We start from the raw sequence: 143214 nt of genomic DNA on the forward strand, positions 1-143214 counted from the left end.
AAATACTTGAGTACCAAGGTCAACAGCAGTTTAGAGTTTCTGCATGATGTAACATGTAAGTATGTAGCAGGTACACTTTATTTTAATGTGCTCATTCCACTGTATCAAAGAGTAACAAGTGTGTACTAACACAATCGTTACATATACTAAGTTGTGTAACAGCACATGTGGTACACTATCAAAGACACTGATTATTGCAGTTAATGTGCTCATTCCACTGTATCAAAGAGTAACAAATGTGTATTAACACAACTGTTACATATACTAAGTTGTGTAACAGCATACATGTTCCAAGACTCAAGAGACAGGAGGACGATTGATGGAGAAGTTTGCCCAGGCCACATGGGTTGTGGTTTCACCCATTTTTCTTGCAGGTGTACCCCTTCCCCAAAGAGAGAGGCCACTTTGACAAAGTATTGTAACAAGCATTTCTTATTACAAGTGTAACAAGGACCTGTAAGTACACCAAAATACACTATGTATTTACAATGTAAGTACATGTTATTACATACGGTTACATAGTTAATTACACTGTAATTAATTAGGTAGATACACAGGAATAAGGACCCCCTAAAATAAAGTGTTACCATGTCCTCTTGCCATGTGTTAACACCTATGTATTAGTCTTCTTGCATGCATTGGCCACTACTTCCTCTTCCCCCTCTCTATTGTAAAAATAACCCGAGTGGTTATTTCTACGAACTTCTCATCACATCGACACATTTCAGACTCCCCAGTGTTGCAAGTGCATGTTTGTGCTCATGCAAAGAAGATAAATTTCTCTTAAATCTTCTGACTGGGTCAACAGAGGCTGAAGAGTTTTGAGACATGGAGGCTGTGGTTGGACTGATGCTGTTGCTGCAGTTTCTTGTGGTGAGCATCTTTTTTTTCATGTTTGTTTGTTTTTAAACTTTGTTACTGCCATACTGCCTATCTCTGAAATAAAGCGAGCTAAGCTTCCTTTGGTTTAGATTTCAGTCATTGTGGATAAATTATTTCATAAGAAAGTAACAAAGCAAAATTTATAATTTATAATTCTATAATTTCATCAGTGGCATCATTTCAGTTTTAGACAAGGTATGGCAAGGACTAACCGCTAACGCCATACCCTGCTAATCTACAGTACATGTTTCTACAGTAAGAACAGCAAAGTTTAACAGCAAAGTCAGAATAAATTTCATCTGGAAACAAATTAAAATTTTCACAAGAATTAAGTTGAATGAGTGATTCCTCCTGTTGCTGCTGTGTTTCACTACATTCAGGTAGCCTAATGTTAGACAGGGGCTTGCCTGGGACTTGTTTGTCTCAATTAGAAGTTTTTGTGATTTGTGACAAGATAAACAGCCTCCACACTCCACAGACAGCTGTCATTAGCCTGTTAGACATGAAACAGTTTGAGAGCCAAATGCCATAGATGGTTATCATGCCTTTAAAAAAAAAAAAAAAAAAAAAAAAGATCAGATCAGGTGTGTGTGACTAAAATCTCCTTTCTCACACTAATAAAAACTCAGATCAGTAGTGTATTCTTTTTTTTTCTCCAGCAAACACATTCCCACGTCAACAAGATGACTGCAGCAGCTTTACAGTGTTTCTCAAATAAGACCTTTCATTTTACTGTGCTCTAAGTATACTGAAATATGACTCATATTTAAGCATGTAGAATAAGTGGTAGGCTAAGTTGTTAGCAGGCACCACTGGAAAGTCATGTTGATGGCTTTATAACTCACAAAGGTTTTAGTCGCTCCACATTCAATTTCATAATGAAAGAAATTATATAATAAGTGACAAAACGCTTGACATTGAATCACTCATTAATATCTGCAACAGTTTTGTGACAATGGGCTCTATGCACAGCTCCACTATTTCCTGAATTTAAGGTAGCTCCTTTGTTTCCTGTCTTACATTATTGGACAAACTGATTAATCCAGGTGTGTCTGACCATTGTGACTACTAAGACACACCTGGATGAATCAGTTTGTCCAATAATGTAAGACAGGAAACAAAGGAGCTACCTTAAATTCAGGAAGTAATGGAGCTGTGCATAAAGCCCATACAAGGCCAAAAAGAAAATGTGAGATATATTTCATTTTATTAAGGCATGAATAATGATTGCAAAATGAATTCACTAAAGAGGCTCCACGTTTGTACATGAGTTGTTGAGTGAAATGTTTTGTCTTATTTCATTCGTGTTCTACTTGTGCCTGTCTGTATATTGTGAGACACTGCAAAATCAATCAGTTTATGTTTTCCCCCTTTTTTTGTTTGTTAAATTTCTTATATATTATCAAATTTCACTTAATTAATTTCACATTTCACATACTCTGGTTGTTTTAACCATTTTCTCAAAAACTTGCCAAAAGTACATTTTGTTTTCTTTGGTAAGTTTTAGTAGTTTCATTAAAATGTTAAGATAAATGTATGTGAAAATATTGTTATTAGTGTAGAAATAGTATAGTAGCTAAACCCAATGTTTGACGGTCACAGGCCTAAGTTGAACTGCCAGTGAAATTACTGTTGTGACCATTATTTGAGGACTTGAAGTGTGATGCAGCAAACGTGTTCATCGTTCAATATTTGTCTTTATCTACCCTATCATGACAGAATCTAATGAGAGGACACAGAGAGGATGAGGACAAATGTAAATGTTGAGCTTCAAACTGGTCGAGGACCTCTTGAAGCATTGTGTAACTTTGTGTTAATCTTCAGCTCCTGGCATGAGTGCCTCTAAACCCATGGTCAAGATGCAATAACAATAATCAATAATATCAAGATTACATAAACCTTATGTTACAAGTATAAATACTTTCAAAAAATATTTTTTTGAGTTTCGATTTACATTTTCAACTCAGCTGATTTCTGAAATGGTGATAACGTCGAGACCCATCATCCTCGCAGTCCAGTCTGATGGCAGAATAGACTTTGTTCACTGAAGAAACTGATGTTCTTGACGGGGACTTTGGGAGTGATGCCATATTGTAGTTCTTGTTTTATAAGGTTGTGTTGCCTTGAAGTTCTTCTTTCAATATGATACAGTCCAGTACAACAATAGCAGTAAACACAGATGTCCTCAGTAATATATGTGATTACATTTACACATTTAAAATCATGTCAACAAAAACAACTTGAGTATCACAAAGGTAAATGTCACAGTGGAGCGACTGGATTAGATTAAAGTATGCTGTAGGGGTGCACCTGTAAAAGTGGCCTCTACGTGTGTAGTAGTTAGTATAGCTGTCAAAGACATGTAAATATAGAAAACACAGAAGAATAGAGGAACAACAACTAGAGAAATGAAAGAACTGAGAGCATCAAGAAAACATCTACAGGAAGATGACAGAGGGTTTCTGTCTTGGACTAGTGACTATGTTGAATTCACTTCTGTTTTCAACTTTGTGGAATTTTCACAGCTTCTGCCTTAAGCTGATCACAATCAGGTGCCACTTCCGATTGATCAGCTCCGATGCTCAGGCGCCATCAGCTCAGACTGAACACTGAGACATGGCCACTCTGGTGGGACTGTTGCTGATGCTGTTTGCAGTCTGTCCGGGTGAGCTTGTTTGCTATTTGAGATATTTATATAGGATGTGGTTATTGGATGCATTGTATTAAAAACACAATTTGTATTGTTGTTGACTTAATCAGTCGTAGCCAATAACTACACTGATCCAGAATGGAAATGAATAAAAAATAAATCAGCTGTAAATTCAAGGGTAGTGTCATATCCAAGGATAAATCTCAGTGTGTGTTTCCCTCAGCTCCTGTGTCCTCAGCTGTGGAAACCCACTGTGACGGCAGACAGGATGGAGCTCAGTGTTATGGAGCTTTGGGAGGAGCTCTGGTCCTACGGCTGGTGGACAGCACCTCAGACATATACAGATTCCAACTGGTGTTCAACACATCACAGATAATACTGATTGTGAAAGAGAATAAGATTTTATCTAATCTGTTAGAAAGCAGATCCATCTTCACTCCCAGTGATGGAACATTTAGGATCAATGATCTGAGCAGAAGTGATGGTGGTGAATATACCCTAAACATGTTTGATTCCCAAGGAAGGAAATTAAAACCACGGACTCTACAGCTGTTCATCCAAGGTAAATAACTGTTTTGCTTTCTGTTGAATTCATTAAGAGGGAATCAGCTGTATGTTTAGCAAGTCAATTAAAATATGTTATTTAATGTTTGAAGTTTAAGGGCAGAGGGCAGGAAACCACAGTAATCCAACAAATGGTAGAAATGCAAATTGTCAAATTGCCTAACTTTAAAAAATAGTGTGAAGGGTGAGGTTTAGCTATTGATTTCACAAGACACCTGCTATTCAACTTGTTAAAATAAAAAGATAACAGTTGTTTACCACTTTTCCCAGCTGTGGAAACCCACTGTGACGGCAGACAGGATGGAGCTCAGTGTTATGGAGCTGTGGGAGGAACTCTGGTCCTACAGCTGGTGGACAGCGTCTCAGACATATACAGATTTGCACTGATGTTCAACACATCACAGATAATACTGAGTGTGAAAGAGAATAAGATTTCAACTAATCTGTTAGAAAGCAGATCCATCTTCACTCCCAGTAATGGAACATTTAGGATCAATGATCTGAGCAGAAGTGATGGTGGTGAATATACCCTTGAAATGTTTAATTCCCAAGGACAGAATTTAAAGCCACGGACTCTACAGCTGTTCATCCAAGGTAAATAACTGTTTTGCTTTCTGTTGAATTTATTCATATTGACAGACCACATACATCATATTTCACTGATAAACCTCTCCAGCCTGCTCCTTATTGGAAACTGTTTCTGGCGACATGTGTGTTTCCCTCAGCTCCTGTGTCCTCTGTGCTGGTGGTCACTAACTGTCTGTCCCAGGGAGAGTTGAAGGTGTTCTGTCTCTCTGAGGGAGGGGACAGTCCTGAGTACAGCTGGACTCTGGATGGACGCACACTGACATATGACAAGCTCCTCTCTGGATATAATCAGAACAACACCATCATACTGAAACAAGACGTCTCAGGACTTCTGACCTGCTCAGTCAAGAACAATGTCAGTCGTGTCTCTGATGTGGACCAGATTTCTACCTGTGGTGAGTGAGAACATGAGTAGAAAACAGCATGACGATGCAGACACTGATGATTTTGGTTGCTCTGTCAGTTACTTCATCTGTTTCTTTCCCTTAAGGCTTCACCTACATCGAATGTGACATTAATGGGGCACACATATCACAGTGGGTGTATGCAGCCAATAACACACTGTGTATTGGGTCAACGACAACCACAGGCCCAGACATCACTGTGGGTAAGGAGACCAACTCCACAGTGTCAGTCAAGCCCTCCAATAATTTCACATCCATCATTCAGCCTCCCTCCAGCAGTGGTAAGGACACCATCCATCAATCAGCAGAAGTAACACATGGTTTTAACAGTTTAAGTTTCGTTTTTATATTGAGGAACTGACAAGTTTTAGCTTTTTAGGTATTCTCTTTGATTTGTAGAAGTTTCTTACTGTGAGAGCTCCAAAGATGAACTTTCACTTTTGCAGGATTTTTCCCTTTTAGTTGCATCACACAAATCAGTCCACATCACAATACATTTACGTTAAATAGTCCCATATTGAACTGTGGCGTTTTCTACTTTAGCCATTTCTAAGAAAATGAAAACTAAGCTGATTTTATCCGCAATTTAGTTTAGGTTAGTTTTGCATTGTTCATTGTAGTTTTTAGGGTTAGTCTTAGGTTCATTTTTATTCTTATTTCAGTTAACTAAATTATTTTTTCACTGCTAATTTTAGTTTTAGTTTACTAATAACCCTGGTAGCTATGGTTTGAAATTATTACACTGATCATGACATAACTGAAATGAAAAGGAAATGAAAAGGATGAATGAATGACATAACTGATTTCTTTTATTTCTCAAATCTAACAGCCTCACACAATCTACAGTCACTTTTAAACACACACATAGACATTTAATCAGCCACAGTAACTTGGACCTCCACCATGAGTCACTGATATTATAGAATAACTAGACATGAACTCTGCCGTCATTGTGTTAAATATAACAACTGGTCTTTGTGTCTCTTGTTTGAACAGATCGCTCTCTGCTCATATGTGGTTTGCTGTTCGTCGTGGCAACTTTGTCAGTCGGTGGCATTTTCCTGTTTTTTCATTTGAAGATGAGGAAGTACGAGAAAACCAAAGTGCCTGTCACCCCACCAGCAATGGATTATGAGAACTCCTCAGTGATTGAACTGCAGGGGTTGACCTGATCATTTACATTTTACAGGATATTGACAGTTTATCAGCTCAGTGTAAATAAATGAAATGGTTTGTGCTTGTATGAGTGTGTACTCAGAATGAAGCTTATACTTGTTGATCCCAGGTGGAGTTTCACAAAATAAAGTGTGCATCATAATAACAGACAAATTTGCTATGCTAAATATAGCCTGCTACGTGACAGTGTAAATAAAGCTTTTAGTGTCATATTTAGTAATGTAACTTATGACGAGTTTGGAAGTTAGTTCAGTGTCAATTTTCATGCTGTTTTTTTTTTACTGTTACAATGCAATTTCCTCACATTTTCTATAAACATTCTGTATGTGGTTAATTTGGTAACTCATTATTTTAATGGAACATATTTAGGGAAAGTTTGATTCCCATGTTCATAAACATCACTGATGTAAACAAACCTTTTTTAAGCATGAATCATTAAAAGCTGAAATTATAGGAAGTTGTTTGTTGCGTTTTCATTTTATACAAATTAAAATCAGTCTGCAAATCTGTCCCTTTTGAAGCAGCTGAGCTTCATTTTTTCCCGACTGCACAGATACAAATCATCATTCTCAAACTAAAGATTCAATCCAATGAGATGGATGAATGAACCATATAAAGCAGTGGTCCAAACGCCTCAACTAAACGGAAAGTCACAACCGATTTGTGTTGTGGTTTTTCCCTTATGTGTAGCTACCACCATGAGTCACTGATATTATAGAATCACTTGACATGTACTCTGCCATCATTGGTCTTTGTGCCTCTTGTTTGAACAGATCACTCTCTACTCATGTGGTTTGCTGTTTGCTATGGCAACTTTGTCAGTCGGTGGCATTTTCTTTTTTTTTCATTTGAAGAAGAGGAAGTACAAGAAAACCAAAGTGCCTGTCACCCCACCAGCAATGGATTATTCAGAGAACTCCTTCTCAGTGATTGAACTGAGGGACCTGATCATTTACATTTTACAGGGTACTGACAGTTTATCAGCTCAGTGTAAACAATACTTACAAAAAGTTAGGGATATTGGCCTTTCAGGTGAAATTTCAGGGTGAAGCTAAAATGCATTCTAACCTTTACAGGTAAACTTAATGTGACTATCTCTAAACTTTTGAATGCACATGTCCAACTGTTCAATGTTTCAGTAATTTTTGCACAAGTTGCTGTTCTCTGACAAGGAGCTTAACAGCAAAATTCACAACAGGTGTTTGAACCATGAATCAACCAATAAATGTCCTGGTTAAATTAGAACTGGTTCAAACAGTCGTCCTCATCATGCTGTTCACATTTTGACATCATGAGACCAAGACGACACCTAACAATCGATCAATTGTTCAATCAATCAGCCGTGTAGAGGCTGGTACTGTAACTCTGTAACCCAGAACCTCAATGACCTTTGGTTGCCCTTCAAGAAGAGTGGGACGTCTCAGCAGACAAGACGTCCACCTACATGTGAACAGCATGAGACGTCGTTGTCAAGCTGTAATTAAAGCTCAAGGGCACATGACAAGTTATGAGAAGAATAGGCTTTATGCACAGCTCCACTACTTCCTGAACTTTAGCCAGCTCCTTTATTTCCTGTCTTACATTATTGGACAAACTGATTAATCCAGGTGTGCCTGACCATTGTTGTGAGGTCAGACACACCTGGATTAATCAGTTTGTCCAATAATGTAATAAGACAGACAGGAAATGAAGGAGCTGGCTTAAGATCAGGAAGTAGTGGAGCTGTGCACTGAAATGCTCTACTTTCATGATATAATATCACTGTAGCATGAACTTTTCACATTTTCCATAAATTTCACTCAAAAGCCAAATATCCCTAACTTTTTGTGAGTAGCTAGTGTAAATGAAATGGTTTGTGCTTGAATGAGTGTCCAGTATTATGTGCTGAATTATTGTAGGTGTGCATGAGTGTCACAGACACATTTAAATAAAGCTTGTAGTGTCATATAGTAATGCAACTTATGACGATTTTGGAAGTTAGTTCAGTGTCAATTTTCATGTTTTTTTTTTTTTTTTTTTTTTTTTTTTACATTTTAAGATCTTTAAACATTATGCATATGTTTTTGGAATCTCATTATTTGGGAAAAGTTGAATTCTCATGTTCATGAACATCACTGATGTAAACAAACCTTCTTTTAAGCATTTATCATTAAACACTGAAATCACAGGAAGTAGTTTTTTTGTTGTTTTTTTCTACATTAAAAACGTGTAGCAGATGTCAAGTTAGTTATTATATTTCTTTCTGTTTCAACGTTATGGATGTATTATTTAAAAAAATGTTATCACTCCATACTTCAAACTGTCCAGCATCCAGTTTATACTGTTATTGCTTCAAATAATCTTTATGGAGAGACAATTGAATAGTTTTTGCCATTTTAAAGCAGAAGTAAGCGATCCGGTCGTTTTGGCTAACTTCTTTTCAGCCGATGGAGTTAGCAGTCCCCGCCCTCATCCCTACATCACCACATTCACGCACATCCCTTGGCTGCACACACAGCCCTTCATGCCGTTCTCTCTCCTCATTGGATAAAAATTGTAGGATACGAGAAAGGTTTTCTCGTCGGCTTACAGCAGAGCAGAGTGACTCACAGACCCGTGTTTCGGACCAAACACTCTATATAAGTGATTGCTGTCAGAAGATATAACTATTTAAGACTAATGGTGCGTTCCAGGCAACCCGTAACTCGTGTTTTTCCGACCTGTTCCTATGGTTACCCGTTAGAACGTTCAGTCAAACTCGTAACTTCCCACCTGTGAACTCGTACTAGATCGATCTGCTCCCAGTTCCCAGTTAGTAACTCGTAACTTGCCTGGAACGCTACAAACTCGTAACTGGTGACTTGAAGTCGTGACTTACGGGTTAAAAAGCCTGCCTGGAACGCACCATTATATTACAGTTTTTCTCTGTTGGTTTGGCTCATTTCTTGAAACAGAAATTACATTCTTAAAACTATAAGACCATTTGGCCAAACAGTCTTACAGTTCTGCACAACATTACAGCTCACTAGCAAAAGCGCATATCTCTCCCAAAACTGTTCACACATGCTTCAAAACTAGATTCCTTTACCATGTAAAGTGTCAGTACCATCAAAATGGCAAAGATCTTTCTCAATTGCTTTTGGCTCATTTGCATTCACTTAGTGCTTTTACCAAAAATAAACTGGATGGTTCAGCATAACACCATGGATGAGCTGCAGAACCTCATATCTCTCCCAAAACAGTTTACTTATGTGTCAAAACGAAACTTCTTTCTCATGTAAGTAGTCAGTGCCCCCAAAATGCATCATCCCTGTGGCATTCTGTGAGCACTGCAAGTCAAAATGCTTAGATGTTTTGTCACTATGGCAGAGACGTATAAAACCTAAGAAAAGGACTTTACAGTAAGAGCAGCCTCCAAAGTTTGACATCACACACACTGCACTCATATTGCCAAGGAAATTGTAACCATTTTTATTCACATATAGGCTATAGCCTACATAAAGTAACTCAAGATTATGTACTGTAAAAACAAAATGTATAGGCCTACAGTTCTCTGTACATGTATGAAATATGAACACAAAAAAAAAACACCAAGCCTTTGGTGCAGTAAACAAAGTTTCACGAGTAGAGACATTTTCACTGGTCATCACTGTCATCACCCTCTGTCTCCTGGCCACCATCTTCATCCTCCTGACCATCCATACGCTGCGCTCTGATTGGCCACATATTTTCATCAACATCACAGCGGATATTTTCCCTTGCGTGGTCTATAATTGTGGCCCGAATTTCATCAGGCACAACTCTGTGTCTTCTTGCTCCTCGGCCTCTTCCGCCTATTCCACCACGCATCCGCACTCCTCCTCCTCTTCTTCTTCTTCCTCCTCTTCTTCTTCCTTGAGCAGGGAGTTGCTCATGATAATTTTCTTGGCCAGGTACCTCCATGTTTATACTGCAAAAGGTACAGGCCCTAGCCCTATATATACGCGTTTGGCAGCATTCACAATCATAGACAGCACCAGTCAGGTAGCTAAACAGCTGATCTGAACTCCTCCTTCGTTAGTCAAGTTCTAATTTCACCTGACTGTCAATTACTGTCATGAATTTATGTAATGCTGCAAGAAATTCATATGGTTTTCATGGTATTAGCCTACAGTATGTTGACTAATTTTGACAGTTGAACAGACTATTGTGCATATGATGATTTACACAGTGAAATCATGCTGACATGTTTTGGAGAGAGCAACCATTAGACTGAGAATCAACTAATCAGCTTAGATCAGCAAGATCTATTCATTTGGAAAATGTGCTAAATGTATGCTCATTGTGCTAACTCTAGGGTACTTGTACATAACCATTTGCAAAGATGCACTAAGACACTTGAGACATGTACTAAGACATTTGCAATTTGATGAAATCAATGAGAAATGCCATTCTGTTGTGAACATTTGCAAGGTGGTTTGGAGATTTGTCCATGTTATTTTGAGAATGTAATTTCTGTTTCAAGAATTGAGCCAAACCAATAGAGAAAAACTGTAACACAAACATTCCGCCTACTTCTGCTTTAAGTCTTGAATAATATGTTTTTCTTTGAATATAACCACCAAAACAAATCCACTGATACCCTCTCAATTAAAAACTGTACTTCTATTCCCACACATTCTCCTGGCGAAGACACACACACACAGAATAAATATCTTCATTACGAGTTTGGACTTTGATGAACTAACTGTGGATCACTTGGTTCAGTTGCCAGTGACTGAACGTCGTGGAAATGGACAGTCTCTCCAGTCATGATGAAAGTCCCAAACCGGACTTTCATTATGCCTGGAGAGACTGTCCATTTCCTCCTATGTAGCTATCACACCTGTTGGCCACTACTTCCTCTTCCTCCTCTCAATTATAAAAATAAGTGGTTATCTCTACGACCCTACGTCATCGCATCGACACATTTCAGACTCCTCAGTGTTGAATGTGCATGTTTGTGCACTGCTCAGGGGAAGAAGAGCACTTTGTCTAAGATTTTCTGACTTGAGGCAACAGAGGCTGAAGAGTGACAAGACATGGAGGCTGTGGTTGGACTGATGCTGATGCTGCTCGGAGTTTCTCATGGTGAGCAGCTTTAAAAAAAAAAAAAAAAAACCAGCGGGACTAGGTATTGTCTGCATTTTCACACTATTTACACTGAATTGTTACTGCCAGACTTACCTGTGAGTTAAGCTTTCTTTGGTTTGATTCTCAGTCACTAAATTATTTTCTAAGAAAATAACGAAGCCATTTTTTGATATGTGTGTGTGTGTGTGTACTTATATGTACGGTGGCCCTGAGGGGTCAGGACGCTGCAAACTCCACAACACAACACATTAAAGGGACAACGAGGAGTTTCTATTCGGTTATAAAAAAGTCTCACGTTAATGTGGATGAATCTCCGCTACCCACACTTGTTAATGGGCCCATTTTCGATAAATATATCGTTCTGTTTCTATCGTTATTTTGTTATTATTAGTGGTGGCAGAAATGCTGGGCGAGCCGACCAGCGTTTCCTTCGTGGCGAGTTATGAGAATAACGCCGCAGAATCGCCGTTTATGGTCGGAACTACGACGGTATGTGAACCTCTTTGAACCTCTGACTTTAATTATTGATGAATGAAAACATGAGTCTGTCTTGCGCCGGTCAAAGAAATGTACGCGCGGAGGCTCATAAATGTAGTGTGAAAACGCTTCGCTTTTCCAAAACTCCTCATTGTCCCTTTAAGAAAAACGCGCTGCGAAAGTCACAACACAACACATTAAGAAAAACGCGCTGCGAAAGTCACAACACAACACATTACTGTAAGAAAAACGCGCTGCAAACTCCACAACCCAACACTTTAAGAAAAATGCACTGCAAATGTCACAACACATTAAGAAAAAACGTGCTGAAAACCCCACAAAACGTTTACTGTAGAGAGATCGCCCTGCCTGCAGGTGTGGGGCATGAAGATCCATGGTGTGGAGACGGCTGTGCATCACTTTTAAGTGTCCCTTGGAAACGGAGTGACTGACAGACCCGTGTTTCAGACCAAACACTCTATATAAGTGATTGCTGTCGGAAGATATAACTATTTAAGACTTATATTAACACAAACATTCCGCTTACTTCTGCTTTAATATTTGCAGCAGCTACAAGGCCAAGATGTAAAAATCATGTGTGATGTATTTCATTCCAATAAGTGTGCAAATAGGGCAATGATTGCAAAATGAATTCCCTAAAGAGGCTCCACGTTTGTACATGAGTTGTTGGGTAATATGTTATTTTCACTTATTGCGTGATGATCACAGGCCTAAGTTGAGCTGCCAGTGAATTACTGTTGTTAAAATTACGACTTGTAGTTTGATGCAGCAAACATTGTATTAGCCATCATCAGCTGTTCTATTTGAAACCTTTATGTGTGTGTGTGTGTGTGTGCGTGCATGCATGTGTTCAGTATCAGCTGTGGAAACCCACTGTGACGGCAGACAGGATGGAGCTCAGTGTTATGGAGCTGTGGGAGGAGCTCTGGTCCTACAGCTGGTGGACAGCACCTCAGACATATACAGATTCCTACTGATGTTCAACACAGAGACAATACTGGATGTGAAAGAGAATAAGACTTTAACTTATCTGTTTGGTGAAGAAAACAGATCCATCTTCACTCTCAGTGATGGAACATTTAGGATCAATGATCTGAGCAGGAGTGATGGTGGTAAATATACCATTGAAATGTTTGATTCCCTAGGAAAGCACACAGAGACACAGACTTTACAGCTGTTCATCCAAGGTAAATAACTGTTTTGTTTTTTGTTGAATTCATTAATACTGACCGACCACATACCTCATATTTCACTGATAGACCTCTCCAGCCTGCTCCTTATTGGAAACAGTTTCTGGCAACATAAAACATCAGTGTGTGTTTCCCTCAGCTCCTGTGTCCTCTGTGCTGTTGGTCTCTGAGTGTCTGTCCCAGGGAATGATGAAGGTGTCCTGCTCCTCTGAGGGAGGGGACAGTCCTGAGTACAGCTGGACTCTGGATGGACTCACACTGACAGACGACAAGCTCCTCAGTGGAAATCATGAGACTAACACCATCATACTGAAAGACGACGTCTCAGGACTTCTGGTCTGTTCAGTCAGGAACCATGTCAGTCTTGTCTCTGATGAGAAGCAGATATCCACCTGTAAAGGTGAGAAACCTTTTGATGTTGCTCACCATTATGCTGCTGCTGCTGTCATATTTATGACATCACAAATCTGTTTTCTTGCTCAGATGCAGCAGCCTCACACAATCTACAGTCACTTTTAAACGCTTCTACTATCAATAGACATTTAATCAGTCACAGTAACTTGGACCTCCACCATGAGTCACTGATATTATAGAATAACTAGACATGAACTCTGCCGTCATTGTGTTAATATAACAACTTTGTGTCTCTTGTTTGAACAGGTCACTCTCTGCTCATATGTGGTTTGCTGTTCGCCTTGGCAACTTTGTCGGTCAGTGGCATTTTCCTTTTTTTTCATTTGAAGAAGAGGAAGTACAAGAAAACCAAAGTCCCTGTCATCCCACCAGCAATGGATTATGAGAACTCCTCAGTGATTGAACTGAGGGGTTGACCTGATCATTTACATTTTACAGGATATTGACAGTTTATCAGCTCAGTGTAAATAAATGAAATGATTTGTGCTTCAATGAGTGTGCAGTATTGTGTGCTGAATTATTGTAAGTATGTGGCAGTGTCACAGACACATTTAGTGCTAAATATACAGTGTAGCCTATTACTACTGTATTAAAGCAGAAGTAAGCAGAATATTTGTGTTAATATAAGTCTTAAATAGTTATATCTTCCGACGGGAATCACTTATAGAGTGTTTGGTCCGAAACACGGGTCTGTCAGTCACTCTGCTCTGCTGTAAGCCGAGGAGAAAACTTTCTTTGTATCCTACAACCTTTATCCAGTGAGGAGAGAGAACGGCATAAAGGGGCGGTCCTCTCTGTGTGTGCAGCCAAGGGATGCGCGTGAATGTGGTGACGTAGGGACGAGGGCGGGGACTGCTAACTCCATCGGCTGACAAGAAGTTCGCCAAAACGACCGGATCGCTTACTTCTGCTTTAACTTCCAGGATTGAATGTGACAGTGTAAATAAAGCTTTTAGTGTCATATTAGTAATGCAACTTATGATAATTTTGGAAGTTAGTTCAGTGTCAATTTTCATGTTGTTGTTGTTGTTGTTGTTGTTGTTGTTATTGTTGTTTTACATTTTAAACATTATGCATATGTTTTTTTTTGGAATCTCATTATTTGGGAAAAGTTGAATTCTCATGTTCATGAACATCACTGATGTAAACAAACCGTCTTTTAAGCACTTATCATTAAACGCTGAAATCACAGGAAGTAGTTTTTTTTCTACATTAAAAACATCAGTCTGCAAATCTGTCCCTTTTAAAGCAGCTGAGCCTCATTTTCTTTTAAACTGCACAGATACAGATGATCATTCTCAAACTAAAGATTCAATCCAGTAAGATGGATCAATGAACCATAAAGCAGTTGCCCAAACGCCTCAACTGAATGGAAAGCCACAACCCACATTGACTTTTGCATTGTGTTGTGGCTTTTTCTTTGTGTGCACCCATCTGGGCACTAGTAATTTCAATGCCCAAAAATTACTGAGAACATCTCAAACAGTCCCCAATACATATGCAGAAATGGATGCATCCTCTGGAAACAGCTTGATGACATTGACACTGATAATCACCTCAGCCATACAGTAGTTGATTTGTTTCATGCCATAGGCTTCATCTTCATAAACTGTACTTCAACAACCATGGTGACAGACACCACTGCGGGTCAGTTGCTGTTCAATACTGTACAAATACAATTTATATGTCTCTTTATTAAGGCAGATCACTCCCTGCTCATGTGTACTTTCTGAGCAGCTCTGGCAGTTCTTTCAATAATTGGGATCACCATCTATTTCATTTGGAAGGAAAAGGAAAAACAAGAAATCTGACAACTCTGCCATTAGACCGTCAGTGGAGTATCCAGACAACTTTGTGATGGTTGACAAGAGAAATTCACCATTTGAACTTTGACTTTATGAAATGAATACTTCAGTGTCATTTTGCTGTGTTAGCTCGTGTGTCTTTGTGGGTGTGACATTGGCATTTCCAGTAAAAGTTTTGACAAAAATAGTACTGACTGCTGTTTTGACAGTTCACAATCTGCTTATCCATTTTCACTGCATCACTTTGGAGAACGCCTAAACATCCAGAGGACGTCACATCTGCAGCAAAGAAAATAGAAAGGTTGAAGGCAATCAATTTATACGTTTACTTGGCTTTGTGATTTTGCCATCAAAAAATATTTGGTTTTTTTTCTTATTTTACTTTTTATTTGTTTTTGTGTTACACAAAATAACTAAAATCAACAAGCCTTTATGTGAGAGGGTTCCCTACACATTACTGAATTATAACAAAAATAAAAAGGACCTGTGACAATGTGATCGCCACCTATTATACAGTTGATGTGCATTTCATTTGAATGTATATCCACTAATAGAACAAAATCCCCCCCAGCCGTCAGTCAAACAAATGCACTGAGAAACAGTATTAGTTTATTTCCAAGTTTCAGTTTCCAGTCTGGACTGTCCATTCCTGATTTGTGTTACATTTGTTTTTTAATGTATGTTATGACAGCCCAAACTGTCTTTTTGCACAATCTTATTACAACCTTATACACCTATGGTTCAAGTGCTTTACTCATGAAACTGGGACTGAAACTTCCAGACTCAGTTGTAGCAGGTGTGAGGTGTGAGGTTTCCCCCTGCTGGTTTACAGTGGTACTGTCAGGAGCACAGTCAGATCTGTTGGGCTGCATGAAGATATCAGTTAGGCATCATTTACTGTAACTGCATGCACCACTGGAGAAAAAAAAGATTCTCCAAAATACTGACTCAAATTATGTTCAGTTGTAGCAGATGTCAAGTTAGTTAGTATTTTCGTCTGTTGTCATACTCCATACTTCTAACTGTCCAGCATTCATACTGTTATTGTTTCAAATAATCTTTATGTGGAAACAATTTAATAGTTTTTTTTAACGGAAGCTATTTAAAATGTAGCAAAGTAAATAACTTCCAGTAGGCTACTTAAGTAAAAGTAAAATCACTGATTTTAAAAAATCACTCAAAAAAGTAGGCTACTAGCAGGCTACACAAAAAAACTACTCAATTACAGTAATGAGAGTGTTGTCACAGCTGCAGTTAGCCTATGCGTCAATTACCTATATTTATCGCCCCTTTTGGCCACTACTTCCTCTTCCTCTTCTCAATTACAAAAACAAGTGGTTATTTCTACGAACTTCTCATCACATCGACACATTTCTGACTCCTCATTGTTGAATGTGCATGTTTAGGGGAAGAAGAGGAGTTTGTCTAAGATCTTCTGACTTCAACAGGCTGAAGAGTGACAAGACATGGAGGCTGTGGTTGGACTGATGCTGATGCTGCTCGGAGTTTCTCATGGTGAGCAGCTTTTTTTAAAATTATTTTTTACCAGTGGGACTAGTCATTGTCTGCATTTTTACACTATTGGGAGTAAATTTGGACAGTGTGTGCATCTTATGGAGCTCAAATATGGACCCATGTTAATGATTCAGAAATTAATCAAATATAAACATGTTTTTATTATTATTATAATTATTTATTTTATTATTTTTAACTTTGAACTATTACTGCCATACTTACTTCTGATATAAAGTGAGCTAAGCTTTCTTTGGTTTAATTCTCAGTTACTGTGGATAAATTATATTTAATATTTTATAAGAAAATAACGAATCTATTTTTGATAGCTATATATTTTTTATTTTAATGAAAAATTGGCCATTGATATAAGTGACAAAACGGTTGACAGTGACTCACTCATTAATATTTGCAGCAACTCTGTGACAATACAAGGCCAAGATGTAAAAATCATATGTGATGTATTTCATTACGAGTGCAAATAGGGCAATGATGGCAAAATTAATTCTCTAAAGAGGCTCCACGTTTGTACATGAGTTGCTGAAATGTTGTTTGCTTATTGCATGACGCTCTTACACAAGAACTTGTTCCTGTCTGTATGTGAGACATTGCGAAATCAATCAGGTTACACGGTTCTTTTCTAATTTTGTTTGTTAAATTTCTTAGATATTATTAAATTCCACCTCATTTATTTCACATTTCTTGTTTTTGCCATTTCTCTAAAATGTGCCAAAGGTATATTTGGCAAGTTTTAGGAGCTTCATGAAAATGTTCCAATAAATGTGCACTGTGAATGTGTTAGGTTACCGTCACTTACTGTAAACACAGCTTTATGCTTTACAGAAAATATTGTTACTGTATTAGCTAAACCCACTGATGATCACCGGCCTAAGTTGAGCTGCCAGTGAATGACTGTTGTTACAATGATGACTTGTAGTTTGATGCAGCAAACATTGTATTAGCCATCATCAGCTGTTCTATTTGAAACCTTTATAATTAAAACCATTGGTTTTGATTTATTTATTTGTGTGTGTCTGTGTGTGTGTGTGTGTGTGTGTGTGTGTGTGTGTGTGTGTGTGTGTGTGTGTGTGTGTGTGTGTGTGTGTGTGTGTGTGTGTGTGTGTGTGCACGTGTTCAATATCAGCTGTGGAAACCCACTGTGACGGCAGACAGGATGGAGCTCAGTGTTATGGAGCTGTGGGAGGAACTCTGGTCCTACGGCTGGTGGACAGCGCCTCAGACATATACAAATTCACACTGATGTTCAACACATCACAGACAAAACTGATTGTGAAAGAGAATAAGATTTCAACTAATCAGTTAGAAAACAGATCCATCTTCACTCCCAGTGATGGAACATTTAGGATCAATGATCTGAGCAGAAGTGATGGTGGTGAATATACCCTTGAAATGTTTAATTCCCAAGGAAAGAGATTAAAGCCACGGACTTTACAGCTGTTCATCCAAGGTAAATAACTGTTTTGCTTTCTGTTAAATTCATTAAGACTGACCGACCACATACATCATATTTCACTGATAATCCTCTCCAGCCTGCTCCTTATTGGAAACTGTTTCTGGCAACATAAAACATCAGTATGTGTTTCCCTCAGCTCCTGTGTCCTCTGTGCTGCTGGTCACTGACTGTCTGTCCCAGGGAGAGTTGAAGGTGTCCTGTCTCTCTGAGGGAGGGGACAGTCCTGAGTACAGCTGGACTCTGGACGGACGCACACTGACAGAAGACAAGCTCCTCTCTGGAAATAATCAGACTAACACCATCATACTGAAACAAGACGTCTCAGGACTTCTGACCTGCTCAGTCAAGAACAATGTCAGTCTTGTCTCTGATGTGGACCAGATTTCTACCTGTGGTGAGTGAGAACATGAGTAGAAAACAGCATGACGATGCAGACACTGATGATTTTGGTTGCTCTGTACATCAGTTACTTCATCTGTTTCTTTCCCATAAGGCTTCATCTACATCGATTGTGACATCAATGGGGAACAAATATCAAAGTGGGTGTATGCAGCCAATAACACACTGTGTATTCCATCGCCAACAACCACAGGCCCAGGCACCACTGTGGGTAAGGAGACCAACTCCACAGTGTCAGTCAAGCCCTCCAATAATATCACATCCATCATTCAGCCTCCCTCCAGCAATGGTAAGGACACCATCCATCAATCAGTCATGCATGGTTTTAACAGTTTAAGTTTCGTTTTTATATTGAGGAATTGACTACTTTTAGTTTAATTTTGAGCTTTTTAGGTATTCTCTTTGATTTGTAGAAGTTTCTTACTGTGAGAGCTCCAAAGATGAACTTTCACATTTGCAGGATTTTTCCCTTTTAGTTGCATTACACAAATCAGTCCTCATCACAATACAGTACATTTACGTTAAATAGTCCCATATTGAACTGTGGCATTTTCTTCCTGAAACTTTAGCCATTTCTAATATAACAACTGGTCTTTGTGTCTCTTGTTTGAACAGGTCACTCTCTGCTCATATGTGGTTTGCTGTTCGCCATGGCAACTTTGTTGGTCGGTGGCATTTTCCTGTTTTTTCATTTGAAGAAGAGGAAGTACGAGAAAACCAAAGTGCCTGTCACCCCACCAGCAATGGATTATGAGAACTCCTCAGTGATTGAACTGCAGGGGTTGACCTGATCATTTACATTTTACAGGATATTGACAGTTTATCAGCTCCGTGTAAATAAATGAAAAAGGTTTGTGCTTGCATGAGTGTGCACTCAGAATGAAGCTTATACTTGTTGATCCCAGGTGGAGTTTCACAAAATTAAGTGTGCACCATACTGTAATAACAGACACATTTAATGCTAAATATAGCCTGTTACTATCACCTTCCAGGGTTGAATGTGAAAAGTGTAAATAAAGGTTTTAGTGTCAAATTTAGTAATGCAACTTATGATGAGTTAGGAAGTTAGTTCACTGTCAATTTTCATGTTTTTTTTTTTTCTGTTACAATGCAATTTCCTCACATTTTATAACATCTATAAACATTCTGCTTAATGGAACATATTTAGGAAAGGTTTGATTCCCATGTTCATAAACATCACTGATGTAAACAAACCATTTTTAAGCATGAATCATTAAAAGCTGAAATTATAGGAAGTTGTTTGTTGTGTTTTCATTTTATACTAATTAAAATCAGTCAGAAAATCTGTCCCCTTTGAAGCAGCTGAGCTTCATTTTTTTGACTGCACAGATGCAAATGATCATTCTCAAACTAAGGATTCAATCCAATGAGATGGATGAATGAACCTATAAAGCAGTGGTCCAAACGCCTCAACTAAACGAAAGTCACTACCCATCCTGTGACTTATCCATTTGTGTTGTGGTTTTTGCCTTGTGTGTAGCTACAGTACTGTACCCATTTGGTCACCTGTAATTACAATGCCCCAAAATTAAAATGTTCTAATAAAAGTGTAGAGATTCAACAGAGACAATCTGTCTCGAGTGATAGGTGACAAATGTGCATGTTCATTGTTCCATGTCTTTGTATTTGTCTTTATCCACCAGATCATGACAGAATCTAATGAGAGGACAAAGAGACAACGAGGACGAAATGTAGGCCTAAATGTTCAGCTTCAAACTGGTCTGTTAGGACTTTTTGAAGCATCGTTTGACTTACCTGTTGGTCTGACATGTGTCAGGACACCTGTCAGCCACGTGCTCTTGGAATTGTCCAAACTTGTTACCCGTGGTTACTGTTGCTCAGAGACGATTCTTTAATCAGTGTAACTCTCAGTTGAAAACATCCAAACAATTCAGCAAAAATTTTGATAATTGAACCAATATTTGCATTTGTCCTAAATCGATCATACAGCTGACACTGATCTCATAAGCTTCTCTGAAACAGTCTGCCTCTCTGGATACGGCATGTGAAATATAACCACAACCTTATTGCTGCAAGTGTAATGTGTTGAGTTCATTTGCCTTCATCATGCCTCCTGTAGAGGGCGACATGATCTAAGGAGAAGAGAAAAGGAAGAGAAGACAGGGGTTGGGGGCTGACTTGTTAAAAATAGCTTCCGACGAGTCAAACAGGAACATTATAGAGAAACAACATGAGCCACATGCCAACGTGAGAAAATAGGTGATGTGAAGTGTGATAATCTAAGAACAACCTATGTGTGTTCACAACGTCCTCTCTAAACGAGGAACTGAGCCAAATGTGCTGAATGATTTGCTTCCACTGCAGTGAAGTGATTGGCATGGTACAAGAAAACCAAACCAAAAATGGCACAAACAAACATCTCCAGGAAGCTTTTGGCATTGTGATTAGTTTGAAAGTTTGCCGTGGTTTTGCACTGAAAATAATACAATGCCCTATAAAGATAGTGTTGCAACAAGGCAGCAAGGTCATGAACCGTGCTGTAGTTAAGGCTGATGTTGTCACTACTGTTTTGCTACTTGGACTCGAGTAAAAAGAAAGTATTTCAATTATTACTGCAGCATTATTACTGCAGTATTGGAAAATCTAAATTAAAATCATGTTATGGAAATTCTGAATTATATCCACATTAGTCAAATTTTAAGCCATGTTGTGTGTGTATCAAATAATGTATTCTCAAGAGTCCACTGGTGTTTGTTTATCTGACAAAAGAAAACACAACAAAGTGCTCTAACTTAACAATATTCTCTGTTAAATTCTCATTTTTTTCTTTTCACTTCACGCTTTGTGTCCAATAATTATTTTGCCCTTGTAAAGAATTACGTGCTGGAGGGTTTGGGGAAGTGAAGTTGAGACAGAATCTCAAGCTGTGAACTATAATTAAAATTTAACTTGTTACTGTATGTCAAGGGATGAGAAAGATGACCTACTGTATGACCTATGATTTATGTATCCTATGCCTATTTAGTCACAAATGCCAAGATGGAAATTCAACAAGATCTATTTTGCAATTGCTAATTTGTTGGATATGGACTCAAATTCTCTTTCGGTTTAAAGGAGGAATGCTTCTGTCTCTCCTCTCAGTCCATCACACACAGGCTCTCTTTTTATAGACTGAAGGGGAAGTGAAATGCTTAACACTTCCTGTTCTCCTCTCTGCCCACAAAGAGATGAAGACAAGAGCGCTGCCCTTGATTGTAGTTTTAACATGTTCTGCTCTGAGGTTGATCTCTGACAGGACACACATGCTCTTTGCTTTTGGGTGAAATAGGCGACAGGTTTGTCCCAGAGCCGCTGGACCGAGGCTGAACAGTGAGGAGACATGAAAGCCGCGGTGGGACTGCTGCTGCTGATGCTGCTGCTGCTTGGAGTTTCTCATGGTGAGTGGTTCAGCTTTTTTCATGTGGCTTAATATTTGGTTTAACATACTTTTACTTGGTTTTAATACTTTTGAGTTGCAACAATTTTACACAGCATTAAGATCGTATACAATCTTTCTTTTTGGTCCAATTTATTTATATATTTGTTGTTAAATAATACTGGAATGGAAAGTCAGGTTTGCAGTCAGGTTAATTGACCCTGTGCACGCTGAATTCATTCTTAAAATATCCCTTACATAATTTTACACAAAAACAAAACAAAAAACACCATCATCTATTTTTCTATTCCCGAAAGTGAAGAAGTATTCTCTCTGTATTGTGTATAATTTTATATAGTTTTATTATATATATAGCCAGTTACATAATTCAGTTTCATTGTAAAAGTGAATCAACAAACTGACTAAAAGGCTTTTTTATTTTATTTTTTACAGCATATGGTTTGACTAGCAGGAAATTTGGGATGTTACTAACAACATTAACAATAACTTTGTTCTGTTCAAGTTTCCCAGTTAAACCACCACAGTTTGTCAGTGAATAAGCATGAGCAAACAGCAGCACTCGGACACTGAAGCAGCTAAAGAGATCAATTCACAAATGCAGTTCTGTTTTTTTTCCCTGTGACATGTCAAAATGTCTGATGTGTAAAATCCTGTGGAAAAGGGAAAATGGCTCAGTTAGCTGAACTCGTGTGGCACTCAGAGCTGCTGCTGCAACAAACCCACTATCTCTGTTTTAGCTCATTATTTAAAATAATCTCATGATCAGTCTGGTAAATTACACGATCAAAAATGAACTGTGATACTGATGCTTTTCTTTGACAATCTATTTTCAAACATTTTCCAGCTGTGGAAACCCACTGTGACGGCAGACAGGATGGAGCTCAGTGTTATGGAGCTTTGGGAGGAACTCTGGTCCTACGGCTGGTGGACAGCTTCTCAGACATATTCAAATTCCAACTGAAGTTCAACACATCACAGATAATACTGAGTGTGAAAGAGAATGAGATTTCAACTAATCAGTTAGTAAACAGATCCATCTTCACTCCCAGTGATGGAACATTTAGGATCAATGATCTGAGCAGAAGTGATGGTGGTGAATATACCCTTGAAATGTTTGATTCCCAAGGAAAGAGATTAAAGCCACGGACTCTACAGCTGTTCATCCAAGGTAAATAACTGTTTTGCTTTCTGTTGAATTTATTCATATTGACAGACCACATACATCATATTTCACTGATAAACCTCTCCAGCCTGCTCCTTATTGGAAACTGTTTCTGGCAACATAAAACATCAGTGTGTGTTTCCCTCAGCTCCTGTGTCCTATGTGCTGCTTGACCATGAGTGTCTGTCCCAGGGAGAGGTGAAGGTGTCCTGTCTCTCTGAGGGAGGGGACAGTCCTGAGTACAGCTGGACTCTGGATGGACGCATGCTGACAGACGACAAGCTCCTCCCTGGAAATAATCAGACTAACACCATCATACTGAAACAAGACGTCTCAGGACTTCTGACCTGCTCAGTCAAGAACAATGTCAGTCTTGTCTCTGATCAGGTGCAGATTTCTACCTGTGGTGAGTGAGAACATGAGTAGAAAACAGCGTGACGATGCAGACACTGATGATTTTGTTGCTCTGTACATCAGTTATACTTCATCTGTTTATTTCCCATAAGGCTTCATCTACATCGATTGTTACATCAATGGGACACACATATCAAAGTGGGTGTATGCAGCCAATAACACACTGTGTATTCCATCGACAACAACAACCACAGCAGTCCCAGACACCACTGTGGGTAAGGAGACCAACATCACAGTGTCAGTTAAGCCCTCCGATAATTTCACATCCATCATTCAGCCTCCCTCCATCAGCAGTGACCTATTTTACATTAGTAAGTGAAAACAATCTCTGCCGCAGAGGATTCATGTCATTTCTCTTATTTTTTTGTCTCCATAAACCTCCTCTCTCTTGTGTCTCTTACTGAAACCATTTTTCTAGTAATGGCTGGTGCACTCTCAGCGCTGCTGATTCTCTTAGTGGTCGGTGTAGCTGTCATCTATACCCAGAAAAAGAAGAAGGGCAACGCACCTGCAGGTACAAAACTCAACCTCCCTTTTCCTTGGCTTCTTTGGTCTCCCTGCAGATTAAAAGAGTAATTGGTGCTATTTCTTTAACATTCACTGGAAACACAAGGGAGATCAAGTCATGCCACATTGAATATGATGTGTTTGTGCCAACTCTTCTGTCCTCTCTGCAGAGGAAGCTGATGAACAGGAATTGACCTATGCGGATGTCAGGATCCTGCAGCGGCAGACGAGGCAGGTGAAGCAGAAGGAGGAGGTGGAGGTGGAGTACGGTCAAGTCAAGTTCTCAGGGCGACCAAGGCAGACTGCTGAACCAGCCGGAAATGACTGTGTGTACGCCACGGTCCGTAGGTGATTTGAGCTGCTCCCTGTCTGGAGGACCTAAAATTTCATCTCATCTGATCTCCGATAGGAAAAATACAACACACGAGAACGCACACAGGTTTTTTCAAATACCACAAGTCTGGGTTATTTACCACTGTGCATCAAATCATCCGGTCTAACCTCCAGGCCTCAGGACATTACATTTCCATCATTTGAATCATGTTGTAATTATTTTTTTGTAAATTATTTAATGATATCTTTAAAAATAATTTGTGTTTCCATGATGAGTGACCTTCTTGTTTTTACTCCTTACTCTAACAGCCTACATCAGCATATTTACTTAAACTTTCAATAATAATGATATCATTTTTTAAGATGAACATTGTCGCCACAATATTTTTAGTGTTACAGTGCTTGGCAGTCAACAGTATATACTCACCATCAGCATAGTTATGTTGGGCAGTCATCAGTGTTTACATTTAATTTCAAATGGCAACTTCAATTTAGTAACTTAGTGTCAAAGTAAAAAGGTTTTCAGTTACTTAAAATGTATTTATTAACCTTAAAACCCACACCGCGGGCCAGTGGGTTTTAAGGCAAATATAGAAATATGTATGGTTTGGGTGGTAAGAATATATTTTTCAAAAATGTCTGGTACAGTGTGCACTACAAAAGTAGATGTATTAGCTGTTTGGTGTAGTGGTGCGTGTGAGTCTGAACTCCACTGCTCTAACTTTCCGGCCTTAAGATTTGTTTGTAATGAAACGTCTTGTCTCTGTGGAAGTTTGTCGCAAGCAAGTGGTTGTTTCCATGATGTAAGCACTTCTGCTTTTTCTCATGAGCAGTTGATTTCACAAATGGCTTATCAGTTGCAGGGTGTGATATTAAAGAAAACCTCATTACATGCTGTTAAAAACACCTGTCATCCTTTCATTGATTAAAATATCCTTATGCTTCCTTTTATTTCTTATTCACAGGAAATGGGTTGTGCATTTTGAATCATGCTACTTACATAAAGTCAGGAATTGTCTAAATGTTAGTGTGTGTGTATGTTTTAGATATACGGTAAGTAACATACAACTTTAGTTTTTATTTATAACAAATAAATTTAGGCCATATCCCAGAGATGCCGGCAACGACAGTATGCAGTTGCCTCTGAAATATGATATGTTTTTATTCACAATGACTGATTAGTTGATACAATGAGTTAGCAGCAGAGGAGAAACATGTTTTAAAAAGTGTTTTGTTGACAGTTTTGTTTTTCATCTGGAGACAATCGGGACAAAAGTTTCCACGTTGATTTAAACTGGAGTTGTGCATTCCAAAGGCAATCATCTGAACGATTTGTCAGATTCTGAGTGCATGAGAAGTTATTTTTAATCAGGTAACACCATCAAGCTGCATTTCCTATATTTACTTCAATCTGTTTCCTATTGCTCTGTGGCTTTTGGTTTAGAGTGTGCCTGACAGAAGAGATAGCTCAGTGGTGTTAAACCAACGTTAACAAAAGTAAACCTTGTGATAGCTGAATAATTCAGATTTTAAGTTATTTCAGACATGAAACATTGTGGATATTCATGCTAATTATTTGTGATTAACAGAAAATCAGTACTGTTGACTTGGTGATGATGGTTTATGACCAAGTATACACCAACAGTCTGTCATAAATGTTTATGGTTTAGAAATATGCAGTAATTGGTCCAGGATTGAATTAAGCTCCATGCAACTGAGGGCTTGATCAGGTGGACCTATACCTGTATGTAATTTATAACAATGTTTTAATCGTGACACATTGTGCAGCAGGTGAACAAGGGACAGGCAGCGAAACCCTAAATGGCAGGATGTAAGCTCATACAGGAGAATTTCCGCAGCAATCCTCTCCGCATTCATGATTCAAAGATTTTATTGCTTGAACATGTGACAACATCAAAACTTTGAACCTTGAATGTGCCAAGGTTGATCACTACCCTCTCCTCAGCATAAAATCCCTTCCTGAAAGGAGCACTTTAATCACATAAACAGCACAGCAATACATTTTAATCTGTTTAAATTGGTCAGAATTAAGCCAACAGCAAAGCACAAGAAACTGTATGTGGAATAAAAGAACTTGAATTGATTAACAATACTTAAAGTCATACCTACAGTCAGAAAGAAAAACATTTTTATCAGGTGAAAATGGTTTGTGGAGACTTTATCTGTGTCATTACATGGGTACCTATTGGCCAGGAGTTTATTTGAAACCTACCATGTTGATATGAGCTCAGGGTGGGTTTAATAAATGTAGGTCTCCTAATGGCTGGCCTGATTTCAGTTGACTGTAACTTTAATTATGTTTGCTTCAGTTCCTCTCTGTTGCAGCTTCTTTAAATGCTTTGCCACTTCTGTTTCAACGTCCCTTTTTCAAAGGGAATTTCCAGTCTTGATCATGCTGATATTTATAATATTTCTTTGGTTTGCTTAGCAATGGCAAAACACTGTGCTAAGGTGTCTAATGTAGGTTTAATTAAAGGCAGGTTACATGTTTGGTTTGGTTTGATAGTTTGGGGTTAAAGGTTGACAACCATGGACTATTCAGCTGATTCACAGTACCATAAAATTGGTGTTTATGGTCCATGATAGCCGTAGTGTCCTCAAATAACCACCTGAGATCCTTTCGTAGTCGAGGCCTCGAATCGAAACACAGTTGAACATCTGACTGACATAATCTACTGAGCAAATAATTGACAACACAGGAGAAGTGTAATAAACTTGCTTCAGTAATTTGGTATCGTTTTTTATCGTCTGGTCTGTCAGCCTGTTCTACTTTTTATTTAATATAGGCTAATTATTTTGTGGGTAACAACTTGTTGATTATTTTAGCAGTTCGCTTTATGATATGTGCACGACGCACAGTGGATTCGAAAAAAGAGATTAAGCTGTTGCACCTAAACTCTTGATAAATTTGGTTGAATCAAAATTGAACATTTACTTTTTTCCCCATAAAAAACAGCAGATTTTTATCATTGTCGTGACTCTTTCATGTGATGTTGTCTTTCCATGCCAAAACCATTAAACAATAAAATTGAGGCTTTTGAGTGGTGCCAGTCCTTCTGTCCTGGGTATATCAACATGCTTGTATGGTTGGTGGCATTGTTTGATGCAGCACTTCTATTTGTTTCACATTCAGCATTTGTAGAGTTCAGCTGTTTATTGCAGTGTAGGTAAGATACTGAGAAAACATCTTGTCTGATGCAGCATTAAGATTGCAGTGTATAGTCAATATTAATATTGTGTAAAACAAAAATAATATCATAATATCATGGCAGGTACTTCATACCACTGGTATTTCTTCTTTCAAGACCTGAAGTTAGGAGGGAACTTCTCTGGAGAAGTTTTAGATAATTGTGGAGCAGTGGAGGCAATTTCACAGCTGCAGGGCGACTGTGGTTTGTGCTAATGAAAATACTATTATTGATAAGTCAATAAAACTCCGTGCTTTCCCCAACAAATCAACATAGCCCTCGGTTTCAACATATCAAAACACAATCGACTAATTAGAAACAAAAAGTGCTATGAGAAAAGAAGGAAATTCAATGCACATCCTGACTGAAAGAATACATGAGTTGCACAAAGATTGTGGTACAGTAGTTTATTTTGACAGCGTTTTGCAATCCTTGGTTGACCGATCCGGTCTATTTGCATTGCTACATTTGTCACTTTTCTTCAACTTCTTCAATATGATTTGCAGACAGCACTGTGTACATACGTGTCAGCATGGACTACATGTGTCGTACATACTTATTTTTCATATGTGCACAAAAGAAGCATTGACTTTCTTCAGCTGAAACACTCTCACAGGTTCAAGACAGGGCTGAGTTTCTGTGTTTAGCAGTCGGGTGACCCAAGACCATGAGTCATGTGGTTGAGCTATCTACAGCTGTTTTTCAGGATGTGGCTAAACACTGCCGTCTGAAAGACTCATTCCATGGTCATTTTTAATCATGTTCCTCTAAGGTTCTTGCTTATACCACAATGTTGCAACTAAGAAAAACTAAGAAAAAAGTAAAAAATGTTTGCATTAAATGTTTTATGTCCTATTTTACAACCATTTATCACTAAATATCCCACATCTTTTCTCACTGAAATCTCACTGCTTTAACTTCCTTTTTTTCCTCAACATTTCTTCACCCCATCCATTACGCTATATATGTAGCTGCCCTCAAACCTGTAAAATATGTATATCCTACCTCAATTTTCAACAGAAAAAACATTAGAGTATTAGAGGGTTGGTGAACTTGGTATAATGTTTACTATAACATTTGTTTCATCAGTAGTAAAAAAAACAAGAAGACAATTTCTCAATCTATTTTACAATGACTTACAGTATCTGTACTTCTCTAAAAAAAAAACCCCCAGAGATGTTGGTTTATGATATCTCGACTCAATATCCTGCAGCCATTTTAATTTCTGCTTTAAGGTTATAATAGTGAGACCAAAAAGGAAGAGAAAAGAAACCAAGACACATTATTCCTCTTTCTTTTTCAGATAGCAGATAGAAGAACACACAGACACACGCACACATCCTCTTTTACCCAATCAACCGAGAACATTTCAACATGCCTTTCCGTCAATGTGAAAGGTTAAAAATTACTTCAACACAACTTAATTGTCACTTGGACTACCAGTTCATAGACACAACATGCACGTTTGATAAATGACAATTTGGTGTTCTGCAAATATCCAGAGGTGACGATCAGTAAAAAAGATCAGTAGTGCTTGTTAGTGTGAGAGGCAGAGAGTGCAGCATTATAACATTACCTTGATGTGAATCATCTTCATTCATTCTGTGGTAAACTTATAAAAAAAACCTCTATGTACACATCAGTCCTCCATTTGAAATCCACTTAGTATTCCTCTGATATTGCATCAGACAGAATATTGCTGCTGGGGCTGGTGGTGACATGAATGTCAGTGGGTCCACCTAGTACAGGTGGGGTGGGTGTCGTGGTGGTGGCCTGCTGGGAATGCTGCAGCTTCTTCCTGTTGATTTTCCTCTCCTTGGCACGTCTGTTCTGAAACCAGATCTTTACCTGAAACACAGAAAAACAAATTTAAGATATGTAATAACATATCTACTAGATTAGTTAGGTTGAAAATGACAAATAACAGAAAGTATGGATTAGCCTTTTATCGTAAATAGGATGTTCTTTAATTTTACTCTTTGTGCAAACTTTTTTTGCCCTGCTGCCTCTACTTCTGCTCTAGTAATGTCATTTTCCCAGAATTACTTAAGACGCTGCAACCACTCTCACTCAGCTGTGGGTTTACCAAGTAAAATAAGTAGACAGAAAAAAAACCCAATAATAACAATAACAGCATTATAAAAGCCGGAGAGAGGGTTTCACCATTACCACTACTTATGTCAAATGCTTTGTGCAGCCACACAACATTACAGTTTACAGAGGTTTTCTATCATACAGCTGGTTTTCCCAAATGAGATTGTTGAAGAACTTTCTGCTAATGTGTGCTGTGTAAGTATTATAGGCGAGGGGCATACATTTACAGCTATCGGTATTAAACAGTGTAAAACACATGAGAAAAAAAGAATCATAACCTTTACAGTAGGCTACATAACTTGCCTTCTCTCTCTCTTTCACAACCCAACCCCACGTTGAACAAACATAAAAATAGTAAGTGTGGTCAATGACAACAGACCAAATTGTGTTTTTCATAAAGACAAATTGCCACGTCCCCCATATTGACAAATACTTTTGATTTCATTAGTGAACTGCAGGAAGCTATCAACCATTAATGCATCTGCCTGGACCCTAAAAGTCAGATGTACTTTTTTTTCTTAATTTAAAAATGTGAATGTTTTTCAGGATCAACTTTTAAAGAGCGAGGATGAAAATCCTTGAAAGTTACATACTCTTACATATAAAATAATCTTGCAATAGTTTTTGACAATTCTTAAGAGTTTGAGGCTTTTTATACACAGTCTATGGTTTGAGGTTAACGTTTCCCTGAGATTCACGCCTGCTAATTTCCATCAGGTCCCTTGGATTCTCTTTTCTTGTGCACTGTGACTCATCATGTACTTCTGCCCTAAACTGAATGTGGTCCAGTCCACTCACCTGTCTCTCTGAGAGACTAAGTGCCATCGACAGCTCGGTCTTCCTCCTCATGGTGATGTAGCGGTTGAACTGAAACTCCTTCTCCAGCTCCAGGCGTTGGTGGTCAGTGTACACCACCCTGTACTTGTCCTTGGTGCGAGTCTTCCCTCCTAAGTCGTGCAAAAAACAATCCTGAATTACACAACAACATGAAATTGGATGATTGATGGGGTGAATGTGGGTAAACAGTGTGTCCTCCCCTGTCTTCGTTCCTACCAGTAACACATATGATTAGATTGTCAGTGAGTCATGTGACGTGTGAGGCGTCGTGGCCAAACAAACGCCTAATGTGAAGACGTCTGGTGCCACGTTCAAGTTCAGGCGCCACTTAAAGCCTCATCAGCTCTATCAATCACATTAACTATAACTAATGTAAAGACTCCCCACTGCATTGCATCAGTGGTTCTCCTTATCACTGTGAGTGGTGTTTACACAGGCAGCTATTCATTGACATGCATGTTCGCGCACAGGTACACAGACACACACATGCACTCTTTGGGAAGGGTGAGTCAGTGAGTTATTGATCTGAAATCTTGACGGTGTGACAGCATCGATTGAGGCAGACTAAGACACACACACATACACACACACAAGGCCTGAGGCTTCTCTCTACAGAGGGTTTAACTTGTGCAGAAACTTCCTGCTGTGATTGTGTTATCTAGTATGTCTGTAAACCTTTTGCACCCACCCAGTGGACAGAGAGGGTGGGGAGCAACACTTCTGCAGACTCCACTGTTAGTTCTCTTATTGACATCTTGCTGGCGGAAGGGAGAGGTGAAAAGATTGATGAATGTGTGTGCAGTCTCGTTCCACTGTGTTGAAATGGTTACCATCAATGAAAATGCGTTTTACCATATTTGTCAGCTGCACTCCCACTCAACTCCTTTGGTTTAGTTTCTCACGCACCATGGGACCATATCTCAAAACAAGAATTGTGTTTGGTTTGAGCATCCTTAATCATAGTGTGTTATCGAGATGTTGCTTCCTGTTTGTTTGTGGTTTAAAACATACCTATTTTGGTATCAGAAACTACATGACGAAACCAAACACCATTCTAAGAAACTCCAAGATTAGATCAGCAAATGAAATGCTTAATCATATCTAAAAATGGAAGCCAGTGCTTGATCACAACAAATAGCCTATATCAAGCCAACATGTTGACCTCTAAGGCTTTGTCCAGTTTCTATGTTATTATGATGAAGTCCTACCTGAACCGGGCGGTCTGGAGGTTTCATGCGGTCTCCTCTTGAAGCTGAATGGGTCCTGTCCGGAGATGAAGTTGTACTGGGGGAACGACCCCCCTCCAGCGGCGGTGGGCGTGCCGCTCAGCTCCGGGGAGGCGAAGCTGACCTGCCCGGCGCTGGGGCTTGACCCCGGGAAGCCGTACGGATACTCCTCCCGGGGCGCGTAGAGCGAGTTCCAGGCGCTCGCGGACGGGTCACCGACTCCCGGGACGTGGTGATAACCGGTGAAGTCATACGGAGGCGGGATGTACTGACTGTTCATGGACAGAGCCTGGGTCGGGTGTCTGGCGGACTGCGAGCCGGGGTACATACCGTCCGACAGGTGGGGTGGGGGGGGACTCTCAGTAGACCTCGGGGATTCAAACCTCCTGGCTCATGTTAGGCCTCCGTACGTGTGTGTTTCCTCCCGGCAAAACCCTCTGGCGCTCTGTTCCCACTCCAGTCTAAGGTCCAGGCTTATTACTGCACCACCTGTGCAGGAAGACTACACACCTTTATAGATTTACTGCCAAGGAGTTCAAAAGTATCATCATGACGTCACGGTTTACCTGCGACCCACCTGCCTGCTCGTCTTGGCGCGATGAGGCCGTTGACCCTCAATTACCCGGTTTTACCCCGGTGGATCAGACGTGATAAGGCCATCATAAGGTGCGTGTGGGTATTCCGTGCAGGCCTGTGTGCACGTAGTGTGCTCATGTGATATCCAGCACTCAGAGATTGTATATTAAACTATGAATCGGCTTACAATTTCAAGAAGTTCATTAAAACCAATACCAGAGCATATTAGGCTACAACATGCATTAATGATAAATAAGCAGAATACATCTTAACACATTTTCTGTAAATGTTGTCTAACTTTTTCATCTGTCTACAAGGCCAAGTATGTGGTGGATATGGTGCTGTTGTACTTGTACATGAGTTTAGTTTAGTTTTAGTTTAGTTTTTGGCCTGGAAACAGTTTTATTTGAGAATATGTACACTAAATTAGAAAACAACACATGCATTATTTGTGTAGCAGTGGATTATTTTGATATCATGTTGTGCTCCAGATTCATATTGGAGAGAGAGAGAGAGAGAGAGAGAGAGCACCCAACCTATTTTCTATTTTCTTTATAGTTATTACTATTATTATATTTTATGTAAACGTCAATCTGTACAGTAGGTCTAATTGTAGCTGTCAGACTGATGTTGAGGCCTGAAAGTATTTGCCTATTCACTGTTAAGACAAGTTGAAAGAGACAATTGCATGATTTACATACAAGCGTCTCATACAGTAACTGTTTCATTTAGGTACTTTTGTGTTATCAGGTACATCAAACCTGTGAGTGGGTCTGAAGTGGCACTAATATATTTTCCACTTACAGTAAACCCCTCTTTAAAAAAAGCAACCACATGAGGGCAGCAAAAATCTACATACCAGCAGGTAATTCACCAGGCCAGTGATCCACCAGATACTCAAATTTGCCGTCTACAAACATACTATACAATTATTATGTCCAATGTTTATTCTCTGTCCAACTTGCTGCAGACTTCATAACTTTTCCACAATAAGTTGATGTTGTTGAACTGTATATTCATCTGTGGGTTCATCTGCATCTCAAATCTGCTCAAACACTCATAAAAGATTCATGCCCATATCTTGGTCAGAACACTCATTATCAGCTATAAGAACTGACAGCTTGCAGCATGAGACAGGCTCATGTTAATGGAGACATAAGTGCCACAAGCCTGAGCATTAAAGCAAGAGCAAGATAAACATCAAACTTCATACAGTATGTCTTGAGAAACTTGAAGTACATTAGATCATAGCCACTGAGAGAGACCAACATGGCTAGATATAAAGGGATGTGGTTTTAGCACTTATGTTTACATGATGTAGTGATGTGCAGTGATTTTTTATAATTTCAATTCAGTGGTATTTTATTGGCATGGGAAAAAAACAATGTTGCTGACCATTTCTATTATACAAAATGCAATGAACCGCAAGTAGATCGGAGCTGGACTGAGCTTTTCACAACACTCAAATATAGGGTGTCCTTAAACATTCAACCCCCCCCCCCAAAAAAAAAAAAAAGATACTGATACTTTAAATTTATGGCACTTGTCTGCTTCTGTGTGCCAGAAATAATAACCTGTGCTTTTTCAGCCTGTATAAATCTTTAATATTTATCTAAATGAGGGGTTACTGTAGGGGACGATCCATGTATAGTGCCCCAGTTTAAACAGTGCAGCATAAACATTGTTTCCATTGGTCTCTTTGTAGTCGTACAGTCACTCAAGTTCACTGAGTTGGAACTAATAAAAGGTTTGTATCCTCTTTTCGCCGAATCTAAAAGCTCACATGTGTTAGAAAGTGAGCTGCTGTACTGTAGGTGCACAGACACACCCAGAGCTTTGGTCTTCCACAGCCAGGCTTTTACTCAGATGTATTACAGTCTACAGAAAACTTGCAGGCTGTAAACAGTGCTGAACCTTTACAGTACGGCAGAGTTATATCCTTTAAAAGTACAACAAGCACGGCTCAGTGGCTGTTGGCATGATGATAAAACAAGGGACTAGACAACAAGTGGTTCAAGTTGTATAGTTTGCTCAGTGTCAGTCATCGCTGCAGTCTCAGTTGTTGTATTTGATGACAGAGTGTGAGGTGGCCTGTGCTCACCCACTATGTCTGTGTTTAGACTTCCCCAATTAAAGGTAAGACAACATACAAATTTGATCTAAGTGATATTTCACTACACAAGACCACGCCAAGTGTTCTAGATGAAAAAAAAAAAAATAATTTTATTTTGTAATTTTTATTGAATCTTTAAAACCAGGTGTGAAGAGTAATCACAACCGAAAGTAGGTCAGCCACACTCAACGAAACAACTTGAAACACAGCAGAGAGTGAGAAAGAAGAATCATGTGCAGTCTCTCTGTTTTTGAAATACTTTCTTATCATTTGATACGATGCATTAAAGAACTGACAAGATATGAAGCTCATTCATAGGTCACTAGATTAATTAGTCACTTATGTTGGTCTTTAAATCTCTTTTATGACGTTAACTGCGTTAAGGCTGCTTATTTCCTTATCGGATTTGGCAACTAATCAACTGGTTCAACATTTTTTCTGTAACATCTTATACTGTTATGTCCCACAACTCCTTTGACAGATCATGCTGAAAAACAAAGTAGCAGATCTAGGAAAGTTTTTTGCCTATCAATTTGCTGTTGATGAAAACATATTTCTTCTGTGCTGCTGCAGTTATGTTGTTTTGTTCGCAGTGACATTATTTCTGAGAAGTGATGATTGTTGCTGTTGTTGTATACATAAAGGACAAACACAATATATATTATGTTTTATATCTTAAGAAGTACAACACACACCTTATTCCTGTGGCTTATATCTGGGTTTTGTTGTAGGTTGAGGCCTCGAGGGGCCTCTGGCCAGTCACCCTTTATCTGTACAACTTCAAGTGGATTTTACTCTAGATCAAACATCTTATGGCTTCATCCATCTTCATCTATCAGAGGTGAGTTGAGTTCAGCTTTAGGTCCAGGCCACAGCCCTGGTGCTTCCTGCTGTTGCCCCCCTCCCCCTCCTCGCAGGGGCCACCATAGGACCCATAGAGATAACTTGAAGCTTTACCCAAAACAACCAGCAAAACTTGGGACCGAGCACTCAAGCTATGGCAACAATCCAGATCAGCAGCGAGAGAAACCACTCTTTAGCTGTTCAGATAGGCTGAATAGGCCGGGTATTGTTGTAGTAGAATGATCTGGCATCCAGTTTGTTAAGTGGTGCGCCACTCTCTCAAGCTGTATGAATAAACAAAGACAGCTGCCAAATTTTAAGCAATAGATACTCCCTTGTGTTCCCTTTCTCCACCACTCCACTGTAACAATATCCCAAATTGCAGATAATAACATAATGTGATGTCAGCATGAGAACTGTCTGCCTTTTCTGTATTAAAACCTCCACCTAGTGCGACGTGTTGGAGCTGTGGCTTTCTGCAGGATGTTTAGACAGAGTGGGTGTCTTATCTCCAGCTGATAAAGGACTGTGTGGGGGAGAAGTATTTGCATATGTGAGTATGATGTGCATTATTGTTGCATTATTACGTGCTATCTCCTGTGCCTACATTTTAATTGTTGTTACACTAATAATATGTCGACACAAGGCTAAACGAATTGATTTAGAACAGATTTATTGCAAGAAGGTGTTAATTACACAGACAGAATTAGAAAGACATAAAGGTGGGACTGTTCTGTGTGGTGTTGCTCCCTCCTGTTTAATAACTGGGACCTTCAGCGGGTCTCTAATTACTGCTAGCAAGGCTTTTAGATTTACCCTCACAATTAGAGGAGAACATGGTTACTGTCCAATTTAGCCCCTGTTCCCTCCTCCCCCTGTCTGCCCCAACCTCTTGTTAGAGAGAAAAGGCCTTCGTCAGCTGCAGGGTTGTGTTATGAATTTAAAGCCATCCAGTCATATCCTGGGAAAGGAAGAAATTAGGAGGAGAGCCAATGTAGAAAACAGACGTATTCGTTTGTGTATGTATGTGTGTGTGTGTGTGTGTGTGTGTGTGTGTGTGTGTGTGTGTGTGTGTGTGCACTTGTTTGAAAGAGAGCGACTGAAAGAGGAGAGAAAAGAGACAGGAGCTGGTGAAGACAGAGGGAGGTGTGGAGTGATTTTATGTGGGACTAATGGGGGAAAAAAAGGAAATAAAAAGGGTCCAACATGTGATCAATCCAAGCTTAAACCAGTGTATGTGCTTAAACTATTTTACAATTTATTCTTGCAGTGTGATTATATAAGTGAGGTTATTTTCCTGAGAAACTCAGACCTCCATGTTTGTTTCTAAAGCAGGCCACCATAAGCTCTGCCAAAACCTTTTTTTTCCTGCCTGGACCTCTCACTCGCTCTCTCACTCTTTCTCTTCCTTTTTATTGTGTTTGTTGTTTTATGCAGGGGTTAGATGCGGTCCAGATTGCTGTTGCCAATAGAGACTGTCTCAGTCTCACCTCCAGTTGCTCGCCACTCCATTCATAAACAAATCACTCCAGCTCGGGACCTCGGAGCAGCTACCTAAGAACAACAAGCAGAACTTGATCTCTATTTTGAAGTTTTCTCCCCCTACCTTTTCTCTCTCTCTCTCTCTTTCAGTGTGCTCCTTTGTTTTTGAAACTTCCCTCTCTTGCTTTTTACTCCCCTTCGTTGTTCCCTCCCTCCTCTCCCTCTCCTCCTCCGCTGCTCTCTCTCTCTCAGCTTCGGGAGGGTTGGACCACTGACACTCTCCTCGGTGTGAATCTGTCAGGGTAGGAGTGTGCATGTCTCCATTGGGAACACTTCTTTTTCTTTTTTTTTGGAGAGGTGGGCAGGCTTTTTCAGAGTGTGAGAGTGGTGAGAGAGAGGAGACCCCCATGGTGCTGTGATTCGACCAAACAAACAGCCTGGCTCAGAGCAGTACCTCCTCCAGCCGACTGCCGGGACAGCAGAGATTAACCTCAGACTCTGAACATCTGAGGGATCTATACATCTGAAGCAGCGGCCCCTGTAGAGACCACCAGCTGGAAATCTCTCCCCTCATTTCAGAAGGAAGAGACCCACTGCTGACCGGCAACCTCCTCGGACGGAGAGAGGGAAAGACTCAGTCTGTGCATCTCGGATCACTCTGAAGGTAAGAGGTCTTACTTCCCCGACACTGGCAAGGATTTTACTTTTTAGTCACGGCTGCTTGGCAGCTGTTGGCAGATGTAAAGACGTGTTGTACAAAGTGGTGAAAATTCACTTAGCCTGCATGGGAAGCCCACCGTGGCAGATTGAATTACATAGCTGTCTGTCTCAGAGAGGACGCACCTCATCCTCACAACTCTGGACTGTTGGTTCATATGACCGATGCCTGAAGACAAAAACATCATTTAAAAAGTCTGTTTCGTTGTGTGACGTTGTCACTAGTTAATGCTAATGTGTCAGTGTTGGTGGTATTTGTTAGCCACATACTTGAGTGTGTACACAACAGGAATTACAATGTGAAAGAGCGTGAGCAACCTGTTCAAACACCAACATGTTGATGGTTGCATCTCTGTACATAGATACCTTTTCAGGCTTTGCATAGTGAAACTCTAACAATGTTTATCTTCTCACTAAGAGAATACGTTTGACAAGGTATCCCAGGGTCCCAGACACACACACACACACACACATACTGGGCTTTACAGCACAAGCTGTTTGTATGCTCTCCACTTTGTGCTCCACTGCTAAAGGGCTTGTTTATACAGCCCTCCTCAGTCACCCTGAGTGAACTGACGGTCCTCACTGCTAAACCATCAGTCTCTTTCCTCCCCTGTCCCCTCTGCTTTGCCCCGGGGAGAAGCTCTTTGAAAAGCCAGTGGCTGTGCAGTGATACCATGCGACCTGGCATCAGTCACTGTCACCAGCGTCCCCTTTAACTCCTCTCAGTGATAACACACACCAGCTCAAATTTACAGCTCAATTGCTCCGGTCACCCTCCTTTATGTAAATCCTTCATAAACCTTTTCAGTGAGTCAGTCTCTTCAGAGGAACGCGAAGCCGAGCACAAATAAACAATCTGTTGAATCGTCTCCGTCCATTCATCACAGGAGAAGGTTTTACTACCTGGAATCAGTTACATTACGGGAACATGAGCTATTTCATGGCTGAGACACGCGTGGCATGCGTGTCTTTACACTCTAATCCCGCCATATGTTCTGCACCTGAAAGCTTCCCCGCTTCCCTCCTATGGATGGCTGCTGTGCTGTTTAGCTGTCGGCTCGGTTGAGTGCCACATCCTTCTTCTGTTTACCAATGACCTTTTGGATACGGGAGTATCTGAATTAGAATCAGTTGTAATGACAACAGTGTGTTGTGGGTGTGTTGTTCTCCTCTCCTCTTCACCCAGGAGGTTTCTTTTGAAGTTCTCAACCTCTGTGGATATTTTAGTCTGGGCTTTGTCTCGGACTGCCGCTGCTGCAGATGAGCTGTTGGAAACTTGAATGCATGTCATACTTTTGCCATCAACGGTATTAGCCTGTGTTGCATTCATATCATAATTCCACCATCAGCTGGACGCCTCTTGCAGGACATTTTGCAGAAGCAGCTTGAAAACAGAAGGTTTAGTCTTGACAGATCTTTATAACATGGATGTGTAAAACATGGTGAAGTTTCATTTGTCTTCTGACCCGGTGGGGATTTTTCTGCCTGTGCGTCAGGCTGCTGGTATGTACTACAGCAGAGCCTCCACTCCCCGGGCCCTGATGCAGCGCGGCCCATTCGGCTCCATTCCCCTGACCCAGACCTAATCCTTCGTCATCAGCTGTTTCCTGGCTCTCGGGGCTCTCCACATGCCAGTCGCTCTGAGAAAATGTGCTTCACATTATGACCGTGCAGAAAACATGCCAGGAGACTGATTCGGCTCACATGTGCTCCAGAGTGCCGATATGTAACAGTTTGAGCTCAGCGGCGAGTTTTGAAACACATTGATCCCATTCTGTGCTCTTGTGATTTCCCCCCCTGTGAGCTGGACACACAGCTGTTGAACAATCACGATTTCAAAACTGCTGTGACGTTGTTCGTATCTGGATAAAAGTGTATAGTTTCAGAACTTGTTTTGAGCTCTCACACATTTTATCACATGATGATTATTATTGATGAGTGTGTATATTTCATATTTAGATTTAGCAGACTCTGACTCATTCTCTGGAGTTCACTTAATGTCTGATTCATGATTCCTCATCCATACTTTGGACGTGAGGCTGTGTTTCCTTGGAAGGCCATCAGTATCATGCCTCTCCAGACACTATGCTTTGGTCATATAGCTTTAATGAAGAGCACTAAGTGGTGCCTCCATAAAGCATCCTGTATGGCTTCCCGTCCATCTGCCCCCCCCCCTCCATCCCTCCTTCTTTCCCTCCCACCCACTCACACAGAGCTGACAGGCAGCTGCGTCTCATCTTCAGTCAGAGGACAGAGCCACTCCTGTCGGACAACTCCTGGAGGAAATGTTTCTTTTATGAGTTACAATACCTAACCTTTAGAAGGGAAGCTGCCTTGAAACGCAAAGAAAGGTGTCGTTTTCACGCATCTAACAGAAGTTTTAGGAAAGTTGGTGGAAAGTGCTGTGCCTGAGCACAAGATGACTCGCTATGAATGTTTTCAATATTATGATACTTTATTCTTAAGAACTCAAATGTTTTGCTCAATATTTCTAAAAAACAGAAAAAAGAAAAGAAAAAAAACATGAATTAATTAATTGTATCATGATAATAATAAAGGGGACCATTCAGCTTAATGGATGCTTTACTTTTGGTGATTCTTTGGTGATCTCTGTACTTGTACTTGAAGGCCCTGAAAGCCAATTTTCTCAGGAAGCTTTGATGAAGATGATGATGATGATGATGAGTTCTTCATTAGTCTAAACTCTTCTGCTGGGGTGAGGTGATTTTGATATTTGTTAGGATTGGGATGTGTTATTCTCACACTTTTAAAGTGGGTGGGGCTCTTTTGGAAAGTGGTGACATCATGTCTGTCTGAATGAACAGTTTGATCAAAATTTAGAAATATTTTTAGTCAATATGTGAGAATATATGTAGGTTTGTCTTTCCAGACCTCTGTCAATCAAATCCAAACGATACAATGCACAATATTGGCAGAGGTTTTGAATGTTAACGCATACATAAGAATATGTAATATAAGTATTGATCTCATCATCTAAATTCATTGGTGTATTTCTGAAACTCTTGCTTAAGATTTAAAAATAGGTTTCCAGTGGTAAAAGTTTGAATGCAGGACTTTCTTCTGCTTTCTATTTCTGCCATTTCTTAGGAAACGGGTCCTCCACCCATATGGCTATAATTTTAGAAATGTGTTATGATCGCTTCTGAATTTACTACATAAGGAAAAATTCAAATTTTCGACAGGAAGTTTTGGTCTCCATCAGATTCTGTTAAAACAACACACTTTCTCTGTGGAGCTTGTGCTGTCCCTGCTCCAACAAAAACAAGCTGGAATTGGTGATACAGTGCAGTGAGACAGGACAACAAAGAAAAGCAGCCTTTTGCTTTTACAAGATAAGAATATTCCACACAGGGTAAAATGGAGACATTTGGATTTCTCTCAGTTTGTCTCATAGTTACATGTGCTGCTTATTTACTGTATCAATCCTTTTTTCTGAATTGTCAAGACCCATTAATAGGAATCTACATCCAAAAGAACTAATGCAAGATTCATTTCATGCAAATGTCAACTTTAACATGACTCTGCATGCCACAGCTGTGCAGATAGTAGAAATTCTCACTGATTTGTGCCCCCTCTGTTCTCCCTCCTTACCTCCTCAGGCCTGTATTTCTGTGTTTAGGGAAGTAAGTGGAGTTTAAAGCCAGTCAGTTGTAATTGTATTCAGCTGTTTCTGGTTCTGTCTTGTTGGAGGGGGGCCTGGAAGAGTGTGTAGGCGTCCTCCATTTTTCTCATGAGGCAGGTTGGGGATCTTATACCCCTCAGTTTACGCAAGACAGGCTGTGTGTGGGAAAAAGATGAGGTGGGTTGACCTACCCTACGCATAGGTGGGGAAGTGTTACAAGAAAAATGTGGGTGGATATGGAGCTGCATATGTTTGCAAATATATCTGATTTCCTTGTATTCTCTGGGAGCAATTTACATTTGTGGGAAATGGGACAAAGCACATGCAAAATTATAGCCTTAAGTGGTAGCAAGATTTACTACTCAAGAGTAAGGGAAAATTGTCAGAGATAAGCACTGCTTTAGTTTTTCTTAAGTTAATCCCTTTTTCTTTCATTAAGGTCCTTAAATGAGTAGAAAATTAGACCATTAAACCGATATCAAACACAAGCCACATCTAAGGATGTCATTCTACAACCATCAGTTTTACCCAGGAGCCCTTTACATCCCCCCACTGCCACTACAAACAGCATTTACAACTCTGTTTGAAAGAGAGCAAACCAAAATCCACAGTTTCCCAAACATGTGTTGCCTCAGCACGAGTACAGAGTCACTTTGTTTGCTGAGGTACGACCTCACAGTCGCTGTGTCTTATAGCTGAGCTGAGCAAAACCAGAGGGAGATTTATGAACAGGAATAATAGTAGAGGATTTTTTTTAAATGCTCCAGAATCTGATAATGCAAACTTGAGAGAGGCTTCACTGGAAGCTTCAAGCTCTAAAGTTACAGGATACAAGCTTTTGCTGATAAAGAACTTTTCACAATCCTGTGTCCAGATGTGTAACTTCGAAATCCAGTTGGGGGTCAGTGTACGTGAGCCAAAACGCTCGACAAACTATTTCTGTCAGCCACATATTGTAATAACAAATGAATACCTCGCTCTAGCCCCAGTGTCTCCTGGATGTACTTACCCAACACAAGGATTCCTAGAGTAGAGCAATATTGTGATAATAAGTTTAAATCAATGTTTTATCAGCTTTTATGATCCAATGTTAAAAATTGAGTAAGTGAAAGTACAGTAACTTGTAGGGAACATATGGGGCAGTTGGAAAATATATTTCAGATATTAGGAGGCCCACAACACTAACGGTTTTCTATGCCACCAGGGCATTTTTTTCTTCTTCTGGCAGTTGTTCCCTGTCATCATCTGAGACCTGGCTCGCTAATTAGCATTGCCATGACACTGGCTTCAGCCCAGCCCATCCAGTAACTGGGTGATTGACAGCCCCTGACTGAATGACAATTAACCAATGTGATGTGTCGGTGGGCCGTGCCGATTGGCCAGTCAGCCACTGTTCTGTGGGGAATAAATTAATAAATAAATCACCAGCTGACCAACCCATTAGGCCCAGTGGGTCGACACTGGGACCGGGTATGGGCAATGGCCAGTCTACTCTGGTAGAGACCAAAAATAGAGCAAAATGTTTTTATTAGTTTATCAGTTAATAAAGCTTGTTTCTGCTGCCCCCAAGAGGACAATTAAAAAAAGTCAACATGGCTGCAGATTTAAATATGTAACATATGGACATTTTTGGTCCATATGTTTTTAAACAAAACAAAACCTGAGTGGCGTGAGGTCATGCTGTCTGTCTCTTATCTATTCCAGTATGATACATGGATTATTGTGATATACAAACAGGCTTCATGGTCGTTTCCTGCTTACACTAACTTGACAGCATGTTGGTGACATGTGTGCTCTCCCAGCTTAAGCAGCCTTTAGTTGTGAGGCTGCAGTTCATCAGTCATTTTTACAGCTGTGGCAATACACAGTGTGTGTGTTGGTCGTGTTGGAGGACAGCGGGCGCTGTCCGAGGTGGGAACAGTGCATCTTGGGTCTGCTGCTGAGGGACCAGAAGTTTTTCCTCAGGGTGTGGGATGGGGTTTGGGGGCGGGCGCGGGGTTGATCTGTGATAAAAATGGAGGTTTGTTTTAACAAGGACGCACTGGGTCATTTTTTTCCCACAGTGCTCGCCAGAGTCCTGCTGCTCAGAGATATGTCAAGAAAACCTGACATCCTCCTAAAAAAGAAAGCTAAGACGACAAGTAGGGCATGTGCAGAGTGTTTATGATCCTGTAGAGCTATTTTAGAAATATGATTTAGTACATTTCCTTTATTAACTGCACTTGTTTGCAGTGGAAAGACGTGCCCACTAAAATTGGAGATGTTTGCTTTGCAGATCACAGCTTCCTGTTCTTAACTTACTGTACTCCAGCAGAGTAAACATCACTGTGATGTAAGACTGTGTGTGCGCTCCCTCTGCTGTCCCACTCTCTACTTTGATGTGGTGTCCCATAAATCGTATTCTGTACGTCTGCATTTCTCCCTTTGCTGTTGTTTTTTCCACTGTCTGGAGCTGTGTGCAGTATGCTTGTGGTGTGTCGATGGTTTGTCATGCTTTGTCATTGGTCTAATTGGTCTGCTCTTGCATGTTGATTGTTTTTTTCTCTTGCTCTTTGATTCTTCTCTTTCTCTGCTCTTTGTTCTTGTTTTATCCTCATTTCTGATTGTGAGTTTAGATCTTTGTTTTGCAGCTTGTTGTTGAAAAGCTGTTTTTCTCTTTGTGCAAATTTCATTATGCGCTGTTGGTCCTCTTCTCATTGTGGCATCTCTTGTTGTCTTCATGAGTATTTGGTTAGTGGTTGTGGTGTTCTGCTGTGTCATTGATGCATCACTGGCTTACACCCACACAGGGGCCAGAAAATTTCCCCATACAGGAAGCCAGAGCTCTCCAGCTGCACTTGGGGAGGCTTTTTTGGACATCTTTCTCTCTTTTGTTATAGATTACTCTTTCCCCCCTTTTTTTCCAAGTGCAACCTTTCCCCCATGGGGCAAACACACGCAGCAACAGTTGGCAGCAAATGTGCTTTGGAAAACATTTCCCACCTCATTGAAGACTGCTTCATCACTGCCAGATGTTTAAATAAAACATGCAGATACAGTATAGATAATCCCAGAAGTGGTATTAACAGGCTGCCGAGGGACGTGAGTTTACACACTTGGGCTGTATCCTGAGGCTGTGCGTGGGCCGCGTGCACCCCGCTGAGGTCGATTTGAGCATTCTTCCTCGTTAGCTGGTGACACTTTGAGTGTAGCTGAGTTGTTTATGAAAAAAAAACGGGGAGGGTCAATCAGCCACCAAATTCCCAGCATCTGTGGGAAAACTCATATGGCGAGATAACAGAGTGTGCTTCACGCTGATTACTGTGCCATCACTTGCGTAAACACTGGTTGTTTTCGTCAGACCCCTACAATCATTGTGGGACTGCAGTATCCCATTTCAAAGATTTAAAAGACAACAATAAACACCAGGGTTAGATGGATCTTTTGCTGATCCTCTCTATCATCCTTAATATAAGCTCTCCTCCCCAGACTGAGAACCACTTGACTGAACTGGACTTGGTTTGGGAATATTTTGGATGTTTCTTACTGTAAGTTGCCTCAAACCTTGACACGATTGTCCTCTTTGGTTCAAACAAAGTGCAGCTTCGTGTTTTAAGGGGTCAAACTGCTACTAAGTGTTGTTATTAATCGGGAGACAGGACCCCTGAAACGCTGCCAAACCTTCTTGGCAGATTCACTAGTGTCTTGACCCTTTTAACGCTTCATACTGTTGTCTGTTCTCTTCTTGCAAATAGACCTCACCAGGACAGAGCATGGAGCAGCCATGTTTTCAGTAGTGTCTAGAACTGCCCGCAAGTGTCTCCTCACACCAAGACTAACCCTTTGATGTTACTGTTGCATGTTCTTAAACCTTGGATTCATCAAATGTTCACTCTCCAAGCTCCTTTTGAAGTGGACTCCTTTGGCCCTCTGGTCCTAGTCAGCACATCCCGTTTCAAGAGTCAGGTTCCCTCTCAGAGTCCCCCACTGCCCATTGGTCAACATAAAACCTCATCGTGTTGCAGTAGCCAAACATTATTTTTCCGTCTCCTTTTCAAAGTTGCCAAATCCAATGTTGAACACTATAGATTCTTGTTCTGCTTGCTGATCTGCAGCCGAAGCCCTAACATAGCCGTCTGTTTTAGCAAATGTAGCATCAGCAGCAGTCCACAATAAGAGCTGTTAGTTCTCATCCTGCCAAGTGACACATGCCGTTGGCGTCACATGTTTGGCTTTTGTCGTTCAAAGTCATCATCACTGACACTGAGGTTATTGGCACTGGTAAGCACTGATGGCTTCCTCAGTGGACGGTCCCTTGATGCTGGTCGCTAGGGGCCCCCACGGGGATGAAGGTGACCCCGCCGCTCTGGCCGTCATCGCCAGCATGGTCCCAAGTGTATCAGCAGCCCTGGGAAAGTTTCAGAGTGATACTGTGGGAACGTGAACTGTACACAGACAGCAGTGACAAAGGGGCTAAAAGAGGTCTGTGTGTGTATATATGTGTGTGTGTGTGTGTGTGTGTGTGTGTGTGTGTGTGTGTGTGTGTGGAGGATGGGCAGGGGTTCTGGTGTCACCCAGCATATGTCAGCGTGTACAGTGTGTTGAGTTTTAGCATTATGCTGGCATGCTGCATACATAGTGCATGTTTGTACGCGCATGTGTATGAACGACGACAACGCAAAGAAAATCTCTCTCCTTCTCTCTTGCTCTCTGTCGCTCCTTCGCTCCGTTTTTATGAGAACCAGGAGGCGGGGGAGGAAATGGACCAGTCATGTTTTTGGAGCAACTCAAGAGGTTTTCGTTTTGGGAGCGGAAGTGCCAAAGGCAGTTAATTTGCAGAGACAACTCATATCTGGTTTGAATAACTGACTTTGAGTTGGTCATGGAACTTTTTCTATCTCAGCACCATATGCCTCTCTTGTACCTGCAAATGATGATTCAGCAATCTTACTTTTGTAGACACAGGTCGTGTTATGTATGTATGTTGTATTATGTTCAGTTGATAAATGGGAGCTGAAAAATGGCCTAGTAATTTCAGATAAGATGAAGTAATCTTTAAAACGAATTACATAATGCATAAAAATAGTCCAACTTCCTAAAATAGAAATTGCAAAATTGGACGTGTGTGTTGCATTATCAAGTTAAATGGTTTAACATTTCTTCAGTTATATTTCACAATTTTTCCACAACCTCACTCCCTCTCTTCCTCCTCCACCCTCGCTCTTCCCAAGGCTCCCTCTTCCGCCCTCTCTCTCTTTCCCACCCTCATGTGTACAGGCCTGCGATCCATCCTTAACTGTTTCCAGACGCCTGTGTGCTGCAGGCCTTAACCCTCCGTCCCAAACATAACAACAAACCCCCCCACCCCCCTTTTCTCCTCTTCAATCTTTCTCTGCAGTCCCAGTCACCAGCGCAACATTTTAAGGTCTTGAGTAACAGTGGTTAACGTCGGTGATGGTAAGTGTTAGTCACCTCAGACCTCAATAGCTGCTGAATTGATGCTGGGATGTTGATACCACTTTGTTGTACAACATAATATCCCATTCGTATTATGAAACCATAGCAACCTTTCAAAAAAAAGCAAAACAAAAAAAAGAAACAAGTAGCCTACACTCCTATGTCAGCGGCTCGGGATGAATGCCCTCATTTTCACTTTTGTTTACACCAAAACCAATTAATGGCTCAGCATGGCTCTAGAATAGCTTGGACGCAGCATTGTTGCCAGTGAGCGTGTTGCAAAAGCCGCACACAGTGACCCGTTTGTTAGTGGGCAGAATGCTGGTGAACCAGGAACAAAAAGAGCCAGACATTGTCGCTCTGTCCTGGTGCAGTGAGGCATCAAATACCTACCAGAGTGAGCTGCATCTGCACCTCAGACTCAGTACGCAGGCCAGAAACCATTAAAGGAGGCAGCTTGACAACAAACCGAATGCTTTGTGTTTGTTTGTTTCCTTTCAGTGTGAGCGGAGCATAGTTCCGTGTCGTTCTCCTTGATAGGAAGCAGATTTTGCTGACATGCAATGTGATTTACTTTGTAAACTCTTTCTTAAACCCGACCTGCTGGGTCTCACAAGGGCAGGAATCAGTCCATCATGATGTAAAGTCAATCTCTAACAGAGAGGCGACAACTCTGTTAACTGGGGTGAACGCAGATTGAATCTTCCAGCTGTTTTGTTCATTGTGACAGAATTTGTTGAAAGTGTTGTAAACAGAATAATCTGTATGCTTCCATCAAAGAAATATTCCCAAAAGTGACACAAGATATTTTACCAGTATTGTTTTTTTGTTTGCAGAAGAAAGTGTTTTGAAGACATCCAACATGAAGAGGGTGGCACTGTCCACACACCTGACAGTCACACTTACGGGTGAGATCTCACTTTCAATCTACAAGAAAAAAAAAAAAGAAAATCAAATGTGTAATATAATGTGTTTTTTTTTCAAAAGAAATTTGATATAAATGGAAAAAGTCCAAATTTCAAATGTCTATATTATAGAATTTGTAGAATTTACAATTACAACAAAGTCAAGCTGACTAAGTTCTTCGAGAGGGTTTTATCTTGTGTGCAAACATTAATTATATCTTCAAAGTAAAGACACTTACATCGTTGTGGGTAGCTGTCGAGCCTGTGAGATAACACAAGGACAACTGATGAATTCAGACCGACCCCTGTCATTTTAAATACATCTGTCACTGACACGGCATCATTATCCTCCCACTTACGGCTCCAGACAACTCATATCCTTCATCGTTCCCGGATAGAGCAGGATCTGCCTTGTATTGTTGATTTAACCTTTAACCTCCCGCTGCCGTCTCTCTGACCTCCAACCTGACCTCTATCCTTGCTGTGTTGTGTTGTGTGAACCGCAGCTCTGTTGTATCTCTGCACTGAGTTGCGTTGCCTGGAGATCACACCCGACGGCAACGAGTACGTCCTGGCCAAGGGCTCCGGTCTGGTCCTCACCTGCTCGGGCTCAGGGGAGACAACCTGGGAGATGAAGAGGGACGATGGACCGTTCATCCAAGCTGAGCTGGCTCTATCTTACCAAGTTACTCAAAACGGACCCACAACCAGTGTTCTGACCCTGTGGGACGTGAGCTGGATCCTCACAGGGGTGTATCAGTGCATTGATCATCACAGTGGAGAAACTAAGGAGGTGGCTGTATTTGTCCCAGGTGAGGTCTTATGCAGTTCAATAAAGTCCAGCTTGCAGATTAATGTTTTGTGACGAGGCAACATTACAGCATCTCCTTCATAAAACAGTGAAACAAAAAGGATGTCCCACATCTATACACTGAATCTTCGAAAGTTTTGAGTATGCAATGTGTTCACTGAAAAAGTCAGTATGCACATCAAAAAACTGTTGAAAAGGTTGTTTTAATTGTTTCTAGAAAATGCACAAACTTGTAACATGACACTACAAGGAGTAGTTTGTGTGTATTGTGGAGTTAGGACACAACATTTGTTGCACTGAAATACTGAGAGGAGTCTGGTTTCTGTCCACAGACCCTGAGGTGTGGTTCAGAGAGAACCCCCATGGCATGGTAACTAAGACCAGTGTGGAAAGCATCATCCCCTGTGTTGTCACCAACCCAAATATCAGCGTCACCCTGTATGAGAGGGACACCGAAATGCTCATCAAGGGACAGTATGTCCCCAGTGAGGGCTACAAGGCAATGCTGGAGGACAGGACCTACGTGTGTCGTGGAGAGCTGAACGGGGAGGAGAAAGAGTCTCAGGATTTCAACGTTGTCACCATCGTTGGTAGGTGTTCAGGTCATGTTAGAGGAACAGCTCCACCCCTGCAATAAAAATGTGGTGATTATCGACTCAAACCCCCATATGTGCAGAAACCCACAGACACACACTGGGATTCAGCCCCTTTAATTCAATACCAGTCTACTCCCAAACTATTAAAGTTAATGAGTCTATCTTTTTAAAGCTCCATAAAGAACCTCATAAAATGTCCATCGCATTTCTCCAAACAGTAAATGTATAATCTTCAAGTTTAGCCAAAGCAAAGCCGACTCCAAAAGTATAATTCATTCTCATTTTAACACTTTGGTTTCCATACACTCTAGTGGAAGAGTGTTTCTTTTGATGACTGAGGAGCTAATGAAGTAATTTGTGGACTTTTATTCTCAGAGTGCAGTTGTTTGGCTTGATACACTGAAAACATGCTGAACAAGCTGTTTGTAGAAAGATGGGTGGGCGTCAGCCATCAAGTTCAATTTTGATTACAGTAATAAAAGGGCAGTTGGATAAAAATGTTAATCAGGATTTAGTGACTTATTAAAATTGAAAAGGACTTTTCTACATATTGTTTTGATGAAATGCATCACCCCCTCTTCTTTTTCTCCCCCACACTCTCTCTTCCCGTCCCAGTCCCCGAGGCAATCGACGCCTACGTCAATGCCTCAAAGACCGTCCTGAAACAGGGTGAACCGCTGTCAGTAAACTGCACCGTTCACGGAGTGGAGCTGGTCTATTTTTCATGGGATATCCCCAACAGTGAGGTGAGTAGGAGTGAAGCAGAAGAAGCGCTTTTGTTCAGCTTTCCCCCTGATCGCTCTCAGGCTTCATGGCCGAGCCCAAATTGCATCAAGATGTAGAGACACACCTCGGATTTTATCCTTCCATGAAATTGTACTCACAACACATGGTGTTGGTATTTTAAATGGTGCTTCTTACATCCGGAAACTTCAACTTTGGTTCACTCTTGAAGATAATCCACTAAATATCCGTGGAGAAACTTTCCTACATTTTTACTAATAATATGAAGCATATCTATAAAATCAGTTACATGTGTAGGCAGCATCATAGTTTCACGGTTGAATCAGTCATATGATCTTGGCTGCTGATCAGGCAACACTTCCTAACACTCACCAACGTGTGGTATCCAGGGGAATATAAATGTCCTACTAATTTTGTGTTATTGTGTAATTTTTGATCATGTTTAAACTTATGATAAACCGTCACATTAAGAAACTTTAATGTTATTTTTCTCCTCACCAGAATAAAGAGGTGGAGGCGCAGACAGAGGTTCAGCTGCCCACCATGAAGATGCACTCCTACCTGATCTTCCCTCATGCCAGCATGGCCGACAGTGGAAACTACGTCTGCCATGCCGAAGACAGGGTCCAGGGCCAGACTGCCTCCGCCAGAATCAACATCACTGTGCTCGGTTAGACACAAGCACACACACACTCACACGCACACACATGCATACACACACACACACACACACACACACACACACACACACACACACACACACACACACACACACACACACACACACACACACACACACACACACACACACACACACACACACACACACACACACACACACACACACACACACACACATACACACACACACATGCATACACACATGCCCACAAAAATAAAACAAACTGATGCTGGACAGATTATTATTGCGTTTTACTGAAACAGAGACAGCCGCTTATTATTTTGTAAACCTTTGTAAGTCAAGGTGAGAGAAGAACTTCTTTTACAGGAAATGAAGATCACTTCTGTTTATTTCTTTTCAAAGTGTGAAATAAACCTTTGACACGGAGTTGATGCCCTGAGTGATACCCTGAAAAACACAACTCTGAACCTCGGGGTGCAGCAATTCTGTTTTTAGACTTTTGGAAATAAACTATAAGTTCACGAGAGGCGTTTGCGTAGCTTAGATTTGACTTCAAACATTAACAGTAAGTCAGCATCTAAGGACCTAAATCGTCTCTTCACATTCACTGAATGTGTTTGGGTGGGTGAATGCTTATTCTGTCTGCAGTGAGGTGTGTTTTGTTTATAAAATCCTTGAATAGCTAGAACCACCGTGCTCCATAGAGACCGGGACAGTGTTGCAGAGCTGTCTGGACTTCTCAGTGGAAAAGACAGATACTCTCTGGCCACAGAGGTTCAACAATGAACAGCAGCAGCGCAGTACACTGTCTTACTTGAATATACAAGGAGTTAAACAGCAAAGAATAAGTATATAACTATGAGTTAATTAATGGATTTTAATCCTAAATGCAAAAGGTGTTTATTTGATATTTTTATCCATAAAAGCTGATATTTCTGATGAAATGATCTATATATATTTTTTGTTGTTGTTGTTGTTCTCCTCAGAGCAAGGCTTTGTAGATGTGAAGACTGCTCAGCAACAAAACATCTCTGCTAAGTTGCAAGAGAACGTGGAGCTGAGAGTTGAGATCGAAGCCTACCCTCCCCCTCAGATCCGCTGGAGCAAAGACGGCACCACCATCAAGGAGGACAAAACCATCATAACCAGAGAACTGCGTGAGATCAGGTGAGTCGTCCAGCCGGTCAACCTCCACTGCCCTTTGACCTTATAAATACTCTGAATACCATAATGCAATTAAACACCTTACAGAACGTCATGGATGTTAACAATTAGCAGTGGACCTCTGTTAGGGTGCCACCAGCCTCCAGAGGCATCTAGCTCTCATCTGTCATCACCGGCTAAGGCCTCCGCAGAGAGAAACACAATACTCTCCAGAGGACAGGCCTCCGTCATTCATCACACTGGAGCCTTTAACACAACATACCTGTCACAACTCACAAGTGTCTTCCAGAAAAACGCCAAACAGAGCTTTAATTGCAGGACCGTGTTTTCACATTTTTGCCAACACATGTTAAAAATCAGACAGACAAAGCAACAAATCATCTACAAGTCTGATGCACAGATGGAGAAAGTGTTCACAAACACTGCCAAGCCCTTTAATAATTCAAAACATCAAACGAGGCAATTTTTCATTGTGAACTTTAAACAACCACATGTAAAGTTTCAAAGATAAATAGATAATAGACAGATTAATGAAGTCAGTCTCAAATGACTATATCCAGAGTTAAGTGTAACCAGGGTCATCCGAATACAATATTATGCACCATGTAGTGTGTGTAGCATTGGTTATAAGACTGTGAGATGATATTTAAAATTATTTACTCCCTGAGCCAAACGGTAACTGAAGATACTGAACTGAAGCTCTCCCCTGGCGCGTCGAGCTGAGAGGAAAAGCTCATGTTCTTTCTTCATTTTCAAAAATATTCCCTGGAGTTGCCTGAAGATATTTATCTAGAGTCTAGAAATGAGTTTGGAAATACTTTAAATCTCTGTTTCTGACTTCACAGAAGAGGGAGAGCAGCCTCCTAATAGATTCCTAACAGATATGTAGCTTCAGGAGAAGCTGAAGTAGATCTATCATCTTCGATATATTTATGTTTCAGGAGAAATGTTTGGCTGCTCATGCAAGTTTTGTCCTTATTTATTTGTATTTGTTTTATTTTCTTTTAGGTACGTCACTGTTCTCACCTTAGTGAGGGTGAGGGGGGAGCAGAGGGGCCGTTACACCGTCCTTGTCACCAACGAAGATGATGCAAAGGAAGTGACCTTTGACCTGGAGGTCCGAGGTGAGCGGCTTCTCACAGTATCAGGCTGTATTTCTAATTTTGGGCCTCGTTATAAGTTATTTGATGCAGAGTATATTTTTCTGTGCATTGGAAAAATCAGTGCCAGACATTTGTTTTTATTCACGTCAGTAATGATTAATTGCTGCTGCACCCCCTGTGTGTAGTCCCCTCTCAGATTAAAGACCTGATTGACCACCACCTCCCGGGGAAACGACACTTAGTGACCTGTGTAGCTGAGGGGGTCCCAACTCCGACCATTCAGTGGTACAGCTGTGACAGCATGCACAAGTAAGTCACACCACCACCCATCCATCACTGAACTGTCACACAGTGAACACTAGGGGGCTGACCATACACAGAAATTTGTTTTACTTTCAAATTATGGACATCTGCTTTGACTTGACACCACTGTGCTGATGTTGCGTCGCTGCTGCAGGTGCAGCAACCAGACAGCAGCGTGGCAGCCGCTGAAACCGCAGCCAGAGGAGCTGAGCATCCAGACCAACGTGAGCTACAGTGAGAATCATAAAACCAGTCGGGTCCGCAGCCAGGTGACCTTCCACAAACCCCAGCAGGTCACAGTTCGCTGTGAGACCAGCAACCAGGCAGGGCTCGTCGACAGGAGAGACGTCAAACTGGTGTCCAGCAGTAGGTGTCAACTGAGCATAGCAGTGTGTATATTCCTATGTCAAGCTTAAGAACATGTACAAATGCATATTGAAATTACAGGACATTATATTGTATTGTATATAAAAGTGCAGTGTACTGCTTTTATAAAAAAAATATTATTAAAATAAAATCCTACCACATTTGGGTTAAACTATACAAACACATGGTGGTCTGGTAAAAACAAGAGTAAAGAATCTGAAAAGTTTATATCTGAAAGATACAGTGCAAGGATTTCCACCAAACAGTTAGTCTGTGTGTTTGAAGTCAAAATATGCAAAGTTGCACTTAAGCTGTAAATATCAGTCAAACTTCTTTCTCTGGGAAATCATTGCCAACATGTTTATAAAGTGGAATATCATGCCTGTTGAGAATTTGAGACAACTTGGTTTAAATGTTCCCTGCTTGAATTTATGACTCTATCTTCATGTGTGCTGTTGCCTGTTGCAGCGCTGTTCTCCCAGGTGGCAGTATTGGCTGCTGTTCTCGCCTTAGTGGTAATCGTTATCCTGTCTTTTATCATCCTCATCGCTGTGTGGAGGAAGGTAAGATGGAAGAAAACTCAGCGGTTTTCTCTGCAAAAGGCATAAATTAATATGAAATACAGTTAGCAAATAATACACAGAAGAACCCTTTTTTGGTCGGGGTGTTTGAGTTTTTGTGTGTTTCTTCTGTGTTGCCAGAAACCTCGCTACGAAATCAGATGGAAGGTGATAGAGTCTGTGAGCCAGGATGGTCACGAGTACATCTACGTGGACCCCATCCACCTGCCCTACGACCTGGCCTGGGAAATGCCACGAGACAACCTGGTGCTGGGTGAGTCTGAGCTGGGGTCAGAACTGAGTGCATTTAAATTAGTACAGTGACAAATGTGTTATTAACCAATAACTACTGTATAAAAACAAATGTATGAAAGTACATTACAATATTAACCCTAACCCTAAATGACCAGAAAGAACAAATTATAAGAAATAACTGAATTCATTATTTGACAAGAAAAAAAGAACAGACAAAAAAACTAGTCCATTAAAAGATATGAAATTTAGAAGGGACAGTTACTCACTAGATAAAAAAAGATTATTAATAATTATAACAATAATCAGTGTGTATTTAATGAAATGAATACTAATAAAACTAGACTGATAACATTTTTACAATCAAATGTATTAATATATTTTTCATTTTGATTTACCATTATAGATCCATTCAACCTCTTTATTATCACGTAATTAAATTTAAATCTTTACTTGCTTATATTAAATATGAATAATATAAATTTATATCCATCTTTGTAGGTATAAAACTACTTTCAATTGACATGACTGTTATTGCTTTGTTTAGTTAGTTATTGCTTTGGATAAATCATATTTTATTTGACACATGGAAAATCAAATCCTTTACTGATTTTTTATTGCTTTCTTATTGATTGTAGATAATAGAGTTTATAATAGAGATCTTTATTACCATTTGCTGAGGTCTTGTGGTTCTCAAGTGTAGCAGTTCTAAAAAAACAACAACTAAAAACTAAAAATGTATCCATACCTATTATTTTAGATTAAAGTAAACAGACTTTTAGGCAGCAGTGTGCATGTTGCTCAGATGAGGATACATTACATTGGGTGGTTTGGGTCGTCAGGACAAAGCTGAGGCTAGAATAGATGAGGTTTAGTCAGTAAATTCATTCTCAAGCTTAATCTCACTTTTTTTTAAAAAGCTTCTTTTAAACTTTTTTGTGTCGTGTTGTTGGTCGCCAGCTCCTCCCATGAACAGCTTCCCAAGCCCACACAGTCAGACCTCTGCTCAAAAACATAATCCCTACCATCTGTCATAGCCTGCTCTAAGTTTCCAATCTCACCTTCCTTGGTTGAAGCAGTGAAAACGTATTATTTTATCATTTTTACAAACAGAAATCTTATTCGAGGTCTGATCGGTGCTCTATTCAAACTGTCTCCCACTGAGTCCGTCTTTGTGTTTCAGGTCGCACTCTTGGATCAGGAGCCTTTGGCAGGGTGGTCGAGGCAACTGCATACGGTCTCACTCATTCACAGTCCAGCACAAAAGTGGCAGTGAAAATGCTGAAATGTAAGACAACACAACGTGAAAAAAACACCTCAGAAAGCCATGTGTGTATTTGTGTGAACAATGCAGAGAGCACAGTGGCGTCCGCTGCGTAGCTGTCAGATGTTGTGACACCGGTGCCATATTCCTGCGAGCACAGAGTAGCGACAGCAGCAGCCTGCGGAGCTTTAGTGTGGCTGCCAGCTGGGTTTGCAGTTTTCAGCCAAAGGGTCATTGAACAGTTTGGCAAGGACGCAGTGTGTCCTGCTCTCAGTCTGTTTAGTTCTCCTGTTCTCATGCCTACCTCACACTGCCCGGCTTTTATACATGTCTCTCGCTCTGTTTTGTTCTGTCTCTATCCAGCCACGGCCAGGAGGAGTGAGACCCAGGCCCTGATGTCAGAGCTGAAGATAATGAGCCACCTGGGTCCTCACCTCAACATTGTAAACTTGCTGGGAGCTTGCACTAAACACGGTGAGCATCACACTGAGCACCGATAGTATTACAGTGCTAATATACATGATCATTAGGTGATTTTATTTTGTTTACAAAGTAGTGTGCATTTTGTTCAAGGGAACCTGACCTTGTTCAATTGGCTCTGGTGGCTACTTTAGGAATCACATTTCTTAATTTTTTTATCCTATTTTTTAAATTGTTAACTTCCATTAAGTGTACGTCGTCCATCCATGTATTTATTGTTAAAGAGCTGTCATTTCCAAGGGATTTCTGAGTGGCTGCACTGCACTGCTCTGCTAAGGTTGTGCTCTGATTTATTGAGGCTATATTTACTAAGAAAATGAGTAGACAGGCTTTGATTTGAGTCAGGCCTTTATTTCAAATCCCTTGATTTAATATTGTATAATTGGCCAAACTGCTGTGTCATTAGGAAGCCGCTGTGTTACAGTCATAGCATTACACGTTGATACTGACTCAACACTTCCTGTATGCAATTTCAGATTAAAAGCATTCTTCTGTTTCACTGGACAGAAACACTTTATTTCTTACTTGGGCTTTTGCTGCGCTAATGTGAGCATGTTGTCTCATTTTTGGTTGAGTTTGACAGTTTCTGTTGTTCACATATTTCTCAGGTCTCTTAGTTTTTTTTAAAGTCTAGCAGTTATGACTTTTCTCTCCCTCCAACTATGCTGCTCTCTCTGCTTAGTGTGTCTGTTACCTATAGCCTATGAATCAATTTTTTCATTAAAAAAAATGTCTATGTAGTGACAAATGTTGGCCACACCAACGCAGTCAACATGGCATTCAGCTGACCGATGGCAAATATATGATAACCCATCTGACCACTCACTCAGTCAGTCAACATTTGTGCCTGTTGCTGTTCAGCACAGAATGAAAGTCTGTCAAGCTTCAGTGTTGCTTGCAGCCATGCAGTTCATTTATAAATGTCCGTTGTGCACTACTTGATATTTTAACTAATTATTTGAAATGCTAATATAAAAGCCATGTTATATTGACCATTTGATAATCATGTGTAGGCCTACTCTTTTAAATAGTATTATTATTTAAACTTTCCTTAATATCTGACTGAACTTTATATGTATTCTAATGTGTGAGGAGTAAATGTGGCCTGTCTAAATGAAATGGGTGTCTTATCAATGCTTAAGAAATATGACATTTAAATTGTTCTTCTTCCAACCAACCAGGCCCTCTGTACCTGGTGACTGAGTTCTGTCGCTATGGCGACCTGGTGGACTACCTGCACAGGAACAAGCACACCTTCCTGCAGTACTACGCCGAGAAGAACCCGGACAGCGGCTGCCTCATCTCCGGAGGAAGCACTCCACTGAGCCAAAGGAAAGGGTGAGAGAACCGGAGTCTACAAAATCTCCTTTCAGAGCTACACAAAGGGGCATTTTGTGTAATTTGTGCAGGCGGGGGGTTTCCTTTTTGAAATATCTGTAGGCACAGATGTCATATAAATTTTGATATGATTCGGGACCATGAATAAATACGGATTTAGGTCATTTACTGCACTGCAATTTTATACACTTCATGCATCCTTCCAGTTATGTGTCTTTCGGAAGTGAGAGTGATGGAGGATACATGGACATGAGTAAAGACGAACCCTCAATCTACGTGCCCATGCAAGAGCAAATGGATAGCATCAAGTATGCAGACATCCAGCCCTCTCCGTACGAGTCTCCCTACCAGCAAGACATCTATCAGGAACAAGGTTTGATTATAAGTATATAATAAATTAATATATCATCTTCTTATTGAAAAATAATTCATCAGAGTGAACACAGGAAGCAAAGCAGAGTAGGATCCACTCATGAGCGGCTTTGCACAGGGAAAGGAAGTCTGGTAAAATTATCAGCATGTGTGCAAACGCACTGTATGTAATCAATGAACTTGAAATGGAAATTTTCCTGGCCCGATAAATCAATGAATATGGTTTGCTTTTTGATCAAAGACTGATGTACAGATAAATGTTATAGAATATGAGTTTTTAAGCCCATGTGGTCACAGCAGCTTGAGTTCCCCCTAAACACAACACAGACAATGTTTATGTTCATCACTGCTTCCTCTTCTTATGTCTGTTGTCTCATCATGTTCAGGTGGCGGCAGACTGGACCTGGCGATCAGTGACTCCTCCACTCTCACCTACGATGATCTTCTGGGCTTCAGCTACCAAGTGGCAAAGGGAATGGAGTTCCTCGCCTCCAAGAATGTAGGATATTCTTAATATTTAGATTGTGTCTATGCTCAGAAAGCAACACCCTAAATATGAAGCCAGTTAGCTAAGCACAAAACTGGGAGCAGAGAGCTCTGCCTATGGTGCCTCTAAAAGTTACTTATTAGCACACAATGTATTATTTGTTTAAAGAAAACAAACAAAATCAAAATAAGTATAAAAATGTCAGTCTGTTATGTGTAGTCTCTGCTTGTTTCATCTGCTAGTTGGCAACTTCTTTCAAAAAATATGAAGCTAGCTATTACGTACTATTTGTTCAAACAAACAAACAAACAAAAAAACAGTGACATCCTGTAGTTTCTGCTAGCTGGTAACCTTACACATATTTGAAACCAAACCTAGCAAATTTGAAACGATGAGTGGCAGCCTGTTAACTTTGCTTAGCCTAGCAACAACTAGACTGGGGACAAACAACAACAATTTGTTGCTGGTACACAACAACTTCTGCCTACCAGCACCTCTAAAGTGTTATGGTGTTTGTCAAACCAAGTGTAAAAACAACAGTGTAATTTTATTTCATGTTATTTACAGTGTGTCCATCGTGACCTCGCTGCAAGGAACGTCCTGATCTGTGAAGGCAAACTGGTGAAGATCTGTGACTTCGGCTTGGCGAGAGACATCATGCATGACTCCAACTACATCTCTAAAGGCAGCGTAAGTAGCACAATAAAGGATAGAAAATACATATATACACAAAGACCTCTTTAAACCTGTGGACATTTAATGTTACAATAACTTTCTCACATGAAGTGTGTCTTGTTTCTCATTCATTCAGACCTTCCTGCCCTTGAAGTGGATGGCACCAGAGAGTATTTTTCATAACTTGTACACCACCCTGAGCGATGTTTGGTCATATGGCATTCTTCTTTGGGAGATTTTCACACTGGGTCAGTCCTAATGCACACACACACATAAACAAAAATAGTACACACCACAATCAGGGCTGGCTTACACATAAGTGGTTTTCATCTTCCTTAATTGCTTATGTCGGTCACATTGTACTCACTGAGCATCACCTGGTCTACTCCTCATTAACTCTTAAAGTGGCACAAACACTCCTCTTGTAGTTAACTATAAATTACAAAAAAACAAAAAAAAAATGACAGTAAATTGGAGGATGCAAGTCTACAGCAAATTTCAGATTCCATGTCTGATTGCTAGCACATACCAGTTTGTTTTAAGACTCATATGAGGTCTAAATCGCATTAAGCACAGTCAAGCTTTTAACTCAGCATTTCTTTGCTCACGGTATTGTGAGCTTTTTTTTTTTTCAACCCTCTTCCCACGATTTTTTTGAAATTACCACGAAAACAGAGGGGGCAGTTTATAGTATGAGCAGTGTAAGCCTGAGTGGTGGAAAACAAACTCACAATCCAGCCTCTGTGAGCGATAACCAAAGATTCTCTGTGCTTCAGTCCGACATTCATTGGACTTTTGAGATCCATTTTTCTTACAGATCTGGGTCAGAACAAACACTTCATTGCACAACAAATGTGATTAAAAAAAAAAAAAATCAGTGTTGCTCTTGGAAAATAAATGAAATTCATTTAATATGAGAAATGTCTAATAGGTTAAGACAATGTTGTTCTGCTTACATGGCTTCATATTATTACTTTAGTCTAGATTAGATTTATTTTAGATTTAGATCTGGTTTAGATTTCCAGTCTGTGCATGACTTCTGATTTCTAAACTAGCTTTTGAATGATCTAAAATGCTGTGTACAGGAGGAACCCCCTACCCTGATTTGCCCATGAATGAGTTATTCTACAGCGCTTTGAAGAGAGGCTACCGAATGGCCAAACCCACCCACGCCTCCGATGAAGTGTGAGTCTTCCTGTCATCTCGTTGCCTCCACAACATCTACTCTTACCTGGTGTTTCCAATAAAAAATAAACTAAATGTATCTTGTTTCTGTTATAGTTATGAAATCATGAAGAAGTGCTGGGATGAGAAGTTTGAGAAGAGGCCTGAGTTCTCCTTTCTGGTGCATAGTGTGGGGAACATGCTGACAGACAGCTATAAAAAGGTACTTTATTTATGCATCCAGGCCCCTGAGCTGCCTTATCCATGTCAGACTGTCAGCTAATACATGTAACATCCTACCACACACTCCTGATCCTCACAGTGTTGACCTTATCTGCCCTTTAGTCCAGTCAACATTCATACACATAGCCAGGACTCTTAAATGCTACTGAGCTGTGTCCATGCCAACTAACCAAATACTACATTGTTATTAAAGTTACTAAACTTCTGCATTTTACATGGCAATATGGAAACACTTTCAAACTATTAATCCTTATATATTACATTTCCAAATAATGTTAAGGTTCTACTACAACTGGTAACCTGAAAGTTATTATTCATTCTGCACATTCATGCAGTTTTTCACAGATTGATCATTCATTGACTCCGCTGCAAAACTGAATGAAAAAAATGTAAGTGTGCTGGTCTGTGGTGGTCAGAAAAAAACGTTCACAAAATCTATATTTTAAAAGACGTAGATGAACTACTGCGGCCACATGTTTGATTTCTCATAGATTTAATATAAATCTATGTATACGAACTTTTCCAAGCTCCTTGATGCTCCACCTGTCACATTTGCCCTCTGCCGTCCTATAGTCTCACCAAACATCTCCCAAACTCTTGTCTCCTGACCACAGAGATACACCCAAGTCAACGAGAACTTCATGAAGAGTGATCACCCGGCTGTTGCTCGCACCAAACCCAGACTCTCTTCACCCTTTCCCATCGCCAATCCATCATTCGGCTCCCCCACGCCGGCCACCTTCTCATTCCCCCCGGACCCTTACAACCAGAGCCCGAGCCCAGGAGAATTCAGACAAGAAGGAGACACACAGGAAGTTATAACTTCATACAACGAGTACATCATTCCCATCCCAGACCCCAAGCCGGAGGACGTTTTCACCGACGAGCCGTCAGAAAGCCCTGTCAGGTACAGGTACATGAACACATGCAGCAGACGTGTAGTGAATGGTGGGGTTGCAAAAAAATGAGGATGTATTTACTTAACAAGAGCATTTTTTCCACCACACACCCACTCATCCAGATGTTGAGCTAAGAGACAATAGCTGCATTATGAAGGCAGACACAGAGACATGTTTTCATTGCTCAGATGTGAATACACAGCCAAGCAAAACTGGCCTTAAAGACCAAATAAATGTTTCACTACACAAAATGGTGATAAATTCACACATATACAGAATGAAAGAAGAAGTTATTTCGATACTCATTGTTAGTAACATGGGTTTAGTTTCTGTTTTGTTTTGAGTCATTCAGAGAGTGATAGCATGTTACAGCCCTGTGGTCTGAAGCCTCTGCTGATATTCAGGTCACGTATTGTACCTTTAACACCGTTGTCTGGGCTGGAGCTGTTTGACCTCCTCGTGAGAGAAGACAGAGGAGAACTGTTCGGTCAGGGATAGCTGACACATTATCCATGAAGAGCTCACACATCAGGCAGAATGAGCTTAAAATCAACCATGGGCCAATCAATAACAAGATTATTCAATGACCATCCTTCTAATTAAAAAAAAACAAACTGTAAAGCTATGGCTGAAGCAATTTATCAATGAATTTATTACTAGATTAACTGAAATCATTTGGCAATTGTGATGGGTGTTTTCATTATTTATCTCATTGTTTAATGGACCAAAAAATTACTTGGATAATCAACAAAATAATAAGAAATTGATCAACAATAAAAAAAATAATGCATTAGTTACGGCTGTATTCACGGCTTTTTAAAATTAGACCTTGAGGTTCAGTTGTATAACTTCCAGTAAAGTCAACTCAGAATTTATTTATTTTTAAACTTTAAGATTCTGGTTGATTCTTGTATTATTGATTACCAGGAAAAAAAAAAGGATCAATTGATTAAGATCAGTGTGGCAGTAAATCGATTTGTCCTATTAATTTAATAGCAGAGGCACACAGGGAGCACTCAGTGTACAGTACAGAGTTGTATTGGAAAATACTGAAATACTGAGCATTAAAAGCAATGATTTATTTATGTGTAATGAACTCAAAAACCATACTAAGTTAAAAAGAGAACGATGTAAGGATATGTGACTGAGCTCACTGTGTGTGTTTTGTTTTTGTCCCTCAGCTCTCTTGCTCTGGAAGAAGAGACCGACTCCATGTCTCAGGACACGGCTGACACTCTGCCAGAGGAGGACAGGCTGGAGGAGACCAGTGAGAGAGATGCTCTGCTGGGCTCCTCTGGGACGCCTGAGGTAGAGGACAGTTTCCTGTAGTCGCACGTAAGAACCCTGAGAAACCAGAGCTCATTTTGGTTTTTCCCTTTTTTTTATATGCCTTAACACAAAGAGGGAAGCGAACATGACTAAAGTAGAATGTAGCAAAATGGAGACCGAGAAGGCAATCTTTGTATTCCCACACTAAGCACTCGAAAGTTTTGCCTTCCCTGAGTTTTTGTTTCACACTTAGTACCTCTGGAACTGCCAAACGATGATAAATAATGAACATGACGGTATCAATCAGTCATTTATTGGAAGCTTACCACAATGTTAATACGGTACTGTCCTCACGCTCCTAGAATCGGTTTACAGTAAGCAAAGTCATGTTTACTGTGTTTTCCATTTTAGATATGGGCTTTTGTTTTATAGAAACATTTAGCTATTTGTACCATTTTAGATCTTATGATTATATTATTATATCCCTCCTCCCTTTCAGAAAAAAAATATTTGTTTTACATAAACAATTTCATTAATAAACCCATAATACAAAATAGTTAAAACAATAAAAAGTGTAGACAGAAAAATAAAAAGTTTTCCATACAAGTATAGTTCCAATATTAATGATAATCAGTAACATCGCTTTAGGTCCTAAATTATCATCAGATATGTGAGAATATGGGTAATTGAATTTAGACAGCTGCAGTCACTGTAGTGTAATATTTTTTGAAAGATGTTATTGCCAGGAAATAAAATGCAGACAGAATCTACATGCACTGTTTTACTATGAAGTTATCTTCTTTTTTTTTAGTTTTATATGCCATAGAGTCAGAATTTTCCACTTTTCTCCTCTTTCTTTGGGAAATATATGAGATTTTGGGGATTTTATGAAATGTTTATTTCATTTGTGAATTTTGAATAGTATGTTGAATTTTGAATACTTGTTTTGTGTAGGCTCGATTCGCCGTTCTGTGCCAGATTTGCACTTTATCTAGAAATTCAGTATAAAGAAAGATACATGTACACTATGTTAAAGATAGAACAAAACAACTCAGAACTTTGATTTATGAGTTAAGTTTGTGGCTGTTAACGTGATTATGACACCCAGTTTCTGTGATGACAGGCGGCTCAAGTGAATATAATAAATACAGCGTATCACTGCCTTAGCACAAGATGGCACACATAAATGCCTTTGTACAGACAGAGATTTATGTCTTGCAGCTATTGTTGCTTGCTGACAACAAGGGCTATTGTACTCAAGGAAGCTAGATAGCCATATGTGTAAATGACGCCTTTAGTCTTGTGTTGCATTGTTTTAACATTTACTTACACAGTGTTTACTTCCATTACATAAACCACCATTTACACACTACACTTTGTTTTCCTGTAGCATATGTTACACAGTTTAAAATGCACAAAATCACTGTATCACAAGCTATGGTACCAAAGCTCTTCTTAACGTTTACAAATGTATTTTTATATGTGTCATTTTATATGTTGTAAATGTGACAATAAATGTGTATTATCATAGTATATTACTGAACGTGTGAGTCTTTTGTGAGTCATGTAAAGTCAGTGGTTCTCATGTGTCTCTGTCTGTTTAAAATGTTATAAAAAACTTCTTATCCCATTGGTCTCAACAATATAAAGCACAGTCAGTGGTTTGTGGCTGGATCTCAAAGGATGTTTCCTCAAGTGAAGTCTTGCTCAGAGCAGATCCTGCCTAGGAGAGTGACTTCTCTCACTCAGCACCTTCATCTCTCTCTGACTCGCGGGTCAGATTTCTAAGAGCCCTTTGACTGTCCTCCCCTCTCCCATGAGTCCACGTTTTTCCGGCTTAGAAAAGCCTGGCAGCCATGGCTCTACAGTGATGGAGACGATTAGTCTCACCTCCACGGGTGTCTCGGGAGAATTGTGCCTCTCTGTGGCAAATTGGTACTAGCTCATTAATTAGTTGAGCGTGATATGCTGATCCGCCTCCCCCTCACACACACACACACACACACACACACACACACACACACACACACACACACACACACACACACACACACACACACACACACACACACACACACACACACACACACACACACACAGTTCCCTCCACCCTCCACCACTTGCTGTCTGAAAGATTTCATGTTTGCTGTGTGACTTCTGTGGTCAAAGACACTGTAAACAAGCAGAGGAGAGAAGAAGAAGGGCAGAGGCACACAGAAAGGGAAGAAGAGACTCGTGTCTCTGCTCCAGATGCTGGAAACACCAAACGCAGGGACCTTATTGTACCCATCTGTTCAGTTGAAGACATCTACATCCACAGGTGAGGATTTGAAATAAATCAGTGATGCCTCCATAATGCATGACAATTAATCTGTATTTTTAGATATAGAGACAAACTAATTCCCTCGGTGTGGCTAAGAAATGCCTCCTCAGTGTATTTAATAAATTAGCCTGTTTCTTTATTTCAATGTACGCAAAGGAGAATTTAACACAGCAGTAGACTGTAGTCGAGTACAGGCTCATCTTTACTGGCAGTGCTGCTCTGACCAGTCAGAAAAGAGAAGTTCATTATGGGAACAGCTTGTGAGGTGGTGCTCTCTTCTCTTTCTCCAACACCATAGATCAAAAGAAAAGCATTGTGTAGCACAGACAGACAACAACTTAAACTCCAGGTTTGGAGTCGGTCCAGGATGCAGTCCTACCTCACGCTGCTTCTGGGGATCGTGGCCTCTGCTGCTTCAGGTAAGGCCCATCAAACACCAACTGTTAACTTTACAACTGCAGAGATTTGTGGATCATGAATAATTGATTGAGTAATTGATAATCTGAAATTACGCAAAAAACTAATTAAACACAAATCATAAAAATGTCTTAATTGTTTACATAAAGATTTGAAAGATGTAAAATCTCATACTGTGTAGGGTTTAGTTAAAACAACTTTAAATCTTGGATTTAAACAAATCTTTCTTGAACCAAGTTGTAATAATATTATCTTTTTTACATTATATATTCATCTGCCCACAACTAATAAGTCAATCTATAAATAATGAAATCATCCTGAAAATATGTAATTGTTTAAAAGCTCTTGTGATTTTGTGGAAATTGCCTATACGTTTCATAAACCTACAGTCAGTGTGGAGTACCGCAGAAAAACTGCACACTTCTCCATCTGAAATCTGACACTCACACATTATTTGTAATGAGCAGAACAAGTGTCTGCAGTATCATGAGTTGTTTTTTTGAGGGGGGGTCATTATTGTGATACTTTTGGGGGGATTCTGAACACCACAAGTATGGGTATGACCCGCAGGGCATCAAATTGCAATTTCATGTATTTGTATTTGAGCACATAAAAGCATCTGTTGTTTGGGTTAATTACAGCTTGAGGGAATCGTTTTGCTTTCTGGTGGATTACTGTGTGAGGTGTAATTGGGGTCATTTTGAGGTTGGATGAATAGTTCATTTAGATGATCGGAGCGAGGGCTTTGGGTGAAAGGCAACTGTTTACTCTGACAGTCAGGATGTTCAGAAAAAAGTAAAGGTTTTCACCAACAGCTCCTTCCCAGCATTTTCTTCATGACCTAGTGGAGAATGGAAAAACATGCTGAACATGGAATCTCAGTTCTGCTTCAAGCTCTAAAAGAAACTGTAAAAACATCGAAATGGAAACTTTTATAACCTTTACTGAAAGCTCAGTTTCAATACTCAATGAGAGAGAAATATAGATTAACAGGAAAGGTACTCCCCATAAACAACAGCGTCAACAAAATTCCAGTTTCAACCTCAAACAACCCCAAAAGGCAATGGACTGTCCTGTTCAGTTTCTATTCTACAAACTTCCAAAACTTCTAAAGTCATCAAAGAGAGCCCTGTTCTACATCTTTAAATGTGTTTTATTCCCCCAGGGATGGGGCTCTTTTTTTTTTTAGACCCCCCCCCCCCCCCATCTCTCAAAGATGCCTGATAGATATAACTCCATTTTCCATGCTTAAAATGCTTAAGTGTGCAGCCCCAGTAAAAAAATTAAATAGTAACAGATTTGAATCTTTCCATATCTTCTGTGTTCATGCTGCCAGTGTTTAGCTAGCAACACTGCGAAAAGCAGAAGTGAGAAGGATCGAGAGATGTTATTCTGGTCCAAGTCTTCAATCTGTTTCCTGAATTCATGAAATTACTTCCAACATAAATCTGGATCCTGGAGCGGATGAGACATCTCTGAGTTCTCGATTATCTTAAAATGAGTAAAACACAAAAACTTCCTGAGCAGCAAAATAAGCACAGTCTGAAAACCTAAGGAACTCTGTGCTTCCATTTTCTAAAAAAACTCAGTATTCATTCACTTATACTTTCATTCCTTCTCAGCAGAATGGAGGCGTCCAGTGATCAAGTTCAACTCTAAGGTGGTGGGCACTTCTGAGCTGGTGGTCAAACCTGGGACCCCCCTCGATCTGAGGTGCGAGGGTGACGGACACGTAAACTGGCAAACCAGGCTGGCCAAACATCGGCGCTATGTGTCAAAGGGCAATGGCAACAACCGCACCTTAAAGGTGGAGCGTCCCTCTGCAGAGTTCACTGGAACATACAAGTGTTTTTACGTTGCTCAGCCTCGTGGCCCGACCTCCTCGGTACATGTGTATGTAAAAGGTGAGCTCAGATAAATGCGGACAAGCTTCTTAAGGTTCAGGATTATTGTCCACGCTGGTTATACCTGTCTGGGATTAGACTTGTTAGATTCCCTTGAGGTGAATTTCTCAGTATTCTGATGTATGATATAAAACCTTCTCCCCATCTCCTTCCTTTAGATCCAAACCGTGTGTTCTGGACCAGCAGCACCTCCCTGCGGGTGGTGAAGAAAGAAGGGGAGAACTACCTGCTGCCCTGCCTGCTGACCGACCCCGCAGCCACAGACCTGGGCCTCCGCATGGACAACGGCACCACCGTACCGCCGGGAATGAACTTCACAGTTGACAGACACCGTGGTATTCTCATCCACAGTCTCCACCCCAGCTTCAACGCTGACTACGTCTGTACAGCCAGGGTCAACGGGGTGGAGAGGACCTCCAAGGCCTTCTCCATCAACGTCATTCAGAGTGAGACTCCGTTTGCATGTAAGGAAGGTGAAATGACAATTAGGTGCATCCAATTTTGCACTCATGTGTGATTTCTTCTCGCTCCAGAGCTTCGTTTCCCTCCATACGTCTTCTTGGAGACGGATGAGTATGTACGCATTGTTGGGGAGGAACTTAAGATTCGCTGCACCACACACAACCCCAACTTTAACTACAATGTCACTTGGAAATATACCACCAAGTCGGTCAGTATATAGGCGCATTGGGATCTTTAAATGGGGCACATAATGAGATTTACGCCCTGAGATTGATTTTTGGTTTTGTTTCAGAAACCAACCATTGAGGAGAGGGTTCGCTCTAGTGGAGAAAACCGTCTGGACATACAGAGCATCCTGACCATTCCTGCTGTGGACCTCGCAGATACAGGAAACATCTCCTGCATTGGTACCAATGAAGCAGGGGTGAACAGTTCAACCACATACCTGCTGGTTGTGGGTAAGCCACAGAAACAACCACACTGGCCATAACTGATTGTGAGAATCTTGCAACATCTATTAACCGCTGATAGATGACAAACTCAAACGCATGTCTCTTGATTAATGCAAACAGATAAGCCCTACATCAGGCTGCTGCCCCAGCTGTCCCCCAAACTGGCCCACCAGGGTCTTTCAGTCGAGGTGAACGAGGGAGAGGATCTGGAGCTCAGCGTGCTCATTGAAGCGTACCCTCACATCATAGAGCACAGATGGCACACGCCAACATCTCCCAACACGTCCACACAGGAACAAAAGTTCATCCGGTACAACAACAGGTACGAGCTGCTGGAGCCAAAACAAAAGTCAAAAGTCAAGTGAAAGCGGCTCTCTGACAGGCCCACGGCACAGTTTCAATTTTAAAAACAAACAAGTGTACTACGGGAAGGGGAAGCTACAGTGGGAAAAATGCTGTCGGTGCATTTTGGGTGGATTTGACAGGGAACCTCAAGGTCAAAATATTTTCTTGGGTCATGAAACTGTTGCTAGAGGGAAGAGTTGTGTTCTCTTTTTAGTCCCTTGACATACTCGCCGATGATACATAGGAAATGTCTGAATTCAAACCGCAAAATTAGTCACCTCTTTGACTCTGTAGACATTCCTCTTTTTCTCGGTTTAAATATCTTTGGTTTGTTGTTTTCTATTTAGATACCATGCCACTCTGCAGCTGAAGAGAATGAATGCGCAGGAGCAGGGCCAGTACACCTTTTATGCTCGCAGCGACTTGACAAACGCATCCATCTCGTTCCAAGTCCAAATGTATCGTAAGTGATTTGATTAAACCCAAATCAAGGCAGTAAAAACATTCATGGTCTGGTGGCACTATTTCTCTTTCTGACAGTTTGATAGGGGGGAAATAAACGTTTCTTTGTGGATCATACTGCTGAATAATCTGATAGATGATTCTGGCAGGTTAGCAAAGCTGAATATTTCAACTTTTCCCTAATTTTTCTTCACTGGCAGAGAGACCAGTTGCTGTTGTGAGATGGGAAAATGTAACCACTCTCACTTGCACCTCATTTGGGTATCCTGCTCCCAGAATCATCTGGTACCAGTGCTTTGGGATACGGCCTACGTAAGTATCACTGTGTAACTGGGGGCCATCTAACAGAGACTTTCCCCCAGTGAGGTTTTATTACAGACTCTTGTGTGTGATGTTTGGGCTCTGTGTCTAACTGCACATGTGTTTCAATGAGGCAGGTGCAATGAAAACACCTCAGGGCTGCAGATGGCGATCCCCCTCCAGGCTCCCACAGTGGAGGTCCAGAGGAAGGAGTACGGGGCCGTGGGGGTGGAGAGCGTCCTCACTGTGGGGCCGTCCAGTCAGAGGATGACGGTGGAGTGTGTGGCCTTCAACCTCGTCGGTGTCAGCAGCGACACTTTTGCCATGGAGGTTTCTGGTGAGAATTTGACTTTATGTTATGATCAGAGTTGTCATTGTTGGTCTGTTCTGGGCTCAACCCAAATGTAATTTGGTTTGTAAAACTATGTTCTCATGATGGCCGACCCCTTTCTTTAACTGTAGAAATCCTTTCCAATCAACTAGCAGCAGTAGTACAAATCTGTAGGGAATACATAGGAGATATCGGCTTGTGAGACATAATCATACATCAGTGCATATGCTTTAATAAGTTATGTATTAATATGGATTTTTCTCTGGCTGGACAGATCAATTCTTCACCTCCATTCTGGCTGGAGCAGCAGGAATTCTGTCCATCCTCCTTGTGCTGCTGATCTTCCTGTTTTACAAATATAAGCAGGTTAGTGTAAAATCATATGTGGCATCTACGTAGTAAATCCTGCTCAGACATATGTAGGAGATGTAGGTCGTGTCACATTGACTGAGTGTTGTTCTGTCCTACTATTGTTTTCAGAAACCCAGGTATGAGATCCGATGGAAGATCATTGAGGCAAGAGATGGAAACAACTACACCTTCATTGACCCCACTCAGCTGCCGTACAATGAGAAGTGGGAGTTCCCAAGAGACAAGCTGAGACTAGGTCTGCAGCAACTCATCTTAAACTGTTCCTATGCTCTTATTTTGGATCTTTATTTGAAAACACATACGCTGGCTCTTGTTATACTTCCTTGTTTTCTGTCCAAGCAGGGAAGATCTTGGGCGCAGGAGCTTTTGGAAAGGTCGTTGAGGCCACGGCCTATGGTCTGGGAAAGGATGACAATGTGATTCGTGTGGCTGTGAAGATGTTAAAAGGTGAGGCGTGGCTCAGAGCTTTGAATCAACAGAGAGATCTTTGTTTACTCCAACAAGTCAGAATGACTGGCAAATCTGAAGATGTTCCAGATAACGTGAAAATTATGCCTGATTTAAGCATTTGAGAATGAGGGAGAGAGAAAGAGAGAGCCTAAAACATGATGAGATTTAATGATATGAACATCTGTAATGTGGTTATGTAGCCAGTGCCCATCCAGATGAGAGGGAGGCTCTGATGTCTGAACTGAAGATCCTGAGTCACTTAGGACACCACAAGAACATCGTCAACCTACTGGGAGCCTGCACCTACGGAGGTCTGATACCATCTCTAACATGTTTTATATCATATTTGATCAAATCCGAATATAGTGAAAACATGATTATGAATGTTCTCATTTAGCCAGTTAACTGCTTAACTAGTACAACTAAGTAATTTGCATGGAAACACAGTTTGTCTTTGTGGAAACGGTCCTAATTCGGTGTGTTTCCTCATCATCAGGACCAGTGCTTGTGATCACAGAATACTGCAGCCTCGGTGACCTCCTCAACTTCCTTCGCCACAAGGCTGAGACGTTTGTGAACCTTGTTATGAACATGCCTGATATCATGGAGAGCTCAAATGACTACAAGAACATATGCAACCAGAAACAGTTCATCAGAAGGTACACCTCCAAACAAACATACGCGCAGTCTAATGATGGATGACTCAAAAGTGTTGACGTCACTCTGACGCATTCTCTCCGTCCAACAGTGACAGTGGGATCTCCAGCGCGTCGTCCAGCAGCTACATGGAGATGAGACCCAGCCAGCTGCCGAGAGTGGAATCATCTCAAGGTGAAATGTTTTCCCACCGAATCCCACTTTAATTTACACAAACACAGTCATTATGCAGGAGTTCGCTGAAGGAAATCATTCACCGCCTTTTCTTCCTGTCCCTGGGTGTTACTAATATTATTTCTCTTTGATTCATTCTCAGACCCTGTGTGTGAGGAGACTGGTGACTGGCCGCTGGACATTGATGACTTGCTGAGGTTTTCCTTTCAAGTGGCTCAGGGCCTCGACTTTCTGGCTGCCAAAAATGTGAGTGATTTTTCTCCACTGAACACATTTGAATGTGCAAATACAAACATCCAACATCCGTATAATATAAATAAATAAAACCCTCCTCAGCTGAAGTTGCTGGACTGTCCCTAGAAAGCGGGTATTACCCAGACGACAGACATGTATGACAAAGTATGACTTTGTGTAAAATATGATAAATGAAGGGTGTGAAATCCTTTGTGAGGGGGTTATGACGGGTATTTCCCATTGCGTTGTTCATATTCACTCACTGTCACAGTTTGACAATGTATTTGATCGCAATTCTTCATGCTACAGTGCTCCATCTACTGACTCCATCGTGAAATACTATACAACTAAAGACGAACTGTGTGTCGGTGTGTGTTTGCAGTGTATTCACAGAGACGTGGCTGCTCGAAACGTCCTCTTGACCAATCGCAGAGAGGCCAAGATTTGTGACTTTGGCCTTGCACGTGACATCATGAATGACTCCAACTACGTGGTGAAAGGCAATGTGAGCACATGAGTACAATAGATCCACCTTTTATACCCTTATGAGATGAGTTTAGTTTAAAAAAACAAAGCAAAACAAAACGCTCTGTGTCCTTTTGTGTGTGAAGGCTCGTCTGCCCGTCAAGTGGATGGCTCCAGAGAGTATTTTTGAATGTGTGTACACCGTCCAGAGTGACGTCTGGTCCTATGGCATCCTCCTGTGGGAGATCTTCTCCTTAGGTCAGAACAACATCCATGTGTCAACAACATTTACTCATATTTAAATAATCATTTTCTCTCTAAAATAAAAGTCTATTCTTTCTTGTTAGGCAAGAGCCCCTACCCCAGCATGGCTGTGGACACCAGGTTCTACAAGATGGTGAAGCGTGGATACCAGATGTCCCAACCAGACTTTGCCCCCCCTGAAATGTAAGCTCAACACTCGAAGGCTTGCTTCAAACCAGGATGGATCACTGCTGCCTTTCCCGCACACCGTTTTTTCCATCACTATTTTTAAAACTCTATTTCTTGTGACTCTACTGAATAAATAGTTATAGGCACCTTTATATCTGCTGGTAAAAATTGTGCTCAACCTCAGACTGAGAGGAAATATAGTAGTAATGCTGTGGTTATGCATCCTACAGTAACTACTAAGACCTGCTTCAAAAAGGCAACTATCAGCTCCTACACAACGTTGAGTTGGCACAAGTATCAACAAAAGCTGATTTATGAGGGAAAAAAAATAGCGGATCCTAAACTGACTTTACCAACAGACAGTTCAAACTGCATGCTCCCCACATGTTCATCACAATTGAACAAAGGAAATCCTTTTTTCCTCTGCCAGCCTGCCACGCTATCTACCACTGGAAATAACTGACACATGAAGTACTTCCATTATTCCTGATTTTAATTAGCTTGCTTTGGATTATCTCCTAACCCCAAACTCAAAATTCAGTCGGCCTCCGACACTTTTACAAGAAGCTGGGATGAGAAAATAAAGAGAGTGTTTTTCCCAGTATCTCAGAGGGCCCTAACATCTGTGTGTGCTGATTTGATGTGACTGTCACACCACCCGGAATAACTGTGTTGTGGAAACGGAGGGGACTGAATCTGAGTCAGGGCCTAATCATCTGTTGTTCTTTTGTGAGTCAGGCCTCAGTTCTGCCTGTTAGCCACATGATCTCAAAGCTAGGAGCCCATGTAACTGGTATTTCACGGCAGCGAAATGAGACTGGAGGGGCAGGGATTCTTATGAAGAGTCTCTCTTATCAAACTGCGTCACCGCCTCCATAAGTCTCCTCTTATTTGTAATTTTTGGCTCTGCTTTCTCCTTTTTTTTTCCACCACAAAAAGCTCAGCAGTTTGCACTGAAGATCAGGTGCATCGCCTCAGATATAAATCCCAGACAATGATGAACAGCATCAATTACTGTTTTGTCTGGTTAGATTTGTGAGAAATACATCTGTCCTCTAAGTTACGATTTGCTTTTGTTTCAGTTACATGATCATGAAGATGTGCTGGAATCTGGAGCCCACAGAGCGTCCGACGTTCAGCAAGATCACCCAGATGATAGAGCGACTGCTCGGGGACCAACTGGAGCAGGAACAGGTGGGTTAGTGTGGAGCAGGTTCTAGTGGCTCCAGTCTGGCTATAGCACAACTATACAGGGCACAAAACATGAAGCTCCTGCCAACACGACCTCAGGAAACCTTATTTTTGTTTCACTTTAATTCTCTAAAGAGAAAACAAATTTAGCAGTGCTGTCAAACCAATTGAGTGAATTGGATTGTTTGCGATAAAATCTTATTTGGGTGTTGTTCCCAAAGTAGATACTCGAAGTAACATTTTCTGGCACTTAAACAAGCAGCTGATGCGTTATTTTAGTTACCCATCTTTCACTTATAACAACCTAATACTGAAGCCCGATGAAGGATGAAGCTGATATTTGGCTTTTCTGTATCAAGTCTAACCACCGCACTGATGCCTCTCCACAGCTAATCTACCAGAATGTGCAGCAGCAGGTCACGGAGGGTGAAGTGTGTGACGAGCCCAAGTGCTGTGACGGCCCCTGTGACCAGTCTTGTGACCACGAGGAAGAGGAGCAGCCCCTGATGAAGACCAACAACTACCAGTTTTGTTGAAAAACCCTCGCCACCAATCAATCAATAAATCAATCACTCATCAGCAAGCATCATGGGATAAGCTGTAGATTGTGGCCAAAGCACCAGCAGTATGTTCCAACCACTGGACAGTTGCAGACAGTCGCCTTTACAGCTATTTTTTGCTGTTTGTTGCCTGCTCGACAGACAGACGAGCAGCTGCAGCAGGCATGTGACTCTTTGCAGACCATGACTAGAAATTGCCAAGTCTCACACAGACTGCAGACATGAAAGGAGGAAACATGTCGACAAACCACACAAACATCCAAAGCTGTATCTTATCCTACACGTTACTCCCTAACGGACTCCTCATGTTATGTATTTGAGGTTTAATCTGTTACAGTTTAAGTAAACGACACAAAACCTGTCTGTCCTGTCTTGTTTTGAATTATATAATGTTCACTGTGTTTATTACTGTTTTTTATTACTGCCCCTTGAGAGCCGATGTCTTGTTTTTTTGTAAGGACTTTGGTCACTTTTGTCAGCAGGTTCACTTCCTTTTCATCACTTTATTGCATGTATGGGTTTCTCAGAGGAAGCATGCAAACAGTCACAAACACTGGAGTCCAAAACTGTGAGGGCTGAGCATCCGATCCGTACGTGGCCGTATTCTCAAATCATCTTCATCGAACATCGAAAGAGTGCAAGTGCTTCTCCCTGCTTTAAAACATGCTAAATCGACCGTGGAGGAGGCAAAGAATGACCATGTTGTTTTCCTCTCTGTGCTTTGGTCATGGCTGCGTTTCTTGTGACTCACTTACAGTAGCTGTCAGTTGGTGGCAACATGTGATTGTTACACTTCAATGTAATTAATTAACCAGCGTTCAGTGTGATTTGGGAGCAGGGAATACAACTGAACTGAGCAGGGAAATCTGTGGATCCACGGTGGATCAGGTGAACAATGTTTGAACAATGTGAAGGTTTTCTCTTTCTTTTCTTTTTTGATTTGTTTTGGCACAACTTAAATCTTCTCATCCCTGTAGAGATAGATGAATGTTAGGATGTAAGCTTCACTTGTGTCTTTTATGAGGTTATGTACCAGTCAGCCTACACTGCCAGCTGTATGAAGATTTTAGAATAACATATAAGCTATGTGAAAGATACAGACAGCAAATTATGACTTCAGGCATTTCAAATGTGCTTGCATCTGAATAGAAGACGAGTGAGATGTCTTTTAATGTATATATCTATTCATGTAAATCAAGAATTATCTCTATTTTCACTGAATGTAGAGTAGACAGTCGTACATCAATATTTCACATATTGTGTTGTGTGTCCTTTTTTTGTGCAAATGAGACAATCAATGCAAAAGCTGCAAATTTAATCACTGAGAAACTGCAAATGTGTTGAATAAAGCTTTACCATTGAAACTCCAGGTTCAATTGATTCATTTTAAGTGTGCTTACTATGGGGACATCATGTACTGTATATGTCCGACATATGTGCACATAGAAACTGCGGAGCCTTGATGTTCTGCTCTCCTCACTTCCTGTTTTTGATTGGATAGTGTCCAATCTGCATTTCCTCTGGAACGTTTCCCACAGAATCAGTCAACATTGCACAACTTTGAAATCTTAGTAGGGAAGTATTCATCAGTATTCATCCATCGTTGAGGCAACAGAAAGTCTGGCACGCTTTTCTTCCTTTGTCTGGCTCAACACTCACAGATCCCTGTTTTTACTTCATGAAGTACGTTTTCAACAACAATCTAATATCTGTTTTCAAAGAGTTATTTGGGGCATAATCATATGATTAAATAGTCTCCACAGATACCTAAGAAATGTATTTAATTAAATTAAGTAATAAATTATTTATCTTTTTTTTCACATGAGTATGGTGTGTTTATTAAAAGATGATTGCTTGTCATTTTAGAAATTCTGTAATTTTGTGCAACATCATAACATTTCAGGGATCTGGATTATAATAAACAGCACTAATGTACAATAAGTAAATGGTTAGTATAATTCCCTTGTTGTCATGTTGGTTGATTTGGACTGACTTATCACACTGCTAGTGTTACTTTAAAGTGAATCTGAAGTTGCTGCTTATATTGAGTAAATATGAAGATCTATATCTATTAGTACTAGCAGTAACATGTAAACATATGACAAATGATTGAACTGAGGAGCTTTGTACTGTTATAACCAGTGTAGGTGGTGGGATGCCAACAGCGACGCATCATATTGCATGCAAAACATTATTCTGCAAAGCATTAAAAAACACAATCTATCTCTTTGAAATTTAGTGGATCAAAGCCCAATGAGTCCTTCACACACAATTACTGTAACTCCACATACCCTGTATAACTTCCCTTGTGGGAAAAACCCACAACTAGCAGTGATATGGTGCTAAAAATGGAGTTATTATAATTAGTCCAAATGAAACCGGAAAAGAAAAAATAAATAAAATCATAAAATATTGCAGGAGTTACTTTTAGATACCAAACAAGTCATTAAGAGTAGACAACAATGTGCAGTATGATCCTCACTCTGATGCTAAGGAAGCTGCCTGTCCCACTCTTTACACAGTCTGGAGCTTTTTTCATTATGGCACTGAAGATAACCATGACACCCATGATGTCTGAAGCCCCTTTAATATCACATGACTGGTGCAGGAATGATAGTAATTCTGGTGGGCAGTTTTTATGAAGATATGAGTAAGAAACCGTTTCACAGTTGTTAGGTTTGTAGTCGACAGATTGTGTGTCACTCCACTGTCTGCCACCGCTGAGTTATAAAAGAACATTTGTAGACAAAGTCCAGTTCAGAGAAGCTTCATTGCTGCTCAGCTAATCACAGAAATCTTTCCCCTCTGTATTTTTAAATGCTACCAACAGCCTCATGAGCAAGTGATTTAGTAGGCAGGAACAATACTAAATCAGACACTAATTTATCTTATTAACTTAATGACTCAGATCCCTTTAACAGTTCCTCGACAATGAAGCTGATCAGCGCTCTAAAGTCACACAACACTGCAAAAAACTAAAAACAACTCTAACAAAAAACAGTAATCAATTCCATTTCATGCTGGCAGGTCCATATTTTATTTCATTTATTGTCAATTGCTGACTTTGATTTTTTGACATGAGTCAAGAGAACTTGCTTGAATGCATCTGTGAATATATGTCACTGCTTGGACAAAAAGAAGCAAAAGGCCACACAGTCCTTCATCACATAATGTAAGTAAGTAAGCAAAAGTGAACAGACACATTTTTGATCATCACTTAAAAAAACAACAACAAAAAAAAACATCGGTCCAAAAGGCAACGAGTGTCAGGTGAGAGGTAAGAGTGTAAAACACAAAGCAAAAATGTCTCTGGACATAAAAGGGAAATAAATAGTTGATTATTTGTCATTAAATATTCCTAAGCTTTGAGTAGCTAGCATATTAAAATCCTGTTTACATTCGGTCAGTCACAGGAGAGCAAGTTTAGGGCTCAATTTCCTATCATACACTTTTCACATCTTTTATGTCTTGGCACCATATTTGTGTTATTGTTGCATTTTCTCCACCATATTAACATAGACTTATTTCTGCATTTATTGTTATAGATAATTAAAAATGACTTAGTAACCTGTTTTACACTGTATTTCTTTACAGTAACCAGTTCAGATCACTCTGAAGGCCTCTCACTACTCTCTATAAGGTCCACTTGTTTTGAATAGAACCCACTTCATCCACATTTAGCATAGATATACAGTATATACTGACTAGATGCCGCCTTCTGCTTCTCAGCGTACGTCAATAGCGCCGCCATCTTGGGACGGGGTTTCTGACCATAGACATATACGTCTGACAAGCAGTCAGACCCAGTCAGACCCTTGTAGTAGTAGTGTGTCTGAGTATGTAAGTGTATGTCTAAAATTATTATTTTTTTTTTAAATGTTGTATCATAAATATATGTCTGACATTTATAATAAACCAAACGGCTTCAAAGTTGGTTGAATATTCAGTGAGTTATGGCGATTTTAATCGTTGATAGACCTCTGTCTCTGTTGACTAATGCAGTTAAGTTGACACGGCTTCCTCCGACCCAAGATGGCGGCCGCGTTGACGTATCGTTCCAATGGACAGCAGCGTCAGTGGCGGCATCTATGTGTATATATCTATGCATATTAATACATTTCCTGACACCAGTATAACTGTATAACTGGTGGAGCATGCTGGTCCTCCTTTAACAGTTGAGATGCAGTCGTTCTCAGGGTTAGCAAGCACTGCTGCTTCTGCTTGGACTTTCATCTCTCCTGATGGCGTCTCCATTTCTCTATGCGTCTCTTTTGCTCTGCCGTCCTCTCTTTGCATGCAGCCATCTTTACATTCAGTCCACTCATCTGTCCGACATGTGTTGTTGATTCATCCAGCCGTCCGTCCGTCCTCAGCTCTCTTGTACAGGCAGGACAATCTCCACCTCATATTTCTCTATCTCTCCTTGTGTCTGCGACTCTATTCCACTTCCTCCTCCTTCTTCATCCTCTTTCTCCGTGTTGATCTGTGCCACTCCCAGCCGGTACAGAGCATCTCTGATCACCACCTCTCCCGGCTGGCAGGCTTTCACCACTTGGTTGATCTGCTGGCTCACAATGTCCCTGCTGGTGAGGTAATCTACCAGACGGTTGTATAGATAGTAATAGGCTGTGTTGCTGAAAACCATAGCTTGCCCCCTTGCATGGCTCACAGGGGAACCCTCCTCTGATTTCTCTGTACTGTCTGTCTCTGCGTTTTCTTGCTGTTCTGATTGCTCATCACCCACCTCTTCCTTCTCTTTCTCCAGCTCGCCCACGAGGCTGACGTAGGGCTCCAGGTCTCTGCAGAGCGACATTGAGTGGTGGTCCGGTGGCTGCTCTGCTCCAGGGGGACGAACCAGCCAACAAGAAGAAGATTTGGTGATGGGGTGGACCTGCTGGTTCTCTGCAACCAAGGAAAGGTCGGCACTGTACGGCTGATCTTGTAGCTCAGCACACGAGACATACTGAAGATAAAAAACGAGAACGACAATGAGCCTTTACCAAAGAAGAAAAAACACTGCCATTCATTTTTCAGCAGAGATATGTATTAATTGTATTAATAAATAATCCTACATAAACCTACTTTCCAGTTTCCTCATAGATGTTCACACTTTATATTTTACATTAAAGATTTTGCAAACACAAAAAACTAAATTGTTTCAATTCAATTAAATCAGGTCACAAACAAAAAAACAAACACTTTATAGTCGCCATTCAATCATATGCGTGTAAATAATGTGAATATATCGTCATTATAAAATCACACATTGACCCTTTAACTTGGTTCATTTTCCATTTTAAGCAGCAGAAGTCTGAGCCTCTTGACAGATAACTGGGCTGGGCTCACTCACCTCTGGCTTTTCAAAGGGATCACAGAAGCATCCTTGGTTCCTGCCCCACATCTGGGTTGCCAGGTCTGGATACAGCATGTCTGTACAGAGAGCCACCTCGCGGGCACAGTCACTGACATAGACTGGCGGCCAGTAGCGGGACGACAGGAGCAGGTCGACGTGATCTCGAGCCGTCTCTCCTCTCACCAAGCACTTAGAGCCACACACCACCTGGTCACATGAACGGCACAGAGGTGGACGGTTACGAGCTCACAGAGGAATGTTACACATGGAAAACACGTGGGGAGTGTTTGTGTTTTGGGCTCATTTAACCTGAAATTACTGCTTTGGACCGATTTGGGTGACTGGTCGAGAACAACATGACAGAGCTACTGTTTTTACCTTGTGGGGGCAGACCTTAGACAGCTTGCCAGCAGTGAGGTGTGGAGGGGGCTGTGGCGCCGTGGAGAGGCCGCTTTGAACGAGCGTGCACAATGAGATGAGAGAAGCCAGCAGCTCGTTCTAACACAGAAGAAGACAGAGAGGAGACTTATATTCACACACAGATAGAAGTATGTCAGAGATAAGTTTAGCTCGTACCAGGAATTGGGGTCATTTTTTCAGCCTGATTCAGACTCCCGTTACAGCTAGCGAGCAAACAAATTTGCCGATACCCTTGAGCAAAACTTAAACACCCCGGGGTGCGGGGGAAGGGAGGGGAGGGGGTTTTTCCTTTGCTTTAAATCAAGAAGTCATCACATGATTGTTGTGTTTTTTTTTTTGTGTTCAACTTTCTAACATATACAAGAGAAAAATCGTGTGTTTGTGTGCATAATAACCGCATAGGCACATGCTTCTCACACTCACACTCACATGCACACACACACACACACACACACACACACACACCTTGGTGGACCCTGGGGTGATGGTCGCCCCGCAGCCGCTCAGTATTGTTCTCAGCTCCTCCTCACTGTGATCCTCAATCTTATCCAGTCTCAGCTGACCGTCATGAATTAGACGCACCAAAACTGATGGATCTCCTGAGACAGACGGTGGAAACCAATCTCTTTAAAACACACAGTCAACGCAATCCACTACAACCAAAACAAAGCTGATAATGAATTGCAGCTGGATATAGACATCAATAAATAAAATCAGTTAAGGATGCAGAAATAACTTAAACTAAAACATTCAAACTGCATGTATTATGAACAAAACGTATGATAGTTCTGAAATCAATGATGTTTTCTCTGTTTTTCTCTATGAAGCTGTGCATGTGTGACAGGTAACGTCCGCCCTCGTTTCTCACTTTGAGTATAGCTTAAAATCAGAGCGTCCAAAAGAGTCAGTACCTGAGGGCTGCTCTGTGTGCGACAGAACCTTGTCTTTCTCCGTGTTGATGACATTTAGACTCCTCATCAGAGGGGGGATGAAGGGGGCGAGGATGGAAGCGTCCACCCGAGTGATAGGGATGTCAGTGGGGAAAGCCGCCTGCTCGATAGCCTCGCTCTCCATGGTCAGCCAGAAGTCGTCCACATGCACCTCATCTGAGACCGACACCTCGGGCCAAGTGAACTGTGGAGACAGTGTGGTTCAGGGAAATGTAAGTTGCTAAATAGCTCAAAGAAGTCGATTCATTTTGCAACAGTTTTGCAGTAACTCTGTCACCTCCACATTCTTGAGCTCCAGCACGTTGTTTGTGTGTCGTTGTGAAATCTCCAGCTTGGGAGCGACACCACAGATGCCACAGATCATATCGTTGTAATCTCGCACCGTCAGACACTCAAAGGCCCAGTAGCCGCTGAGGAGCAGCTCGTGAATTTGAGATAACTCCTCTCGACTCAGTGCATGGACTGATGGAAAAGAGGAAGATAGAACACAGCGTGAAATACAGAGGGAACAAAATTGCCAACGCAGAAAATGAGACACGTGACTATCCTGAACAAAATCAAAGACATTTGCAGAATCTATGTATGTAGGGAGTAATTGAGAATTTACAAGGGTGATTGGGGATGTGGTCCAGTACAGTCTTGGCTGCCTGAGAGGGGGCTTGTCCCAGTCTGATGTTCATCCTGATCTTCAGGAACAGGTCAATAGTAACTAGCAGCTTGTTCCCGACGTTGAATAAACCTGTTACAAAAAAAGACAGTGTTTTAATTCTCATAGACAGATAGCTGCAAGTTATACCACATCAGAGAAAAATATTGTCAGGAGACATTGTTTATATACACTTGATACACTGTGACAGAGCATTGCTGTTACCATTAACACACAAGAAAAATATTGTTGTTTAACTGTGATTCTCTGCTACGGTGGCATTTAAGGGCAGAAACCATACAAGAGTGAGAAGCACAAATATTAAGGAGATTGTGTTACATAAAGCAAAACATATCAAAACACACTGTTTCACTGGAAGTGCTCTGAGCCACTAGGTGGCGATAGACTGAGACTTCATAAATACTTTCATGTTTTATGTACCCAAACCAAATAAGACTGATGATGATTTTTTTCACTTTAAAGATCTTTTAATGTGTGGTCTGTTTTATTAAAATAATGTTCGTTTGGGAAAGGGTTTGAGAGCCCGTCTGCTGCTCGAGACTGGTCATCTCTGTAGTTTGTTGTACAGCCCCAGAAGTTATCATACTATATACAATATTATAACCATTAACAAAAACGCTGTGTCTTTTAATGCAATGTGTTTGTATATTAAAGATAAATTACTAAATTCCAGTCAACTGAAAAGATTGAGTGCAACTTATTACATTTTGCTTTATATCCTAAAATGACGCATTCAAGTTTGGATAACAGGAGTTTACTAGCTGGTGGACGAGTGTGTATTACAGATTCTGTAAAAAAACAACTTTATATCAAAATGTGCCGCAATGTTGTGTCTGATATATTTCCTTGGCAGGTGAACCGGCTAAATTTGAGAATGGACTAGGTATCTCAATCTTTAAAATCTAAAAGCTTTGGCTGGTAGGCTATACATCAATACTCTCCCAGAAGGAGTAAGGGGGTCAAATATTTTCCCCATGAATGAGTTTGAGAAAGAAAAGAAAAACAACCATCAGAGTTGCAGCTCTGGCAGCAAAATACTAATGTAATTAAGAAATCATCAGTATTTTGCCAGAGAGCATAAGACTGATGTGATTAAGAAAATCTGAAGAATTTTTATAAATTGCATCTGATGTGCAAACAAATCAACCAAAATAAAGACAGAAGCTTCCGACCAGTATTTGTAAATGCCAAACACATATACACAGATTTGCCCACTGTCAGATCTGCTGTGTTTGAGATGCTCTGTGTGTAGAAATGTACAGCAATACAATAAGAGACTCTACACAAAACTAAGGAGGAATGCTGGATGCTCTGGGAATACAGAGAATACGTGCTGCTGTTTACCTGGGTGCAGGTCAGTGAAGCTGTGCAGAGCCAGACACTGGACGTTGAGACACACTTTGAGCTGGAGAGAAGCTGTCTGCACCAGGGCCTCAGTGAGCAGCCAGCAGTCCTCCTGCCCGGCAACAGAACTACAACACACACACACACACACACACACACACACACACACACACACACACACACACACACACACACACACACACACACACACACACACACACACACACACACACACACACACACACACACACACACACACACACACACACACACACACACACACACACACACAAAATCAACCACTACAAATCTCAACAAGCAGTAGCATCTCTTTCCCTTTAATATATCAAAATATCTCTTCACGTCACTCCCCATGCTCTCACCTCTGACCTCCCTTGAACAGAGGGTAGTTACACAGGCCACAGTGAGTAGCAGCTGATTCAAAGTACTGAGGCCACCCATTTTCAACCAGTGTCTCCGTCCCCGTGGTGTCTTCATGCTCCTGGTCTCCTGGTTGAACCAAGACAATCTGGAGACTATTGAGCTCCTGGATGAGGTTTAACGTTTCCTGCAGCTCAGTCTCATTTTCAGGAATCTGTACCGAGCGGCGCAGCAGCTGCAGTGTATTTTGCCGCTGAACGTCCTTCTGTGCAGGAGTCAGGGTGTGGTACGGATCCAGCAACGTCTCAAACTGAAAAAGGAAAACAAAAGTAATACAAGATATTCGTCCACATTATATTATATAAACGAATGCTAAAATGTTAGCTTTGATAAACTTTAAAATGAAAGTGACTCATTGTAAGAATAAAGATGAGGGAGAGGAAAGCTTAAGTCCTTAAGCTTAACTCCTTTGGTGACTGAAGCAGACAGTTCTTGATGTCATGACAAACAAAATAAAAAAATAAAGTTCTAATATAATTAGTACCAATAAAATGCTAATAAAGATTGCTTCGTGGTGAAAAGCAGAGGAAAATATGCATAAAAAATACACTAAGTGAGAAAAAAATGTGGCGTTGCGGATGTAAAAGATGACACCAATTACTTTAAAGTCTGGGAGGAAAAACCTGGAAAGATGAATGACTTCACATAAAAGGCGTGTTGTTATCAGTCTTTGGTCTTGATTTATGAACATGCTCTGGATTCCAAAGTTGCGTTGAGGCTCACACATGAGGTCAAGAGGGACAAGGAGACAGCTAGAAACAGATCTCATTGTATCTGCACTTCAGAAAACCCTAGAGGTTGCAGGCTTGTACCTTTGCTGCCTTGGTGTTCTTCTGGGTCAACTCACAGCCACACTGGGGGCACACTGCAGGTTTGTGTCTGTTCTTGTACATATAGTCACAGGACGGGTTTTTACAGTGACCCCTCCCTCTTGCTGTGGACAGTCCCAAGTCCTGAGAGAGTAAAGAGAAGAATCACAGATAAATAAATAAGGGAACTCCAGACCATCACATTCCACAAAGGAACATTGAGTGTAATCTAATAGAAAAAAAAAACAATTTATAGCGGGCGAAATTGCAAGAGGAGTAGCTGTATACTGACAAAGTTAGAGACAGTGTGCTGTTTGAAAGGCACGACTGACAGGATATTCACTCTCCTATCAGTGAGTGAAGATACAGGCTGGTTTCCATCTGCTGGGGCAGGATATTCCTATGGAAAGACATGCAGAGTGTGAGGAAACTGAGCTCAGAACTGCAGCTTTACAGTTTGTTATTTGTGTGCAAGCCAACATGCGTGTGTGTATTAACCTGCTTGGCTGTGGTTGTTGTGACCGCCTGGCCGAGCTGCTTTAAAGTGCTGGGTTTGAGACCTGACAAGCTTTCTCTGGGCACTGTGGTGAGAAAAACAACCACATCAGCTAAGAGCAGAAACCTCAGAGAGAACAGGTACTTACATAGACACCTCACTTCCTGTCAGTGTGGTGAGGACAGTCTACAATTATACCTAATACTCAATAACAAGCACTGAATAAATATAAAATTGAACCATGCACACACTGAATCTCAAACTGACTTAATCTACTTAATTAAGGGTAATTAAACACAAAGCCAAATGATGCACACTACCAGTTGATGATTTGTTGCTGTTTGCAGTCAGAAGTTTTCCTTTATCAGGTGGGACAGTTATAATCTGGAACAAGGCACGGCCTAGAAATACAAACACAAGCAAATGTGTGAATTCAAATGGTAACAACTTATTTTAACATGGACGACAGAACATTTTCTGTGCGTTGTATATATATATATTTTTTTTTTAAATCTCACCTGAGTTATAATAGGCGGGGAGGATGGGTCTGACAGGCCTCTTTTGGACAGCGACACTGCTTCTGTCTTGATTTTGTGCTGTGGCACCTTTAGGACTGGCTTTCAACTGTCTTCTCACACAGAGGAAAAGCAACACAAACTATTCACACAAGCTATAAGAACACACTAAGGTTTCAATGTAATCGTATTTTGTTTTGTATTCTCAGGTATTTGTCCCACACTTTCATACATTTCAGTGTTTAAAATAAGCTCAAAAATGTATCAGGAGAGATGAAAAATGCCACGTATGTTATAACAAATATAAATTCAGACACATGGGAAATTGTTAGGCATAGACGCTACACTTAAAACCTGCATTGACACTACAATTTGCAAATGGTCAGTGCAGTTTTTACATGTTATAATCCAAACTGTCAAAATGCTATGAAAGTCCATGTTTATATAGTAATGGACGCTCACTTAGTTTGATCCTGTGGCTGGATGCTGCTGCCCTCTGGTGGATTTCCAGTTGGAACTGCACGCTGCTTTCTGGAGCGGCACTGAACGCGCCCTTCCTTTTTGCTCCCAGTGGTGTTTGTTTTACCGACATCAGCATCCCCCTCCTGAGCAGGCAGCTGTGTGGGTTGGCAGCTTTCATCAGACTTCGGTTCAGCTTTCTGCGGGAGCTGCTTTGATGCTGCTTCTTTCTGTTGTGTCTTCTTTTCCTGATACGTAAAAGCAGGAAAAGTTGAACTTCAGGTCAAAACTGGAGCCCAAATCACTGTGTTAGTAATGAGGAAAAAGTTTGAACGCCTCTCACTGTTTGTTCTATTGTGATTCAACACTTACAGGAGGTATCCATTTTCCACCCAGAAGGCTCCCACACTCGGGGCACGTTGGTGGCTTGTGGCGGGTGACATACACAAATGAACATCCAGGATTCAGGCACCTCCCTCGACCTCTCCTGGTGTACGTTTTCACAGACTATAAAGAAGAGGACAACTGTTTAACCCAGATCCACTAATTAGATATAATAATATTCTTGATTTTCCTTTTTTGTACAGACTATAACTGTCAGTTTAGGCGCTGACATTTCTGAGCTGGATGAATCCAAGTGGTTCTTACTGTTTTATACGAAGGCCTTTGTTGTACATTGGCACCTACGGAGACCATCATCACTGGGCCCACAGAGCTGACACCTGCCAAAGACTTCGCTTCCAGCAAGTTCTGTAGTGAAGGGGAAAATCACTTTACTGCATTCGAAATTAAACTGTTAAGTGAGCTACATGGATTTTTATGTAATGAATGATAAATTGAGCATTTTTCTATATTGAATATATATAGTTTCACCTGTGAAGGTATGATGGCAACCACCTGTGTAGCTTCCCCCTGCATTTGCTGCATGATCATCCTGCCATAACCAGTGCCAGCTCTCTCATTTCCTTTCAGCGTTACCCCGTTTACTAAGAGGTCAGCGGAGCCCTGCAGGACTGTGGAGCTTGGGACGTTCGGTAGCACAGAGGAGGAAGAGGAGGGTGGAATTCCTTGGAGGGCAGTGGGACGAGACACTGCCGCAGTTTTCTCTGCTATCTCTTCAACGACAATGGGCTGCTCGGAAAGTTCCACCTCACTGGCCAACCCCAGAGCTGTGAACTGGGGCTCTTGGGCACTGGAGGTTGAGGGAAAGCCATTTTCAGCTAGAAGATCCACAGACTCCACGCTCACCTCTGACTGAGAGGCTACTGGTTGGTGATTTGCGGGGCTGCTTTTGGACAAGAGGAAGTAGCTGGCTCTAGGAAGGATCTTGCGGAAGCCTGGCAGGTCTTTGGAGGGACCGAGTGAGGACTGAAGAAAATACAGGTTAAGAATGATTATTCGTAGAATAATGTTGGCACCAATAAATTAGGTAGGTAGGTTTTCTTTTACTGAGGATCAATATGAGCAAAGTTCCACCGAAGTTCAGATGCACTGATGGAAAGAGTTGTAGCTTACTGTATCCAGTCCCTCCTTCTCAGACTTGGCCTTCTCCAGATAGTAGGCTTTCTCTGCCACACTGAGCCTTTTCCAGCTCTCACTGATGCGCTTGTTGATCTCAGACTGTGGCAGATTAGGTATATCCTGTTGCATAATCTGGTGGACATCAAAGTAGTATAGAAGGTAGGCAGACCTAAAACAGATAAATACCATGTCTGCTATAAATGCATGACAATGAGTGAGATAATTGTTTGATTTTTTTAGGTGAATCAATCCCTGTTTGAGACAGACAGAGCTATACTTACTGCTATAACATTACAACAGCAGTGTGTGATGTGATCTAATTACCTAGGCTTCTTCGATTTCTCAACAGAGTCTTCTTGAGCTTTGCTCTTCCTCTTTTTGGGGGTCGTCACCTCCATTTGGCTGTAGCAGCTCTCCACCTCCTCAGTGACTTTCATCACCTCAAACACCTCCACTTTCTCCATGACATCCAAAGATGGGGCCAGCTTGAAAAAGCATTAACATAAATGAGATTAGTTTGTTGCTCATGTTTGAACTTTCATTAGGGCAGACTTTATTGCAGGTGTGTTAGGTCAGAGTGAAGTAGTTTGGGTTAAACATAGGTGCACACGTTGCATAATACTCTGTATTTAACATCCTTGAAGGCCAGAGTCTCCCTCAGTAGAGCATGAGCGCAGCGTCACTCCTCTGTGCTTTGATAAGAGGTCTGGATTTGTGAAGCTTATTTTAGCAATGGATATCAAGGCTGATGAGAGGCAAGTAGAGACACTTTATCTAATAAAAGCTGCTGCAAGTAGGACAGTGTGACTGCGGGCCGGTACCTCAGAAAGACTTTAGCACTGCAGTGTCTTAGTCATGATTAAATAGGGGCTCTTAGGGAGACCACTGACCTATAGCGTTTACATGTTAGTGGTCCTTCCCTGCTTTAACAGTACGTTTAATGGCGTGTGATTATACTGCCTGCACAGCTACCCAGTTATCCAATGAAATGCCTTCTTGTTGAAGCCTTACCTACGACGCCCCGAGGCTCTACAAACTGCTTCCAACAACCCCTAGAAGTCGCCGAAAAACTCCGGCACTGTGCCGAGGACAATTACAGCTGAAACGAGTCCACGGTTCATTGTATTTTGGAGATTTACGATGCATTTATGTCTGTAAAAGTAGTTTCGTATCTCGACGACTCCTAGAAAACATGGCGGTTTGTTGCTATGGCCGTCAGCCAATCAGAAGACCGAATGAACAGAGACGGGCCAATCACAGAAGACGTTTTTGACACGTGAAAGTAAAGCGTGCGTCCCACAGACGTTCAGAGTACAGGCTGTTACCACAAGCAGTCGCTGTTATGTATGTTTCTTTTTTCATGTCTATCTATGTATGCTACTGTGTTGGAATAAATACATTAAGTTATATTGTACTGTATGAACTTTATTTGGTTATATATTCATTGAATAGAAAATATTGACACTCAGAGCAAAGAATAAAGCATCAGAAAATTATTGAAATAGGCTAACGCACCAATATATATATATTTTTTAGTGTACAGCTCTTCAGGTCTAAGTTTGAAAGAGGAAATTACATATTCGAACAGGTAATACATAAACACAAGAAACAAAACATAGTATCTTCTTGAATGATGTTGTCATCTTTATTTAGCATTAGGTCAGAGACACTGCTGGAACCCTGGATTTTTGTCTAATTTACAAGTGAATGTGTCCTCAAAGAAAAAATAAACATTGTTTTCACAGTAACATGTCAGTGGTACCACGAAGAGAGCTTTAAATCCTGTATTATTGTTTATTTATTTATTTATTAAGTCTAGCCCAAACTAATCGAGCTGAAATGAACCCAGCGGCTCAGGCGTACGAGTCGATCACTTATCCCCTCACTGTCTGAGCAAAATGGCGGATGACAAGGTGAGTGAGTTTGTGTGCTCTGCTTTAAATTCATTAATTTCACGTGTTCCGTCAGATGACAGCAATGGTTAGAGGAGGACGAAAGAGAGAGAAAAAACATTGAATTTGAGCAGCAGCTGTTTCCATGTTCAGATGAAGTTACCGGGGCGAGTGTCGCCTCTGGATGAAAAGTGGTGGATCCTTGAGTTTCTGCTGCTGTGAGCTAAAAGCAGCAAACTTAGAGAAACGCTGCTCGGTTGTTTTTTAGCTGGAAGAGCTCTCAGGGTAAATCAGACAGTAACTGCAATTTTAGGTTTGTGTCGCGCTGCAACGTTGGATACCCTCGGTAGCATTACTGTTTATATAACTCTGTGTCTCTTTGCACAGTTAGAGCCTATCATGTTTTTTCATTTACTAGGATCCTCTTAAACAGTTGAAAGATCTGACGCAGCTCAAAAACCAGCTGGAGGAGATCCAGAGGCGAGTGGAGAACCAGGTGTCTGTAGGAATACCACAGGTAAGTTGTGTGCACAGCCTCTGGTAACTGACCACATGAGCATTGTGCTTTATTATGGAAAGGTTTCCCCAACCTAATGCAGCATTATTTAGTAGGATTTCTTGTTGTGAAGTATGCAGCTATTTCTCATCCGTGTATACCAGTACAAATCTGTGAGTGTTGTTGCTTTGCCTCTTTAGTCCAGTCATGTTTATAGTAATGCTTAGTGTTTGTTGACAATACAAAGTAATGATTTATCCCAGCATGTCCTTTGAATGTGCTTTGTGTTGTATCCCCTGTGCTGCTGATACATTGCTAAAGACCCTGCTGTTACATTCCCCCCTCACAGGGAGGCTCTTTCTTAGGATCCCCATTTCTGAAGGGCTTCCTGGCCGGCTATGTGGTGGCCAAGCTCCGCTCCTCTGCCATCCTGGGAGTGCTACTGGGAACAATGACTGGCATATACGCAGCACAGAATTATGATGTGCCCAACATTGAAAGGACTGTGAAAGGCTTTGTGAGCAACTTGAAGAAAGGACCAAAGTAATTTTGGCTCACCGCTGGCCCTCACAGTCTTTTTTGCCAGTGGCATAACAGGCACATGAAGGAGTACTGTTGCGGCTGATGGTTTGTCAGCGACTCGTGACAGATCAACACCTCAAGATTACTTGATGTACAGTAACTGGAATTTCATTTGGGACTCAAAGAAAAAAGACTGATTTTTTTTTTTTTTTATTAGCATTTTTATTTCAGATTCAGTTAAAACACTGCTCGGCTTCTTTCCCACATGTTACTGTTTGATTTTTAACACAATATGTAAGACATTGTGCCCGCGAGGTTGTGTCCTTCAGATTTCATAACCTTTCTTAGTTCTGTTGCCCGGAGCAACTGTCTAAGGCCGTCAGATCTTTGAATCAATCCTGTTCAAAAGAAGCAGTGATTCCTACACATGTTTCCACCTTTTGTTGTTCAGCTCAAGTTACATATACAGCGTTATACAGAGAATGGTGTGTACAAGTATTTTATGACTAATATTTAAATGATCGAGATTTATAGCAGTTTATTTTTTAAATGGCCTGAAGTGAGGGGTTTTGCACTAAAGGTAGAACTCAGATTTATTAGAGATCATAAGTGTTTATTTTTGCATCAGTGAGGATGATTGTGATTGAGAACGTGGGGACCAGTTCCCCGGCAAAGAAGAGGAGGCAGTGGGTGAAAAGGATTCAGTGGGGCGTCCTCTTGGGGCTGATGGTCCTCATCTATGGCTCTCATGCACCGCTCATCACCCTCACCAAAGAAAACGGCCAAGTCCCTTTCAACCCCTCGTCGTGTGTTGTCATGATTGAGTTAACTAAACTCATCTTCTCACTGGCGACTCTCGTTCTAACTGGGGCTACGTCGGCCTTACGAGCCCCTCCAAATTTAGTCCTCGTGGCCCCCTATGCAGTCCCCGCCGTACTCTACGCCCTTAACAACAACCTGGTCGTTCTTATGCAGGCCTACATGGACCCCAGCTCGTACCAAGTCCTCTCTAATCTTAAAATTGCCTCCACCGCCCTGCTGTACTCCGTCTTCCTGGGTAAGCGGCTGCGGCCTGCTCAGTGGTTAGCCTTGGGGCTCCTCATGGCTGCGGGGGTTTGTCACAGCTACAGCAGCCTGGATCTCAGAGACCCCGAGGGGGCTGATGCTGAGCAAGCTGCTAGGCTTCATATCACAGCTTGGGGGCTTTTCCTGGTGCTGGTGTACTGCTGTGTTTCAGGGCTGGCGGCGGTTTACACAGAGAGGGTGCTGAAGAGCCAGAAGCTGCCCCTCAGCCTGCAGAATCTCTACCTCTATGTGTTTGGTGTGGCCATCAACGGGCTGTCCTCCTTTTCCTCTGTAGCAAGTGAAAAGAGCTTCCTGGAGGGATACTCAGGGGCAGTTTGGGTCATTATAGCGGGGCAGGCAGCTAACGGACTCCTGATGTCTGTGGTGCTCAAGCATGGCAGCGGGATCACAAGACTGTTTGTCATTTCCTGCTCCATGCTGGTTAATGCTCTGTTGTCGTGGGCCATATTAGGGCTGCAGCTTACTCCTTTTTTCCTCCTACCTATTTCTATGGTTGGACTGGCAGCTTACCTTTACTACATATAGAAGAGTGGAGGCCGTCTTAACGCAAACAGAACTCTCATTACCGTCTTTTTAAACCGCTACTTCCTAGCTTTTTGTTTTGTTTTGAGTTTTTCCCTGCCTTCTATCAACCTGCCTTTGGAGTCTTGGCCTGAACTGGACTCCAGAATTGAAAACATGTCAATTTGCGTAATATTTTAGAGTTTAATTTACGATTATCTTACACATTCTCAAATAAAATACACATTATAATTCAAGTAAAGATCATTGTATCTTCAGTTGAACATTTCTGAAGAGTGCTGCTATTGTCCTGTTTTCTTGTTTTGTGTCACATTCTCTGCCAAGAACATGTCAAAGCTCAAGTGTTATAAAGTGTGTTAATAATAACTAATAAATTGTCAAAAAACAGTTTTGTTTCTCATAATGTGTAGTAAGCTTGCTGTTTTATAAAGAGTCATATATTTATTCATTGTTGTTGAGATACTTGTTCAACCTTAGGGTGACCTCTCGCAGCCAGAGCATCCTTTAACTCTCCCAGTGCTGTAGAAGAAAAAGAGGAACACTTTTTAAATGCTGAGAGTTTAGGTCCTGTCTGTACTGGACACTACTGAACAGTAACAGCCGCTCTGCTAGAGGTTAGGAGACGTACACCGACCTTTGCAGAGTTGCTTGTTGTCAGCCTGTAGCTGCTGGTTCTGGGCAGAGAGGTAGACGGCGTCCTGCACGGCCTCCAGCAGCACGCTCCTGTATCTGCTCTCTGACAACTTCCTCTGCTCCTCACTGACCTGACGAAACACTCTGAACACCTGGAGAGCAGCAAAACACAAGGTCAGCACAGGAAGGACAACAACTATTTTTTTGAACATTTGATAAAGAAACATTACTGATTTTACTTTAACTGAACCAACTGATAAAAACTGCAGACAAAAGAGAAAAAAACAGTTTTTGCTTATTTTTTGTGGAGTTGTTCGATTCTTAGATTTAATCTTTAGGAAAGCATTTATATGGAGCATGAGTTTAAGTCATTAACACCCATTGTATAATGATTTAGTTTATGGAAACATGCAAGAAGAAACCTTCTTTGAAGCTGAGACAAAGAACAAGAACTTGCTGCGTGCAGGTTTAATCACGATCAGCAAAGAGACTCGCAGGAGGAAGAAATAAAGTAAATGTATATATATATATATATATATATATATATATATATATATATATATATATATATATATATATATATATATATATATATATATACATTTACTTTATATATATATATATATATATATATACATTTACTTTATATATATATATATATATATATATACATTTACTTTATTACAGACGTATTAGTTGAATCAGTGTTCCCTAACTCCCACCTGCAGGCTCTCCTCCCTCAGACAATGTAGCTCCGCTTGGTGCCTCTGATACTGATCCTCCAGGTCTCTCTCAGCCTGCAGGGCCTCGGTGCGCAAGGCCTCCATCTGCAGCACCAGGACCTGCCTCTCCCTGGTCAGCACCGGCAGCTCTCTCTCGGGGCCTTCGGTCTACACAGGAATGAATGGAGCCATGAAAAAAAAAAGGCAAGGAAGTAACAGAATTAAGTTGCAAATGCAGTGGTTTCCTCTGCCCACCATTAATCCAACCTTGCATTAATTTAACCTGACTCAGCAGCACCCTCAGTTAAGATAGATCACAAACTGAATAATGTTAAACAAGTGTATCTCATTATCTCACCAGTAACTGTTCCTGTGCCAAGGCTCTCTCCATCTTCTCCACCTCCTCTTGAATTAATCTCCCATGATCCTCCTTAAGTTGCCTCCTCCGCTCCTTTGCTTTATTGTATTCCAACTGAGACTGATCATTAAACTGGCAAAGTAAATGTCTTGGTGTGGGTTAGCCTCTCTCTCTCTCTCTCACACACACACACACACACACACACACACACACACACACACACACACACACACACACACACACACACACACACACACACACACACACACACACACACACACACACACACACACACACACACACACACACACACACACACACAAATCTCATTCATATGCTTAATAGGGTATTCAGACAGCCTGCAAGATATGTTTCTCAGTCAGCTGAACAATCATACAGTACAGTCAGATATCAGAAGTGATGTGGAGTGCATTACTTCTTGACAGAGGTTGGTTTTCTCCGTTGCAGCCTTGCTCCTCAGTGCCTCCTCTCTCAGAGCCTCCTTCAGCTGCTGGATTCTTCCGACTCTCTCCTGGACTTTCTCCACGTTCCCTTTACCTTCTGTGCATCGTGAGAAACGCACTCAATATCATTGATGTCCCTAAGAGGACAAATTCTTCATATCACAGCACATTACCTCTGATGTGCTCTTCCATTTCTTGTTTCAGCTGGTACTGTAAATATTTCATTGCGTCAGGACTCTCTTGATGATCACCGCTGTCCCAAGTGCCGTTTGGGCTCCAACAACTCTGCTGAATCAGTGCAAAACATGACGCTCATTCCATTAGACCGGGAACACGCATCATTTATTATCGTTAGCTAAACTTGTGTGGGAAAGTAACCTGTGTTTTGCCTTTCATCTTCTTTGACTCTTCCCTCCTGCTCTGCCATGACTGATTTTTCACAATCTGTGGGAGGTCACACACTGGGTTTCAGTCAGTCTCCACAGGTATAGAGGAAACACCACATTGGTCCCGTTCAGAGAGCTACCTGCAGGTTTTGAGTCAGCTCTGCCAGCCTGTAGGTGTTGTGAACTTCACTTTCCCCCTGTGACATCATTAAGGTTTGGAGATCCATGATCTTATCACGGATCTCTTGTTCGGTTGCCCTTGGACACCAGTGGCCGACGATAGCTTTAGTTGCCAAACCTCTTACTTTCTGGGCCAAAGCTAAGGCGGAGGGGGTCTCATCATCTAGAAGACCTGTGGGTGGGGAGGAGAGTCAGTTTCACATCAGTTCACACATCACACCGCTGAGTTGGTGTGGTTGGGGGGTGTGTGGTTGGGGGGGGGGGGGGGGGGGGCACTTACCCTGAGGATTAATACAGTAGAGGAGGACCGTTCTGCTGTTCCCCACTAAGGCGTCACGCAGCAGGAGAGGAAGGAGCTTGTCAGTTGTTGTGGCTCCATGAGGTATTTGGTCGACAATCTTCACCAGTGGGCTGACTCTGGAGAATATGCAGCTGTTACCACATGCTATGGATTTTTTTTTTTTTTTTTAAAAGCTGCTACAACTGTGTGCACCATCAGAAGGAAATCAAATTGCAATTTTAGTGTCCAATATTGTTTTTCCAAACATTACTGCCAGCAAATATGTTATTACAGATCTCGCCATTATTCACAATTAGCTCAGTTTTTTTTCTGCCTCCTTCTCTTTCGTGTGCATCATGGGAAAGCAATTCAGGGCTTTCATATTGGCTGTTTTGAGTAATTCTTTGGGCACTTTCCCAGCGTGCATAACAAATGTCTTCAGAAAACACTTGGTATGCAGTATGGATTTGGTACACAGGGTGTATTGTAAATTTTTCATGGGTTTTTAAAAAATGTTTTAATGTTGCATGAAACAGCTAGGCTTCTTAAAGTGTGTTAGGCTATAGCTCCTATACAATTTTAATGAAATAATAAGGTTGAGTATAGAACTGTTCATGAGGGAAAAAATAAAGTTGTCTTAAATGTTTATTTGTAGTGAGAAACAGACCCTTTTTATTTGTGAGGGCAGTACTAATTACCTAAATAATATAAAGTTATGCACAACTTATTAACCCTTTAGCAAGGTTTTCCTTATTACAACATGGTGCCTAATACTCTAGAGTGATTGAAGAAGTAAAATGTTAAAATGCATGAATGATTAGCCCAGATATTGGATATTGCAATAGACAGCTCACTGTGTGTAAGTACATGACTGACCCTCGGAGGTCGGTCCTGCTGGCTCCTCCTGCCAGGCTGAACAGCTGCAGTCTGCTGCGGCAGACCTCTGACTCCACCTCCTCTGGATCAAGTTTCCACTCAACAGCCACTGAGAACAGGAAACTACATCTGAACGAGGCATGTACCATGAAGAGATGAGGATAAATTCATTCATCCATGCATTTCAGGAAAGGTCAATATGAATGACACAGTGTACAGCAACCTGATCTGAAAACACACAGTAGGTAAATCTACTGCATGACAGGGTGACAATAAGACACTTAGCTTTATTGCGACCAACCATTAATTAATCCACTTCAAAGTAATTCAGTTAATGGATTACAACATGTTGAGAGTTTGTTTGACCTGCCTGCTGGATATGGAGGCTGCGCTGCCTTTCAGTGTGTCCCTGCATGTTTCATACACAGCGTAGGCTTCCTCCTCTGAACACACACACACCTCACATAAATCCCCAACAAGACTGGGAAAGAAAATATATGGGTCACATTTATAAACTTAAATGTACATGTAGGATGTAGGCTAAAGTCTTGCACTGATAACCCATCTCATTATATAGGGGAGACCGGGGTTGGTTGGCACACTTTTCACTCTTTGCCATAGCACTCTGGCATCATTTATGTGAGAATATTCAAACCAGCATTAAATGAAAGGTTAAGGTGTCAGCTTTAACTAAACACATTTCAATGTCCACAGTTATATTCTAAAATCAATATATTTATGAATAAAATCATACTGCACACTTGTGCCAACCAGCCCCGACACGGGGTTGGTTGCATGCATATATTTGCATGTATAACACTAAAACAGGGCATTTAAGGCCACGAACAAGATAACACGTACACAGAACATCAAACAGTAAATGATTTGAGCTTTTTTTTTTTTTTTTTAAGAGAAAATATTCAATGAACATAGAATTTATTCTTAAATATAGCATATCACCTCTTTGTATTTTTATTTATTTCCATCTCACTGTGTTTTAGATTTGCTGTGTGGGGTGGATGCAGATTATTTACATTAAGGCCTATATAGAATCACTGGAATTACAGTATTGGCATATGTAGGCTTTGTGGCCCATTTCACTGCATAAGTCATGTGCCCATTTCTTGCACTCAGTGCACTGAATTGTATGAAATTATGTTTAATCACATTTAATATATGTATACTGCATGTTGGGGTTGGTTTGTGTGTGCCAACCAACCCCGACATGAGTGTGCCAACCAACCCCGACCAAAACAAACCCACTTTTGTGAATATATGATGTTGCCCACTTAACATCACTCATCAAAGACTTTCAAGTTTCATATCAAATTGAAGCTGACTCCTATCTCTACAAACTGGAAGTAACACATATCCAATATCTTTATCCAAAGCAATTTTAATAAGTGCGGGGGGCAATTTTTTACTTTTGGTACAAAAAAACTGATATTTTGCCCTCAGCAAAAAAGTGAGTCATTTTCAGATGTTTTAACAAACTAGATAAGTGCAGCTCAAAAAGATGATCATTTTGATGTCACATTTGTGAGTCTGTGACCAACAGGAGGCCAGAAAACAGGGGTGTGCCAACCAACCAACCCCGGTCTCCCCTACAATGGTGTTTATTGTATTCATCTTACATTGGTGGTCATCATTGGACTCACCTTCCAAGGACTGGATGTGTGACAAGTTTTAGAGTCCGTCTGTTGGGGCTCAAGAGATCCACCGCACTACCATCTGGATAAAACTGACATTGAGAAACATCAGAGGTCACGCTGCACCACACTGTGTCTCACATGATTTATGGTTGTGCTCTTTTTGCACAAGGACAAACCTGAAGGAACGACACAGAGATGAACAACTCCTCCTTCACTTGAGACATCATGCGACTAAAGAGTTTTGCCAGGAGCTATAAAATGGAGTGAAGAGTGAGATTAACAGAGAGAAAATAAATGTCAAATCCAATTAAATATTTAAGTGTGGTGTGGTTTCGGGGCTCTATACCTGTTTGATGATGCTGCGGTCGATCAGTTTGCAGATCTTCTCTGTGGAGGCTCCACATGTCAGCAGAGCTCCGTTATAACCACTGGATACAGACTCAACGAGAGGCTGCAGGAGCTCAAGGTGGAAACTCTGCAGATTTATATTCAGATGTTTGAGTATGCAGACATCACAATATCTGTATAAAGAGACGTTGTAAAGTGGCTCATTGAAAAGAGGTCCAGGGCTCTTTTGTACCTGTATGTTGTCAACATTCACTACTTGGTCAAAGGAGAAGGACTTTACTTCCTGAGTGAAAAATGCACACAACAGTGAGAGCTCTCAGAGAACAAGTGATTGAATGATCGGTGATATGATAGCAAGTAAATGCAAGTGTTATACCGTATTCTTTCCTGGTGTGTAGTTCACACTATGTCCATCATCACTAATGACTACACAGGCTTCACCCCCTGTATGTGCACAAATAAGGAATTTAACGGTAAATATCCACCAAAACCAAATTTACAGACTTGATATTTTTGTCCTTGCTGTACCTGGGACTGTAGTGAGCACAACACCCACTCTCACTGCCTCGGCTCCCTCACCCATCTGTCAGAGAGATTACAAGAGACTCATAAAAACATCACCCCTCCATTTCTTTAAATTACAGTATTTTCAGTCATTATTCATCACGTCACACTATCTTTTGTAGAGAAAATGGTACTTACAGGTGTATTCATCGTCCCAGTGGCGATCCACAGCTTATGTCCTATCACAGCCACTGGGTCAGCTGGATTTCATTACACATAGGCTGAATTATTAATGAGCCAGAATCCACTTTCACTGGTGTGATAGGGGTACAGTTACCAAGATGGACAGAAAGGTCATAACCAGGGTTATTGTTGAGGAATAATCATTTATAAAATAATTTACCTCAAATGTCTTAATTGTATCATTTTCAGATGTGGAACAGAGATAAATCAAGCTGATATGATATCACTGCCAAGTATGACTTTATTAGATCCTTCATTGTACATTATATGCATATTTGAGCAATGATGACAAATTAGTAACAGTGTTACAATGAATACGGATTTATCCTTTATTCATGTTATTACCAACAAATGTGTGACTTCCTTGTGAAACAACCTTTAAAAGAGGGTTAGAGGTTTAATAAGCCATTGATAAGAGCACATTTGTGTTTGCTATAGGTTGTGAAAACCCCTTTGCCTGCTTAAAAAGTTGTTAATAGACTTTGGTCTAGATCCTCTGCAGCTCTTTGCCTGTGGGTAAGTGGCTGTACAATCCAATTAGTGAAAGGGATTTTTTTTTTTTTTTTACAAACTGGCACCTTAAAAGTTGTACTTATAAATGTCTTATAAATGATCGCCGACCTTTAGCGAATGATTTATTGACCATTAATTCAGCCATTACTTACACCTCATAAACTTCTTCTAAAGGACATCTTGTTAAAAGGTGAAAAATACATCAGGAATGACAGTAAGCCGATACGTGGCATCAAACGGAGAAGGGAGCAGTGGCGTTGTGTTCCACTGTTCAACAGCTTTGCACACTCTTCCAGAGACAGATTCATCATCTGAATCCTCTGCTGGGCCTCTGGTGTGCCAGTCTGTGTGATGTTCAGGGAGATGATAATCTCTGATATGGCCCAGTCATATTAATAGGGCTTCCTCTCTGCATGGGGAATATCCAGCTGCTGCACTCTGCCTGAGCTCACTCCTGTCTCGTTTGTCAAAAATGGTGAGCTGAGCTGATTACTGCCCACTCTCACTTCCTGGAGTAGTTACAGGATAACTAGAGGGGGGAGAAGACCACAAAACATTTCAGGGTCCGTGGTGGGATACTGAAGACCAAGACCTCCAGAGAAATATAACTTTGCATCTGTTTTACCAATGATGCCATATGCTATATGCCATGTTATTAAAAGCTACAAAAACTAAAACCCACTTAAAATGAATCCTACTAACTCCACTCACACACTTAACCTGTAGATGACCTTATCACTTATCTGTGTATGGCTTCAGTGTCTGCTGTTTTCCTGCTTCTGTGCTGCTGACGCTTCCCTTGTTTTCCCTCACACTTCCAGTGTTTTGGGACATAATGTACAGTATGTCCGCCATGCAGGACTGAACCCCCCCCCCCTTAAAATATTCCTACTAGTGTGATCTTTGTCTGCCATCAGCCCAGGGGAGAGCAAGAGGAATCAACACTTCTCCATCGGTCTAAATGAAGCTGGCAGATCTGCATCCCTCGAGTGTGAGCGACTAACACGATGTTCCCACCAGCAGCTCTGAGGACTGTGAAGACGCCACTGAGGGCTTCAGCTGGGACAGAAACCAACATGGTTTTCTGTTTTGCCTCTCAGATCCTGTTAATTTAATGTGATGATTATTTAATGACAAGCATGGCCTCATTTGAAACTGCCAGCTTGTTGGCTTTGCATCTTTTGTCTCTCAGTCATGACAATCTGAAAACATGTGTGTGGATAGAAGAAATTAATAGATGAATAGGAAACTTGAAAGACAGAAACTGAGTGAGCAGCTTCATTGCATCTAATAAGCTTCAATTTTATTTAAGCCTTGTTTAGTCTATAGCTTTGACAAACGTGCCATCTCAAGACAACATGACTGGAGTTGAACACATGTAAAGTAAACAGTCTTGTTAGGAAAACTTTATTCAACTTTCTGTACAAACAGAAAAGTCACTGGCACTTCCTTTAGAGAGTCGGTTCACCCAAGTTGCAAAAAAACGAAACAAAGCTAAACTGACTCACCTCTCTCTAATCTCATCTAACCATGCAGAGGGTTTCAGTTCTATGACCACTGAAGAACATTTACTCATTTAAACACTTCTTCAACAAATACTTTCCTCATTACTCTGAATAATCCACAGAACACACTGTGCACAGATTTTATTTGTTAATAGTTTTATTGGATATTGTGCCCATGGAAACTGCCCACTGTGAGGTCTGTGGAGTAAAAGAGTAACAGGGGACATTGTTTCTTGAGAGAGTCTTGGCTGCATATCATTTTAAAGGTTAATTTTTAATACTCTCAACACGATAAACAAAACTAGAGATACTGTCTTAAAACCTGGTCATTTCAAACCAGAGCTACCTCCATGTCTAGATCCTTGACTGCTGTTGTTGTTTTTGGGTTTTACAGTGAACCGACCCTTAAGGCACTCTGCACAAACACTCACATACTTTAATATACTGTAGCTATATGTGAATATCTACAGTAACTGAGAACACCCCAAAATCATTCTGTCGCAAAGGACAAAAACAGCAAAGAATAAATGCATTACAGTGTAACAGGCCTATATTGATTTAATTTTAAGCAGCTAGCAGAGCAGCAGAAATCAACAGGTTACAGGTAAGAAAGAGTGATGTCTGAGAGTGGGTCTGCATCCATCTTAAAATGCCTGCTAAGATTACATGATGAGAGGAAACACTTTGATTTAGATTGTGCTTAATCTGTTTCACTGATCTGAAAAAAGAAAAAGAAAAACACAAATTAAAATGTGTAGCAACCAGCAAATGCTTGAGAATAAATGAAAATCTGATCTTGTCAAGGATCTAGGAGTGTTTGAGGCTCTCACCATCAAGAGCGATGGTCTTCTGCATCAGCCTGGGTGTGAGCATCATGCGGCGAGGAGCTGAAGAGGAAAAAAAAGAAGAAGAGGTAATTACTGTGAGTTCCTTTCATCGCTCAGGAAAGCCTTGAATGAAAAGCAACAGATGGGAGAGTTGAATCAAAGTCCTTTAATCTACCCACCTGCACCTCTCTGGCAGTCTGGGCGGCCACGCATGGTGGTGCCTTCAATGACATTGCCGTCCTGGTCCACGCACCAGCAGTAGCCGGTGGGGTACCAGCACTGCATGGGCAGGTAGTTGCCCTGCTTGTCACACTGGGGCTTGTAGGAACCGATCTTGCCGGGTCCAGAAAGCTCCCTCTGGCATTTGGTCTTGATCACAGTGACTGAGAAAGAAAAGAGGAGGGAGCATTGATGCATTAGTGACCTGTTTGGTATTAATCATCAATGTTGGCACAAAAGTAACAATGAAGAATGAACAGCAATGAAGAAAAAGACAGAAATCAATAAATACTGAGTGGCTGGTTATTGATCTTGGCCCTTGAGTCATCAAGCTGTACCTTTAAAACCTCTGTAAGTTCAATCATGTGTACAGGAGAGCACACCTGGATGAGAAAGTTTTACCCTCTATAAGTTGAAAACAGCTCTTGTAATTGTTACTTAAACCCAAAGGCAGTAGTGAAAGTAATATCTGGTATGTCATTGTTAATTTTGAAATGAAAACAAATATTTTCCTACAGATTCTCTCCGTCCATTAGATGCAATTTACACATCAGAGGTGTTATTCTCAGCACTATTAAAGCAGGCTCTGTTTGTAAAAGTTTGTACAAATACAATGAGAGATGCACACATAACAAATATGTGTGCATTTTTCATTGTGTTGTACAAACTTTCATTGTTCACAAATATGTGTGGAAGTGTTGACCATGAAGCAGAGTCAGGCCTCATATAAGCACAACTTTGTGAGAGGACGTTATGTCTGAACAAATGTGTGGTATGACAGGAAGGAGGGAGCGCACAGAGGACGAGGGAGAGAGGGAGAGGAGTAACAATTGTGGCCTCAGCTTGGGTGGAGCTGCTCAACAGGTGCTGCTCAAGGTGACGTGGCATCTGTAACAATGACTTTTACTGTGCTATGCACACTAATAGTTCCATGCTTTTTCATTTTGCTTTCCTCAGAAGAAGCAATAATGTGAATATGAACCCTAACCCTACTCTACAATTTTTGCAGTTCTCTCTTTTTCTTGAGACAGTAAGTTTTTCACAAAAATATCAAAACAGTCATCAATTCATTTGTGACAATGCTGCATGGACTGAGTTATTTTGCATGTTAAAACAAGAGAATTGCATTAAGAATTAATTGTAAGTTTGATGTGATGTAAATAAGCCAGTTTGTCAGTCTGAACAGTCTGGATATGAACATCAGCTCAACACCGAAATGTTAAGGAAAGAAAGTCACAGTCACCTGGCTCAGATGTGGGGGTTGCAGGCTTCTGCTGGGCCATCTGGAAGATCAGCCAGTTGCGCATCCAGGACTCCAGGCTCTGCAGAGAACAAAATGACAAGATAATTCAACTTTATTAATTTCTCTATTAATCTTATTGCTTTGCATTTAGATGAGCGTGAGGCTTCACCTTCCACTCCTCGCTCTCGTTCATCTGCTGCTTCAGGTTCTTCAGGTTGGCCTGGAAGGTCTCGTTGAAATGTGGCAGCTGGGAGTCCTGATCAAAGCCAGACCAGAGTTAAACCGCATCGATACACAACATCAGCAACGTAAGGGTGCGCACAACACACTGAGAGCAAACATACCAGCAGGAGATCCTTCAGCTGCTGCTCCACACTCACAATGGCAGTGTCCTGCAGTTTCTGAAGGGAGGGGGCACAGAGAAGTCAAGTTATTCAGCATTTATTTAGATATATGGTACAACTACTAAAGCAACAATTACACCCCATCCAGGACAATGGTTTTGGCCTTCAACAGGTCAGAGGCCCCTTGGATGCAATTAAATGGAAAAATCTTTCTGCTGAACTCACGGTCAGGGGGGTCTTTCTTGTCTTTGAGTCGTCATCCAAAGTGTAATCCATCAGCAGAGGCAGGCTGTTCATGGACATGGGCATCCTCACTGAAGATGCACCTGAACAAACCAAAAAGTTAGTTCATTACTTGATTTAAAAAATATATATAAATAAAAAAGGATGACACATTGAGAACTGTTTTAACAGATGCTTTTTTTTTTAATCACAGGAACAATAGATATTAGTGTAATATGGGAACTCTATATGAAACAGCTTGGAATCATTTGATATTAAGTTTTACATCACACAGCGTATTTCCCCCCCTCTGAATCACCAGTGAAACTTAATCACCAATGTCCGATTTTCAAATCAAGTTCCGTAAAAGTAAACTCTCACTTCCTTGTCCACCCCTCCAGCCCCCTCCCCCTCCTCTTCCTCCTCCTCCTCCTCCTTCACCTCATTAGGACCTTAATGTCTTCTTTTACCTTGGGACGAGCGGGTCAGCTGTCTGCTCATTTTCTCAGAGTTCTTCTGCAGACTGTGAATCTGCTGTTTCTGGTTGAACACCGTGTAGGCAGTGAAGACCTGGCTGGCCAGCAGCAGACAGGCCAGGGTGGTCAGGCCTGCGATCTTCACAGCCCGGCTGTTGGAGCTCCTGAGACAGAGACAGAGAGAGAAATGTCACTTGTTGAGGAGAGGTGATAAGAAGTGGGAGGGGGGATTTTAACTTAACTTTAAAATTCATGGTATTAATGTGACCTGAGGGGGGTTTCCAAAAGTGTGGTGTGGAATTTTCAAAGCACTGGCTGATTTGTTTTGCTACTGATATCAGAAAGTCCGGCACACACGAAACAAAAAGTGGCCATATGGGAACATAAACACAATCAGGTTGTATTATGTTTCAGAAAATAATAATAAAAGGTCTGAGAAACATACGCAGTATTTTTTTTAATAAACAGCCAATAGAATGTAAGCGTCACTAGTTACTAGGCAGAAGTTTCTACCACTGATACAAGGAAGTGCACAGCCTGTTGAGACTCAGATCATCTTCAGATGTGTAAACTGTTGATTTTTCTTCCATAAAAAAGTGCAAAGCCACAATAACTGTCATTCATTTGTTTTATAAACAGCTTTGCTTAAATGAAAAGTCAAACTTCAGCCCAAGAAAACAAATATTTCTGTGCTCAGTTTGTAAACAATGCATTAGTTATTCTTTAATAAGTGAAGTAGATCTGTTGTTTCAAAAGAAGAACTTTAAAATCATAAAATCAACATCTATAGAAACAATATGGTAATCGTTGGTTTATTTATCCACCTACGTACCTGTCCAATTAGTTTTTTTCACAAATACATAAGTTGGAGATATTGTCAAGTCATAACAATTATTAATATATCTAATGCCTAATAATGAACACTGATATAAAAGAATAATTTTTTCTCAGTTTATTATTGGATGCCGTCATTAGTTACTAGGCAGACACTTTCCCCTAGTGCAAAGGGGAAGTGGATGTTCAGGTTCATCAGGATACTTTTAAGTTTATACTGAAAGAAAAAATGTTTCAAACATATAAGTAGATTCAACAGAATAACACAATTACTCATTATTCTATAACCTTTAAGTTCATGTTATTTAGAATAAAAAGAAAATATAACACAAATATATGCAGTGTTAGTCATTGGTTGAAAAAAGTAGTTATTAAACTACTAACATCAGGTGCTTAAAGAATATTTGTGATTTTTAAATTTCATTTTAAAGTCAACTCAGCTTATCAAAAAAACAAAAACAATAAAAAAAAACGATGCACATTCTTTGCATAACAGAAAAATGGGGCTAGTTCTGAGCAAACAGCTGTTGTTATGAAGATGATGTTAATATATAGGATCCTTCTTACCCTCTGGGCGCTGCAGGGGGGAGCAGGACCTCCTCACTGGACACACTTCCTCTGCCCAGGGGTGCATCTTCGGGATTGTGGGCCATTCTTCTCTCTCTGCTTGGTCAGAATAACAAAATGGTCAAAGTCGGATGGGTCGCAGGATAAATGCCCTGAAAATGAGGAACAAGCACCAGACAGGTTCCTAAGAAAGGTGAAGGGTTGTGGAAAGTCCCTCCTTTTTAAAGGCCTGTGGGTTGGCTCAGTGGAGCTGTGAGCGGGCGTGACTTCTGATTGGTCAGAATAAAACACCATCACTTGTTGACAGAGGCAGACATCTGTGAAAGGAGCAAGTTTTTATTTACAACCTGTATTTCATCATAATGTTGGGTGTATAGTAATAATATAATGGTAACAATGTACTTGTACAGGTAGCTTTAAAAATATTAGCCTACACATTATTTAATTAATTCATTGTTTAGATTGTTGAGACGTGTGATGCATTCTTAAGTTAGTCAAGTTTATACGTAGACTATCACTTTATTTGTCTCTCTTTGACACATTTAATGATATTTAGTGCCAAAAGTGTTTTACAGGGATACGAATTAAGCAAACAGTAGAAGCTCCACTTCCTGTAATGCTGACAGTGATTAAGCTCTTAAAATGTTTTTCATGAGTAAAACTTAACTATTTCAGTTATAACCATTAGAATCTGTGAATTATGGTTAATTAATTTAACATTAATTTTCTAAGATTTTGCAGCCTTCAGGCTTTATTTGGTCTCTGATCACTTCCTGGATCAACAGAGGATTCAAGTGTTTGCTAGAATTATAACAAACAAGCATGAGCCACAGGTTATGTTCTAGGTTGTGTTAACCAGTGGAAGAATACATTTATTTAAAAAATCTAAGTATATTTTGTTGTTGAACAGGTCAATGCTGTGTGATTTTGAGATTTAGGTTAATTTCCTCTCAAAAGTATCTCTGCATGAAGTGAAACCAGAAGCGAAGCAGTGAAGCAAAAATCAAGAAGCTGTCAGATTTCTAGAAATCTCTGCCCCAAAGCACAGACACCACCATCGTCCTGTCAGCTTTCTTGTTTGGAGTGGACAGTCAGATCCATATTGTTCAATAGCTGTAAATTTGCTCAAAATGTGACTGCGAAAAAAATGGAAAGAAAGGTCCAACTACTGAAAAATACAGTGGTGTTTTATTTGCAAATTAAAAAGCACCGACAATATTAGTTACACTGTAAAAATTATTGACAACAATTACAAATCTTTATCATACAGTCCAGGAGATTAGTACCATCGTTGCTGTTATGTGTTATCACTTAATACTTTATATGGAGAGACTCAGTACCTCTGTACAATAGTTGGCAGTGAGAGGACATGAGAGGAAACAATCTTAGCGACACATCTCCGCACAATGAAATGATCCAAACTCCCCTCAGAACAGCACTGACATTTCACACCATAGGAATGGGCTGATGGAGAGTGTAAACCCAAACACATTCAATAATTTAGGTCTACCGAGGGTTGCTTATTATGTACATTACAAAGTCAGGAAATAAAAGGACCAACATGTGCATTGTTATCACATCAGAACATTGTACAAAACTATTGCAATAAGAGCAGCTTTTTGTTATCTATGCTTGACATCTAGTTGCAGTGGTAACGCCTCGACCGACAACCGAACGTCTGTATGGGCATACTGTTGGCTTGCCTGGCAACTTTACATGTTTCTCCCAGAGACAGCCCCCCACCCCAACCCAACCCCCCCACTCCGCCATTCCGCCCGCCCCAAACTTAAAACAACTCATCTAGTAAATGAAATGAAACAAAATATGAGACAAAATATACAGTTCTGACCGAAAAGGAAAAAAAAAGTCCAATGCTGAAAACAGATCTTTGAAATGCACAATCTTGTTCTGTACACCATCTGAATCTCTTGAACCAGCGTGTTTCATTAAACATACAGTAGCTAGCTTATGATCTTCTTCACAGATTTGCAGTAGGGAGCCGTTTTGTTAGTGTGCTTTCCAGTAACCTGTATGCTCAGAATCGACGTTCGCTCGAGTGCCTTAAATATTGTGCTTTCAAACATCTATCCTACCACTCCTGCTTCAGTCAGTTCACTGGGTTATGGTGCTGACTACAGGGGAGGCCGAGCCAAACAGTTTGACTAACTGAACCATACACCTGGCCTTGTATGAGACAACTGAGCTAATGAGTTTAGTTTTGGTACATTCTACACAATGCATTGCCATCAACATTACAGAAATGTTAAAACAGAATCCAAGTAAAATAAACAAATAAAACCTTCTTAAAAAAACAAAAAACAAAAACCCCTCAAAAGTCCACGTGGTAATAGTTTAATGAGATCCTGTCCTGGCACTTGTAAATGTGATAACTAGATTCTACCAAGGCCTAATCAAGTAAGGCTACAACATGCAGCCTGAGTCAAGATGCCAGATGTCCCGTTCTCCTCTCATAAAAACACACACACACACATATATACATGTGTATGTATATATATATATGTATATTTATATATATATATATCAAAGGCATTTGCAGTCAATGTCTCTCTAGTCAATCAGGCTGTCATCCATTCAGTCAGTATCATGTTGCCTGTTTCAACGTGCTCCAAACACCTCGGCTCACAGCTGGAGACACAGGTGATGTTGCGTTTGTCCTTTTTCACCCGTTTTCCGGAGCTGAAAGTGTGACGCCTGCTCGAGCTTCAGACTCTTTTTTTTGTTCCTTTCTTTGATTTTCAAGATGAAGTTCATGCGAAGAAGAGGAGGTCTGATTAACAAGAGCAGGGGTGTGATTATCAAACACTGAGGGTCCCTCCTGTGCATCACTGAGCCTTCCCTCCTCCTCCTCCTCCTCCTCCTCCTCCTCAAGGGCACAGTGGAGGCCATTGCCAGAGAAATGGCATCTCAAACCCCAGGAAGAGAGGGGACAGCTATCTGCTGCTGGAAGCATCTCTGCTCTTTTGGTTCTCACCATCCACTGTCGCCCTGCTCATTTGGGAATATCACAGTTGAGTTCTAGTTGGGCATCCCATCCTCAATATATTTCAGTTTTTTTCAAAACTACGTGGGATCTTCGGCGTTTCGGGCCTGTTGGCCGGTGTCCCCCAGCAGAGGGTGGAGCAGTGGTTCAGTGTGTAGAGCTGTGGTTTCCCGTTTGTGGTGCTGCTACCTGGTGTGGACCAGTTCCTCTCGGAGCCAGCTGGGCAGCGGCTGACCCATCCTGTAGAGCAGCTTCGACAGCTCGATGTTGTGATCCCTATAGTATTCCCTGAGGAACCCCTGGGACTTTAGGAGACAGAGATATAAGACAAAATTACATTTAAAGAATTGTCATCAAAAAAGTAAAGCCAAAGAAACTACAGTATGCAGGTCAAACATCAGCAGAAAACATGAATCTTGCAAAAGATCATACCTCAGCGTCCATGTCAGGGTACCTGCGCCCTTTACTCTTTCCCAAACACTTTGTCTTCCCACCCTCCAGCAGCTGACACCAGAAACCTTTCTTAGGATCAAACCTGCACACGAAGAAATACTGATGATTAGATTGAAGAGACTTGGGTGAAGGTGTAGATGACTAATCTGATCCGATACAAACATGAAACTAAACTTTCTTGGATCCAGATACAGTATGTGGTAAAAGGCATCAGGGTCCAAATACTCTGTGGTTTCCACAGGTTTAAATAGATCTGTAAATGAATTTTTAAAATCTGGCAGCTGAGACCGTGAGTGATGTAAAGTGAAGGAGGATACTCACGCAAGGATCTTGTGGTAGTTGATGACGTTCGCGAGGCTCAAAAACTTCTGGATTTTATCCATGACTGAGGCGGGCTCAGTCTTCAGCATTTGTCCATCTAAGACTAACAACTGTGTAAGACACAAGCAGTACCACGTGTAAGTGCAGAAACATACGTGTATAAATAACATATGAAACAAACAACCTCAAATTAGTATCAGATTCACTACAGTCTGAAATGAGTTCATTATCAGCTCAAAATCGTTCAATTTAAGTACTAGTTACAGCTCATTTAACACCTCAACTCATACATTAACTGTTCAGCTGAAAGGTAGGTTTCTTTGGTAAAGAATGGTAAAAAAAAACAAAAAAAAAACAACAACAACCAACCACAACTAATAATTATAATATCACATTTCGTGATAGTTGAAATCCCATCCCTCACACTCAGGTGCATCTAAAGAACTTGCCATGAGAAGAATAGGCGCCTCGTTCACCCCAAACTTTGCTATGTGCATGTAAACACACGGTACCTGGCTGGAGTGGTAGAAGTTGAGCCAGCGCTCCAGGTGGATGGCGTACCAGCCTGGCACCAGACAGCGATTCTGGAGGACCCGTAGTTTGACTGGAGCGTCGTGGCTTGCGGTGATGACGTCATGGAAGGAGTACTTCAGCGCCACCGGATCGTCGTGGGCTCTTTGGTGCTGTGGGCAGACGGAGATGAAGAAGATCGATGATGTTGCACTGTACACTGTTTGCTTAGATAACACAACACACTCTAGATTCCATGCTATTCATCTGGTTTGGGTGGGATGAAGACAGACCTGGTACCAAGAGTAAGCTCTGTCTGCTGGGTTGATGAGGATGGTGACGATCTTGGCTTTGGGCAGGAGAGCTGCAGCCCTCTGAGCAGCCACCTCAGAGTCAAAGTAGTTGGCACTCTTCTCAAAGTAGTAGTCTGAACTGGTGTTGGAGGGCAGAGGGAAGTACTCCATATACCTAATGCACACAGCAAACACAAACATACAAAGCATTACAAGCTGCCACAGTGTATCTGGTCCAATTTGCTCTCTGCAGATAAGGATAATTTCTCTGTTCCCTGTGTGGGTGATCGGCCATGTGCAACAGCTTGGCACCGCACACACACAAAATATATCTAGCAACAGTGTACAATGTTAATATTTGTGCAGCCCACTCACAGAACACTCTTGCCTGCCAAGTGAATTTTGTGTTGGACTCTTTTCAGGTGCTGTGATGTGTGAAGTTTGTCACTGATGCAGGTTTCAAATCAATTAAACCTACAGGAAACTCAAAATAGTGGATGTCTAACTAAAGAGGTGTTGCATGTCTCACTCTCAGGACTGTCAGGAATAAAGTGGACGAAATGCGGTATGGTGTCAATTCTTTAAAAAGAAGCTGATTAACTCTCAGAATAAGTCTATATTAACTATCTTTCCAACTGTTATTTTACATTTTTATATTTTAACATTTTCGCACAACATGTACAGATATGTAAAAAACATGATTCTGGATCAAGGGGTTTCCCACAGAGAAGTTGCAGCGGCAATTTGCTAAATACACATTAATTGGGGATACAATGACCATTATTCATTGCACTCAGTCACAGTGTATCTGTTCCACACACACTACTGACATTACGCTAATTAGAAATGTTCAAATCTTACTGCTGATCAGAGGAGGCAAGATTTGTTAGCTGCAGTGCCATCAGGTTATATGGAGGAATGATAAACATTAATGGTCACAAACTTAATGAAGATGTTAACTGAAGTCTCCAAATGTAATGGTCGGTCAAACCAGGGGAAACAATATGAATATTAATAGCGTAATGGGAACATTTCTCATCATAACTACACTTGGTGGGTGTAGTTGATTGCTTACTGCCACACCACTAAACACTGGAGTGCCTGGGAGGTTTCTTACCAGTCGATGCCTCTGTGGTAGTTGTGTCCGTTGAAGAACTGGATCTCCTCGAACGTCTCCTTGCTGGGGTAGTTACTGGTCAGGTCAGGGTGCATACCCAGAAACAGGTACAGGGCTGTTGTACCTGCGATGGCAAAGGGAAGACGAGTGGTGAGTAAAGGGGGGGAGTGTGAGCACAGTGGCGACAACACAGTTACGAGTGCTTCATTGTTCAAGGAAATAGTCGCAACTGCATCCAATCCACTGGGAATACCACACGCCACTTGCGGTCTGAACTGAATGAGAAGCCTTATGTTGACTTCCGCCTCTGTCCTGTAGGGGGCGCTGAAGCACTACGCCTCACCTGTCTTTTGAGGCCCGATGACAAGCAGTTTGGGGAAGCGGTCACATGTTTTCTCTTTGGACCAGATGTCCTTGTGTCTTTTGTCCTCACAGGGATCCTGTAGCCACGGAGAGATAAACAATACTTTATTTTAAGTGCGGTTCAAACAAAACTCTGACAAATATGTAGATTAAAGAATACAAGAGAAAGCAGCGTTGACCTTTGTTTACTAGAAATGTTCTCTGGGCACAACAACAAAGAGGATACCTTAAACCCTTTAGGATGGTAACAACATCCAGGTCCAGCAACAATGCAGTGTGCTGTTCACCACCACACACACACACACACACACACACACACACACACACACACACACACACACACACACACACACACACACACACACACACACACACACACACACACACACACACACACACACACACACACACACACACACACACGTGTCTGTGTATGGTATGTATGCAAAGGATTCAAGCTGCTGCTGTTTAATGACATATTTTAAAGGGGACGCTAATAAACATGTCACAACAAGGTGTTCTTTTGCAGCACCACTCACAGCTATACTGTGTTGTTATTGCAGTTTTCCATTACTCGAATATATGCTGTCAGAAAAAATACTACCAAATGCAACCTTTGGCTAGAAAAATAAAAAAAAATGTGATACAGTTAATATATTAATAAATATGATGGTGATCAGACGTTTCTTCTCACCTGCCACAGGGGATCCCTCTCGGAGGGGAACAGGCTGAAGTACTTCTGAGCCAGCTGGATAGGAGGCAGGGTCTGCATCTTCAAATTGGTCCAAGTCTGGACGAACATCAACAGGCTCTTAAAGGTGTACAGGCCCAGGCGGTCGTTTCCGTAGTTGGACAGGTGGGTCATGAAGATGCTGATCTGTGTGTGGAGGGAACAAGCAGAGAGAGCATATGGTCTACATTAGAGATGGACACACACGGGGGGCACGTCACTTAGATACATGTGCTACGATATGAACTTCTGCAGACTCAAACAATTTGTCAATTTGCTGATTAGTCGGATAAAAAAGAAAATGTAGCTTCTAAAGTGCAAACTACATTTTTACTGTTGACAAGATAAAACAAGTCACTGGAAGATGTTCAGCTTGAGCTCAAGAGAGTTATGATTAATATTTTTCACTATATTCTGATTATTTCATAAATTAAACAATGAGCCAATCACAAAAATAATTGGGTCATAAAAACATTTGTTGCAAAATTTGACTTGACTACATTTGGACAGCGTCCTTGTTAAGCTACTGAAAACACGTTTTTAAAAAGAAAGACAGACAGAGAAGAACACAATTATCTTCAGGGTGACATTTGTTGCACATATGGTAATAGTAAAAATAACCCTTTTTCATCGTCAGACAACAAAACATGTTGACAAATAAAAGGATTTTATTCTTTTATTTTTTTTTTACAGAATGCATTTACGGGTCCAATAAAAGAAGCATTCACAATAGATTTAAAAGAGATGGTACAACGCAGACATGACTGCGTGAGTCACTGACAAGCCATTTTCCCATCCCTCATTTAAATTTAAATTTACACCACCAGTTAAATGGATTTCCAAGTGTGCAAGACAAAAGCGGCGCCGCATGTTTGTGTATTTGACTCACAGGGTTCAGCAGAACGGTGAGGAAGAGTTCTCCTCCATTGATGAGTTTGTCCAGCTCATTGGGACTGCCAGGGTAGTCTTTGTAGAAGATTGTGTGTGTGAAAAGGCCGCATGTTTGCCTGGGCAGCACCTGTGATACAAACAAGCACAAATTCACCAAAATCAAAATTGCAGAAGAAGAAAGGAAAAAGAAAAAAAAAAGAATCACAAAGAAATGTATTCTCAAATAAACACAACACAGACACCATCAGCCCTCTGCTGAGAGAGGAGCCGGGCTGTCAGTGCTCCAGGCAGTTACTCCACACATTGTTTGCTTTCAATAACATTCATATTATGCAGCTCATCTAGCCAAAGCAAACCTCTTATTCACTCTGAGTCTATATGGAAATTCATGGAAATGCGTTTACAGTTTGGAGTGTTTGTAGAAGTGAATATCAATCATCAGTAAGCAGTGGAAACTGTCCATTCAGACTGCACTATCTCAAGGACAGGAACAGAGCGCTGAAACCACACAGGGCCGACTGAATGCCAGCACTACAAAGGAGCCGGACTGAGGCTGCACTGTTTCCTATCAGAGCTGAAGGTCAACCTGGGAAAGAAACAGATAAGGATTTTCCCTTCTTTTGAACCTCATAAATGTAATCTATTCAACTTTAATTTTGCTCTGTGTTATTCAGCACCAGCTCCCACCCTCAAGCTGAATAAAGTTCACTTTTTTTTTCTTGTTGACATTTCACTGATTGGTTTTGAGCCTGCACGTGCTACGCTGTTGCCGGAGATGTCAATCTTTGTTACGGTGCTGAGGTCTGCCTGGTATAGGCGTCATATGCAAGAGGGGCGTCGACTTGACAACATTAGCATCTCCCACACAGCAGAAGAATACAACAGCCCAGCACGTCTAATGAGATGATTGGCTTTCTCAGTGCTTCCGTTGCCTCCACTGTCTAGTAAATGAAAGTGAGATTCTGCTCATCATCTTTGTGCACGAAACTTAAGAAAAGCAGAGTCGGAGAGAAGTGGAGGACGGTGGACGTTCGAGTAACTGCTGGCCTTGAGAAGAATACAAACAAAAGAACTGGAGGAGGTAGAGACAGAAATAATGGATCAAGGGTAGTATATGTAGATGGTGAAAGACAACCCTGAGAGGGATTACTGGCAGAAAAGGTAATAGATGTTGAGAAGCCAAGTGGAGGGAAAGCAACAGGCCAGAGGTAACAAGATAATGAGGCCTTATGGATGCCTGGGTGGATGAAAATTGGTCTTACGCTAATGCCGCTGTGGATGAAACCTCGCCGGAAGCGAGCGGGCTTCAGGTGTGGGTACTCCTCTGTGCTCGTCACCTTGATGCCCCACACTTTCTTCCAGGCATCGTACAGCTGCATGTGCACGGGGTAGACGCCCGAGTGATGAGGTGCCACCGCATACCCCATGTTAGTGGGGATCCCATGCTCCTGGAAGAAGAAAAGACATGGGAACTGAGCAAAATGACATCAGGAAACATTTGTTCGGATACAATTCATTATTTCCGTTTGCTGCAATAAGCACTCAAGGTAATTATAACAGTTTTTATTAGCAGTCCACCACTCTCCATGCTGGATTCACAGTCTCTCTTAAGCATGAGGGAAGCACTGGAAAACGATGCAGCATGTAATCCTGTGTAATTTTATCTCGCTGACATCAGCCTCAGTGGTTACCGTCTTTACACCGAGTCAGAGCTGTATTAAGCTGCTGCCGACGCTACCGCTTCACAGCGTTCAACTGGCTCTCACTGTGAAACAGGCTCAGGAAATGCAATGCCACAAATTGGGCTGACATTGATCATTCATCAAAAAAGCATCTAAAAAAAACCAAAACAAAATCCCGATCATTTTCAGCATTTTTTTTTTTTGGCAGTGTATCATTTTAAAATTGTGCAAGCGTGTGATTGAACAAGAATGAGCAGCCACAGTGAGCTGTTTGATGAAGAGCTGCGGGCGACAGGCGACACACCTCCAACTCCTCAGCAAAGTAACTAACTCCTCTGTGACCTGCTGCTGCATGGAAAACTACTCACAACATGAGCAGCATGAAAACAGATCGGTGGTGCAATTGTTATTGACGTACTTTGTCATTAAAACCATATGAATGCGTTTGGCTGTAACGTGAAACAGGTTCACCTGCTGTGTTTGCTGTGGTATTAGATCACACATGATATTACCACAGGTGTTACTGAGTCACCCCACACTGGCATCTTACCCATTATAAACTTCAAAGCCTTGCCTGAGATTATTTGGACGAGGAGAAAGGGATTAGAAAAGAGGCAAGAGGCAGAGCTCTGGCTGAGGCGCTCGTCCAAAAAGCTGTGATCTGACCTTCGACCCCTGTGACTCACCATGGCAAATTTCTTGTTGAGCAACATCTGCTCGGCCAGCACGGACTGGTTGTGGAATAGATGCGGCTGCATGTGGCTCCACATGTGAGGAAACCACCAAAACTCCTTCACGTAGGAAAGCAGCAGGTCGTCTCCCAGGTCCTCCTCATCGGAGCCTGGAGGTTTACAGAGAGAGGGCGGACAGTCAAGACGGGAAGGGAAGGAGACGAGGGAGGTTAACAGGAAAAAAACAGACATGAAGGGTGAAGAGGGAATGGAGACAAAAGACAAAGATAAAAATGAAACAAAAAGGTGAAACAGGGTTAGTGGTGAAAGAGGGAGGCGAGGAATGAGAGAGATGAGCAGCAGCAGAAAAAGTCAGGACGTGAAGGAGGAGAAATGGAACAGAGAAATAACATAATGTGGATCTAAACAACATCAGAGCGTTTCTTCTCTCTGCGTGTGTTTAGCATCAGCAGAAGTTTTCTTCTCAGGCCAAATCTTACCAGCATGAAAGAATTTCCCTGAGAAGCCCAGATTGAAGGTGAAGTTGGGCACATGGGTGCGCAGCTCCTTCTGTGTCTCCAGCAGGGCCTGAAACAGTCACAGGAGAAGAGCAGCGGGTCAATACGTGACGTGCTGGCGCTGGTACATGACTGCATTAATGAGGAAAGCGCAAATGCTCCGGCGCATGCGTGCCCGCATACATATTTCATTCTGCAAGTTTCTTTCAGTAAACATCCAACATCCACTCCCAGTTGCCTCACTCCTCTCCTTCATTCTGTTTGATATTTTGCTCTCCTCTGATTCGGGTGTTTGTTTCATTTGATCTCCACGCTGGATGAGACTCCCAGTGCACACCCTCCCCTCTCACTCTCTCAGATTTCACCGTCTTGTCAGGGTGTGATTTGTTCCTAAAAGCTTGCTGTTGCGCTGCCAGTGAGGAGGCCTTGATGCTTCGTCCATAACTTTTTCTTACACCCTCTGCCTCCACATGTGAGGGGGGGTCTTTTCTGCTCTTGAGGGGGACGCATGCAGGAACTTTTCAACATTCTTTGTATGTGTCTGGGCCCCTGAAATATTCATTGCTGTGGAGCTTCTGTGACAGTGTGAGCAGTGGGGCCTGTCAGCTTTGAGCGGCCTACTGGGACGAACGCATTCAAAAGGAGAAGAGGAGCGAGAAGAAGGGGTTTCTGTATGACTGGCAGAGGATGGCACATGCTATGTGTGAGGCGGCTTTTATTTTTCTGCGGAGCGGCTGTCAAATACACCGGGTTCAGCTTTCTATTCTCATAACTTTCCCCCAAACACTCCAAAGCAAAGTTGGGCACAGAAACTCACCTTCACATCGGGCACTTTCATGCGCGTGCCTTCTTTGCCCACAAAGATGTCGTCTATGTCCACCAGGATGTAGCGCTCCAGGGACAACGAGAGCCTCTTCCCCGTCAGAAAGGCCACGGCGTCCACAAACACCAACTTGTGCAGCCAGAAGACCAAGTTGTTGCCGAACAGGACCCTCTGGATGCCGTCGTGGAGCCCCAGGTCCTGCACCACGGACGGGAGCAGGGCGGCGTTCTGCCCCATGGATGCGATGCTCTCAGCTGACTGGGTCTTGGCCAGCAACACAGGCTCGTACGTGGAGTGGTTGGACTGGAAAACGGTCCAGTCGTCCCCGGGGAGAGGGCCTGGCAGGGGCTGCCCGGATCGAGTGATAAAGAGCAGGGGGGACTTGGGGTTGACCGTGCAGTCCTTCAGACCCAAGTTGGAGTGGAGAAAGAGGGGGAAGCCCTTCAGCTGTGCACTGAGCAGACTGTTTTCATTGGCCTGGTCAACAGAGAAAAAGAAACAAGAGAGAGGAATGACACAGATTCATCATACACCAGAGAGTGATGAAGACAGAAATGGATTGGATATAATCCCCCAATTTCTCCAATCATGTGTGAAATAAGGAATGTCAGGCCTACTCAGATGTGAAGGCATGAGACAGCTTCTACCTGCTATGCTCAATCTGCCATGCTCCGAGATTGCAGTCAAAATGAATAACCTCCCGCTGCGCCCTCTAAAATTCAAAAGACTGAGGGTTCGGTGATTATTCATTGAAATTTGCCCTCCCACATTTGTCACTCTGTGACTCTCTCACATCTCTGCGACCACGGATATGCAGTCCCACCTTCTCCTGCTCTTTTGCTTAGTCCTTTCACCATCAGCTGTGTGTGGGCAGTGGTGACAGCATACATAGTTTTCTTTTCTTTATTTTTATCCTTTTACCCTTATTATCTTAGGCCCCATAAATCCCATTTGTGTATTTGAAAATACAGTAATAATATTAGTTCATTTGTCAACTTTTTTCTACATCATGTCACCCAGCAGTGATGTTACTTCTTGCCACTGTCGTGTTGGGGGTGTTTTTGTTATTTAGCCCACATTTATTGGTATAAATAGGTTAGACAAGATTAACAGAAACTCTCGTGTAATGTACAGTTGAATCAACAGCTCTTTAAAACAGCTTCAATAAAACCTCAAAGTCATAAATTTCAGTACTGTGAGCTAGTATGTTCCTAATAAACTACCAACTGTGGATATCAGCCTGGCTCTACTGCAAACAGTTGGGTTCAGAGAGCAGAGCGCTGCTGTGTGTCCAGGTTATTAGGATGCACACCCTCACTCTATTTCCTCCTCTCCCAATAGATGGCAAATCCCACCAGGCTTTCCTGACCTTCACCTACACTGCCTAACATCTCTGCACCTCCACTGCACATATCTTTCTATATTCTTTTCATGGCTCAGAGATGGTGATTAAAACCATAAGACCTGAAAACTGGCCTTGGGCAAACAGGCTCAGCAAAGGATTACTGGGAGAGAGAGAGAGAGAGAGAGAGGGGGAGAGAAGGAGAGAGACAGTAAGAGATATAGAAGGAGAACGATGCAGTGTGTGGACTGAATGGGAGAGAAAATGAGGAAGGAGAAACAAGAGACTGGGCAAGAACGGTGAAGGAGGACAGATCGCAGAATAAAGAAAAACAAGAGAGAGACAGAACATAAGAGAAATAGTGCAGTGGGACAGAGTGATATTGAACCAGGCAGGTCTTTCCAACCCTGTGAATCCTATCTCCTTAGAGACGGTGCAGCCAGATGGACAGGGCAGAAGGTGTGAGTGAGAGAAGGGAGAGGAGGGAGAGGAGGGAGAGGAAGGAGGGAGGGAAGGAGGCAGAGGGAGTGTGCTGTTGTCCTAACCTTGAAGAAGCCAATGATGCCCACTCCGTATTCCACACAGTATTTGTCCAGCAGCTCGCGGTTCCAGGCGTCCAAGTTCACGTACTTGAGAATGTTCTCGTAGATCACCAGTGTGAAGCGCCCTCGCTCTTTGTCCGTCAGCGTGGGCATGTCCCCTTTGCCGGGGGAGATCTCAGTCCGGTACCTGAACCGGCCCGACTCCAAAATGGCCACGATGTCCTGACCCAGTTGAGAATACTGGCTTTCCACAAACACCAGAACCACAGGATCTGTCCGGGCCCCTCCGGGATCCACCCCGGGGCCCCCTGAGACGCTCCGCAGAGGTAGCAGACGGGACGGAGTGACCCTCGGGTCGTCGGAGTCGGCCGACGCGCCCTCGGCCCCGGACACGCCCCCTCCCGACGGCTCCAGCTCCCGCTTGACGCCATAGAGGAAGTAGGCGGAGATGAAGACGCTGACGGTGCAAAAGAGGAAAAGGAGGAGCAGGGAGGTCTGCAGGGGGAGGAGACGGACCAGCCGACGGAGGCGTGTCACGCATCCCAGCATCGTCTCACGCCACGCCTCTCCGCCCCACCGGCCCAGCAACACACCTTGGGGGCAGTCTGTCTTGGTGCAGGTAGAAAACAGTGAGCAGGGGTTTTTCACAACAGAGTCAGTCTTGCTATGGAGCTAAACACAAACGATGACAAGGTAGCGGCTGCAGCAGCTACAGGGGAAAGAAATGAGACGGTCTCACTTTGGCTCTCCCTCATGTTGCAGCGCTGCTTATGTCACCATGGCAGAGAAATAGGGGGCCTTGGACCGCTGGTACACACTTATGCCTCAGAGGGAGGGGCTGGAAGGCTGAGTCACTGGCGAAGAAAGATGATGGAAGACTCCATCACCTGTCCATCATGTGAACCTGCCAACCATGTACCAGCTCGCCTCGGCTCCGCTCTGCTGACTGGAGAACGATCTCTTGAGGAAAGTCGGGTCACGCAGGTCATCTCACCAGCATCGTTTCCCCTGGTACGAATCTCTCGACCTAGAAAAACAAACAAAAAAACAGAACGACAGAGGGAAATAATGTTAAAATCTGAAAGTGCAGCGTCAAACCTATAGAACAAACGACATATCACATTCTTTTGTTGTGTGGGTTTATCAGCGTGTGTGGGAGATGTGTGTATACTGCCAGTGCCAACGCTCCGAAAGTTCACACCCAAGTAGTCCTTGCATTCACCTACACAAACTAAGAGCTGCCAATTTCCCCCCTACACACATGCACGCACACGCACACACAACCCCTGTGCTCACAAACATAATCACACACACAGAGGCAGAGAGAGAGAGAGAGAAAATATCACCCGCTCCTGCAGCCTCCACACAATCAATAGGCAGAATGTGAGTGACAACAAAGCCTCAGGGCGAGCCAATTCCCAATTCAGTCCAGTAGGACTGTGTGACCGCATGCAAGTGAAGCCATCACCCGCGGGGACACTCGCCTTCTATTTCCCTCAAATCCTTGCAGTACTAAAATGGAGAGCAGGGGAAGGGAGAAAAACAAGCTGATGGAAGGGAAACGATCCAAGAGAGAGAGGGGCGGATGACAGTGACAGACAGACCTGGCAACAATAGGATCCCTTTACTCTGGGAGAAAACCCCCTCATCGCACTCAATATTTCCGAACCCTCTGCAGGCCCATCTCAATATCTCAGCCCTTTAGCCGCTCTCCATCACGCCAAGTGTGAAAAGTACAAGGTTCAGCATGGGAACGGTTCGAGCTAGTCATTTACAAAAACATCATTTCTCCATTTGGACGCCTGCTGGAGAAAATGAGACAGAGCATCATTACCTTTGCATGGAAATGCTCTGTCCATTAAACTGAAGAGCCATCAAGGTGCACACACACGCATCCCTTTATAAAACCCTGGATACCACATTAGAGCAGAGTCGCAGCCCTCTCAACCCAAAGACATTAAACAGTGACCACCAAACCCATCAAGACTCATCACACTCAGATCAGACATAAAATACATCTGATAATGCCATCAAAGGGCTTATTAGAAACACCATCAACTGAGGTTTAATTAAAGGGGAGTAAAATAAGGAGTGGCTAGACACAGTGAATCCAAACTCCACAGCATTACAATCAATAAATGATTGATTTCTCAAAGCCTGATTGAAGATAAATTTCACATCACACCATACATCAATTCCTAACAGGATTCCATAAAGGTAATCCTTTGATCGTTGAAGTTATCACTCGTGTACATGCAGTAGTGCAAGAGTGCAGAGAAGAAAAAAAAAATCAGGCTCACATAACTGTCCCTTTAATGTAATCAAGGTCAGCATTCTGGCGAGTATCTCTGCCCCCTCTAGGCCTTCCAGCTTAGCTTAACAGGATGCCTTAAATCTCCCTCCGAGTTCAGTGGAAGAAAATCACACTTCTCTTTCTCTGAGTCGTGTCCAAGTTTCCTCTTCACAGGGAGCCAGAGTCTAATGTAAAGAGAGGCCGTGAAAAAGCAGTGGGCGTTCGGAGAATGTATCGCACCGGAGCAGACAAAAAAACAACAGCCCCGGTCGCTCGAAGATCCCCCCAGCACCTTGTTTGTTCATTTCGGAGGGAGCCAGGGTTCGTGCCACTGCATATCAAAGTATGATTAGCCACAGGAAGTGACTGCTGCTCGAAACAGTGAAGCAGAAAAGAAGACGGGGGAGACAACTTTTAACACTCGGCACTGAAACCCGGCTATCTTTTCAGGTCTGGTGGCCAGAGGGCTTGTGCTGCCACTTAAAAATAAATAAATCAAAACTTACAACAATGAGGGTTCCTCATCACCAAATCCTACTTATGCTGAAATCTAGGGCTTCAACTCACTGTTATTGTGAGTTGAAGCTGTTCTAATCTGAGTCTAATCTGTTGGCTATTTCACTGAATAACTTATGAGTTGTTTAGTCTATAAAATGTCAGAAACCATAAAAAAAACACAAAACACCCATCAGGAGTTCCCATAGCCAAACTTGACAAGTCTTCTCACAGCTTGTTTTCTCCAAACCAACAGTCAAAAACCAAAAGATTAAATATTTAGATACTAGAAAGAGAAAAGAGCAGCCACTCATTACATCTCAGAGGCCGGGAGCAGGGAGTCATTGAAAATCATCCTTGACAAACGACTAAAACAATTAATCAAATATCAGCATTGTTGATTAAAGCTTCATGTTCACATCGTCTTTCTGTTGTTGAAGTTTATAACAGTGAGCACGCAACAAAGAGACGCATTTCTTTACTTAGAACATCAGTACATGCTGACATGCATCATGTTCCCTTATCATGTTGCAGCAGGTAAATAACTTCATTTGTAATGATGTCAAGCGTATACCACTAAGCTCCTCTTTTTCAGAGAGAAGCTATTTTAAAGTCATTTCCTGGTAATGATTAATGTTATCGTTGGCCAACGTCTGCACAAAGACAAAAAGCTCTGCCACAACTCTAATGACACTGTTGACATGGCTTGGGAGCAGATTAAGTGGTGACACAACACAAACAGAGCAGGGCCACAGAAAAGCTCTCTTCTTGCCCAATTCACAGCAAGCGATGACTGCCTCCCAATGTTGACCTTCACTCTGTGATACAGAGAGCTGCAACTGCAGGAAGGAAGGGAGATGAGAGAAAGTGGGGCAAGAGAGGGAGAGAGAGAGATGACACAATTAAAGGGAAAGCTCAAGGCCTCAAGTGTGAGGCAGTGAGATCAGCCAGTCTAAATAGAGAATATAATACATCAGACGATAATGGAGATGAGGATATAGCACACATTGAACTGAATAATGGCTAATGGATCTCAAATGCCCATCTCACCTAATGCGTCCTCTGCTTTGTGTGCCATGTATACCTAAGAAGAAGCCGGGGATACAACCGCAAACGTCTCCATCCTCCGGTGTAATATATGCAAAAATGCAGAGGAGGAAGAAAAGTGAACATGAATATTTCATGTTGGCAGAATCTGATGAGAAGTACAGTCAGCAGACGTACCCGTAAGGTGAAGAGCAGCCAAAAGGTGCAGAGAGACCCCAATGTTTCGCTGTGCAAAAGAGAGTCAGAGTCTCAACTCATGCATAAAGGAGAGGCAGATGGAGACTGATGTGTATCTGATAGCCAACCTCTTCAGTCTCGATGATGGAGAGAGCTCCGGCTGAATATGAGCTCTGTAATTGTACGCGTGGACTAAATGTCTCCCTAAATGGAGGCGGAGGATGGAGCGATGGGAGGAAAAAGAGTAAAAAGCAAAGCACAAAAAAAGGAGGGGGGGTGGGGGGGGTGGGGGCAAAAGCACTGGAAAGGGCAGGATGCTCAGCTCCAAAATCCTGAAGAAAAACAGATTGGAGGGAGAAATAAGCGAGACGTTCACCCCGAGGGCAGCCATCAATCTCCAAGCTTTGAAAACATCAATTAAAATATTTCCCTCATTATTTTATAGCAGCTGAATGATGGTGACAGGATGAAGTGGCGGCATAAACAAAAGCAGGTGACGGCTGAGAGGACAGACTAATGCTTTTCCTCGGGGTGGGTGGTCAGTCAAAACCTGCTCGCTCGGCATCATGGGAAGCGGGCCAGAAGCGCACTGCTAGATTAATGAGAGACGATGAGGAACAGGAGGACGGAGCCTGGTCCTCAGCTGTAACAACCTCTCTGGATAAACACCGCTAAGGTTGGCCATATGTAGTCTCACACTTCCTGCCCCCTCCCACCCCCCCTCCCACCCTCTCGACACTGTGGTTGCACTTCTTTTAAAGTGTGAATAACACTAAGTGTCCTAGGGCTTGCGATGAGAGTCAGTACATTAACACTGTCGGCCCGAGTCTGGCTGGCAGTAGGTGATCCCTTTGACAAATAAACTTTTACAAAGGAGAGCTGGATCCTCGGAGCCCCTGAGGACTCTGTGCTCCCCCCCTCCCCTCTTCCCCGATCCGTCCCCTCGTCGCTGACTGACAGAAATAAACGACAACCCTCTGTGTTCAATCACTGGCGGCCTTGGCAACAGCACGTTCTCCATGGAAACGCTGGAGTTACGTTGTGTTCAGAGTCATGGAAACTGTGCAGAGGGAAACGGAGGGATGTGGGGTTTGAGGAGGGGTCCTAATCTATAGGACACTCGTCAAAAGGCTACTGCTGTTGTCACTTTTCTGTCTTTGTGTATCTACGCCCCTGAACCAAAGAGGCTCGATCACAGCGGACACAGACCCCAGAGACTCATTAGAAGATCTACAACCCCGGTCATCTCGCTCTAAAACACACTCAAACCTTTTGTTTGTGTTTATTCCTGAACAAACATCACTGAGCTTTTGTACAAACACTCAGGTTCTAAAAAAAACACAAAAACAAGTTTGGGCTGAGTTGTTTCAGAGGGTGGGGGGGGGGGGGCATGGGTCAAGGTTAAATGTGTAAGAATGACGCCAGTGTAATCCCTAATCTGTAATCCTGTTAATCTCGACACTGCAAACAGTACCAAATGTGCTTATGCCAGCTCTGTTACTGTGTGAGATGCCTTGAGGGGATTAAGAAACGAGACACAATGGAGTGGTGAAGGCGAGGGTTGAACATTGTCTTAAGAAGAGGGGTTGAAATGCTACCACGTATCGTTAGCCCTCAACTTGTTTTGATGGTGCCTGCGTTGCTCGTTTAGAGGCCCTTTCACCAGAACATAAAGTGATGAACTCAAAACCAAACAGTCTGAGGTGTTGTGTACCGCTGTGCTGGAAGCGGTAACAAGCAAAGCTATGGCAAATTTCTCCATTTGCATTCTGCCTCCTACCTTTTCTTGTGAGAGATTAAACGTCAAAAAACGAGAATTTTTCATAATTTCTGAAGCACGACTAAAGCAACAAACAGGCACACGAGAGGAGCAAGGACTCGCCTTCTCCAGCAGGTTACTTTTCTTGCCTTAAGCCAGCCTTGGCATTCATCAATATAGAATCAATCAATCTGAAATTTGAATTTCATTTTATGCATCCATTGTGGCTGTGGCGATTAAAGGCTCAGGCCGTGAAATAGCGTGGAACGCGGTGGCGTATCCTCACTCCCGGCTTCCGCCTCCCACCCTTCAGCCACTCTGAATGCGCAGGCAGGCGGCTTCATTTTAGCTGCAAACATTTACACCGACACTTCCCTCTCTCTCTGTCTCATCAATTCATTTCATGCCACCGCCGTGAAGGACAGAGGACTCGGGAGGGAAATGTAGTTTTGCCTTCTAATTCTCTAGAAAGTGACTTTCAGGCCATTTCCCCTACCAAACCATGCGGCTGAATTATCACATCATTTTTCAGCACCTCAATTTACTGTCCCCAAGACTGAGGCAATTTCACAGAAGAAAAATGCCTTCTCTCAGTTCGTCCGTGCCCCTCCAATTACATCTCAAGGCCCCACTTGAAGACCTCGATCCCAGTGCTGTCATAATTGAAATGATTGCAATGTTATTCGTTGACAGAGTAATGGGACAAAGAGGCAGAGGCTCATCTTCAAATCCAGACAAGGGAGTGCAATCTTTTCCTAAGAGCAATTATGAACAGAATGCGGAGACAGAAAAAGTGTGTTCAATAACAATTAGAGAGAATTGGGGCGACTCTGTATTCGCTACTGTAGTGTGTATTCTGCACCAGACGGAGCGGGATCCCACCCGTAGACTTCCATTAGGGGGATCATGTCAGATCCCATCAACACACATATCATCCTCCATGAGGATAACCTGAGCAGGCACAGGCATTATGGTGTGATTACACATTCATATTATGTGGAGACGATTAGGACTAAGATGAAAAAAAACACGGAGGCCAGAGAATAAAATATACATGGCACTCTCTTAGTCTTTTTCATCTTAGACGGACTCCTAGACCTCCTGTTCTCTTCAGATCTGGGCTCTCAAGCAGCAGCTATGGGGACAGGCGGATCTGAGAGAGAGAGAGAGAGAGAGAGAGGCAGGTAGTGTAAAATAGATTACCTCGCGGTGGGGGGAAAGCAGTGCGGATGAGCTGTGGGAGCCATGGGAGAAATGTGGAGGGGTGGAGACTGAGCAAGGAAGGGTCATTAGGGAACGGTGGAGCTAAGATGTGAAATGGAGACTTTCCTCAACAGTATTACTCCCCTGGGCTGTGGGAATGAACGGGGAGAGCAGATCCTGCGCCTTCATCAATAGCCCCAGCCACCTCCATGCAGCACACACACATATACGCACATAGCCCCCCCCCCCCCCCCCTCCTGCTGATAACCACCGGCAGCTCACTACCACAGTATATCTATTTATAGTCACTGTGCCCCATTTACAGGCATGGGGACACTGGATCTGTACGTAGATTAAAAAAACAAAACATGGAAGAAATCATTTGTATACTGCAGACCTTTATTAGCAGCCGAGAAAGAGTTGAGGGCACATATAGAAAATACTGCAGTGAGATCAAACTGCATTGAGACGCGCAGCAGTCTATAACTGTTTTTCCGTACACATGACAAATCCAGGGTGCCATGTCTGAATTAACTGCCGTCTGATTCATGTGATTACACGCAGGACGGATTAATCAGAGACATAATGAGAGAGTGGACTGATAAAGCCATTGACAAAGAGAAATAATTGACCCCACTACGAAAGGCTCTGCATATGATTTCATCTGTGAGTGACATGGCAGACTATTAGCCAGCAGCCACAGGAGAGAGGGCATCCTACGCCGCACGCCGCTGAAATACATTATAATTTCCTTCATTCATCTTTTCTGATGTTTTGACATCATGCATATGGATGTCCTGCAGGGTTGAAATTACACCACTGACATGTTTATGTCTGGAAAAGACCTGGAGCATTGAATAACCCCCCCCCCCCCCCCCCTCCCTTTGCTTGTTCCTCCTATAAAAAAAAATAATTTAAAAAAGTAGACTTGTGAGAAAAAGCGGGGAGCTCACTCTATTGGATTTCTGAGGGGAGAAATAGGCTTGTAGCGCCTCGGACAGCCAACGTGAGGCACGGGGAGGTGGTGGCAGAGGAAGCGAGGGGTTGGTCATTTATCATTTTTGTCAGTCCTGGTGTAAAAGGGAGGTGGGGCCCGAACGTGGGGGTGGTGGTGGTGGGGGTGGTTGGCTTTCATATAAATTGAGTGTAGGTGGAATCAATGTGGCGTTGTTGGTGAGAGCAGGGAGGGGCAGAGGGAGCCAGATCAATGCTGTGGGGAGTGACTGTTTGTTCCCATTGTTTATCCACCGTCATCTCAGGACGCCGCTGAAGGACAAGGGAGCGCGGCGGGCAGCGCAATGTCTCCGCTGGGAGGACGGGGTTCGTAATGGGTCTCCCCTTATACAGACAATAGACATCACTCAGAGGTGAAAGTCATACTCCTTGTGGATAGGGCACGTCTGTGTGTTTGTGTGTGAGAATGTGCGAGTGAGCGTGGGAGCTGGGGGACGAGGGGGTGTCTGAGCGGAAGAGGCAAGTAGAGATAACAGTACTTGTCAGTGCGGTTTTATGCTGCAGGGTCCTCCGATCAAATCAACTGCCTATTCAGAGGAGAAAACCTATACTGAGCTCTGCAGAAACTCTGACTTAAGCACAACAGTTTTATTAAGGCTGTAACACCTGCAGCCGTAACGGCAATAACAGATCTGCTGACCTTACATGAACCACAGAAGCCATCAAAAGAAAAAAAAAGAAAAACAGCGGCAACGCCTATGATGACCACAGATGAGTAAAAGAAAACGATCAGACTAATAATAAAATCCCCAGGCACCGCTGTAACATGGGCTGTGGCACACACACACACACACACAAACACACACCATAACTGTCTAATGTACTCAATCAATCTGGGAGAGACTGAGGGGTAAACAGCCGAGCACCGGGTGTATCCTTGGCTGTAATGGGGACGAGTACAATTCCTGCTCATGAAATGATGATGAGCTGGATTCAAGAGGCCGCCCAGTGAATTTCAGGTGTTATCATTCCCAGGGGAGCCCCCCCCCCACCCCCTGCCTTTTACACCTCCCTCCTCCATCTTCCCTTCTTTCATGTCCAGATAAGAAACAGCCCGCACTGATCCGACTGTGATTCGCGCAGCAGAAATACGTCCCCATGGGAATATCACGGTGTGGAAGAATAGCTGACATAAGAGATGAGATTCTGTTTTCCTGCCCATATTTTTGCCTGCGAGATCAAACAGATAGGATTTTTCCTCCTGCATGAAAACACGCTCATAATCATCAGCTTGCTTTCAAAGCACAATCAAGAACAACAGATAAATGGATAGAAGTGGAAATTTGTCTAGAGGGCTGTATACACTATGTTTTACATAAACAAACAGTGCACACTTGACACACGCCCCCATCGTGGTAATTGCAGGCACTAAATGTGTGAAAACTCCAACTGTAGACAAATACCCAGCCTCATGATTGTCTTATAGCAATAACAATAATTACACTCCCAATTGTAGCCCCAGTCATGAATCCTATTACGAATCTGGTGTGTTTTTCTTCCCCAAACTGAGCCTGTGCTCCAGCTTTTCCCTCCTCTCTCATACTTGCTGCTTCAGTCGAGGTTTTTTAAAAACACAACCGCAGCCAAGCTCTGCTATACTCCACTGTTTTCCGACGTGGCAGTGTTCACCCCCCGTCGGACTGTTTTCTTTTTCTGTGCTATTACATTGGTGCGTAAATAAGATGAAAAAACAAAAACCCATCATCTTCAAACTAGTGATTGACCTAAGACTGGTGTCAAGTAGACACCTGATAATAAATACATTCACATCTGGATGATATAACAGCTGCCATTTTTCTGTCAAGAACTAAATTATCCCTTGTGGTGCAGTGAAGTCTGTCATAAGGAACTAAATCTGTACATCGCAGCTGTGTCTCTGCTAAGACGAGGCCATTCTCAAAAACGGGCCGTGTCCGCACTGAAGGCCACCGAGAGGCCCGCAGGTCTCATGGCTCGGAGATGGGAGGACAGTGTGTTCAACAACTGTTGCCTGGGTGATTCACCAGTCGCAGTTTTACAGCAGACTGGCAAAGAGAAAGCCACCGTTAAGAAAAAAAAAAAAAACACTGACATGACATTTAAGTGAGTGTTTGCCAGAAGGCGTGTGGGAGAATCTGAAACAAAGCTCAAGTAGATTTTATAAAGTGGCGAGACCAAAATATAGTGTTTTTGTTCCATCGTATTAAATGCTGCACGTGGTGTGTAAGCTTTAGAGCAACAGTGGAGGTAAGGGGGTAAAACACAAAACACAACCCCTGAGTACCTGCTGCAGGTTGACAGAAAACCGTGACTTGGGAGAACGTTTATGTTGTGGTAAGTCATCAAGCACAAATATTGGGCCAAGAGCTACACAGGGACAGCTTGAACATAACAATTAATTAGCTGCAGGCCTTTAAACTTGCAGTTTATGAAACTTGACAGAGCCCATGCAGTTTTATAATAGACTACATGCACCAATAGAGACCTGCTCCCACAGGCGTATGGCTGTAATTGCTGCCACAGTAGAGCCACTACAGAATATTACCTTCAAGTGGATAAATACTTTAATTGCCATTTTTTTCATATTTGTTTGTAGTTTAGGTTAATTTGCAGATTGCTGATTTAACATTGTCATGAAGGAGCCCTCATCTGTTGACTAGCATTTTAAAAAAAGGTTTCATTACCCATTGCAAGTAAAACACAGAACAAGGCAAAGGAAGGTGAGCATTGTTTTTTTTAGGGCATTATGTCTGCTGGGTCTCCCGTCTCTTCTCCTTTAAGTCTCCTCATGTTCCTCAAAATAAACAGGGCTCTGCCACAGCTCACTGTTATCCCTTTCACTGCTTTAGTCTTTACGCTGCCGCTACTCCAGACGGTCTATTTCAGCCCCTCACCGACGCGCTCTACCTGCACCCAGCCAAGCTGCCTTTTCCTCCCCCTCCTCTGTTCTCATCCTGGACCGGAGGGTGAGGCATGTGCAGGTGTCACAGAGCTGACAGGTCTATCTGGGCTCTGTCTACTGTGCTGGCTCTTCCCATTTCCCCTCTTCACTGCCGCAGCCATCTACAGCGGCTGTGTATCCTACCGTGACCACACATGCGCGCGCGCGCACGCACGCACACAGACACACACACACACAGAGTTTAGAGACAGGAGGAGGGTCAAACCTCAACAGAGCTGCATGTGTGGTGTGTGTCCAGGAACAGGAACACAACACTTTGAAATCAAAACTGTTTTTTTGTTGTTGTTCTTTTTAGACAGGGCTGCAGTAGGCAGAGAGAGAGAGAGAGAGAGAGAGAGGTGTGTGGGTATTTATGTGGAAACAGAGCTTTTCTTCTCCCTGTCAGTTCAAGGAAAACCTGTCAGAGCATCCAACACACACACACACACACACACACACAGACTCTTTATTGGTGTGTGTGTGTGTGTGTATGCGTGTTCACGTGCGTCCATGCGGCTCTGCGTCCAAATAGCCAACCTAAAAAGCAGATTGTCACGTAGTGTGTTCGCCACGTAAAATCTAAAATCTGTTTCCTGCCACCTATCCGTATCCGTAGCAGGCCAGCAGCTGCCAAAGTCAGTGCAGTTCAGGCACACGCCGTCACCATAAACCCTATGTAACACATTTCTCATTTGATACGCCTCTCAGCCATTTGCTCTCCTGAGCACACAAACAGCCGTTTCTACTCTGTGTCAAACACACACACATACACACAATATCAATTTGCACACACACTTCCACATGCAGATTGGCAGTGTGTTTTTCCCTCCTGCTGGATGCAACAGGTGTGCTAAAGGGGAATGGGAATGGGAATGGGGGTGGGGGTGGGGGGTGGGAAGCGGTAAGCTGATCCAGCCATGGAAACCCGCTCCCTCCTAACTGCTGCCAAAACATCCCCAGTCCCCGACACAACCCTGGAGGGGAACCTTCCAATCAGTCCATCAGATCAATACACCCTCGCCTCAGGATATGAGGCTCTGGAGCTAACTGGGAGCACTCAAGGAGAGGGAAGTCTGTATTGATCACAAAGGGTTAACAAGTCCTCTGTGCCAACTCTGCCTTTTCTTTGGGAGACTGGAAATGTGCGACTCAGTTAATTGTTACAAATTGGTAACACACGTACAACTTGACTGCTGCTGAGGATTTAAAACGGCTGCTCTATGGCCCATGGCCTTGTGTTTTGACGCTGAGCAGTATACACAAAGGTGGAGTAAACCTGAATGAAATCATGATAATAGCTCCACAGACAGAGGAGAGCACGGTGCCACAATGAATCAGCACAGACTGAACCAGACGACCAGAAAGAAAGCAAACTGGTAAATCTTTTATCTGCGCTGCCAGTAAAAATACAGAGTACGATAAGGTTCAGGATGCCATGACATCTTTGCTCCTGTATCAATTATTCAGCATTGCCTTTTCTAACCCTTTAATTATACATCAATGTTAGAATAACAAAGGCTAGGGACGCTCACTGTGTTCCTGCTAACAAACGCCATGACAATGAAACCGGATGGGGGAACTTTAGCCTTTAGGTAAAGGCTTGGAAGAAGACGGAAGCAAAAAAAAAGAAGGCCTTCGGGCTGCTTTCTCCTGCTGTCGAGCTGTCATTTGTGATGTGTCCGCCTCACCCACTGTGTGATCAGAGATCAGAGGGTTAACTGAAACTCTGGCCTATAGCCCTGTGCTTACATTATTCAACAGCTTGTTACAACAGCCTGCTCCCTGATCTCACACACAGGGAGACGGAGCTGGAAACTCCAGGGAGGGGAACGCTGGGGACGAAAAGCCGGATTAAGAAAAAGGGATGACAGAGAGACCGGGGGGCTGGAGAGAAGAAAGATAGGAGAGAATGAGGGGTGGACCTAAGGGTTGTGAGTGGAGGAAGGTGGGTCGAGGAAAAAAAATGGGAAGAAAAGAGTTATTGAGAAAAAGGGAAGGATGAGAAGGTGGTGAAAGACGGTGAGAGAGAACAGGTGGACAGAGGAGGGGTGTCTATCCAAATCTGCCTGTTGCCAGGGGAGACAGATAAGACCCACTAGACATGGATGTTTAACCTTTGACTACATTACTAATTTGTTAGCTCATCTCCACATTTTGTCTGGGGGAAGCAGAGGTTTTTGAGCAATATCTAAAATGTTTTATTTCAGAGCTTTTCACAGCACAGCGTCAGAAAACGACACAGTCCATTGACTCACATCTGAGCTGATGAAACACAACAGTGTAAAAAGGCCGTCAGTGATTTCCTGACAAAAAGAAAATGTTCAAACACATCCCCGTCTTTCAGTCTTTGTCGTCAATAGAAGACACCTGAATATTGGCTGGTTGGTTGGTGTTCAAACAGGTAACACGGCGAGCATCCACTGGCTTTGCACTCGTCTGAAATAGCACTCACTGACACACACACACACACACACACACACACACACACAGAATTGAGCAAAACAACAAAGCAAAACAACATCCATCAGATGAGCACTCAACTGACAGCGACCATGTTTTGGGAGCGCCCTGTTTATAGTCCCAGACTCGCGCCGCTCGCTCACTGAGCGGGCTCCTTTGTTCATTAATTGATTGGCCTCCCCTGCTGGGCCTCAGTAACTAGGTTACACAGATCCATGAAAAGAAGAGGATTGGCCCCCCCGGTGAAAGGCAGAGGATAGATGGACGACTCCAGGACAGGAATCCGAGTGTTAATATAACTAATGGAGTGAGGACGACGGTAACTTTATTGAAATCACCCTCATCTAATTAGGGCAAGCAGCTGATGAGAGCAAAGAGGAGCGGGAAGGAGGGCCGGATGCCATAATGCAAGGGTGATGTCACCGTTGTATCGAGTGAATGGGCGAGGCTGCGGAAAGGTGAAGTGGTGGCTGAGAGAGAGAGAGAGAGAGAGAGAGAGAGAGAGAGAGAGACAGCAACAGGATGATGTTCATTATCCGGCTGTCACAGACGGATCTCTCTCACACTGGCACTGACTGACTTGTAACATCCCATCACTTTGCTCCCTGTCACCTCTCCTTCCACCAACAAAGAGGGGCTGTTTTTCTAAAATAAAGGAGGCAGGTTAGAGAGAGTGCAGTGGCTGTCGAGAGCATCGCTCCCCAGTCACAGAGATGTTTGCCTGAACTCCAGCTCCGGGCTTCTCGCGCCATGTTACTCGAAAAAACTAAGTGACCTCTGAGACGAGGAGCTACAAACGCTTTGTACCGACTTTGTCGACATGTGAGGCTAAAGTCATTGTTATAATCATTAGCAGAAGTTTAACCTTGTGTTTCTCTGTAATAAGGTCAGAACTGAACAGGGATCAGGATAAAAAATGTCCTTGAAAGTCCTTCAAATGATCTGTAATTCCTCTGCCGCTATTCACTCTGCCCATTTTATGAACCGAGATGTTAAATAGTTTGTCTATGCACAGAATGAATTTGGTTACTGTGACTCCTGGGAACTCATCACTGGCTGATTATGTCGGCAAAAAAATTATTTTGTTAATTAGTTTTCGGTCGGAAAAAACAACCAAGTGTAGAGCTTGAAAGCAGTGCGGGAGGGGAAAAAAAGAAAGAAGACAAACTGGCTGTCTGCCGTCAACAGCACAAGTGGGCTGACCTCAGACAAGCCACCACGTCCGACGAAACCATAACCACCAACCAACGGCTTTGAAGAACAAGAGGTTAAAGATGTTTAGGAAGCCTGTGTTTTTTTTCTTCTACAACTGAACAGAGGTTACAGCTGAATGTTTATTTACCAATAAGCATGAATGCAAATTGATTTGTAGATAGATAGACAGATAGATAGATAAATTAGTCCTGCTGAAGGACCACCATGACTGTAAAGTGAGATTTAAAGAGACACATGGGGACTTCTTCTTGCAAACCGTAAATATCTCACCCTGCTTTCTAACTCCTCCAACAACAAAGACGGAGCCACACTGTGCCCACCCTGTCTACACGGGGCACAACAGCTGAATCAACAGAGGATCTGTATCTGCTCCGCATGCCCCACTGTCCATCATACACTTTATTACTCAGGTGACCGGGCTGAGCTCCCTGCGCTAACAGAGACGGACACGGGGGAGCTAAGTGGTGGGCGATGTGGCCAGCAGTGACACTATGAGCCAGACAAATGTGGACTCTGTGTGTGTGCTAATGGAAGTCAATACAGGGGATGAGTGGTATGGATATCTCTGGCAATAGGTCAGAATCAAACACAAAAATCAAACAAGACCTTGGGCAGCCTTTGAAAATATTAAAAAATAAATAAGTAACACCGACCAGAGGATGACTCTGCAGAAATTTCTGCTGGCACAGTACTTCTCAACCCAAGTGGTGTGTGTGACAGCTCGCAACATAATCTTAATATATTATTCGATCCTCCCGCCCCTGAGCGATGGAGTCATAATGCATTACGAGCTCCAGTGAGGCTGGAGCACCCTGAGCGGCAGAAACTGTTGACGGTTGACCACTCCTCGCTAGAGACGACTTCGAGGTCACACGGGGACGGCGGAGGAGAGGAGGTTAATATTTCTGTCACTGGTAGCCAGAGGGAGAAAAAGAGGAGTAAAAGAGCAAGAATGAAAGAGAAAGAAATCCAAAGCAGTTCACTTGTATTCCTTCAGACTTCAAATTAATACCTACTCTGCAAATTGCGAGGAAAAAGCAGCCCGCCTCCTCCCAACAGCCTCTCTAATGGTGTTGTCTTTAAAACCTTTATCACTAATTCATTACTTCTGATTTTCCAGCAGCAAGGGCTGAAGCTTTGTCTTCAGTCTAATTGAGAGCCAGTGGCTTCAGGCTCTAATCAGTCAAACCTACTAACAGCTTTCCTCTGGGGAGGACCAAGTCCAAAACAGCATTATTATACCAGTAGGCCATTTGCTATGTGTGCAACTTCAAATTACTTTAATTTCACACTCACCAAGATGGTGATTTGTGGAGTGGGTAAAATGTCAGACGGTAATGAATGTTGAGGTTTTCCCCAGTTTTCCCTTGTCACAAAGTGAATGCTGTCATTTGGACTTTCAAAATAACATGTCACGTATTCAACAGAGGTTTCTTTCAAAGTATTTTTTTTTAGCAGCCATTCAATCAATAAGAAAACTTTCAAAAGCGGAAAAAGCGATTTTCTTTAGTTTTTCTTATACTTATTATTATGCACTACTTCTCATTTCAGCCCCCGCCCCCTGCATACTGACGTGTATACAAGTCTCTAATTAGCTGTGTTGTATCCCTTGATGACTCCGCCATTTCCTCTCACTGGGAAGATTAACCACCACAACACAAATATCAGCCTCCACATCAACACAATTAGGGTGAAGAGTGAAATGTGAGGCATGTTGTCACAGTGCGTCTCCCCCGGCTGGCAAAAACACAAAGGGGGGACTTGGAGGCCGCCGTGTCTGCAGGTTGGGGAGGCGCAGAGCAGGTGTATTTCACGAGGCAGACTGCCCACATGGGACGCGGTAAGAACTTGTCCCACATAACACAGTATGTCCAGGTTTATTGTTGGAAGTAGAAGTTGTGAAAAAAAAAAAAAAAAAAGGAGCTCAAAGGCCACGTTCAATTAAAGACAGCCTCCTGTTTTTATCACTTGGCTTGATTATTAGGACGTTGAACAATTATTAAACATCTAATCTTGCGTCTAAAAAGAGATTAATTTGCTGTGTCCTTGATCTAAATTATTATCTAAATATTTAACTTCATTAATGCAAAATGTTCCTTTCATTTTGCCACGTTTTGATAACCTTTGCAGGAGTATATGAATCTTTCTGTCTGGTGAAGTTGAGACCTTTATGCTGATTAGATTAGTCAGACAGTAAAACTCCAACATCATTAGGAAAAAGCTAAGTAACACTGACATGAATGGGATGAGGATATGATTTTACCCCGTCAGGTTTAGAGGTAGCAGTCTATGAAATCCTCATGAAACCCGCCTCAGTGCTGAGCCCATACACCACCAGTATTTGACTTAACATTCAGTGATGAGTTTTTAAGGCGAACATCAAATCAAGTCAATCCCCTCGACGACAACCAAGTTCTCCCCGAGCTGTCACAGGAGGCTGAAACTTTAGAAAGTCAGGAGACAGAGGCATGCATACAGTTTGACATGGAGCTCGCTGAAGACAATCCATTGTTTGAAATTGTTTCCAGATGCTCTGTACTCTAAGCTGTTGCATTTTCTGGCCATGAGTTGTCATTCCTTCAGTCAGCTCTGGAGCTTCCCTATGAATTCTCGTCAGCCAAGCCACCACCCAGTGCATCCTCAGTGAGCAAGTGAACTTCTTGTCCTCTCCTCTCTTACAAGAAATCTTTGAACAACTCCTGGAAATTATTTTATGCCGAGAATACAACAGTGCTCCGAAACACAGACTAAGAAAAACTCAGAATTCCCTATGGTCCTCATCCTGTTTAATAAACAGCTTGTTTATGCCAAGAATACATTTCCAGAAGAACACTGAGTATTTGTCATTTCATGGAATATTCTGGTTCTGGCAGGTTTATCTTCAAAACTGCATATGAGGCTTAGAAAATGAAATCCACCATAATCAACCTGAAATATTACAAAACATGACCAGTTGTACTAATGATGTCATTAATCAAAAAGGCACAATTTGTCATTTGAATGTAAACCCGAGGGTAGCAGCAACACAACCATTAAACTACAACAGACAGTTTCACCTGTTCGTTGTGCAGATGCTGTTTTTTTTCCAAATGAAGGACATGTACTACACCTGCTGTTACAGTTGACAATCACTGTTTTTGATTTTGCTTGTCTTTGTCACATACGATAGTAAATTAAATTGTAGGAATTTTGAACTGTTGATTGATATCTAGTTACATCACAATATAAATCAAATCACAATTTTTGTCAAGCTTAACATTTTTCTCTGTCATGAGTGAGATTTGAAGATATCAGAGGTTTTTTTTTTATTTATTTAAATATTTATTTTATGTGAACATGACAGATGCACTGAAGAACATTATACAACTGTTTTAGATAAGTAAAACAGGCATTATAAATACAGTATATATTAGGCCTATGTAGCTATATAAAATAAATAAATATAATAGGTATTATAATAAAAATAAATGCATTCATTCATCTTACAATCAGGAGCCATTTAAACATCACACTTTTCAATATACATTATACCACAAAATATCAAGTGTATTTGATATATCGCCCACCCCTAGGTGCAGGCATCATGTTGGGGTCTGGGAACATGTTTTGAAACATTTAATGGCTCAAATACTTCAATTAATTTAAAAAGATCATCTTCAGATTGAGAAATACTTCAATAATTATCTACTGCAGCCATGATTCTATGTATTTTTATCACAGTTGCTACAAACCTAATTTTCTTGTTTTCATTTAGATGGTTAAAAATCCAATTATGTACACCTGTGATACCTGCTATGTATATTTTCACAAGAAAAGTAGTAACCGGGTCTCTTATAAAATACATGGTCAGGTTGACAGAAAGAGATGCCACGGTGACAGCACTAAATCCTGCCGTGTGCTGTGATGCTCACAAAAATATCTGGATATCTGGATCTGCCTTCAGAAGTTGTTGTTGCTGGATCCGTGTCTGATGTTTCCATTTAAACCTTCAGACCACCTAAAGGCTCCCTGGCAGGGAAAACTCTCTTTCACTGTGCGAAGAATACACGCGGACAGGAAGACAGAGATATCCTCACGATCCGATATGCTGTCAACCGACATTAGAGCACAGAGCAGATATTTACAGCTTTCTGGAAACATCTGTAGGCTCACAGAGGACTGTCAGGCAGGCAGGGTAAACAACATGCTTACTAGCATCTCACACCCCCATGCTAACCAGGCCTGTCAATCACATGAATCAAGCTTGAGGCTGCGATTCAGACGTGGATGAAAGAAGACTGCTCCATCAGCCCCATGAGTGAAAAAATGTGGCAATTTATTGCAAAACGCAGAAGAGTTTAAGACGCAAGGATTCACACAGACACACAACAAATGCTCAGCTAATTGAGATGTTTTGCTCCAAGAACTTCAGCTGATCATTTACTGATAGCTTGAACAGCAAGTTCAAAAACATGTAACAGGAAAAAAAAGAAAAAGAAAGGGAGGAAGGGTGGGGGGGGGGGATCTGTCACTGAACAGAAGCGCACTGAGCAGTGCAGAGAAGAAAGCACGCAAAGTGGCAAACAAGAGAGCGAGAACAGAGGAAATCTAACAAAAGACAACAGAACATAGACGGAACAGAGTCGAGCCCAGCACAACACTCCAGAACAGGCTGTAATTGTGTTGTGCAGGACTGACCCCAGCGCATCCCAGCAGGCATTGCATGATGAATGGGCCTGGCGATGACTACATCCCACATCCCCTCCACCCCCTCCTCACATGCTCTTTTCTCTGACTCTCTTTTCTGTCGCCACTATTAGCCCTCCTTCTGTCCCTCCCTTCGCTCCCCTCCTTTCCCCAAAACCACACTATTCAGCTGCTGCCATCCCACAAGATTAATTTGCATGCAGTGCACTTAGTCCTCGTATTGTGCTCTGACACAATGACATATTACAGTGCACAGCACACCTATTAAACATATAGTCTAGCTTGAGGGACGATGCTTTTTTTTTTTCCTTGCGAGATGGTTATGATAGAGCTACAAATGTGTAGCGCGAGAGGCGTTAGGGTACAGCTTGATTGGTTACGAACACAGGGCCGACTCTGACACACAAGTCGCAGCGGAATCATTACAGGAACAGTTAGATAACCTCGATTAATGATTCACTAGACCTTAACTAATAAACTGGGTCAGATTGTGTTAGCGGTGGTAGCAAGAGCAGAGAGACCTTCAGGTTAGGCTGTGGGAGAACGAATCACGGCAGTGAGAGCAACACGGGAGGGGGAGAGAGCAAGAAAAAGAAAATTAAAGTGAGGGAAAAAAGCGATAGAGGTGTTGGTGTTACTCCACTATAGACCCTGAGGAAAGAGACAGTAATGCATGGGAAATGGGCTTTTTCCTCCAGCTTTCTTTGCTCCCGTCGTCCTTCTGCTGTTCTGTCGCGGCCATGTCCAAGGGGAGCAAAAAAATAGGGAGACCAAATTTAATTTGCTTCACCGTCTCTAGCCACCCCTCCCTGTGCCTTGGGGGCAAAAGAAATGGATTCTGGAATTTGAAAAGATGAAATAAAGAAATAAAAACAGGACACTCAGGAGAAGGCGTTGGAGACAATAGCACAGAGGGTGGTGGAGAGAAATGAGAGCAGAGTTTGAGGGAAGCAGAGCGGGGAGAGGGGAGGCAGGAAGCTGGGAGAGTGTTATGTGGGCCAGATATTAACTGTATGGTTATCATAAACCAGCTCAGAGGCCGGGCCATCTGGAGGGGCCACGGGGGTTACTCAAACAATCAGATCAGGGTGCAGATAAGAGCCACTGCTGCCAGAACAACGTCCAAACGCGGAGGTAGCGGAGGGGTTAACAACCCATTACCTCACCATGCCGCGCTCTCTGGGGGGAGACACAGTATGGGGTTGCGGTAGCGGTGTGCGAGTCTTCCTCAGAGCCCAGAGCAACACCTTTGGGCTCTGACTCAACAAAGGGGAGCTCAGCGGAGTGACATCAGCAAAGAGATGAAGCCTGTGAGGAGGAGGCAAGTGGGAGACGAGGGTGTAGGGGACAGAGACCGGGGAGGCTGTGGACTGTGTGGGAGTCACATTACTCCCTTCCAGCTCTTCTTTACCTGTCACACGAGCACTTTGAGGACTCGACAATAAAGCCGGAGCCTTGACGACTTCAAACGCCTGCTTTGCTGGGGTAGATCAGAGGCAACAGATGGATAAAGGGAAGAATAAAGGAAGAGAGGGGAAACTAAAAAGCATCGAGCTTGCTCAATGTGTAGCCTCGACACAATGTTGAGGGATGTCTTGAATTTCATTAACAGATTCTTGACTCAGACTCATCCACGGCTCAGTCCCACAGTGGAAGAGAGAGGAGGAAAAAGGAGGTGTGGGTGGGTGGGTGGGGGTTCCACCCCGGCCCATTGAGAACCAATGAGCTCTGGTCGAGCTACAGCAGAGAGTTGGGGGCCATTATGGAGAGAAAACAAACACAGACCACTGGCCAGGCACACAAAGCGTGGCCCAGACACCTGTGTCCCATTCACCAAACATATCCGGCCACTTAACACTTCACAGAGGGGGTAGGGTGTTGTTTGTATTTGCAGGCTTGCGCACCCCACTATGGCTCCTTTAGTTTAGCTTCTTTTACCCAAACAACCCTCCGAGACGAGTCCTGTCTGTTTGGACCAAACGCCAGCGGCTGTAGCGCGTCTCCGCTGAGAGCAGCCAGCCGTTACACCACCTGACCGTCGCAACTGACCCCGTTCAAAAGCTGCAAACCCACCCCTCCGGATAAAAACTATTCAAAAAAAAAACTGGCAAAACAAAGATCATTCATCCTGCTGTCACTGCGCAGTCTCCAGCCGCCCCCCTCCTGTCAAGGTGCCCCAGCTGCGTGTGGACTGACCTCCACGTTGCCAACACCTGTCCTGCGCAGACGGGGGACAGACACGCACAAACACACACACACACACACACACACACCCTCGCTTCCCTACCACCCAGGATGGATGAGAGACAGCAGGCTGGGGCAGACACGGCACCGCCTCGGATCAGTGGAGGGCTACACTTGGAGCTGCCAGAAGCTAAACCTCGGGTCGGCACCATTACAATTCTTTCCACCTCAACGACTCAAAATGGAAAAGAGGTATGCCATCAGCTGTGGTCAGTTTGCTACGGTGGATTCTAAATGCCCCGATACAATTTAATGAATTGAAATGGAGATGACCCACAGCCCTGGCGGTGCGCTCATAGTTTCCACCCAAAGATTAAGCTTTGATAGCGGGGCTGAGCTGTTTAGATGTAGTGGAGGACGTTCGCATGCCACAATGCTTTGTTTGCAGAGAAGCCAAATGCGCTCACAGATGGGAGCCGACTGGACACCAGATGACTTGATGTGGTGTGGTGGCGTGGTCTGGTCTGCTCCGCTCTGGGGCCGAGAGGCAGGGGAGAGAGGGAAAAAAGAGAACAGGGACACCAGATGCCCTGCTAAAGTTTACCCAGACCTGTTGTCCTGGTGGAATGCCATAATGCTCCGGCCCGGTCTGCTCTCGAGCATCAGGAGGACAGTGAACAGAGACAGCGTGTCACGGGCGTGCCTGTGTTTTTATGGCACATGCACTCTTGTCCCGGATAACAACAGTCTCTATCGTCACAGGCCAACAAAGGAAAGCCGAAACCTCTGCGCGACCTTGTCGGCTCCTCGCTTTCTTTGCGATATCTCCGCCGATCGTGACATGTGCTGTAAACACAACCGCTGGCTGGTAAACATAAAGCATGGGTTTCTTGACAGCATCAGGTCGCAGCTGTGATCTTGTTTAGGCATCGTGAAGAACAGTCAAACAGCGAAAGCAAAGACAACTGTTAGTGACATAAGGACAAAGGCCACATGCTTCGTTGTCAATGAATAGATGGAACTTCTACAAAAGGCCTTTTACATTAAGAGGCTATTGGGGTGCTTTTGTAATCTATAACATAATACAAAAACAGTTGTTAATTATGTAGACTACATTTTATAAAAACGCATAATCTTCACCACTTCTCTTAAACAGTAAGAAATGGTCATTATTCAAACTGAACGTTCAGGTGCACCTAATAAACTGTAAGGTGCATATGAGATACTCATGACATAAACACTACGGTAGTCATAATGGACCTCAATAAAAACAACATAATGATTTGAATCTTTTTTTCTACATATAAATATATGCATGTTAGGAAAGTAGTTTAAGCATAACATGCACTGAAAAACATGAAATAAGCAAAGCCTCTGATTCCATTGATGCTTAAAATTGGAACATGCAAAACTGAGAAATTTGTACTTCAACACAATGAGGCTCTTTCGCACTTTCATACACAACAATACTCGTATACAACTCGCACGAGTGTGGGTGCACACAGTTCTCCAGCCAGTCCCAGCTGAGACAACCAGACAAGTAGGTAAACTTACAGAACCCACCCCCCACCCCCTTGACACACCCCCACCACCTGTCTGCCCTCCATTGCTCTTCTCAGAAAGCTTTTAGCACCCAGCCTTATGTCCAGTGATGTCAGGCTAATGTCTAACATTTCTACAGACTGACAATAACATTTCCACACACACACTGGCAGAGCAGCCATCATCGCTGATTTACTGTTATAGTGCAAAACTTTTGCCTTCAATAGAAAATGCTCAGAAATCCTCCGTTTAAATAACTTTGCACGTCTCAATGCTACACAAAAGGCAGCAAACACACACATCTCTTGCCTCTGACACTGAAAAAAAGAAAGGCTTCTGAATGGCTAAATGGACAAAGGAGGAGAGAAAAAAAATCTAAATCATATCCAATGACTGATAGCACTTATGATGAGGACGGGGGTTAGAATATCCTGCAGTGAAGTGGTGCGTTCCCATTACTGCATCTCTCCATCTCTGAAAATGGCTTCATTAGCAGACCAGTGCCGAGAGCTCCCTCGCCGAGTGTATGAACGTGCTGTACCCAGAGGGTCCGCCAGAATGGCTGAGGTGAAGTCCATTAAGACCCGACAGCTTGTTTTTTGACCACTAAATAAAACAGGGTATTTTTTCTGTGTCGGAGGGTATAAATAGCCTTTAGCTTCAGAGCTGGGGGACGGAAATTTCTCTGGGCCTGAAAACTCTGCTTTAAAAGAAGAAAAATTAAAAACACACAGATGGGGGATTGGTAACACTTGTATCATCGCGAGGTGTTGACCCGAGGCTCAGGCAAAATTTGTTTAGTCAAAATGTCAGGCTATTCTCATGAAACCATTTGTATAGAAAACAGCTTCGTGTCATAACCTGCCTAAAAAGTAGATTAACCTGATCTAATGACATTTTGGTTATTCATCATAAGCCAATTATGTGCCCATCCTAATTCAGAATAACTTCCACTGAAGGCCTCATCAGAGCACAATGGAGTATAATGTCCCAAATACACCTGAGGGTTTTCCTACTGCACTGTTTAGGATCAGTGTCGCCTATATGGATGCAGATGCCTGTTTCTGAATTGTTGCAAAGGGAGGTGGTGGGGGGTGCGGGGTGGGATAAGAGGAAGATCTGTAAAAACCAGGCTGTCTTCTCCAGGGGGGATAAATCCATATCCCACATAACCTGTCCCGCTCTTCTGGCATATTTCCCGATCCCTCAGGCAACCAGAGCTGGCTACCTCTGAGCCTATGACATCGCTCTTACTTTCCCAGCACTTACGCTCCAATCATGTGTCACCTGATGAAACGCTACACCCCAGCCACCATTATTCGTCTGGATACACGAGCCTCTGGAATGTATCGGATTCCTGCCTCCGGGGATAAGCACCTTGGAAACACGGTCCCTACCTCCACAGGCTAGCTTCTCCGGCTCCCCCCACCCTCTCTCTCTCTCTCTCTCTACGTCTATCTTTCCATTCAGCAGAATTCCACCGGAGGCCTGCTTGATTTACACTGCATCATTGCCCATCTAACACGTGCTCACATTTTTGACCTACACTTCGCGATGGATGGACGTGTGAGGGACAGTTTGGAGTTTGGGGACCTGTCCAGTTTTCCAGCTGCCTGCTTTAAATGCCTTCATGTCACAGTCCCAGCTAAAGCGTAAACATTACAATGAACACTATCCTTTGTACAACGGGTCACAGGCAGCACCCTCAGTAGCTGAGAGTAAGCACTAGAGCTTAACCAGAAATTCAAATTAGAAAACCACTTTGTCCTTTAGTGGACCAGTGTACGACAACCACTCTGCACCTATCTCCCCTCTCCAGAGAGCAACAGTTACACCTTACAGTACTCCAGCCTGTAGCATTGAGTATCTCTGAGTCACTGGCCGGCGTAATTCAGTCTTGGGAATTATGACAGTGGAAAATCATTTCCCTGGGCCGGGGGATAGGAGGCCATGGCTAATCGTTCAGTAATCTGATCTGCCTGCATACTGTAGCATTCAGCCGGGCCGTTAGCCTAGCCAGCCAGTCACACATGTGGACACCCCCGGTGCCTGCCAACTATCTGATGGAGGCTAGCACTATTCAAAAACAACTCTCCAGGTTTTCCCGAGGATTACAGATGCTATCGGATCATTTGCTAATACTCGCTTGTGCTGTGCGGTTTGAAATGTATTTACTCTGCTCCTGCTCTCCAATACCCCTCACGAAAAGCACAGCCTAAGCCAAAAAATGCCACAGCCACATTC

The 143214-nt window shown here is 42.2% G+C and overlaps 10 protein-coding genes across 12 annotated transcripts in view; 6 read left to right on the forward strand and 4 right to left on the reverse strand.

Annotated features, from left to right (window-relative positions):
* Window positions 1-11277: 11277 nt before the first annotated feature.
* Window positions 11278-13873, forward strand: LOC310992244 (peroxidasin homolog; the record flags this gene model as incomplete). Its single annotated transcript, XM_083980263.1, has 4 exons — window positions 11278-11352; window positions 12714-13040; window positions 13183-13443; window positions 13704-13873. Exons 1-4 carry the CDS (start codon window positions 11304-11306, stop codon window positions 13871-13873), a joined length of 807 nt encoding a protein of 268 aa, XP_083836389.1. The 5' UTR covers window positions 11278-11303.
* A 2754-nt stretch (window positions 13874-16627) lies between these two features.
* On the forward strand, window positions 16628-19438 carry LOC310992245 (uncharacterized protein; the record flags this gene model as incomplete). The annotated part of the gene is made up of 5 exons (XM_083980264.1): window positions 16628-16777; window positions 17919-18242; window positions 18385-18642; window positions 18742-18936; window positions 19263-19438. Exons 1-5 carry the CDS (start codon window positions 16729-16731, stop codon window positions 19436-19438), a joined length of 1002 nt encoding a protein of 333 aa, XP_083836390.1. The 5' UTR covers window positions 16628-16728.
* Window positions 19439-21847: 2409 nt separating this feature from the next.
* LOC310992843 (uncharacterized protein) lies at window positions 21848-25322 on the forward strand. 3 transcript variants are annotated; one of them, XM_083981066.1, is made up of 7 exons: window positions 21848-22066; window positions 22910-23233; window positions 23376-23633; window positions 23734-23886; window positions 23917-23952; window positions 24060-24155; window positions 24319-25322. In XM_083981066.1, the coding sequence occupies exons 1-7, from the start codon at window positions 22009-22011 to the stop codon at window positions 24498-24500; spliced, it is 1107 nt and encodes a 368-aa protein (XP_083837192.1). In that variant the 5' UTR covers window positions 21848-22008; the 3' UTR covers window positions 24501-25322. The 3 variants fall into 3 exon arrangements, with proteins under 3 accessions (XP_083837192.1, XP_083837191.1, XP_083837193.1); XM_083981065.1 differs by having other exon boundaries at window positions 23734-23952; XM_083981067.1 differs by lacking the exon at window positions 23917-23952 and having other exon boundaries at window positions 23734-23856.
* A 4030-nt stretch (window positions 25323-29352) lies between these two features.
* On the reverse strand, window positions 29353-32175 carry cdx1a (caudal type homeobox 1a; the record flags this gene model as incomplete). The annotated part of the gene is made up of 3 exons (XM_083981338.1): window positions 29353-29538; window positions 30583-30731; window positions 31830-32175. The coding sequence occupies 3 exons, from the start codon at window positions 32173-32175 to the stop codon at window positions 29353-29355; spliced, it is 681 nt and encodes a 226-aa protein (XP_083837464.1).
* Window positions 32176-37154: 4979 nt separating this feature from the next.
* Window positions 37155-75169, forward strand: LOC310992246 (uncharacterized protein). The gene is made up of 44 exons (XM_083980265.1): window positions 37155-37525; window positions 47497-47568; window positions 48072-48377; window positions 48709-48966; window positions 49588-49718; window positions 50218-50386; window positions 51346-51526; window positions 52532-52647; window positions 52812-52935; window positions 53084-53295; window positions 53764-53858; window positions 53997-54129; window positions 55291-55395; window positions 55735-55845; window positions 57033-57189; window positions 57396-57562; window positions 57948-58060; window positions 58616-58738; window positions 58860-58971; window positions 59809-59908; window positions 60005-60110; window positions 60745-61037; window positions 62211-62337; window positions 64920-65040; window positions 66664-66942; window positions 67101-67388; window positions 67476-67612; window positions 67697-67862; window positions 67977-68178; window positions 68549-68664; window positions 68864-68975; window positions 69101-69300; window positions 69569-69660; window positions 69775-69901; window positions 70006-70113; window positions 70317-70427; window positions 70613-70775; window positions 70865-70947; window positions 71090-71193; window positions 71564-71686; window positions 71793-71904; window positions 71994-72093; window positions 73161-73272; window positions 73659-75169. Exons 2-44 carry the CDS (start codon window positions 47523-47525, stop codon window positions 73803-73805), a joined length of 6288 nt encoding a protein of 2095 aa, XP_083836391.1. The 5' UTR covers window positions 37155-37525; window positions 47497-47522; the 3' UTR covers window positions 73806-75169.
* Window positions 75170-77808: 2639 nt separating this feature from the next.
* On the reverse strand, window positions 77809-87660 carry hmgxb3 (HMG box domain containing 3). Its single transcript, XM_083981346.1, is given in 21 exon segments — window positions 77809-78792; window positions 79180-79389; window positions 79561-79680; window positions 80068-80201; window positions 80514-80736; window positions 80830-81159; window positions 81161-81291; window positions 82564-82691; window positions 82947-83254; window positions 83817-83957; window positions 84106-84213; window positions 84312-84394; window positions 84630-84710; window positions 84828-84937; window positions 85287-85531; window positions 85656-85790; window positions 85932-86033; window positions 86157-86651; window positions 86799-86973; window positions 87129-87289; window positions 87626-87660. Coding segments are annotated over 20 exon segments (3993 nt in total). The 5' UTR covers window positions 87269-87289; window positions 87626-87660; the 3' UTR covers window positions 77809-78198.
* Window positions 87661-88679: 1019 nt separating this feature from the next.
* Window positions 88680-89803, forward strand: LOC310992314 (SLC35A4 upstream microprotein-like). Its single transcript, XM_083980328.1, has 3 exons — window positions 88680-88717; window positions 89115-89213; window positions 89542-89803. The coding sequence occupies exons 1-3, from the start codon at window positions 88703-88705 to the stop codon at window positions 89737-89739; spliced, it is 312 nt and encodes a 103-aa protein (XP_083836454.1). The 5' UTR covers window positions 88680-88702; the 3' UTR covers window positions 89740-89803.
* Window positions 89804-90340: 537 nt separating this feature from the next.
* On the forward strand, window positions 90341-91692 carry LOC310992313 (putative UDP-sugar transporter protein SLC35A4). Its single transcript, XM_083980327.1, has one exon. It carries the CDS (start codon window positions 90348-90350, stop codon window positions 91323-91325), a length of 978 nt encoding a protein of 325 aa, XP_083836453.1. The 5' UTR covers window positions 90341-90347; the 3' UTR covers window positions 91326-91692.
* Window positions 91693-99872: 8180 nt separating this feature from the next.
* On the reverse strand, window positions 99873-104922 carry cd74a (CD74 molecule, major histocompatibility complex, class II invariant chain a). Its single transcript, XM_083980852.1, has 9 exons — window positions 104719-104922; window positions 103312-103481; window positions 102845-102945; window positions 102620-102676; window positions 102445-102531; window positions 102276-102354; window positions 100993-101196; window positions 100817-100873; window positions 99873-100704 (listed from the first exon to the last, which is right to left on the reverse strand). Exons 1-9 carry the CDS (start codon window positions 104802-104804, stop codon window positions 100697-100699), a joined length of 849 nt encoding a protein of 282 aa, XP_083836978.1. The 5' UTR covers window positions 104805-104922; the 3' UTR covers window positions 99873-100696.
* A 974-nt stretch (window positions 104923-105896) lies between these two features.
* The window catches only part of ndst1a (N-deacetylase/N-sulfotransferase (heparan glucosaminyl) 1a), a 39966-nt gene continuing 2648 nt past the window's right edge, over window positions 105897-143214 (reverse strand). Inside the window, exons 2-15 of the mRNA XM_083981305.1 lie at window positions 117979-119002; window positions 116086-116568; window positions 115251-115338; window positions 114766-114920; window positions 113660-113845; window positions 112396-112524; window positions 111471-111653; window positions 110757-110853; window positions 110414-110537; window positions 109297-109471; window positions 109006-109176; window positions 108494-108603; window positions 108152-108254; window positions 105897-108024 (exon numbers count right to left, since the gene is read on the reverse strand). Of these exons, the coding sequence (XP_083837431.1) occupies window positions 107905-108024; window positions 108152-108254; window positions 108494-108603; window positions 109006-109176; window positions 109297-109471; window positions 110414-110537; window positions 110757-110853; window positions 111471-111653; window positions 112396-112524; window positions 113660-113845; window positions 114766-114920; window positions 115251-115338; window positions 116086-116568; window positions 117979-118524 (2670 nt within the window). The 5' untranslated portion in view covers window positions 118525-119002 and the 3' untranslated portion in view covers window positions 105897-107904. The remainder of the gene's footprint in view (window positions 108025-108151; window positions 108255-108493; window positions 108604-109005; window positions 109177-109296; window positions 109472-110413; window positions 110538-110756; window positions 110854-111470; window positions 111654-112395; window positions 112525-113659; window positions 113846-114765; window positions 114921-115250; window positions 115339-116085; window positions 116569-117978; window positions 119003-143214) is intronic.

The sequence above is a fragment of the Trachurus trachurus genome, assembly GCF_905171665.1.
Source record: "Trachurus trachurus genome assembly, chromosome: 10".
NCBI lineage: Eukaryota > Metazoa > Chordata > Actinopteri > Carangiformes > Carangidae > Trachurus > Trachurus trachurus.

Excerpts from the sequence above, each read along its gene's own strand:
- LOC310992313 (XM_083980327.1), top strand. The coding sequence starts at position 90,348 with ATGATTGTGATTGAGAACGTGGGGACCAGTTCCCCGGCAAAGAAGAGG.
- LOC310992843 (XM_083981065.1), top strand. The coding sequence starts at position 22,009 with ATGAAAGCCGCGGTGGGACTGCTGCTGCTGATGCTGCTGCTGCTTGGA. Across the intron at positions 23,234-23,375 it reads TCTACAGCTGTTCATCCAAG|CTCCTGTGTCCTATGTGCTG; the intron begins GTAAATAACTGT and ends TGTTTCCCTCAG. Across the intron at positions 24,156-24,318 it reads GAAGGGCAACGCACCTGCAG|AGGAAGCTGATGAACAGGAA; the intron begins GTACAAAACTCA and ends TCCTCTCTGCAG.
- cd74a (XM_083980852.1), bottom strand. The coding sequence starts at position 104,804 with ATGGCCCACAATCCCGAAGATGCACCCCTGGGCAGAGGAAGTGTGTCC. Across the intron at positions 102,677-102,844 it reads CAAGAAAGACCCCCCTGACC|AAACTGCAGGACACTGCCAT; the intron begins GTGAGTTCAGCA and ends CCCTCCCTTCAG. Across the intron at positions 100,874-100,992 it reads AGACTGCCAGAGAGGTGCAG|CTCCTCGCCGCATGATGCTC; the intron begins GTGGGTAGATTA and ends TTTCCTCTTCAG.
- LOC310992314 (XM_083980328.1), top strand. Across the intron at positions 89,214-89,541 it reads TGTCTGTAGGAATACCACAG|GGAGGCTCTTTCTTAGGATC; the intron begins GTAAGTTGTGTG and ends CCCCCCTCACAG.
- LOC310992246 (XM_083980265.1), top strand. The coding sequence starts at position 47,523 with ATGAAGAGGGTGGCACTGTCCACACACCTGACAGTCACACTTACGG. Across the intron at positions 52,936-53,083 it reads AGCTGTGACAGCATGCACAA|GTGCAGCAACCAGACAGCAG; the intron begins GTAAGTCACACC and ends TCGCTGCTGCAG. Across the intron at positions 70,948-71,089 it reads GAGAGTGGAATCATCTCAAG|ACCCTGTGTGTGAGGAGACT; the intron begins GTGAAATGTTTT and ends ATTCATTCTCAG.